General features: G+C 37.3%; 1 protein-coding gene and 1 long non-coding RNA gene across 9 annotated transcripts in view; both read right to left on the bottom strand.

Annotated features, from left to right (window-relative positions):
* Window positions 1-4,610: 4,610 nt before the first annotated feature.
* PPP2R5C (protein phosphatase 2 regulatory subunit B'gamma) lies at window positions 4,611-69,050 on the bottom strand. 8 transcript variants are annotated; one of them, XM_070941930.1, is made up of 16 exons: window positions 68,762-69,050; window positions 66,962-67,027; window positions 51,762-51,921; window positions 33,189-33,388; window positions 31,219-31,329; window positions 29,614-29,706; window positions 29,399-29,529; window positions 23,696-23,755; window positions 23,201-23,309; window positions 21,230-21,283; window positions 19,449-19,619; window positions 18,724-18,851; window positions 13,774-13,875; window positions 12,040-12,112; window positions 11,293-11,409; window positions 4,611-7,643 (listed from the first exon to the last, which is right to left on the bottom strand). In XM_070941930.1, exons 1-16 carry the CDS (start codon window positions 68,792-68,794, stop codon window positions 7,512-7,514), a joined length of 1,740 nt encoding a protein of 579 aa, XP_070798031.1. In that variant the 5' UTR covers window positions 68,795-69,050; the 3' UTR covers window positions 4,611-7,511. The 8 variants fall into 8 exon arrangements, 7 of the variants coding, with proteins under 7 accessions (XP_070798031.1, XP_070798056.1, XP_070798038.1 ...); XM_070941947.1 differs by lacking the exon at window positions 4,611-7,643 and adding an exon at window positions 9,891-10,127; XM_070941955.1 differs by lacking the exon at window positions 11,293-11,409.
* A 40,607-nt stretch (window positions 69,051-109,657) lies between these two features.
* The window catches only part of LOC139308117 (uncharacterized), a 22,631-nt gene continuing 10,392 nt past the window's right edge, over window positions 109,658-121,896 (bottom strand). The window contains exons 3-4 of the long non-coding RNA XR_011599711.1: window positions 110,958-111,198; window positions 109,658-109,829 (exon numbers count right to left, since the gene is read on the bottom strand). This is a non-coding gene — a long non-coding RNA (uncharacterized lncRNA). The remainder of the gene's footprint in view (window positions 109,830-110,957; window positions 111,199-121,896) is intronic.

Here is a 121,896-nt window from a genome sequence, read left to right as displayed (position 1 = left end):
GCCGTTTCAGTGCTGTAACCAGGCCTGAAGCCGGACTGGAACGGATCTAAGTAGACAGTTTCATCCAGGTACTGCGGGAGTTGCTGTGCCACCATACTCTCAATAACCTTTGCCACAAAGCGAAGGTTGGAGACAGGACGGTAGTTTGCTAGAATAGCCGGGTCCAGAGAGGGGGGGCCTCACCACCGCCTCTTTCAAGGCGGAAGGCAAGAAACCCTCACACAGAGAAGCGTTTATAATCCTCTGGAGCCAGCCTCGTGTAACCTCTCGGGAAGCCAGTACCAACCAGGAGGGACACGGGTCCAATAAACATGTGGTTGCGTTTAACTTTCCCAGTAACCTGTCCACGTCTTCAGGGGTCACAGGGTCAAACTCATCCCAAATAACATCCTCAAGACTCGTCTCCATCACTTTGTCTGAAGTTACCCAGTCAGAGTCCAAGTCTTCCCGAATTTGAGCGATTTTATCGTGTAGATATTGTACAAAATCCTCAGCTTGACCTTGCAAGGGGTCTTCCCGTGCTCCCAGATGGAGGAGGGAGTGGGTTACCTTAAACGAGGTGGCTGGACAATTATCTGCCGATGCAATAATAGCGGAAAAATAGTTATATTTTGCCGCTGCTATCGCCACTAAGTAGGTCTTAATATATGACCTCACTAGTGTTCGGTCAGATTCGGAACGACTGGTTCTCCAACTACTCTCTAAGCGTCTTTTCTGGCATTTCATTTCCCTCAACTCCTCGGAAAACCACGGAGCCGGGCAACTTCGACGCCAGATCAGAGGTCGCAAAGGCACAACTCGATCCAAGGCACCAGCGGCCATCCTATCCCAGGTTGCCGCCAGGTCTTCAATCGAGTTGTGAGCTAGAGTCTCAGAAAATGGCCCAAGCTCCATCTGGAATCTATCAGGATCCATCAGGCGTCTGGGGCGGAACCATTTAATCGGTTCCGCCTCCCTGCGGTGGGGTGTAGCGGACAGAAAGTCAAGCCTAAGGAGAGAATGGTCTGACCATGACAAGGGTTCGATGACTATATCCCCTATATCTAGGCCATTCAACCACTGGTCAGATACAAAAATCAAGTCCAGAGTGTGTCCCCCCGTGTGAGTAGGGCCATGAACTAACTGGGTCAGGTCCATGGCCGTCATGGAAGCCATGAACTCCCGAGCTGCTTCAGATGTTTCACCGATGGACGGCAGATTGAAATCTCCCATGACAAGAAGACTAGGAGTCTCAACTGCCACCCCGGCTATTACATTGAGGAGATCAGGCAGGGCTGCTGCTTCGTGGCAGGGAGCCAGGTACGTAATCAGCAGGCCCATCTGTAACCCATGACCCCACTTCAGGAGGAGGGACTCACATCCGGCTGTCTAAGGAACAGTGGCTTCCCTAGGATCAAGACTCTCTTTTATAATAACCGCCACCCTTCCACCCCTAACTTAACTAACTTACTAACTTAACCACTGCAGTGATTCACTTAACAACTGAGGCAAGGTCATAAAATGGGGCAAAATTCACTTAAATGTCTCACATAACAACAGACATCAATTGTGGTCGTTAAGTCGAGGACTACCTGTATTGGCTTCTTCTAAAGTTTCCTTAATACTGGTATTAGCAATTTAATTTATGCTATGATTTATTCTGTTGCTACCATTGGTAAATAAGCAGAAGTCAAAAAATCTTGCCAATCTACAAGATATACTAAATCCAGGTGTTCTGCCCAGCCTTGCTTTATATTTTCTTTGAATATATGCCAGTATAAGGAAAGGGAACCCCCCCCCATCTTCATTATTTTACTAATATGAATACATGAACTGTTTTGTTATTTAAATATTGTAAATATTTAGACTAATTGTGAGGTTCTGACTTTTTACCCAGCCTTTGGTGAACGAGACCTTACTTTTATCACACTTGCTATTGTTTTTTTTTGTTGTTGTTGTTGTTGTTGGGAGTCAGACAGCATACAGGTTTAATAAAATATGTGGAAAAACAGCAGCATAAGCTCACTGTACGAAAAAGTACAGAGCTTGTTACTAATAGTTTAGACTGGATTTCAGAAAGGCACTTTAATTCACATAGAAAATATTTTCAAATAGATTTTTTTTCATGTATGTTACAAGCTAGAGTACCATTTGACTTTCAATAGTTGTAACCAAACTGATTTGCATTTAAAAGTTAAAACTTAGTTCTGTGCCATCAAGATTTTGCAATTGGACAATTGCAGTAGTTGGGAACTCTCCATACTGTGTGATTGGTTTTTATACTTTTTCTTTCATAGGACTCTAATTCAGTCACTTTTAATTTTTTGGGGGTGGGACAATGGCCCATCTTGTTCATGTTGAACTTCTATCCTTGGCTTTGGTTTAGAGCAGAGTTGTCAAACTCAAGGCCCATGGGCCGAATCCAGCTCATGGGGCCAGCCTGGAAATAGCAAAGGACTGGCCCGCGGGGCCTCTAGCAGCCAAAATGGGGCACAGAGGGGTCACATACGGTCCCCTGCACTCCATTTTCAGCCTGGATGGCAGTTTTTGCCCTGCATAACACTGTTTTGGCTGGCAGGATGCTGCAGGAGGTGTCTATCCCGTCTCCCCCCACCCCAGCTGGCCTGCAGAGAACAATGCTGATCAGGCCCTCAAAGAAATCCATTTGACACCCCTGGTTTAGAGTAATCTTTTAAAGTAATGTAATAATTTGCAGTTGAGTACCAAGATGTCACTGTATAAGCCTTCGGTGTAGTATACCCATGCAATAATATAAATATGCTGCTATCCTGAAATGCACAAATTGATGACAATAAATGTCCTGAGAATTCACTTGCTATTTAGGTCATTGGTTACATATGGCACTTCACTCAGGCAGAGGACCAGTATTTATTTATTCTCTATTTCACAGCTACTGCAGCTTTCTTCTGTAAAGATAATCTAGAGCTTTGACAACTTGTTGTTTGGGTGGAGGGGAAGATAGGAATGGAAAAATTAAGTGATGCTGCATTTCAAAAGCTGGAGGGTATAACTCATCATGCATTTCCTCTTAACCGAGGAAGACAGACTATAAAGGCAGATATGAAGATGCTTCATATCCTCTATTTTGTATGAAGACAGGGAAAAACTGAAGTTTTGATGTGTGCAACAGTTTCATAAAATATTATCCATGACCCCATATCCCATATTAGGTTTTCTAAAACTTCTGGAATATGCTGTCTTAATACTTCAAAACATGGTAATTAAAAATATACTATTTTGTAGAAGCACTGCATTACTGAGGTTTCATACATCTAAGTCACTGCAGACATTAACACAGATGGCCATTTTTGGTCTCTTTAAGTATATTATATGACAAATAATTTGTCAATTTATTTGAATACTGGTTTACTACTAGGTTTTTTTACAATTTGATGTCGTCAAGATACAGTGGTGCTGTGTATATTTTTGACTCATTTGTTTAATTTGGTTCTTTTTATCTAGTTTTGGGAAGTGGAAGACAGATCATATTTTAAACTAAAGTATATAAACAGATCATGTTTATACCAAAATACTGAACAACTGCTACGGACCCTGTAACCTTCAGACAATTTGAGAAGGTCAAGAATAAAAATTGCAATAGGCGACAATCAATATTCTCTATTTATCATTGTCTCTTCAGATATGCCTGAAACCCTGACAGGAAAATTTGTCAGCTATCTTGAGTTTAATTGAGGAAAAATGCATTCCATATTTTTCAGACAATGGTTTATATGGCTTACATGGTGATAAGCAGTATTAATCAGAGAGGATGCCAGTCAGAATTTTTCTGTTAGTGGATAGAACAAATTTCCTCAACTTCCAGAATTATCAGAGGATCAATTCAGTAGGATCAGGATAACCATTATAGTATTTTTTCCAGTGAATACTGGGGCTAGAGGAGAAACTGGATAGAAAGTTGTCTGGAAAGTTGTCTTGTTTGCTTTATTATGGGGAAAGAAAGGGTAAGAATAATATTCCAATAAAGGAGAACATTTGTAGCTCAGGGTTGAAATGAGGGGCCCTTGATGCTCTCTGACTTGTTTTCTTGCAGATGTTTTATTACCCAAACTAGGTAACATCATCAGTGTTAGTAAGGAGAGCGGTTTGCTTTCAGTTTATATTTTATTTCTTTCTAAGAATAAGAATAATTTTCTTATGGCTGCCACCTGTACCGATTCATCCACTGCTGTAAGAACATATGGAAGTTTGAGTGGATATTCTATAAAATTGGATGTTTTCTCAGTATTTCTTAGACGCTTATGTAATCCACATTCACTTTACAATGTTCTATATTAGGGCTAAAAGCAGTGTTATGATGAGCAGGTAAAATTCCATTTCTTCTTTATTTAATCCATAGAATACACCATTTGTAGAATTTAAAAACTAGATAAAAGAGCATATTAAATGGCAGGTGTATGAAGTTTTTCCATAAACAATGTCTGAACAAAAAATCCAAATTACAAAATATTAAAAATATGTTGGTACATTAACATAGCATTCCACTAAAGCATAAAGATACAGGTATAAAGAAAAATTGTGCCACTTACCTATTTTTTTTGCTGTTTCTAGGAATGTTTTATTCTGTACATAGGACCATTCTGTACAAAATATGAAGTCTACATTTTTATTACTCATTACAATAAAACAAAGTACAATGTATGTACAATATTAAAATGAAGCCATACTAAAGCCACACAAAAGAAGACACTTGTAATTCTTTTGACATTCCTGATGTACAGGCATAAGGTTCTGGAGAACATGGGAAGATAGGTAACACTGAACTTTATGAAGAGTAACAATCACCAAAACTATTTTTTTATTTTATTTATACACTTTATTTGGGATGTATTTGTTTTAACAATAATTTAATACATAACTTGTATAGAGCATAACATGGTGATAAGAAGGAAGCCAAACAAATGAATACTACTAAATCTTAGTATTGCTTAGGCAAGTTTGTGAACTAGCCTGATATTTCTAGAACAAATTGTGATGGCAATAATGCTACCTGCTCCAGAATAGTTAATTTTTGGTGAATGTTTATCTTCAGTAAAGAGCAAAAGTAAAATTTAGACAGTGAAAGATCTTATATGCTGAGCGTTACACAGTCAACCAAACATTGATATACAATATTTTCTCAATCCCCCATCCCCCAGGTTAAAATTAGACTGCATCTTCTCAAAATCCTCTTTCATGAACCTACTGAACAGCCAAATTATAAAGAAGATATTCGATAAATTATCAGCTAAAGATGGGAAGTTCAAACAATGGCATATCAAAATACATACAGACATTGCTTTATGCAATTATAAAAGCACCCTTTCCCCTCATCAAAATGGAGAAGACATATTTAAACTGCTTTTAATTATTTGTATTTCATTATGGCAAAGCATATTATTTATTTTCAAGTTTAACAGGTATTTTCACAAAAAATAGGTATTTTGTTTGAAGCTTGGAGTGGTATTTATATTCAGTTTTTTCTTATCACTAATTCCCATTATTCTCACCTGATATGATCTATTCTTAATTTTCACAATATACCTTGGACATTTCATATTTGAGACCAACCAGGGCCCTGGTCCCAAAATGCCTGCTTTGTAAAGTATTTATTATGGATCAAGATATATTTGTTAAAATAACTATTTTAAAGAAATTGCAAATTTTGTTAGTGGTAGAGATAAGAAAAGAAAAAAAAGTAACTTATTCTAAATCAAATTGATCTGAAACTGCTCTTGAGATACTAAGGTCTAAAATACTGGCTATCCTGGGGGCAATCAAATATTAAAGATAAAGCACAATACTTTTTTTGAAAATTTATTTGTGCTTTCCCATCTAGAAGAGATAAAAGAAAACTCATAACATGCAAGCTGTTTTGGAATACATAGCAGCATTTGAAGATCAACAGTAACACAGATGGATTTTCTTTTTTTCTTGAGGCGTGCATGGTCTAGACACTTATTTCATCAAAATATATACTGACAGCAGAATTACTATAACTAACTTCTCAGCTTTTAAAATAGGTATCTGAAACTGTTGGAATGCGATTAGAGGGGATTTTTCAATGCTAAATTTTCCAAGATGCATCCCTCTAAACCAGTGTTTCCCAAACTTGACCCTTTGAAGATGTATCGACTTCAACTCCCAGAATTCCTCAACCAGGCATACTGGTTGGGGAATTCTGGGAATTGAAGTCCATGCATCTTAAAATAGCCAAGTTTGGGAAACACTGCTCTAAACAATAACATCCAGGGAAATGTATCCAAAATAATCTATGTCCTGATGTCTGTAAGTATTCTTAGCAGGTAACATATTCCATACACTAAAAACGTTAAAAAAAAGAGACAAACGGGAAAGCTATTTTGATAAATAATTCTAAAACCAAAAAATAGATGCAATTACTTTAAAAATGCTATTTACTTTTAGCCCAGGCAGGCATATTTTTATTTTTAGGAGCACAACTTCTCTACCTGCTCAGTTCCAAAATATTAATTTTGTACTTCATGCTAACGGACCAGAAAATATGGCTTCAATCCATACAAAGTACTCAACCAATGGTGTCTTCTATCTGGAACCAAATTTGGATTCAACCATTTCTCTAGAAATTAGACGTGATTAAGATTGTCATGAAAATTACCATTCTGTAATAAAGAATTATAACTTTCCAAACTGCCAGAATATATTAAGGCAGTAATGCAATTTTTTTTTCTCTTCAGGTATTTTTCTCCCATTTATAAAATGCTCAATAGTTATATATGAATTGAGAAATTTGACCATTGCCATGGTACCAATGGCAGGCAGAGATGGACAGAGGAAAGAGAAAGAAAATAATCTCCGTTCATCTGGCACTGGTCTTGTGCAACCTTCATTATTTCAGTGGACTTACATAAGAAAAGCCATGCAAGATCACTTCATCTTATCCTTGTTATAAGCTGATCGAAATAGGAAAAAACATGGAACTTCTGTGTAGATTGTCACATATGCATTTCATTGTATGCACATGGATATTATGGACAAAAACCTGAAACTGCAACCGATTTAAATTTACTAGCACATGTATGGATATGAAACATGATAGACATTATCGTTTCATGCCTTTTTCTATATAGAGCTGCTTTTAATATACAAACAAATAATTATGTTTGAAGAGGCCTGAAATATCTGAATGGTTGCTCAGCAGCAGTGCTTGATAATTTGCTCTCCTCTCAACAATAACTGGAGAAAATGCATGCTTCCCACTGGTTGGTACTATGCCAACAGCACCAAGAAAATGTCTTTAATACTAATCAACTCAAGTTTCTTATTACAGAATTAGGTAATTCACCATTGTTTGAACTATTTATCTTGAGCTGTTTACACTGTATTGAAATTATTGCCTAACAGAATGGGGTTGAACAAAAGTTATGACTTGTGTGTAACTGATCAGTATGGCACAAAAAAAGGTAAGTTCTCTACTGCGGAACAGAGTCCAGAAAAAAATTGTTTTTCTCCAAATAAGATATCACTTGACTAGTCTAATGCCCATCATGTGATAGTAGATCCTCAGCTCGGCAATGAGACTCCAAGGCTTTCATGGTATAGATATCCTGAGGCAATTCAGACTTGCGCCGTACTATAGGACGTTCCCTTTTTTGCTCAGTCTGTCCCTGAAATCAAAAAAGCAATGTTTAAAGAAAACAAAGATTTCTTACACCAAAAAGTGCCTGGTTTTTATTTATTTATTTATTAATAAAATTTATGAGCCGCCCACCATACCATAGGGTAGCTCTGGGCCGCTTACAGTTACATCTAAGTTAAAACATAAAAGATTAAAATCAAACATTAAGACTTGTTTTGTTTTAAACAAGAATGAAAAAGCAATATTTTTGGATTTTGCCATACCTTCTATGGCATTCCCCTGAAATTGTTTCTGTTTGTTTCCGATTCTTCAGGAAGCCATTCAGTACAAAGTTTATTTGCTCTATCTATTCCAGTGATGGCGAACCTTTTCAGCACCGAGTGCCCAAACAGGAACGTGTGCATGCCGGAGACCCAGAAACTCAAAGACCAGCTGGCCAGTGCGCATGCGCGCGCCAGAAACCAGAATAGCAGCTGGCGACAGCGCATGTGCCCACAAAGAAGGCTCTGCATGCCACTTCTGGCACACGTGCCACAGGTTCGCCATCATGGATCTATACCATATAGAGTAAGTAAGCTTATGTTGTAGCCACAGGTCATAACATACAGTGTGTCATAAAATACAATAAAATAACAGTAAAATACTAAGACTGTTTAGTAAGAGTATTAGATGTAAAATGGTCACAGCAAAACAAAGCCAAAGCTACAATTAGGAATTTAAATATTTCTTACTAAATTTTGACAACAACTTGGTTGTTGTCAAAACAACAACTTGCACATCAGTGCAAGAAAATAGTTGAATTTTCCAAGGTTGGGTCCCTTGAATTTACCTGCTGTCAGTAATTTGGCCTTAATCTCATTTTAAATGAGATTAAGTGAGATTAAATGAGATTATCATTTAAATAAGATTATCATTATCATTATGGATAATGTCATCTACTTGACCAAAACCATAAGGATAGAGATGATGTACAACAGGCAGTTTGCAAAATTTCCTGTCAAGGTATATGGAGGGCATGGTCTGCAAGCAAAGGGACCTTAAAGCCTTTCTCAATGAAGCCCTGGTTATATTATCCAGGAATCTATACCATATGAACGTAAATCCTCAGAGTACATTTACACTATTATGATGATACAATTACAGACTATCATTTAGTTTATACCCAAGTTGCTGGACTCAACTGTGGTTGCTAAGCGAGGACTACTTGTATGTACCTGGTATAATGTAGGTGATAATAACCTTTAAGAGATAATGGATGCCCCCAATGACTCTGGTACATCTAGAAGGACTATAGTGAGATATATTATGGCCAGAATTGTGTAGTATTTGGTCACAAAGTGGTATAAGCAGTTCAGGTTTAGGATGGAGGCATTTGCTATATCTGTCAGCTGGGTCTTTTCCTGGTGTCTTATGAAAACCACAAAATACATGAAATTAATGAAGAGGGCAGGGGAGTGCAAATTCAAGGTCTGGTAACGTAAGTGGTGGGAGTTAGTTTATCAGATCCTCTCAATAGGAACTATTTGAGCCAATGTGCCCAAGCAGAAGAGATTACAAGCATCTGTTTCTTCTCTCCTGTACTTAATCTTTATTCTCATGCCCTGCACTGATATTCAGTTTGTTGGCTACATACAAGTGTAACTTGTATTAAGTTGCACTCACAAGTTTTATTTACCATTTATGAAATGGTTAAATAAATATTTAAATGGTAATAGCACTTAGACTTATAAACCACTTCACAGTGCTTTACAGAGTTAACATATCGCCTCCAACAATCTGGGTCCTCATTTTACCAACCTCAGAAGGATGGGACGCTGAGTCAACCTTGAGCCCGTGAGAGTCGAACTGCTGGGAATCGGCAGTAGTAGCCTGCAGTACTGCATTTTAACCACTGCACAACCATGGCTCTTTAATACTTAATATTCTTCACTAAATATTCTTATAAAGCACTGCACTCCAATAAGACTTACAAAGTTTTATAAATTAAGAACCATAATTTAAGAATGTGTTTTCAGTTGCATGCTCCTTAACTCTTCTGTTTTTGAACAATCAATAAGCATGGTGAAAAACAGGCAACACATCATATACCTGTGCTGACAAAGTACAAAAGCTAATGACACCCCCCTGCCTCCTGAGAAAATCAAACCACATATTCTTGTTCAGATATCACAGTTACAATCAGTCATCAAGTGAAAAACAAACCAGAGTTTTGAAGTGCTTTAAAATAATGATTTATTCAATAGCTCCATATACACATTATGACTGTAATGTTTCAGTAGTTATGGGTGTATTATTAACCTTTTTTTTTCCTCTTAAGAATTTTAAGAGACATGAATATTACCAGGGTCCCAGACCTGGCATTCTTGACTGTTTTTTGTTTGTTGTTTGACAAGCCTTTAATGCTATACCCATTAGAAGCATTTATTTTAGTACTTATTTGTGCAAAAGAGTGAAAAGTTCAGCTATTACGATGTTGTTTTCCATCTTTTCTTCTTTATGATCTTGGGTAAAACTAATTAGAAGTAGCATGTTAGTTTATAAGATATAGCATAAATATACAATTATTCAATTCAAATACAAAAGTGGGACCAAATTTAGCACGTATTAAAACCATTCTGCTAACAAGCAAATGAAGTGATAATTTAAAAATTACTAAAATTATTCTGCTCATTTCAATTTCTTGCAATTTCAGAGACAAATTGTACAATTCATGAATAAATAGTTCTGAATCAAATTTGGAAGAAGTAATCTATTTCTCTCTCTTTCTCTCTCTCTACAGGTAGTCCTCAGTTAACAACCGCTCATTTAGTCACCATTCAAGGTTACAATGGTGTTGAAAGAGTGGTAATTATGACTGATCCTAAAAGCTCCAGCCATCTGAGCACCCTTGCAGTCACCTGATCATAATCTGGGCACATGGCAACCAGTTTGCACTTATAATGATTGCAGCATCCCGTAGTCACCTGATCACGATTTGCGACTTTCCCTGCAGTCCTCCCCACATGCAAAGTCAGTAGGAAAACTGGCAGGCAAGGTCGCAAGTTGCTTGGGTAAATCTCCCCCACCCATGCATCCTCCCTGAGCCTTACTGCACTTCCACTCCTCTTCCCTGGTCACTTGGGCACCCTCCCCAGTTATTCATGCACCCTCATGCACCGGTAAGCCTCCTCTATCTGACAGCAGCATCCCAAGTGTTGCTGAGCTCATGCTACACCTACTCACACATCCAGCAGCAGCCACTGCAAGCCCTGCATGCATGCCTCACCTCCCTCCACCACCTGCACACATCTGGCAGCAGCCACCCCATACCCACTGCTCCTTTCACTTTGCATCTTCTCCCACCTGGCAATAGCCATTCAAACCCTGCTGTGCTCGCACCACGCCTCCCCTACTTTTTCCTACCCGGCAGCAGCCACTTACTTGTTTGCTAGCCTTCTTGCAAACTACCTCGGACTTGCAACTTCCACAGACTTTGGTTCTTGGAAGGCAGTAAGAAGCTACAGGGAGGTATTCACTGAATGACCCATAACCCTCCTTTAATGATGGCAATAATACAGGGATTGCCATAGCTAAGTGAAGTGGTCAGATGATGTCACACTTTACAAGTGCATTGCTTAGCTACAGAAATTCCATCTCCAAATGCTATCTTAACTGGAGGACTACCTGTATATGCTTACCGGACAAGCTTCTTCCTTCACTCCCTTTGTCAGCACCTGCATGTCTTCAATTAAAGGCCCATCTGTTTCCATTGCAACAGGACTGCTCACTAGAGAGGTGTCACTATATACTGAGTACTAACCAAATACAAAAAGTTAAGTCAGATTGTTTTTTTTTTTATAGCAAATTTCAGATCCTTAAAATTGTTAGAAGCTATAACAATTTAGGCACTTCATTACCAGAAATGTTAACATTAGTCCATGTTTGGATGAACAAAGCATTTTGGCTTCAAATCAGAAATAAAATGTAACTCGATTTCTTAAAAACAAGAGATTTGACAAAGCTTCAGGGAGATTAAAAGGAAGAAATTTAAAGAGCATTTAATTTATGGAATTTCATTATTAGAGATATTGTCATGGCCATTAACTTTGATAGTTTTAAAAGGTTATTTAATAATGGAAAATGATCTTGTTGGTCATTACTAATTAGGGCAATAAAGAAATAGTGGAAAATAACTAAGAATTGCCGTGGCTATAGATTTATGTGCAGCTAGGATCAAATGATACTCTGAATTCCATATGCTGCAGAGCAAGAATGGTGAAATCGGTTATTTTTATGGATTTTTTTGGGAGGGGGGGAAATTCTAGGCTATCATATGGTTCCTATGGTCAATGGAAGTCATTAAAAGAGTAAATAAATGTTACTTTGGTAACCTTTATTCTTCCAGTGAGCTCTAAATTAAAATATTCATCCTCAGAGTGCCTTACCTGAGGATTTGATTTGGCTAGATTTTCTATTTTGACCCAAGCTTCTTCCCGTTCCTTCATTTTTAGCTTTTCCCTAGGGGAGAAAAGGAACATTCACACATATTAGGCAATGTTTAATAAACATAAAGGAATTAAATTAACATTAAAATGATAGGAAATATGGAAACTTTTCACTTTTTTTTTAAATTTTTTTAAATGTTGCATACATTATAAATAGAACAAACTCCTTTACAGTAAGGGAACAATAGATATTAGAATTATGGATAAACGATAATCCCAGAGAAAAAAGGGCAGGAAGCAGAGATTTACACACACACACACACACACACACACACACACACACACACACACACACACTTTTGAACAAAAACTCAACCAGAAGTTGTGAATGGTTCAACACTGGAAGTTTTTAAGAACATGTTGGATAACCATTTGTCTGAAGTGGTATAGGGTTTCCTGCCTAAGCAAGGGGTTGGACTAGAAGACCTCCAAGGTCCCTTCCAACTCTGTTATTCTATTGTCTAACTGATAATTATAGTATCAAGTCATTAGCTATATCTTTCAAGCAAAACTTTTAGTTTTAAGCAATATATTATGTTATATAATGAATAAATATATTTAAGTACCGGTAATTAAATGTTTACAACTCTATTCTGATCTGCTCAAAATTTTCTTTGATGATCCTGAATTCTTTATTCATATAGCATAAGAAATTATTTGAATTTTATTCTCCAAAGATGTTTGAACTTGGAAGCCAAGGAGAGTAATACTTTTTGCAAACTAATTGCTTGTTTTACTACTTTTAATACGGGAAAGCATGACAAAGCAGATGAGATTGTTTGACAAACTGGAATCCTGACAATCCTGGTGACAGATGAGATGTTTTCTCACAATGTTTTTTTTTTTTTTGGGGGGGGGAATTTAATGAGAAAAAAACTCAGACTTTTATCTATTTGTTTTATTGATTTGACATTTAGAGACCACCTATGTTGTTTGCTATGCCATGGGCGAATAGGCGGCAATATAAAGTCAATCAATCAATTAATTCCTCACAGAGGGACTCTGGTGTAAAAATAAAATGTTAAAAATATAACAACTAAATATAAGATTTAAAAAAGCTAAGGATATTAAAAGTTGACATTGAAAGTTAATTAAAATTCTTTTCTTAAGAATTTTGTCTCAAAAGTCATTCTATTTTGAATCAAGACTGGTTTCACTTACCACTGAGTAAGTAGTGTGTACAGATAGTCCTTGACTTACAGCAGTTAATTTAATGACCGTTTAAAGTTACAACGGCATTGAAAAAGTGATTTATGAGCATTTTTCACATTTATGACCATTGCAGCAGTCCTGTGGTCATGTGATCAAAATTCAGATGCTTGTCAACTGACACATATTTATGATGGTTGCAGTGTCTCAGGCTCATGTGATCACCTTTTGTAAACTTCTGACAAGTAAAGTCAAAGGAGAAGCCAGATTCACGTAACAACCATGTTATTAACTTAACAACTGCAGTGATTCACTTAACAGTTGTGGCAAGAAAGGTCATAAAATGGGGCACTTAACAACTGTCTCGCTTAGCAACAGAAATTTGGGGTTCAATTGTGGTCATAAGTTGAGAACTACCTATATCTACAGAAGTGCAATACAAAATTTATAACAAATACAACAGGATGTTTGCACAGTTCTAAAAAACGATAAATAAAGATGAGAACACGTTAAAAAGAAACTCACTTAAGTTTTTCTGCTTTAAATTGCTGAGTGCAGTCATCAAACAATTTTTGGTTCATTTCCATGAAGAGTTTCAGAGCATTGTAAATCAAGCCATGTATTGTCCTATAAAGTAAAACAATAGATTCAAAACAGATTCAGGCTTTGCAGTGCATATATTCACAAAAAGCCCCCAAAGCAAATGGATGTTTCCATTAGCTAAAAGTGGCACACAGAAACTAAAGATTCAATGAGGAATATAATACTTACGAATTCTGTGAATACACACCAATGTGTTCTGCATCTGTGCAGCTGAACATATCCCAGAGTTAGAATGTTTGGCAGGAAACTGCCATCTTGCCCACTACATATGCACTGGGAATGGTTTCTGCTGATTCTGTTAGTTGCTGTGGAGATATCCTCAGAACCAGTGATGCACAGCACCTAACAGGGATGGATAGTAGGCTGTGTGAATTCACAGAAGACCACTTGAAGAACCACAATTCAGGTCAGTAACTAGTTCTTCTTCATCATGGTCTCTGAAATTCACACCAGTGGGGGAATAGTAAGCTGCATCCCTGAATATGGGAAGTGGTTCAGAGATGTACAGATGAAAAAAATTGCTTTTTCAAATTCTACCTCCCTTTCAGAGCAAAGATACCCAATATGCCTCATCATGTCATAGCACAGCTTGATGATAAGTATGACTAATCTAAAGAGGCAACAGTAATCTTTTGTCTGCTTCCCAATAACAAAAGAATGGACATGAGGCTTGCTGAAACCTCTTAAAAGTTAGAAGCAAATCCTTGAAGGACATTCAGGATGTGGAATGATGTTCTAAAATAATGATTTGAGAATGGAAAGAAGGACGGCCAAATAATTATCTAAAACAAATGGAACTTTGAGATTGACTTTGTAAGAAAATTCTGACTCAAGAATTAGCTTGCTATAAAAGATGAAATAAGATGGGTCTGAACATGAGATACAGAGCTCACTTATTCATCTGGATGATAAAACATTTTCTAGGATAAATTCTAGATACATTCCAAGTGGTAAATAGCAAGGAAAAAGAAAAATAATATGAACAATTTCATAAAAATTTGGCTTATATACCAGAAAACATAGAACTACCATCTTCACAGAAGTAGCATTCAGCAATCACCATTAGGAAAATTATTAATGAAACAAAAGTCAAGCTGGCATTTTTCACTTTTAATAAAAGGAACAGCAGATGAGGGACCTTTTTCTGGATGTGTTTCTTTCAGTCAGACTTGACTACTGACATATAAATAGACAAGTCCATGAAGTTTTCCTGGCAAATCTTTTTGGAAATAGAATGCCATCTTTCTAGGGCTGAAAGGAAATGACTGGTCCAAAGACATTAGGTTGGCTATTGTGTCTAACGTAGGACTAGAACTTGTAATCTTGTAGTGAACTTTAATTCAGTGATAAACTGGCTCTCGTATGAGGAATATATCAAGTATGAGGATCAAAATATCTTTAGTGTAACATAGAAGATGTACAAAAGCCAGAGTCTGCAAAGACTTTACAAAGCATCAAAGAGATCTCACTGTTGGAAAGTGTTAGTCAGAAGGGGACAAAAAAATTTCCAGGGTATTGGATATACCATGGGACACAGTGAAAACAGACATGAACAAGTGGAGAAAATATGCAACAGTGACATTACCAAGAACTGGATGTCCCTCCATAATCGATGAAAAAAGAAGAAAACTGGTCTGAGAGACTGCCAAGAGGTCTACAGGAACATTAAAGTAGCTACAGGGATTTCTGGCAAGTACTGGTTGTGTACTATATGTGACAACAATCTCCCATATTCTTTGTATGTCTGGGCTGTGCAGTAGGGTGGCAAGACGGAATCTGCTTACAAAGAAAAACATCCAAGCCTGGCTACATTTTGCAAGCCTGACAAAAGCATGTAGAAAAATGTGTTATTATTTGATGAGACCAAGGTTGGCCATAATTGCAAAAAGTATGTTTGGCACAAAAACAACACTGCACATCACCAAAAGTACACCATACCCACAGTGAAGCATGGTGGTGGCAGTATTATGTTTTGGGGCTGTTTTTTTCAGATGGAACTAGGGCTTTAGTCAAGATGGAGGGAATTATGATCAGATCCAAATATCAGTCAATTCTGGCACAAAATCTTTAGGCCTCTGCTAGAATGCTGAAGACAAACACAACACAGCAATGACCTAAATCATACCTCCAAATCAGGGGTGAAATCCAGCAGGTTCTGATAGGCTCTGGAGAACCGGTAGCAGAAATTTTGAGTAGTTCGGAGAACCGGCAAATACCACATCTGGCTGGCCCCCGAGTGGGGTGGGAATGGGGATTTTGCAGTATCCTTCCCCTGCCACGCCCATCAAGCCACACTACACCACACCCACAGAACCGGTAGTAAAAAAAAATGGATTTCACCACTGCTCCAAATCAACAAAATAATGCCTTTACCAGAAGATCAAACCAGACCTGAATCCAACTGAAAATCTGTGAGCTGAAGAGGATTGTGCACAGGAGATGTCCTCACAATCTGACAGATTGGACTGTTTTTGCAAAGAAAAGTGGGCAAGGGTTCCCAAGGCTGATAGGTTCCTACCCCAAAACATGGAATGTGACATAAAATCAAAAGGTACTTTAACAAAGTATTAGTTTAAGGGTATACATACTTATGCAACTATGTTGTTGTATGTTTTTATTATTATTTTCCTCCCTAAAAGATTTCAATTTGTTTTTCAATTGAATTGCACAGCTTACATGTTATATTAAATGTAGAAAAAAAAATGGAGGTGATTTAAATTGGTCTCATTTTTTTTACAGCTCAAAAAACATTTTAACAGGGGTGTTTAGATTTTTTATATCCACTGTATGAAAAAAAACACTGCATGAAACATATTGGTCTTATGTCTAACAAAAAAGAATTGAAAAGATTAATGTGAAGTATGATTACTCTATGGATTTGGACAGGAAGATGAAGCTAGCACAACAAGTTCAAACTCTGGGAAGTTCAAATGGTTGAGCAGACACAGAACCTATTGGTGTGGATCACAGAGAACAAAACAAACTATTACTTTTTATTAGTAAAACAAACTCCTATTTTAACCCCATATTAACATGGAATAGAATAGAATAGAATTCTTTACTGGCCAAGTGTGATTGGACACACAAAGAATTTGTCTTTGGTGCATATGCTCTCAGCGTACATAAAGAAAAAATAAAATATATTCATCAAGAATCATAAGATACAACACTTAGTGATTGTCATAGGTTACTAATAAGCAATCAAATTGTACTAGGAAACAAAACAATATACATTGTAAAGATATAAGCAACATGATTATAGTTATAAGTGGGAAGACATAGGTACTAGGAAGGATGAGCGGAATAATACCAACACAGTCTTAGTAATGAATTTAACAGTATTGTGGGAATTAGTTGTTTAGCAGAATGACTGGCATTCGGAAAAAAACTTGTGTCTAGTTGTTCTGGTGTGCACTGCCCTATAGTGTCATTTTGGGGGTAGAAGTTGAAACAATTTATATCCAGGATGTGAGGGGTCTGTAGATATTTTCACAGCCCTCTTTTTGACTCCTGCAGTATACAGGTCCTTAATGGAAGGCAGGTTGATAGTATTGTTTTTTCTGCAGTTCTAATTTTTTTTTTTTTTGCTTTAATTTATATGCCGCCCTTCTCCGGAGACTCAGGGCAGCTTACAATGCTTTAAGCAATAGCCTTCATACTTTTGTATATTTATACAAAGTCAATTGTATCCGTTGAATACAGTTAAGTTTAAGAATTGAAGTCTGGCATAATTTTGCATAAAGCAAAATTCCACATAGCAACTTTTGCAGAAAAGATATATTCATCCCCAATAAATTAGCTGTAGCGTAACTTGATTATACTGACAATGCAAAAATACCTAACTGAAATATACAGTATATTACAAATACAATCAAGATAAACATTCCCAATGAACACAACTATACAATCTAAAAGTCTATATTCCATTATAAACATATTTGGGAGAAAAGAATTAGGTTGCTTCAACAACTCATATATCAAACTAATATAGCAATTTAGGAACTGACATCGCAAATATAAAAGTCAGACTACAATCACTTAAGAGAAATTAAATTATTTTGTTCAAATAATCTTATAAAGACCCAAAAGCAAACCTGTAATAATTATACCACTTACTTTGTATTTTTTAATGGTAGATTTATTTGTTATCCTTGGTTACCCTATAGATAATTCTTAGTTTATTTGAAGCTTATAGGAGAAACAAGTTTTATTTCCTCTGTTCCACGTAAACATTCTTTTATGGCTGAAAGTCTACCCACATTCTTATCCACATAACCTATTATCCACCAAAAAATAATCCCTTTGTTATACTGTAAAACAAATTATGGATTTGAGAGGTTGTACGCCAGAGTTAATTGATGGAATGGCTTATAAACCCTATAAATAAAATTAATAAATATAATAACATTTTTAAAATAGTGGATTTGGGGGGCAGGATGTACAAGCACGCATTTGTATTACCCATGTATATTGAGCATTTGGCAGATAGTGGTGTAGAAATGCTCTCATGTTAATCTGATACTTAAGCCTTTTGTATGTTGTGCCAATATCAAACTTGGGTGGGGCGTTGGACTAGATGACCTACAAGGTCCCTTCCAACTCTGTTAATCTGTCTGTTTTAATTTGTCAGCTCTTGAAGATGACCTGAAAATTCAGAATAAATTTCACATAGAAAGATCTGCACATTTGTTCAGTCCCTTATAAGATGTAACATATTGCTTAACTGATTGTATTGAAGGAAGTCTCATGTTCTTTATATTCATGGGAAATTCAAGGGCACTACGCAAACACTACCATAATTTATAAAAAGTCTTCCAACTGAGCTGTGTTAGATTTTATATATCAAGAAATATAAAACAGAAATATTCTTACTTGTTCCAGTGAGTCTTTGAATTTCGATACAAGGATGGAAACATGATAGGTAAAATCTTAGCTGCATTGTCACTGATTAAGCTCATAATATATTCATTATTCCAGTAGTATAGTGCTCGTTCTGCCACCTAAGATACATGAGATAGTTAGCCATTTAGCATGTTATACAAACCACAGAATTTCTACTATATTCTCTTTTTGATGATGCAATTGTGCTTTGATCTTATTTGAGCTATTTCTTGCAGTTCATCTGTTCTCTGCATGCAACATCTATTGTATATAGATGGTGGTATGTGATTGGTAGCTGCTAGAAGTGCCACTACTCAATTATCTACTGCTCACAGAAATGCCAGAACTATATTCTGACAATATCCTTTTGCTAATGTCACAGAAAAGGCCTTCACAACTTATAGCACCCGATTTAACACATTTTCTGCCATGAGGTTGCCTTTGAAAAGCTGCAGCATGTTCTGGTCAGAAATATGAGCTGGTTGCTGAGCACACAGATCATAATCATGTGACTGGCAGGCCTGCTACATCACCCAGAACACCAAGGACCAGTTGTAACAACCACTCATCCAGCACTGTTGCAAGTTCAAACAGTCACTGAACAAGTAGTCATTAAAGACTATCTGTAATTCAAAGTGACTAATAACTGACTATTGGCATGCCATGTTAATTTTTTTTAAAAAAACCACAGAATTAAATGTATTAAAATGACCAACCTGAAAGTGTGGACTTGAGACGCACTTTGCTAGCTGCCTGAAAAGAGGTTCCATAACCTTCACAAATTCAGTTGGTTCGATAACATCTAAAATTTCTTCTAATTCATTTAAAAACATAACTTCTTTTGGACTATGAGTCTTTGGCCAGTATTTGAGTAGCGCCATCACCACCTGAAAATAAAATATGCAAATATCTAGGTTTCTAATTGCTTGCCTCAAATATTACTCTTATATATCATTAATGCCATATATAATACATATTCATAATTCATAATACATAACCAGTAAATAGGGGATTACAAGGAAACTTTTGATCTTTTGACTGAATTAGTTTGAAGTACTGACTTCAGCAAACATGACTGAACAAAGTTTTGAAATTTTCACAAAGAGTGATCTCAAAGGAAGAGTACTGTTTATTCAAGTGAGAAATTCTTATTTTCTTATTTAGAACTTTTTTGTATATGTGCAGAAAATAAACCCAAGTCAGTTAAGAGAAATCGAGCATAGTGATTGGGGCTTCTGGAGATTAAAATGTCTATTATTAATTCTTTTTTAAATCTCCAAATAGTGCAGTATTTAAAACCAGTAATTAATTAATAGATAACTAATACTTCAAGTAATGCTCAATGGCTTATTGCCTGTATATACAATACTTATTTCTATGTATATTTATTTGTATTCTGCCTTTCTTATGTTTACAAATAACTTAAGGTGGCAAACATATATAATATTCCATCCTCCTCCTATTTTTTCCACAACAAAACTGTGAGTGAGAGAGAGTTACTGCCCCAAGGTCACTCAGCCAGCTTTCATGCTTAAGGCAGGACTAGAATGCATGGTCTCGTGATTTCTAGTCTAGTGCCTTAACCATTAGAAAAAAACTGGCTCAACAGAGAGGTAAAAACCTGTAATAATAATATAGCTTCCATGTAGAAACAAACAACAAAACCAAAGAATAAAGCATTATTGCTGCTTTAGGTTGTTGCCATTTACAGCTTCAATGCTTAATAAGAGATCAAAACAATTACATTTATAGTTAATACCGTGTTTACCTGAAAATAAGACCCTGTCTTATATTTTTTTGAACCCCGAAATAAGCACTTGGCCTTATTTTCAGGGAGGTCTTATTATTTTAGGGCGCATGGAGCCCAAGATGGGGCTCCTCTTGCCATATTACCTGATTTCCAGCTCTGCGTTTAAATATTTTCTGGGAGGCTTATTTTCGGGGGGAGATTTATTTTAGCTCATACGGTCAAAAGCCCGATTGGGCTTATTATCAGGGGATGTCTTATTTTCGGGGAAACAGATTATGTTCATGATATAAAATAGTGTGAAATTTCTCTAAGGTACTACATGTGGGGATGTATTATGAAATAATAAAATTTCTTTTATTCTGGTATCTTTTATTATTTCCATTTTCTTCTGAGACAATGCAATCCAGAAAAAGAAATTTAAAAATGAAATATGTGTGTCTATGTTTGCTAATTAATGTGATCACTTTTATAGAAGTAGATTAAAACCAGAACTATATATACAAATATTAATCTGTAAACTCTAACTGTGAACAGTCCACAAATTGTTCAATTTTAAATAATTTTTAAAAGCACATTGTCTTTCAGTTTAAATTGTTCAAGTTGTATCATTCTGAACATATGACATGAATAGTGCACTGTGCAAGTTATCTGTTGCAGATGCTGAAGTAATAAGATCACAATTTTAAAAATATGCTGTTTAAATAATTAGATAATATTTTTAAAAGGAAGAAGAAAAACTAGACTTACTGGCTCAGTAAGTGTGCTGTCCTTTTCTAAAAACTGAACTACGCAGTAAGCCAGCTAAATTGGAGAAGATAATAATGTTATTAAGCTGTGGTTCAATAGAAATCTAACATTAATATAGAATGTTTATCTAGGGTGAATAAATAAAACAGAATTTCAAACCCAAAAGACCACAAAAGAAAAAAAACATCTGAATTTGAGAAAAAATTTTAGTGAATGTTTGAAAAATATAACAATAAAGGAATATCTGAAAAATAGAAGTAAAATCATCAGTGGAGAAAAATCTAAAACCACAAACACTTAATTGTTCTTAAAAATGCCTGGCAAAAATAAAAAATAAAAGACGACTTAGAATCGAAAAAGCAATACCATGTACAAATAACATGTACCAGAACTGCATAGATTTTTCTAAAGTAACATTTTTGAGGCCTCAGATAATGATAGTCAAGTAAGAAACTTTCTTCTGCTCATGTAGTGATGCCATTGCATGTATTTGCCATGGCAAGTACATTTTTCTGGGATTGTGAGTGTAGCTTAGTACTCAAAGTTCAGATTAATCCTGAAAGTACTCTATATGCACCCCCATATATAAATTGTTGACTGAATATGATGAAGTAGTTTGTATATTTCAGACCTCAACAACAGAACTCATTTAATATTCCAGGTTCTAGATCTAGACATTTCAATGTTGCACTAACTGTGGCAATTAAAGCTCGAATTGAGAAATTTAGTTTTCACATACAGATAAAGTAGCTTTCCGGGTGTCTTCTATTATTATGTTTATCTATTTCATCAGATTATGAGATATTATATTATACTGCAATGCATATTCATACATAACAGCAAATCACACAAAAATCTTAGAATATGGGTAGAGCAAATCTAACGATGCTGAAGTGGAAATAATATATATGGCAGAGGAGATGCTACTTTCCATGCCTGTCTGAACTCACATAAGCAAGAGGTAGAGAATAAAATTATTTAAAAAAAATACTAGGCATTTATTTCAATTTCTTTCTCTACTGTTCTATAAATAAATATAGTACTGTTCATTAATTAGTACTGTTAATTATGTTCTTACTAGCAACAGTTCAATTTGGGTCATTAATCCTACCTGCATTTGTACACTAGACTCCACACGCTACTCCTTCCAAGCTGTAGCTACTAACATACAAAGATTCTGATTTCTGTACTCTACTAGATGAAGCATATTTCTTCATAATCACATAATGAACTTCTATCACTTCAAGTGAGGTGTATTCCCCAATGAAGCAGTAGTAATTTACAATGTTATTCAAATAAATGAAGCTGTAGGAAACGGTACTGAAGGTTACAATCTCAATTATATTCTACAGGTAATCATTAGAACGTTAAACTGTGTCTGTAGAAAAATGCACATCACTTTACTTCTTGTTAGAAAAATGCCATGCCTGTTATTGCAGATTAATCCCTTTTATTGGGATGGAGTCAGGACGATTGAATGGAGTCGAGTGTTTACTGGCTGGATGCTCTTCCTGACATCTATGTGGAGCTTGAAGCAGATATTTTCTCTTTGCGCCCTAATAGAGAAACATCTGTCGCTGCCTAATATTGAACTCTTTAACATTCCGAGTGGGAGGCAAGCATCTTCATCTCTAGACCACTGCACCACTTTTATTATTTATTTTTAAGGACCAAGGACAGAGAAAATACCCAAATAAATACTCACAAAGAAGCATTTTATTACTTATCCAAGAAGTGCATATTCATCTATTTTAGCAGTTTTCTTGAGAAAGCTTAAAATGCTTGTAATTAAAAAATCTTCAACTTAAACAAAGCAATTTAACAATTAAGTAAAAAAATAAATCCCATAAGAAAACATACATTTTCAGAATTAAAAATCATTTTCTTTATTTCATAGTTTCCTACTTAAAATTTGCAGTTATGTAATTCATCAATAATATGAAAACAACAAGTACACATCAAACTATTTACCTGTGGATGATAGACACTGAGTGATTTTACTTTGTGCAAAGGTAGTAATACCTTGAGAAGGAAAATTTTGTGCTCTTCTTTTAATGGTAAGGCAAATCCATTGATTATACTGAAGAAGAAAAAAGTGCTTTAGAATCAGAAAATATATTGTATTGCTGCATTTCAATTTCATTTTTTAAAAAAGAAAAACATATTCTTCCATTACTTTAAAATGTGCTTTAATTCAAGTGCTTTTGTTAGACTTCTCAAATAGCTTACAAATACAAATAAAGGCAACAATTTAGGAATTATTTCCCAGACTTCTGTAATGGTAAAGCATGACCCCATTTTGCTACACCAATTCCAATAACTTTTTCAGTTATAACTGACAGAAGCTATGCAAAATGTTTATTGTTTTGTTCAGTCCAAGATCCATTGTTACTCTTTATAAAACTCAGAAAGCTTTAAGTTTAAGCAGCAGTATTTATTATGAAGCATAACTATTAAGCAGTTTACCTTCCCAATATTTCCAGTAATTCTGCTATGCCATTGTGATGTTCTGTTTCATAAATAAACCTGAGAAAACAAATTCATTATCATCAATGATGCAATTTATTCAACAATATGCTTAGTTGGATAAAAGGCACAAGCACAACTTACTTTCATCAATTTAAAACCATATTGTGCATATTTGTAGATTCAGAATTTTTATTCAATTGAATTTTGTATTAATTTTTTTTATTATAATTGAGGAGAGCTAGGAAAACAAAGGGAAAGATATCAGAAAAATATACACAGTGTTACATAAGGTTATTTTAAATTCAAGGAAAACAAGGGATATCAATAAACTGGATTTTTAAACTTGTCTGACTATAATGGAATTAGAGAATAGAAGTTAGATTATAATCCAGTACTTGCTTTGAATAAAGCACTCTGAACACAATGGAAACTATTTCTAGATTGGAAATCAAAGACTTGTGATAGTCACAACATTAAAGGAAATAGATTTTGGTGTGCATGGACACAATTACCTATTATCAAATCATATGCTGAATATATAGCTCTAGTAAATAAAAATGTTATATTTTTGAAAAGATAATTGAAGGACCAGCTGTTTTTTGAGGAGCATCCAAAGGGCATTAGAAAAAATAAAATGAAAAAAACTTTAATAGAAATAATGAATACTATGCAGACTATGTGGAAGAAAGTAAGCATTATTTTCAATGCTCGAAATTAAAACAAAATAATTTCAATCAAATTCCACCAGATGATGACAGCCAAGAACAGAACCAGTGTGAGAAATACCACTACTAGAAAAATACAAGGAAGAGGCATTGAAAATGGATTTGGCCCTATTAGGAAATAAAAAAAAAAAAAAGATGAAACAGGCTTGAGTTATATATAAATTGAGTTACTACTTTGAACAAAAAAAAAAGATATGCAAATGTATGTAATGCCTCGACCTTTAAGACTCAAAATGTAATAAAAATTAGCATCTTAAATAGGATTACCTACTCATTCTTTTTGAAAAAGTAAAGCATGTGCTAAAATGCAGACATAGCATAAATAGCTGCATACCTGGCTGGCTGATACAGGTAGTCCTCGACTTACAACCACAACTGAATCCAAAATTTCTGTTGTTAAGTGAGACATTTGTTAAATGAGTTTTGCCCCATTTTATGACCTTTCTTTCCACAGTTAAGTGGGAGAAGAATCACTGCAGTTAAGGTAGTAACAAGATTGTTAAGGATTCTGGCTTCTCCATTGACTTTGCTTGTCAGAAGGTTGCAAAAGTTATCACATGACCCTGAAACACTGCAACGGTCATAAATATGAGTCAGTTGCCAAGCATCTGAATTTTGATCACATGATCATGGGATGGTGCAATGGTCATGTGAAAAACTGTTATAAGCCACTTTTTTCAGTGCTGTTGTAACTTTGAATGGTTGTAAGTCGAGGACTATATGGAGACCACTTTTGGACTTTCTACTTGAGGTGGAAAAAAAATGAAACTTTGATTTTGGGTTTTATTGATTAGATTGATGTGTTGTTATAGACATGGCTAGTTTATGTTGTTTTGGAAAAGTAAAAAGTTGAGGTTCGATGTTAATGCTTTATTCTACTACAACAGAGGTACTTGGAAGTCAATGCTTTTTTTATTTTATTGTCTCCCTCCCCACCTCATTTTCTTTCCCCTTTTTGTCTCCACTGTGTCCTATTATTTGCTTTCGTATTTTATCTTTGTATTTTATTCTATAATCTAATAAAAATGTTAATAAAAGAAAACGACCTATATCACATTTTTAAAAGAATAAACTGAAAAGTAGAGAAAAGCAGAGATACTATTTCAAGATTGGATCTATTTTATAGCTGCTATTTTTTTTGCATATAGGTCTAGAAGCATGATGGCGAACCTATGGCACGCCTGCCAGAGGTGGCACACAACGCCCTCTCTGTGGTCATGTGAGCCGTCACCCCAGTTCAGCTCCGCCACGCATGCGAGCATGCCTCCCGCCAGCCAGCTGGTCTTTGGGTCTCTGCCGCACATGCACGGGGGGCATGTGGGGGGCCGTGCGCGCATCCACCAGGGAGGGACACGTGCAGGGGTGGGGCACGTGCAGGGGGTGGGGCACACACACGTGCCGGGCAGGGCACATGCAGGGGTACACATGCATGGGAGAGCGCGTGTGGGGGGTCGTGCCATGCGTGGGGCATATGCATGGGGGCGCACGCACATTGCATTTTGGGGGTTCAGGCATGCGTGCTTTGGATACCCGGTCCAGAAAAGGTTAGCCATCACTGGTCTAGAAGAAGACATTTGGGGCAATGATTTAAGGAAAGTAAGCCTTCTAGGAATCTCAAAATTCCTAGCCTGAGTGGCGCAGCAGACTAATGCTACTGTTAAAAGGTAGTATTTAGCTTCCAGCTGCCTGCAATTACTGTGAGTTCAATTCTCACCAGGCTCAAGGTTGACTCAGCCTTCCATTCTTTCTAAGGTAGGTAAAATGAGGACCCGGTTGTGGGGGCAATAAGCTGACTTTGTATAAAATATACAAAAGTATGAAGGCTATTGCTTAACGCATTGTAAGCCACCCTGAGTCTCTGGAGAAGGGCGGCATATAAATCAATTTTTTTTTTTAAAAAAATACAATTTTAATTCTTAAAAAGGGGAAAAAAAATACCCTCCAAAACTACAAGCATTGGAGACGTATTTAACCTCTCTTTGCTGTTGAACTGATTATCTTCTTTAAAATATATTGTGGGGAAGCGGGGTTTGAATCTTATACAATTACTGGGAGGTCTATTATTGCATTTTGGCATCAGAATGCATTTCAACCCTTATCTTTAAATATTTGGCAGCTACATTAAGATTGGTTTCCAACAAAGGCAAGCAAAAGAAAAAAAATCATAGGATAAAGAAAAATATTGTTTTGCTGTCTCACAAAGATGATTAAATTCTTCATATTTGCTAACTATTTTGGAAGGCAAATCAGGGAGGATCATTAGGTTTTTACTTGTATATTCCAGCAGTTTTGATTTTCTAGAGCACTGCAGGATATTAAGATCCTCCTAAATAACTTTATTACAATTGGACTTATGATAAGGTTGAAATCTTGATGAAACCTGGCATATTGCATTAATTCCAATAGAGCTGGAATTGATTCACAGGGATGGTTCTTTGCAATGTCTACAAGAAGCTTCTCGTCAGCAATATAATGAAGATAGAAAACTCTGAGCTTCTTCCATAAATGGTCTTGAATCTGTATAAGCTCACCTTAGTGTGCCAACTCCTCAGAATGCATTTTTCCCCATTTCTGTAAAGTCTGTTTTCATGAAATTCAATTGGAATTTTTCTGAAGCCTTTTCATTTCCTTTTAACTGAAAATTAACTTTTGTTGGAGTATATCAGTGTTAAGGACCTATATTGTAACTTCTGCTTATCGATTGCATTAAAAGTATAGTTCAATGTTTGATAACTCTCTTGGCTCTCTTCCTCTAATGGAAGCTCTGGAGTTAATAGCTGCATGTGAACCATATAAATCATAATCTATCAACTGAGTCAATAGCCTCTTCAGCTATTGACTGAAGAGCTAATAGCAGGTTTCTCAGGAACTAGCCTTGTAACAGCCACAAACTAGGAGTTAGCTTATGCTGACAGGCAAGATAGAAGGAAGTTGGGTTTGTTTTCCCCTGATGAGGCATATTTCCTCCCCAAACATCAAAACTCACTAGATGATATAAGTAACATTTTTTGTTTGCCATTTTTTAACAAACAATTCAAGTATAGTTTTTGAGCAGCTCAATGAGAAAGAAAAAATGAAGTGTAATTATCATACTGTAAGTTCATCTCGTTCACAAGTCATTTTTGGGAGGCTTTCTTTAGCCTTTTAGGTTTTTTCTTTATTTGTATGGCTATGGCAATGTTTCTTATTTTTATTTCCATTTAATTTTTAATATACTGTACTAAGTATGCTCTGAGTCGCTGAATATAGTTATCTTTTTCTTGATCCAAGTCATCTTGAGTACTCTCATTATTTTGAACAATTTTAATTCTTTCATGAAAAGTTAAGATCTAAACTGTAAATATCAAAGAGAATTTTTTTTTTAAACAAATTGAAACCTAAGTAGTTTTTTCTGTTATTGCTACAAAAATAGTGTTTTCTTTATGGAAACATTTGTGGTAACATACTGATATATATCTGTGGCAAATTTTACTACAGGAGTTGCTATTTGATTTAAGATTTTTTAAAATTGTAGAACTATTTTTTTTTCATATGCCAAAGGCTATTTTATATAATGTTGGCTATTAAAGCTTTTCAGGGTTTCATTGGTTAGTTATATAAAAAAAATCAGTAGTTAGTTTTAAAAGTCAGAATATTTTGTGGGAATATATGGGAAAAATTTAATATTGCAGGTTGAAAAAGAAATATAACTTCTAACATTTGTTTCATTCTAGTATATATAATTTTCTAGAATTGCTGGAACATTGTTGCCAAAGATGGAAGAATAATCTGAATTGATCATTATATTTGTTAGAAAATGGTCTACTTTAACTATCAGAATTGGAGCAATATATCAGTGATAAAACGTTAGTTTTCTCTATGATATTTAATTTAATTTTCATGTTCTTCCATTGAAAGTACCAATGTTGCATACTATTACATTTACATTCTGCATTGATTTATTAATACAGTATTTAATTTGTTTGGTTTCTGAGTTAGACTGTATTAATAATTTGTAAATAGGACCCAATTATTTTTGTGTGATAAGATTTTCAGGCTTAGTCAATTTTTCCCTTGTTTCTGTAGCTTTTTAAATACTAGAGTACTCATTTGAGGACAATGGAACCAGACAGGTAGTTAAGGCCATTCCAAAGTAAAAGCCTGAAAAGATTTATCTTTATCCTAATCAAATCTTATAATTGAAGCATTAGTTTTCCAAAACCTAACCTCCTAATTATAATGTGATTATTATCTTTACTTGAAAACTAGAATATAAACCTTATATATAATTAAGTCATTTATATATCCCATTTCAGTTTAAATCTTTTTCAAACAAGGACGTTGATGGGATGATATTGTACATTCAAGCATTATTGTCATAATTGCAACTGACATTCCTTCTTTCAGGAGAAATCTTTACTTCTGTCTTTGGTACATAGACAAAAGCTGGATCACACAGATAATACTTTTTCACTCTTATTTCCATTTCTAACTCATCTATCTGCAGCTGGTACTTCTGTGTTTTATAGATGATTGGCCAAAGTTGTGGCACAGCTGGCACTACTTTCTTTAAAGGGGTTCTGCCATATGTTTTCTTTTGGGAAAACTTTGGCAATGGGGAAAATGTACAAAAGAAAAATGATAAAATATAGTGCTTCTACAGCTTTGAATGAACAACTATTTGTAAAGCACTCTGCAATATACTGTCTACATATCTTCTGTACATAAAAAAATTATCCTGCTATTAATTCACATACCAAAATGAGGTAATACAGTATTGTTAAAAGTCATGGAACTCCAGTTTTAAGTAAATAAAAAATGCTTTGGCCTGCCTTTTAGAAAGAAAATTATATTACTAGCTATGGGATTGACCAGACATTTCATGAATTTTATACTTGTTTGATTTTAAGAACATTTTTGTTTTCTACCAAAAAAGTTGTAACATGATTAAAATACTTTACCTATTACTGAGCATCAGCACAGAATATAGACATACCTATAAAATATGTTGTTAATTTGCTTCCTGATGTAAGCTCTTAGGCCTAAGAATTTTCCATATATTCTGTGCAGAGTAGTCTTAAGAAAATCTCTTTCACGAGGATCCTCACTGTCAAAAAGCTCTAAAAGCTGCAAAAGATGAACATTTATTTGCTTAATCCATTTCAAATTAAATGGAACTTTGTTTGAAGATATATTCTTTTTTAACCTCACCTGCAATACAAACTTCTGATCAATATATTTCTTAGCTATATTGGGTTGGAAATCTGGAGATTCTAAAAACCTTAAGAAAAATTCATATACAAGCTGAAAAAGATCCACAAAAATAAAAATTAGTTTTACAATGTAAATCAACTTGAATTTTGAAAAGCTGTTAAGACAATACTAAGTTTTAAACACTTTCCAAGACAGACCCAAAATCATAACAAGATGAATACAGGTAATCCTCGACTTACAACAGTTCATTTAGTCACTGTTTGAAGTTACAACGGCACTAAAAAAAGTGACTTATGACCATTTTTCACACTTATGACCATTGCAGCATCCCCATGGTCATGTGATTTACATCTGAATGCTTGATAACTGACTCACATTTATGACGGTTGTAGTGTCCTGGGCTTATGTGATCCCCTCTCGTGACTTTCTGATAAGCAAAGTCAATGGAGAAGCCAGAATCACTTAACAACCATGTTACTAATTTAACAACTGCAGTGATTCAATTAACAAATGTGGCAAGAAAAGTCATAAAACTTACTTAACCATTTTCTCTCTTAGCAACATAAATTTTGGGCTCAGTTGTGGTCATAAATTGAGGACTACCTGTACATGCAAGATTAATTCCTTCAGCTTTCTATGTTCTTCTTGTTTTGTTTTGTTTTAGACCATAAACCATCTTGAACCATTCATTTTACTCAGGCTTGGCAGGAAGTTGTTCAATTCCATTTCCCAATAAACATTTACTATATTAATTTCATAATGTTTGCAGTTCTGAGCCAATTAACATGCAGTGACTACTCTGAATTGTAGATAAAATGTTGGAAGATGAATGCAAAAATGTACATTCTCCAACAGAGGTTTAACTAGGGACAATACATGTATCTGGGATGTGCTAGAATTGGTTTTAACAAATATTATCTGAAATAAAAAATTATATATAAATAAAAGCTAGATGGATTTCCCATTGTATTTTATGTAAAAATATAATCGCTATTGTAGTTGGTGTGAATTTACTACTTTGCTGCACCATTTAAGACTACCTGACACATGCCAGAGATACTGGGATTAGAAATTCTAGTATTCAGAGCTAGAAAAGGTATCTATTATGAAGTTTAAAACCTATGGAACTGTAATTTCAACAAATCTGGAAGATGCCAGTTTAGGAAAATTTGGAAAAGTAACTATGAGATGGGAAGAGAAAAAAGATTGACCTTTTAATCATGGAGTATCACAGCGGATGAGTGGGTTTGATGTGAAACCCAAACTATTTTACTTAAAATTATATGAATATTTACAATTGCACTTATACCTTCTGTTCAATGAACCACAGGTACCACAAATCTTCCCTATGTTTAAAGCTTAAATCTCAAAATTATAATCTTATTAAGATCAGCAACATTGCATTAAAACATACAAATATTTTACTTATTTAAACATTAATCTAACTGCACAATGAAACAGCAGTGTTAGAATACATTAATATGCAGACTTTAGACCCAACCAGATGAAAAAATTCAATATCTAGATGTACATGTTCATTCCACAGTTTGCACTAATTTTGCTATTCCTGAGTTAGAGTGAAAGTATGTATTTCAGTTCTACCTGTAAGTGAGGCCAGGCAGCTTCTAAAGTTGGTTCATCTTCCTCTGGGTCAAATTCTGCTCCCGTTGGATTGGATGAAGGGGGTAGTGTGCGAAACATGTTAACTGCAAACTAAAATCACACTTGATTAAGCAAAAGTATTTTTAAAAATATGTTCTTGCATAAATATTTTTAAAAACAACTAAGAAAATACAAATGTATGATAACTTCTCCTCTATTACAGAAACTTTTCTTTTAAGAAGTTTCTCAGAAAATTCTAATTTATTAAGAGCGGGGAAAAATAAACAACCTAGAATCTTAAGAGGAAAATGTCAATTTAGAAAAAATGAAATTAAATGTCAATTTAGAACATAGTTAACTACAAGAAAAGTATAATTTATCATAGAAGTGATGCATTGTTTGTGCACCACCCAATTATGTTTTTTGAGGTGGGCAGCTACATCGATTTGCTAACAAAAAAAAAAAAAAAGATTTTGTTAATGATCTGTTTCAAATTTTCTTGCACAAAATATCTCTTTCTCCATTAAAGTTAATTCATATTAAAATTATTCTTGTGCTCATTAGAACAACACTTATTGAGAGAAGCACTTCATCCTAAACTATCGGTGTAAGAAAGTTGAAGTATGGAAAGTCTTTGATTAAAATCTCATTTTAATATGAATTTGTAGGTAATAATTAGATAAAAACTGGCAGACGAAGATCCATAATCTTCAAAAATTATCCCTAGCAGATCATCTTCCTAATAAAATGTACTAAGTTTTGAACTGCAGTGTATCAGTGTCTTGGTACTGGCTTTCTACTGTACATCAACTTCCGAAGAGATAGTGAGCATCTTGAAGCTTTAATGATTGAATGAATGATTCCATCTTTTTGTTCCAGCGTCATACCCTCCAAAGAAAAGTCACACAATTGCTAAATTTTGGCAATATGATCAGTAGATCTCTAGGGGGCATTAACTGGAAGCTCAATGCTATATGTGGTTTGCATGCTGCTTATTCCCAATATATAATTTAGGGTGAATTGAACTACTGGTATGTTGTTCACTTACGAACCAGTCTGGAAGATGGAGAATTGTTTTGGATCCAATGTGCCCGAGCAGTGGTAGTATGAGAAACTTTCTCTGCTAGCTCTGGTTAACACCTCACCACTTGCTAGACAAAGAGCATATGTCTACAGTGATGTCAAAGTAATTTCTGGTTGTTGTAATACACAGGTTCTTTAAAAGTGCCCTGTATGAGACTGCCTATGAAAACTGTTCAGAAATTATTCAAAATAACCTGTCAGACTGCTATTGGAGACAATTGAAACTCAAGGATCTGTTTTCAAAGTTTGGGATCCATCTCTTGGTCATCATTTCCTCCCATTTAGGCTTATTTGTATGTTATTCAGACATAAGTTGCAGTGTCTCTTCACAAATTTAATTGCAATGAATGGGAACCTGCATTTCCCAACAAAAAAAAAGAACCACCATCTAAAATGTTGTTCTTTATCATGGAATTGGGCTGAGAGCAATCTGAAGTAGGACCTCAATGACTCTATGCTAGCTTTAAAGCTGTGTTCTAATAGTCCTTGCAATAAATGCAGATGTTATTTGTTTATTTTGCAAGCAAGTCTCCCAACCTTAACTTCTCCTAAAATACTACTGGGGTTGAAGAAAACCCCAGGGTCAATGATAAGCTTAAACTTAAATGATAAATTTAGAATGTATTTATGTACCATGCAAATTCTAATAAAATTAACAACAGGATCTATAGGACCAAAATAAACACTCCACTCTTCATACTGGTACTAATAACTGAACATAAACTGTTATTAGAAGTTAATTATTTAGTACGTATTTGATTGTACAATACTATATGCTTCCAAAAGCCAAACCTCTTCTGTTATTGTTACATATGAGAAATCTTTTTAGCAGAATAAGTCAAAAGGAAGGGTTTTTAAAAATGTTTATTTAAGTTTAAATAACTTACCATATGTACTACTTCTGGGTAAATGGGCTCAGTAATTACATTGCGATTATGCGTGATGTACTCTACCATTTCACTTAAAGCTGCTCGCTTTACTTCTTTCCACTTCAGGTCACTTAGTGGATCAGAAACAAAGTCGAAAAGGACACAACATTGTCGCAATTTCTGAATAAAAAGCTTTTCTTGCTCAGCGGGGGGAACATCTGAAAAGATTTTTTAAATTGTTATACTTCTTTTGCTTGTAAATCTTTGCATTATAATGAATATAACAAGATCTACTGAAGACAAACTCATTCAGTTGTTGACATTTTGTTTAATGCTTATACATCATAGTCCTCTTTCCTTGGGTTTAAATATTCATCATTTACAATATACATCACCTAACCTGAAATTTGATTTTTCCTCCCAATTTAAAATTCTCTTACCTGACCTAGAAAGTTGATATTTGTTATACCCATCACATAGAACAGTCAATAGTGCACTGACTGTTTTATGTGTACCTGTCAAAACTCAGCATGTGAAAGTTCCCTCAGAAAGGACTGTACACAACACAGAGTTAGCAAAGCAAAACAAATAAATCAGAATAGAGCTGGAAGGGACCTTGGAGGTCTTCTAGTCCAGCCTCCTGCTATATCATTTGAAGCAAGTGACTGTCCAGTCTCTTCTTAAAAATCTCCAGTGATGAAGCACCCACAACTTTTGAAGGCAACCTATTCCACTGGCTAATTGTCCTCCGTGTTAAGAAGTTTATCAATTCCAGGTTGCTTCTTTCCTTGATTAGTTTTCACCCATTGTTTCTTGTCCTGCTCTCTCTGTCCCCCCCCCCTTTGTGGCAGCCTCTCAAATACTAGAATATTACCCTGTTTCCCCCAAAATAAGACATCCCCTGATTATAAGCCCAATCAGGCTTTTGAGCGCATGGCAATAAGGCCAAACACTTATTTCAGGGTTCAAAAAAATATAAAACAGGGTCTTATTTTCGGAGAAACACGATACTATCATGTTCCCCCCTAACAAAATGTTAGGACTTTTGAAACCAGCTGCAAAATGCTGTGGCAATATTACAGAAGAGCTCAGTCATGATGATCTGTTATATCCATGGGAGAAAAATGGAGTTGCTGTTGTTTTAATTGCCATACATTACTCAGACATGAAGCTAAAGTAGTAAAGTATCAGGAGGAGGGAGGAGGGAAGAAGAAGAAAAGGAAGAAGAAAAAGAGGAGGAGGAAGAAGAAACAAGATGTAAGTATTGTAGTCTCTGGCAAGTATTTATTTAGAATAAAAATGTCACCTGACATTCTCTGTAAAAAAGAACAACAAAAGAATATGTGGTTCAGGGGCTCCATGGAGTTGTTCCTACGTAGTAATAGGCACTGATGTACAAGGATGTTAGACTTAGATTAGTTTGGAAATCAATATCCTGGCTATACTGCTTGAGGTAATTCCTGGCATTTTCAAATTGTAATGGGCAAAGAGTCTCCAGTAGAAGACATGGAATCTAAAATTTTGTCAAGCCAAGTTGATTTAAAATGGTCTTTGAGAACATTCAGACTAGAATTGGTTTCTATGAATGCTCTGGCATTCATAGAAACCAACCCTCTCTCTAGCCGTAAGGCAGTATTCCTAATGCATCTTGGAACTACAAGGATAGGTTGTATAGCATTATATTTTTTTGAAGGGGGATCAGAAAAAAACAATTATACCACTAATACATTTGCAAAAACTTCCTCAAAGGAATTCCTAAGGCTTTTGATCTATTTCTTTTTTTTTAAAGATAGGAAAATATTTTTATTCAAACTGACATTTATAGAAATTACATCATCGATGTAATCTACAAACGCAATTTACTAATTTATTCCAACACCTTTACATTACTTTTAAATAAAGTCTTGAGTAGGACTTTAAGTAAGTCATTAGAGATAATTATTGTGTAAGAATATATTAATAAGAAGTAAACATGCAGATTCTGTTCTGCTTTGCAAGCTTAAAATGAAAAGATTTGAAAGAATATATTTTCTTAAAATTGCAGGAAATATACTTCCTACGCTGACGTCTTCAAGCATAAATAGAAGACACAACTGTAGTGGGTAACTGATGACTTTAAGATTAATATTAAGTGATTAAACATTTAAAAGTCAATTAAACATTACATTAAAAGGGTTTGCTACTGTGTGTTCAGATTTTAGATATTTGATGTGGCTTAAAATGTCCGAGACTAACTTAACACAGGAGCACAGACAAGTAGAGATACAATGCTAAGTGAAATTCATTGCTGCTTTCGTCATTGTTACTAGGAGACCAGTGATAGCAAAGAGTTTAGTAATCACAGAGAAGTGCTAAATGATAGCTATTTATGAACAGAATACCATTCTTATGACAACTGGCTTGCTCTAAGATCCTTAAATATAAAGAGAAACTAGTGTTAACACATCACTTTAAATTGTATTGTTGATTTGGTTTAGCCTAGCTTGTTTTTTGAACCCATCGTGATTTTATTCAATATATTTTGATCAAATAATCTAGGTTTAGACAAAATTATCAACTTTATTTTACAGAAATTTAAAATGAAATTAAAGAGTGTTCTTCACATCTTTCCTAACATTGTTTAATGCAAATATTATTCTTGTAACATAAATTGCTAAAATTGAGTTTGCATATTCAGTTTAAGGAAGTATAAAAACTATAAGGGCAATGTTGTCAATTATAATAAAACATAATCATGGAAAATTATTAGATCAGATTTACTGTACCATACATTATGCTTTGTTATTGTGCTTGTGGCTGTCTATTATGAATACAATTTATGTTGATCCCAATCCCAGAATAACTTCTATTGTATAGCATCTTTATACAAGATGGTCTAATTTAATATTAATTAAAAACATCACTCTACAAATAAATGTTTTCTTTAAACAACTAACTGTACTACTACTAAAAGGATGGCAAAATGACCACTCAGCAGTGTTTTCAGGACTTACTGCTTTTGCTAGGATGACAAAAACATACATTATAGTTAGTTAGTTAGTTAGTTAGTTAATTATATTTATATACCACCCTTCTCTCGAGGGACTCAGGGCGGTGAACAGCCATGGTAAAAACAATATACAACAAAAATTAAAAGCTTATTAAAATAATTCAATCATTTGGCCAAATTTAAAATATCCAACTAAAATCATTTTAAAACCCCTTATCAAAACCCAATTTAAAAAAACTTTATCCTGTCAGACTAGCTTGCTGGAATAATAAGGTCTTCAGAGCGTGACGGAAGGCACGGAGGTCGGGGATCCTTCGTATGTCCAGGGACAGTTCATTCCATAGGGCTGGGGCCCCACAGAGAAGGCTCTCCCCCTGGGGGTCGCCAACCTACACTGTTTGGCTGATGGCACCCTGAGGAGGCCCTCTCTGTGGGAGCGTATTGGTCGGTGGGAGGCAATCGGTGGCAGAATGCGGTCCTGTAGGTAACCAGGTCCTAAACCATGGAGCGCTTTAAAGGTGGTAACCAACACCTTGAAGCGCACCCGGAAGACCACCGGGAGCCAGTGCAGCTCGCGCAAGAGGGGTGTTACATGGGAACGACGAGTCGCCCCCATTATTACTTGCGCAGCTGCATTCTGGACCAGCTGGAGCCTCCGGGTGCTCCTCAAGGGGAGCCCCATGTAGAGAGCATTACAACAATCCATCTGGGAAGTGACGAGGGCGTGAGTGATTGTGCGCAGGGCCATCAATCCCACCCTTTCAATTATATATGTGATAGAATAGACTAACAGAGTTGGAAGGGACTTTGGAGGTCTTCTAGTCCAACCCCCTGCTTAGGCAGGAAACCCTACACCACTTCAGACAAATGGTTATCTAATCTCTTCTTAAAAACTTCCAGTGTTGGAGCATTTACAACTTCTGGAGGCAAGTTAACTAATTAACTAAGTCCACTAATTAATTGTTCTGCCAGGAAATTTCTCCTTAGTTGCTAAGTTGATATCATACCACACATACAAAAGGGCTGCTTTGTCATGCTTCTTTCTTATCTTTGACTGCTTTGCCATCCTGTGACTATTTCTTGAGAGTGTGAACAATCAGTGTATTCCTGAGCATACACAATAAAAATACAACTGATGATAGTCTTCTTACATTAGACTGAATGATGGAAATTGAATAAATGTTTACTATTCTTCGATGAATTGTAAGAGTTTATTTATTTATTTATTTTATTTATATAGCCACCTATTTACCCATGGCAACTCAAGATGGCTTACAGGAGCTGCCACAAAGCAGAGGGAGTCAAGCTATTCTCCAAAGCACCTGAGGGCAGGATAAAAAGCAATGGGTGGAAACTAATCAAGGAGAGAAGCCATAGCAAGTTCTGAACACCTTGGACTTTTGTCTGGTGGGAGGGAAATTTGTCCAGCATGTATTGCCTGTATTCTAGAAGTAGCTGCATAGACATGCACACACACACAGAGACACTCCATTCAGACTGAAACTATCCCCTTCACCTACCTCCTCACAAAGCTTCTCCTTTTTGCTCTATGGTGCTAAGGCCCAAGCAGTCACTCCCTGCTAATTCCATGGGGAAGGGGCATCCCCCTCAGGCAATTCCCTCACTTGAAGAAATAGCAAAAAAGATCTCCAAACCCCAACCCCTGACTGTGACTCACAAATGATGTTGCCCAGTTGCCCAGTAAAGCAGGATATGCTGCACTGGTGGTCTCATTAGTAGGAGTCTCAAGGCTCATTGTGTATAATTTTAAAAATACTAAATAGCTTGGATTGCACACTGGCTAACCTCAATTTGGACTCACAAGTCCTTGATGCACTAAAATAAGAGCTAAGGCAGGTTCAGTAACCAACACTTGGAAATGGGCAGCCTGTAATTTAAAGCAAAACCATGGCTGTGAAGAATTCTGGGACTTGTGCTTGCTTAAAACCTGACTGGAAGTTCACAGAAAGTGATATCTCCCTAATCTGATCATTTTTTAATCTTTTGCCAATAACATGTGTGTTCCTCCCACATATTTTGGCAAAAAGGGGGAATTATAGGAAGTTAGCACCCACCCCTCTCCTAGGAAAATGAAATATTCTAGGAAATATTAAAAAGGCAGAATATTATATTTTCCCTAAAGGAGAAACATGTTTCTAAAGACCAATTCAGAGCCTCAGCTCCCTGCCCCCCAGCAGATATTTTGGTACCAACCTATCTATAAGGCAAAGACTGGGCCAGTTTATCTACAAAACAAAAGACATGGCCTTTAGGACATGATAGGACCCCCACTCAAAATCCAAACCAGGACAAAGCCATTAAGCCATAATAGGAATTGCCCAAAGCCCCTTCATTACATCATCACCCAGCAAGATTCAACCAGGCATGGGAGTCTGACAACCTACAAAGTTACCCCTGAATGGCCCCATGGGAGTCTGACAACCAGAGTACATTTCTTACACAGGAACAGGAAGCTCCAAGGCGAGGCCCAAGGGAGTGTATAAATCTCTCTCTCTCTCTCTCTCACACCCATGTGCTCTTTTTTGCCCAAGACCTCAAACCATGTGGTCTTATCCACTATTAAACCATCTTTCCAAGCACTCTCCATGTTTTCAGTGTCTTTCTTCCTACTTGGAACTGAACCCAGATGGACATTTCTTCCAACAATTGTATAATATAATAAAATCACCCTCCACCCAAGTGACAGATCACATGAGCCATTTAATGGGTTCCATCCCGCTCGGGGTTCCCCAGTTGCATCAAATTCTGTATAAATGATATTGAATAATCATCACTGTCCTATTTTAAGTAAAGATTGCAGGTTAATCATTAAAAGACAGTGGTAGAGCCAGCACTGTCTTTTAAAAGAATTGTATGTGTAGCAAAAAGTAAAAAATAAAGATTCCAACAAGTTCAGCTCCAAGTAACTCCAGTTATGTGGTTTTATTTTATTTTATTTTATTTTATTTATTTTTCATTACCTTCTTCTAAGATATTTTTTCAACTTCCACTTTAGGCCACTATCTTGGAATTGTGGACACCAACTTCTATTCCTATCAGAATATGAAACATATACCACAAACATATACCTCAAAGCATACTGCCATATGATTGTAAAATCCAAATGATTGGAACATATATTGTTGGGAACTGAATATCAAGTTTCAATACATGGTTAAGAATAATGGGCATTTAACAGTATCCACCTTAACTTACTTTCAGATAGAGTCAGGCACACTAAGTTAAAACTAAATACATTATGGAAATTATCCACAATTTATTGAAGGCAGTTGAGAAAACAGGAATCGCATAGATTTCTAAATTTTTCTTTAACAAAGTTACAGCAATGCTGAAAGTATACAACTTTGTGTAAAGGAAGCTCTGTACAACAGTAACTTTTATTATTAATTTTAAATGAAAAGCTAATAAGTAGGAAAATAACATTTATCAGCATTGATTTTACTCTCAAGAAAGCCTCTTAATCCTTCATTATTTCATAATAAAATAAAATGTTGGGAAAGTACTGTTCCGTGGTTTATTTGGAAGAGTCTGGACATTGCTGATTTATTCCCATTTTATAACAGACATTTTCAAAAGAGCATGATAAATTGTTTTATTAAAACATGTATAGAACTTAACACCTGATATTTAAAGCGAAAATTGAATCTCTTAAGAATTCTTGTATTGTGCAATATTTTATAAAAATATCAAATTGTAATTTATAGTAAACAAATTTTAATACCTTATAACAATTTTAGAAGCATTCATATTTATCTTTTTAATACTTAAATCCTTTATTTTCCAATGTCATGTGAACGCTTTTTATGTAGCATATAGTTTTCATTTTTAAATTGCCATCATTGTAGGGACGCAATTTCATTTTTTGTTGTTGTTAGTCGCAAAGTCGTGTCTGACCCATTGCGACCCCATGGACAACGTTCCTCCAGGCCTTCCTGTCCTCTACCATCCCCCGGAGTCCCTTTAAGCTCACACCGACTGCTTCAGTGACTCTATCCAGCCACCTCATTCTCTGTCGTCCCTTTCTTCTTTTGCCCTCAATCTTTCTCAGCATTGGGCTGAGAATTTCATCTTTACTCCCCAATTAATATTACATCACACACATTGCTTATTAAACTCCTTTTCAATGCACGTCAGCAAGCTCAATACAGACTATCCTACAGCTGAAGTTACCACAAACTGATAAATGACCAGAAGTTTAATTGATATCAATCCTCTATAAGCAACTAGGAATAAGATATTTTTCCCACTCTACTTCCTATTTATTTATTTATTTATTTATTTATTTATTTATTTATTTATTTATTTAGTATGTATGTATGTATGTATGTATGTATGTATGTATGTATGTATTAGATAATATATATAAATATAAGCATGAATTGAATACATAAAATGAATACAATTAAAGGGAACCTTAGGACAGGGACGGTAGGCATGCTGGTGCTCTTATGCATCGTAATATAATATATATAATATATAATAATATCATATTATAATATATAATATGATATATAATTATAATATATAATACATAATATGAAGTAATCCTCATCAATCTTGTTAAAGATACAATTTGAACTATGTGTTTACATTTCAACTGTTGAATGTGACTGTGTGTGTTTGTATCTGTGCACACATTTTAGTTCCAGAAAGTCTACTCTACACAGAGATAAAGCTACCACACTCTTTTGTATTTCATGAGGCATTCAAAGAAACTTGATAATCTGTACCCCTTTTTGTAACATTTGTATTTTTTCTAATATAAGCTATTGTCAACTATGGATTTCAGATGCTTATTTTTGTATTTATTTTATATATATATCCATTCATTCAAAAATGTATTTTTGTTTAAACGTGTGTTACTTTGGAATGTGGAGAGGCATTGGACAACCACAGCTTGACAGAAATCAGAATTCAGTAACATTAAGCATATGAATAGTTTGTGTATGAATCTGAATGTACTGCATTTTTTATAAAATAAAAAGATAGTATTAGTGAACTTGAAATCAATCATGAAAAGCTTTTCTGCAAAAAAAAAAAAAAAAAAAAAAAAGGAAACATTTGATGGGGAAGAATTAAAAAAAAAATATTGAATATGAAAGCATCTTGATTCTCAGTAGCTAGGATTGCCAAGGGTCTACTTTAAATGCCAGCCTAATAATAAGTACTTTTTTTTTCCAGAGCGCATAAACATTTCTTCTACAGGACTTTTTCCCCCCCAAAGTGGAAAGTTTAGGAGCAAAGCTCTTCCTCCTTTCAAGCAATAACAATAGTGGCTTGATAGCTCTCTAAACTATGCCTATCTACATAGGTATAACCCAAGTATCCTTGCAATATATTAAATCTCATTAATCTTAAATAACAGTAGACATTATTTATATTATCATAATATGGCAGAAACAACATCAGAGAAATCATAAAAAATGTACCAGTGATGTTTATCTCCTAAAAGAACGGCATTTTCAACTATTTTGTATTCTCCCTCTATCCCCATACACACACTGAAAATCTACATGAGGATTGGATCTATCTAGAATAGATCCAGAGCAGATAAGGTTTTGTTTCTAAAGTTACAAATCCTAAAACATACCATTGCAAGGCACCCATTTCAAGCAATCCACAAAATTCTACAAGATTCCTTATTTTTTAATATGTTTTTTCTGTCTGTTAACCATTCTGTTACTACAGAACAAAATTGTTAGTGACAAGTTACAACCTTGTAACAAGATCTTTTCTATATTAAACATTTTATTTACGTAATACATAGTACAATAGAAACAGGAAACAATAAAGATTTTTTGAATCAACAAACCATATTTCTAATACCTAAACTTTTAGCTTATTTGCTTTAAAAAAAGTAAGTTCTCTGCAGTTGCATATTCTTGGGTAATAAAAATGAAGCCGTTTCTCTGGGCAACAATTTGATCAACTTTTTAATCTCAAAGCATCAGCATTTTGGTTAGTTCAACTAACTTCAACCTGTGGATGAAATCCAATTGTATCCACTTGCTGCAAAGTGCTACCTATAACCAGTTTCCATGCTCTCTCTGACTGTTACGTAGCCATCTCATCTTCCCAAACTCACTAGAGTGTAGAATCTGAGGTCATACCTCTGTGCTGCAAGTAGAAGAGGGTGGGTCTACTTGTGCAGCAGCAATTATTCTACATGTTGAAAATTATTTAGTAAGCTAACTATAATTGTAGAGTCATATTACAATATAGTACATATTTTGGTGGACAGAATTAAGTGAATAGGTTTATGAGAGGAATTTAAATTAAGTATTTGAAACTAATTAGGGAAGGGGCACAAACATATACTTTATCTTCTAGAAAAATGTTTTATGCTGTGTAGCAGTTTTTAAAATAAAAATCCTACATCAAAGGTTTTTAAAAATATCTACTACGACATTAAAATTTGGAATTAACTTCGTTAATAATAACCATAAATAACAATTTTTCTTCAGCACTATCACATATAAATGTATATTCTTCCATGAAAATGAATTATGAAAACTAAAATCTAAGATCAGAGTATCAGAAATATTACTGCCTTTTGCATTCCGTATTATGGAAATACAAAATTTAACATAGGATCAAAATATTCAGAACTCAAATTGTAAATTTACTTCTTGAAAACTCCACAGTATAATCCAGCATTTCAAAAGCTTCCCTTTTCAGAATACATCAAAAATATAAGGAACAAAAAGGTAACAGTCTATAATTACATTTTTCTAATTAATTCAAAGTATAATCTATAAACAATGCTGTAAATGTATACATTTATAACAGAGAACTATTATAACGTCTCATATCTTCAAAAGCTACCACCAATCTTGTAAGTATTTTAAATAGAATACATGGGAAATAATTCCAAGAAAATTTAGTAACTCTGCCACATGCAGCATTCTGTAGCTAAGATTCCAAAATAGCAACATGTATCCTCATCCTTTACTAATCAGCATAATAGACGGGAATGCAAAATCACCATCAATGACAAATTGCACAAATAACAGATTTCTTTGGATGTATTTTACATATCTTTGATAATGTAATGGAAAGTGTCTTTCAGCACTTTGAAAAACTCTATTATTGGTTATAAAAGTGTCACTGCACGCACAAAAATAATATTTATTATGATTTATTTGTGTCCTAAAGAACTGCAATTTTCTGGAAAATCTGTAATGTAACTTAAGAGTCCTGGCTTCTCTTTCATCCACTCCTCACAAACAGCTTTCTGGGATAGTGACTTCACATCCTTTGACATCAGCATAGCTTGAAAGAGGGGAGGGGAGCACTAGGGTCGAAAGCAGTAAAACCTGTTTAACATTGCAAGTAGCCCACCCAATTGTTCAATCGTTTAAAAATAAGGTATAAACCTGCTATCTAATTTTGCAACTTTAATAAATCTGCATTAAAACAAAAATGGATTCTTCCACAAAAGACTTCCTGCTTTCCTTACCCGAGAATCACAATAGCTAGTCACAGAAGGTTACAATTCATTCAAACACAAATAACTCACCTCGAATATGTAAAAGGGCCACAGGCTGGAACGGCCCATTTGAATTGGCTGCTTCTACCACCATTCTGTTGCCAGTTTTATTACATGTCAACATTTAGGCTTCAGCAGAGAAAGCGGTGTACTCCTTAAGGCAAGAAACCAGCCTCCATTTTAGTTTAAAAAAAAAAAGAAACTGAAGCTCTCTGCAGCTGGAGGGAACTGGCTAGTTAGTGATGTCAGCAGAGATGAGAAAGCTGATTGGCTATCTACATCAACTTAAAATGACTCTAGAAAGCCGCAAATGAAAAGAGCTCTCTGTGTGACTGTCACTGTGCATTCAGCGTGTATATTGTCAGCTTGCTCATACTTCTATTCATCGCTAGTAAATGAAAATCTAAACCACTCTTTGAAAATGCTAGCAAAAAAGACAGCGTATAGCAGCATAACATGATAAATATATTTATTTAAGTATAGTAGGAATGAAAAAGAATTTTCATACATTCAGAAGATTAATATGTTCATACTTTAGTCGCATTTGACATAAATATTAAACATTTCTCTTTCTTCTCTCTAATGAACTTACATCAAATATACAAACATTATGCTAACAAAATTTTCTATAACACCGTTCAGAAAAAAATGCAATTTTTCTGCCATCCCCAAAATATACATATTATGCATCAATAGTCACTCAATATAGGAAGATCGAGGTTATCCGAGGTTAAAGAATCTATCTGTTCAGAATAAAAGAAGGTAAAGAGAGTTCTTCTGCCCCTACTAAAAACAAGCCCCCAGAACACAATGGAAATTAATCTGATAGAACGATCATGAACTGACTTTTCCTTCTAAAATAAAGTCCTCATTGGTTAGCCTCCCCAAATCATCTGAAGCTCTTTTGAATTGATTAGAGACACAATATTCCACTTGATTACAAAGTCCAACCAAATGCCAAAATCTACATAAAGCATTAGTTAATTATGTTTTTTTATTATTAAAGCGTATCTGAAAGCTGTACTGTACTGTACTTTTCTTGAAAAGTCTGAAAGCAACAGTTACATTGAATTTATTCATACATCTAAAAAAAACAATTATGGCATGGGGAGCACACAAAGTTTGTTTGCAGAAAAGTCATTTCTTTTTTCACGAATCTTTACCTGATCTTTTTCTGGACATAGAGAAAAATTATTGTGTTTCTTTATCACATTTGCCTTTCTGCTGTTGGTCTTCTGCTTATCTATTACAGAGCAATTGATTTTACTGTTGACTAGTACAATCAAGCATTTAAAAGCAACTAAAACTCAATTCATTAATTGAATTTGAGATTTTTTTTCTTCAATAATGCAAATCTCAGGAGACAGAATTTAAAAAGAGAGAGGGAGAAAGAAAATAATTTATGTACAAATGGGCTCTCTTTTCATGAATATGGGCAGATGGATAAGATAGTATGCATATGATTGAGAAAATAAGATTGCTATAGGTATTACTGCAAAGCTCTCAATGTTATTGGCCTGAGGTAATATTTTGTTTATCTATCTTACCTCTAGATTACATGTTTGGTAGCACATGGTTTTACACATTTTTGCCTCATTGTATCAGTGGTGAAATCCAATTTTTTTTTTACTACCGGTTCTGTGGGTGTGGCCTGGTGGGCATGGTGTGGCTTGGTGGGCATGGAAGGGGAAGGATACTGCAAAATCTCCATTCCCACCCCACTCCAGGGGAAGGATACTGCAAAATCGCCATTCCCTCTCCACTCCTGGGGGAAGAATATTGCAAAATCTCCATTCCCACCCCACTCTGGGGCCAGCCAGAGGTGGTATTTGCCCAATCCCCAAGCTGTGGCCCACTATCGTTTGGAACTGGGCCATGCAGGAGCGCAAGCATCCGTCACTTGCATGACTATCTGTAAATAGTAGGAAAACACTGCATTCACTTCCATTCTGAAGCAGTTTTTAAAATCATTTTCAAAATGTGCAAATCAGACTGTATGAGTAGTCCTCCTTTGGCAATCACAATTGGCTCTGGCAACTTAGTTGTTCAACAAAGTGGTTGCTAAATGAAAATCACGTGACTGCAACTGTTTACAATTTTACTTCACCTTTGTTTACTTTTTGCTACTGCCTTCAGATGAAGGAAACTGGGTTTTTTTTCCCTCTCCCTCCCTTGATATGGGGTAAATAAGCAAGTGAAAGTAACAACAGTTTAAAAATATGTTGCGATTAATTTGTGCATTGACAATTTAAAATTTGCAGGACAGATACCAAAGAAGAACACCAAAGGAGATGCCAGAGGGTAGTAAATCTTGACAAATCATTCCTGAATTTAGTTACAGCATCAGAAGGATATAACCCCAAACAGCCAGATGAGCCCAAATAGCAGGGAAGGTTTCCAGAACTCAGTAAAAAAGCAAACCTTTCCCCCATTCTCCTGCCATTTGCCATGCTCACCCCGGCACTGGGATAATTAGTAAAGAAGGAAATTACAAGGGAAGAGAGTAAGCATACACATCAAAAGGAATTCACTAGCATGGGGCTGGCACATTGGATGCTTAGGAGGCAAAAGAAAGCCTTCAGTGTGAAACTGATTAGGGTCTTATTTCAGACAACAAGGCCTAAGGATTCTAACTGAGGTCAAAGAGCTTATTGAGGGTTAGGGACTACTTGTATGTATGTATACATGTACAATATCATACATTATGAGATGAGGACTTGATGGGGATTTTAAGAAGATGGGGGGGAGGAAAGAGGATATTATGTTAGAAGCTAATCAATAATAATCTAAATGGTGAAAAATACTATGCTTAGAACATCCCTTTAACTTCGTAAAAGCAATTTTATAAAAATCACTCTTTCAAGAATTAGGCACATTTCATCATAAGTATCATTTTTAGGAATTAATTTAACTTTGCAAGGTAGTTTCCTTCTTAGTATTTTATTGTTTAGGGTGCAATTTCATATTCATTTAGGTAAGCGTGCACAGGCCTCATTTATTTCGTGTATTAAATTTATATGCTGCCCATATCACTGTTGAAGCAACTCTGGAAGGCTTACAAAATGATAATATAAAAGCAATTAAAATTAACAAGTATTAAACAGAAACTAAAAATCAAGAGGATGGGCAGCATGGGGTGAGATCTTCTCTCTACCCCGTCAGCTATCCCCAACATAGAGCACCCCCAGTGGAGACCCAGGTCAGCCTGACGAGCAAGGTTTTAAGGCCTCTTCTGGAAGACCAAGAGGGTGGGTCTAGATTTCTCCTCATTCTGGTGGCAGAATATTCTAAAGGGCGGAGACCACAACAGAAAAGGCTCTTATCCTGGACTCCACTAGCCGAAATTACTTGACAGACGAGATCCATGAAAAGCCTATTCTCTTGGTGTGAGTGGGACAGGCCACCTGGCAACTAGTGCAACAGGGATGTTACATATGCCACCTTAGGGGCCTCCTATCTATGCCAGTGTGTTCTGTATGAGTTGTAACTTCCAAATATTCTTCAAGGATAGCCCCACATACAGCATGTTACAGCAATCCAACTCGATGTATCAAACTCGATCGCGTTGCAAGCCAGATCGTGACGTATTGCAATGTTTTTTGCCTTTGCGGAGTCAGAGTGGGTGTGGCCTGTGCAGACTGTATCCGATCCGTGAGCTGCCAGTTTGACAGGCCTGTTCTAGAGAGTATGTCCAACCATACAGGTAGTCCTGTATGGTTTATGGTGCTATATGGTGCTATAAATTTATGGTGCTAAGCGAGAGATTTGTTAAGTGAGTTTTGCCCTATTTTATGACCTTTCTTGCCACATTTGTAAAGTGAATCACTGCAGTTGTTAAATTAGTAACATAATTGTTAGGTGAATCTGGCTTCTCCACTGACTGCTTGTTGGAAGGTTGCAAAAAGGTGATCACCTGACCTTGGGACACTGCAACCATCATAAGTATGAATCAGTTGTTAAGCACATGAATTTTAATCACATGATCATGGGGATGCCTCAATGGTTGTAAGTGTGAAAAACAGTCATAAGTCACTTTTTGCAGTGCTGTTGTAACTTGTAAGAGTCACTAAATGAATGACTGTAAGGATTACCTATATATAAGTACACAGCAGACAGCCTCTTCATTCAGGCTGTGGAATTCTTTGCTGGGAGAGTTTATTCAGTCTTCTCCTGTTCCCCATTGAGACACAGAGTAAATTTGAATTATTTCAATATGCTCTTATTTAAGGTTAGATTTCTGTACTCTCCCTCAAGAATGTTGTATTTCCACTATTTCATTCCACTTTGCACTTAGGAATCCTTTAAAAACTATTTAGTGTTATTCCTAAACACTAAATATTCTATGTAATTCTCTTCCAATGTACAATCCATACTTCAACAATGTTGTAATCTGTTCATGGACAACTCTAGACTTATGGAGACTTAGCAAGGGATAGCTATGTTTGCAGAACTACATTTGTCTATTCAGATTTGTAGCGGGTACGATGCTATCAATCAGGAACTTCATACAATCTGAGTAATGAGAACGAATACTGTAATTTAAATTTAACATTACCTGTAATCAGTGTTAAACCAGATTTTTGAATCACAGTTTATTGAATAAACTATAGCAATCTGGGTCACACATTGAAACCACATTATGCTAAACCCTAGCACTATTACAGCTTAGCATGATATAAAAATCCAGCCATTATCTGCCTTTCAATGGTCAAAAATTAAATTATGCTTAGGCTTCTTGAAAATGTGCAGCAACTTAAAATAATATCCCTTGTATTTCAGTTTACTTTCTAGTAAACCATTTATAGTAAATATGAGTTTTCTTCCTAAGTATGCTACATTACAAATTAAATTTCATTGTTTATCAAAGTTCTGAAGTGAAATAAAATACCATTGACTCTTAAAGAGTTCACTGTTTAAAAACATAATCAAGCAAAGCTAGTGTTGTCAAGATATTAGTAGTCTCAAAAGCCACACACAACCAAAAATATACACCTTATATATATTAGAAGTTTTTTGGAATGTGGTTCAAGTTTTATATATTATTCCAGATAACAGCATTTAACTGAGCAATAACAAAACTCTATGAAGGCACATAGAAATAAGAAACTCAGCATTTCAGTATCATGTACACTGAACATTTTGTCAAAATTTAGAAAGTGCATATCCATTTTGTCTCCACCACTTCCCAATTATTTTTTTTATCCAGATGAAAAAGAGAGTTGATGCACATGCAATGCTGGCTTTCTAACAAAAATGAATTAAATAGGCTATCAGTCATTTGCATGTCACATGCAGCCGTTCTAATAAAAACACACCAGATAACTCAGCTCAACACTGTTAGCCTATACTTAAAAAGGCTAAAATACAGAGCTAAAATCAACATATAGGCTCATGTCCATGAGGCACAATTCAATGGCTGCCTACCTTAAAATTGACCTCTATGAAAGGTGCATCCATTTTTCAAGTCCTGAATTGAAAAAAAAGTGAGCTGGACTTTGAAGGATATATAACACACATTTTAGAACCAGGTGATTACCTTTATTTTTTTAAGGCAAAAATCAGTCCTAAAACGGACTCTCTAATAATTAAACATTAAAATTGATTTAATAAGGGTTTATAATGTAGGAGATATATGTCCATTATTCAACATGCAAAACTGGTGTTACGTAGCAGCAATTCCATCAAATTGTATGAAAAAAAATGCACAGTACATTTTTGGATTGTCTAAAATACTAGCAACTAGAAGAAAGTTGCTCCAGTTCATTCTCTGCACCCATTTTCCAAAAACAGAGTAAAGTTAATGATAATCCAGATGCAGGATTTTTGCAAAAGAAACAAGAATATTTATAAAGATATTTTAGACACATTTTCTTCCTTTTGTATTCACTGTTCTCTATCTCTTTCAGATAAGCTATCTGAAATAGTCATGTTATATCATTAAAACTGAAGGCCACATGTACTACTTGTCAAGCATTACTGAAACATGAAGAAATGAAAACTGTTTTTAGGTTCAACAGACCAATATCATCCCACAAGATAATATCAATTACAGCCTCAGGAGATAAATCAAACCTATTTTTTATTTTAACTGAAAAAGCACAACATTTGAAGTATTAAACTTATACAGAGAAAACATTCTGTAGAATAGTGATACATTGTGATTACTTCACTGTTCCTATGAAGTTGTGTGTAATCCATGGTTTTGCTTCCTTCTCCCATTTTTTATTTTCTGATCAAAGCTTGTTTTTTTTAAAAAGGAAATCAACAATCATGCTCAGAAACCATGATTATTTTTACTGAGCAAATATGACAAGGGCAAATATATTTTATAAATAAATACCCATTAGACAGCACATTGAAGTTTGTCGTGATCAAGAAACAGCACCACAGTTCATTGATTATATCAGTAATATGATGTTGTCCACTTTCAAAATCACATAAGCAGTCATGAACAAGAGGGAATTTGCAATGTATAGTACTGGTATAGAAAGTACCTCACAAAGCAAGTACCGGTATATCCCAGCACTTTAGGTTCATTCAAGATAAGATCTCATTATTACAAGTATTTAATATGAATACTGAATATGAATAATAATATTAGTAATTTAGAAATCAGGCAATTACCGTGTTTTCCCGAAAATAAGACCCTGTCTTATATTTTTTTGAACCCTGAAAAAAGCGCTTGCCCTTATTGCCATGTGCTCAAAAGCCCGATTGGGCTTATTATCAGGGGATGTTTTATTTTGGGGAAAACAGGGTACTATAATTCATTATCAAATGTTTGCTTTTCACTTTGGCATGTTGTAGAAATTAATGCCTTACAAACTACACAAAATGCTTCCACTAGATCTTATTTAATTTTGTTTTTCTCATTGTTTGAAAGGATCCCATGATTATCAGCCCAATATATAAAAGCTTTTTAATCCTAATAATGGCATCTGTGTATCTCAAACTTGCTATGTCAGCATAGTAAAGAGATTCAGAAAGCATAATTCTGTGCATGAAATTGTAAGTGACAAGTCTCTTAGCATATACCATCAAGCCTTTCTAAAATAGTTAATTATAAAATAGGATATAATATCATTAGATCTTATGCTGTTTCTAGTCAAGTGTTATCTTGTGTTTATTTGCTGCTAGTCCTATGTTTAAAAACCTGGCCGCTTCATGGAAGGGCAGTGTCTCTTTTTCTAAAGAATTACAAAATAAATTTTTAGCTTATTTAAAATAAGATGCTGTGCAGAAAGAGAACATGCTTTCTAGAAATGTAAAATTAAAACTTCTAGAAATTTTAATTTTGTAATTCATAGTTATAAAATTATTTATAGACATCGAAATAGCTAGTAATGCTTTCCTCTATGTAAGGATTTTTGGAAATTTGAGAGTTTTGCATATTCTACAATATTCCTATTAAAACAAGTTGATGGCAGTCAATCAAAAATGTATTCATAGGTGTTCTCTATAACAAAAGGGAGTGTGATCATACGTTCTGCTCTCAAGTTCAACACCTGCATATAGTATGCTTTAAAATTCTACAGATTCACAATAAACTGCTTGAATGAATGTTACTTTAAATTTAACCCCTTGATGAGCATAAATTCTCAGCTATTTTTTTCTGGACATTATCACAGCATAATGTTATATGAATTTTGGATCATCCCCTGCTGCTTCTGCCCTAAAGCAATAATCTTGCTATATTTCCTTAGCAATAATGTATGAACAACCTGGTTAATGCTCTGTGATGCAGTGTGAAGATCTGATCTTTGAAGGAAAAAGGTCAGAAGCTCTGCTAAAAAAGCTTAAACAATACATTATATTGCCAATATTTTTACAACCAACATTTACTTATTTCAATTTTTATGCCTGCCCCTTATGCCAAAGTGATGCTGAGTGATGAACAAGTAAAAAACATTAGTGAAGTAATAAAAAATACATATAAACATAACACAAAGAAAGCAAAATGAAAAAAAAAAGACAACTAAGGAAAAAATAATCCACAGTAAATTCGTATTTTACAGGCTTGACTAACTGTGTGAACCCACACCTTTGGGATCCCCACCTGCATTATGATTTGTGTGAAAAAAAATGCAAATACCTTTTAAAGCTGGCAGTTTTTGGAGTTCTCTATTACTCGTAATACTAAATTTTGAAGAACTCTGCCGTTTTTCTTTCTTTGCTGCAGCTTGTGTAGAGGTTGCTTTGATTTTAGATAACTGTGTTGCAGATGATACAGTATTCGATTTTTTGCATGAGACCTGTTTTTAAAAAGCAAAACATCATGAGACTTCTTAAAAAGAATGTTAATTAGGCAGCAACAGATTTTATTGATGCAAACTTCACTTAATGTTGTTAACAATGTTTTTCAGTAATGGTTTGCCATTCCCATCTTCCTAGAGGCAAGAGAAAGACTGGCCCAAGATCACCCAACTGGCTTTTGTGCCTAAGCCTAAAAGGAAATGGTACATAGTGATAGGAAGCAGAGTGAGGAAGCTTTAATGTAAATGAACAAATGCCATATTATCATCAAAATCCATAAGATAAAGGTCTTGAGAAAGATGGTGATGTCCACTGTTCATTTTTCTTTAGAAAAGAAGTATTTTTAATATGATCCTATGTTTGGTTTTCTTTAAGCTTTCTCTATTTGCAATTCAGGATTACAAAATAAACCATCACACAACTTTGGAGATTAAATGTCTGCAAACTGCTTTTAATATATTTTGATTTCTTTTTCTCCTTTATTCAAATTTTTAAAAACAGACAAGAAAGTTACTAAAGTTACTGGAAGTGTTTAATATCTATAGTAGCTGGTTTACTGAGTTTCAAAAAAAATTACAACTTTAGAGGAAGGCGAAAATTATGGTTGCACAGAAGCTACAAGAACTTGGTTTGCTGCTCATGCAAGATTCCAACAAGATTCCACTTTCCCAAGCTTTTTGTTTAGAAATAAACCTTATAGCTGTGGAGTTCTTGGTGTTCTGAGCTTGATGGTTTTCTTTGAATTGTTTCATTACTAAACTAGGTAACATCAGCAGCAGCAGCAATATTACCTACCAGTAGTTATCAAAGAGAAAATTGGATGAAATCACAGGACATTCCTTCCCTACCCCCTTACAAAAGTGAAGGCTCTTGCCTTCATGGGTTCCTTTGAAAAATGTATTTTAAAAATGTTAACTTTCAGAGAAGCCTTTCAATGTGCTATTTACCATATTTTTCGGAGTATAAGACGCACTGGAGTATAAGAGGCATCTTAGTTTTTGGGGAGGAAAATAGGGAAAAAAATTTCTGCCTACCAGGTATTCATCTGGCTAGTGTCCTTAGCCTGGTCAGCTTCAGCACATTAGTTCGCTGATTTTGAGCGCATGCACCTGGTTGGGGCTAAAAAACAGCTTCAAAAGCACAGCTGATCATTGGAGGGACCTCCAGTGACTAAAGCAGGCGAAGCGCGGAAAGGGTTAAGAGAAGGCAGGAGCTGTTCCAGGTAGCCATTTTGGGCATTGCGCGTTGCGTTTTCAGCCTCCAAACGTGTCATGTTTTCAGGTGGCGATCAGTGGTGATGTGCTTTGGCAATCCTGCAGCCTAGAAGGGCTCTCAAACGGAGCGTTTGGAGGCTGAAAACGCGATACGCAGCGCCCAAAATGGCTAAGCCATTGTCGGTGACAATCTCTGCAGCAAGGAAGAGGATGCGCGGAGGCTGAAGGGTGGGCGGGGCTACATTCGGAATATAAGATGCACCCAAATTTTCAGCCTCCTTTAGGGGGGACAAAAGTGTGTCTTATACTCCGAAAAATACGGTAAATTGCACAATTTTTCTTCCTATAGATATTACTTTCTCATTAATAAGTCGTAAGTGCTGAAATGTGTGCTGATAGGCATCTCTCTTGCTGCTAACTAGCTCTAGAATCATCTTTATTCCTAGTGTTATCCTTAAGCCTTGAACAAAATGCATTTGGCTATAACATTATGCAGATCACAAACCATAAATTTCTGTTTTATCATTCAGATTTCATCTCTTCCTTTTGATTTTTTGTTTTTTGTTTTTATATTTTCTTTAAATCACTTCAACCTATTTTGTGTCTGGCCATGTCTTCCAAGGTGAAATTTTTGAGAGAATGCCCAGAACACATTCTCAAAAGCACCAGTGATTCAAAGAGGATTAGGATCCCTGCATTAGTGTACTTATTTCAAAACTATGACTTTACTTTCACGATAAACCTAGATATCCCTCTGGACATAAAAACTGAATAACCTCCAGTGGAGGAAACTAGATTTACAATATATTAAATTTTGGCATATACAACTGTTTATAATTGTAAACAGTGTAAACAATGAATTTTATATTCGAAAATGGGAATTTTTCTAATGTTATGTGCAATGTTATTGCAAACTATAGAGCAAAGTGCTGAAATAATATTACTACTTCAAAGTTGATTTTTTTATATGTGCTCAAGAAAGGAATATCTTGAGGAAATTGCTGAGAAAAATTACTTATTCTCCAAACCATTTCCTCTTTCCTAATCTTCAGCTATTTGAGGAAAGGTGTTTGGCACAGGTTTATAACTTAAATGTAATAAACTCTAAGTGATAAACTACTTAGAGATACTTAAGTTTATAACTACTTAAATTCTGGCTTAGGACCTGGTTATTTACGGGACCGCCTACTACCACCAATAGCCTCCCACCGGCTGGTACGCTCTCATAGAGAGGGGCTCCTCCGGGTGTTGTCGGCCAAACAATGTCGACTGGCGGCCCCCAGGGGGAGAGCCTTCTCTGTGGGGGCACCTACTATCTGGAAGATACGGAGATATGGAGGATCCCGGATCTGTGCACCTTCTACTGCGCTCTTAAGACCTTTTTATTCCACCAGGTGGGCCTGGCCTAATCTTTTCCCTCTTTTTAATTATGCAAATTTTAATTGGTTTTAAATGATTGGATTGTCTGGCCCAAATTGTTTAATTTGATTTTACTTTGTTTTTAAATTTTGTATCTATGTATTTTTACTGTTTGGTTGTCCCTACTCCTTCGGGAGTAGGGCGGTATATAAATCAAATAAATCAAATAAAAATAAATAAAATAAATTCTAATTTAAAGACTGAGGATGTGTGTGTTTATTTATAAGAAGTAAAACTACAGGTACTGACCATTCAGTCTAATTCTTTAAAATATTAATTTCCATAACCGTGGAACTAAATTCACAACTATGGATACAAAAATGTAAATATATCAAGACAAATATGACAATGATGAATTTGAACTCATCTTAGTCAAGATTCTACATTCTTGATAATTTGTTTTCATTATACAAGATTAGTTTGAATTATCATTCATTACTCCTATAAATCTACCATCAAACACTCAAAAAGCCCACTCAAAAAAAGCAGTTTTTCACCTTACCCTTGTTACAGCCTCCTATAATATCACAAAGGCTTCCAAAACAGCACACACAAGACCCGCTCACTTTTTTTAATCTCACATGCAATCATGACACATACAGAAACACTAAATGCTCACAAAAACTCTACCATTATTTAACATTATTTAACATGCTATATTTTTCAAATGTACTTCATAGTTAGCTGCCAATACCATATTTTCCCGAAAATAAGACCCTGTCTTATATTTTTTTGAATCCTGAAATAAGCGCTTGGCCTTATTGCCATGCGCTCAAAAGCCCGATTGGGCTTATTATCAGGGGATGTCTTATTTTGAGGGAAACAGGGTATGTAACTGGCACACCCAAAAGAACTTCTACACTGGACAGTGAACATTATTAAAAACCATATTAAGATGATACAAGAAATTACACATAGCCATAGTGTTTTAGAACAAACAGTCCATAAAATCTCCCTTCAAATCAAGTTTAAATTCCAGGAACAGCATTTTTTGCAAGAATATAGGTTTTTTTTTGGTTTGTTTTTTTACCATTTTTTTTTTGTTTTTTTACCATTTTACCTTATTTCAGATTTTCTTTTCACATATCCTACTTTAATCTATAGCTTAGTCTGGAAAGCTCTGGTATTCTCTCATCCAGGTTCTGACTGGACCTGACCCCTTTTCATATTTTTGACATCAGCAAAGGATGGCTAGATATTGCTACTGCTTTGACATGTTAAAGTATAATAAGTTGTAATAACATGGGTGGCTTTGCAATTTTCTTCTGGCATTCTGGGATGAAGAAACAATAACCCCTCTATTTTGATTTGGATCTGGATTTGAATTGGGTAAAATGTATAAGAACTTGGTACCAAGAATAAGGAAAAAAAAGTCAGCTCCATTTTAGCAAAAGTGAACATTCCAAGATGGCCCTGATCTAATTGTTTTTTCAGCTGTGCTAGTTACTAAGTTTAAGGAACTAATGGAGAAGATTCCAAATATTGAATAATTTGGAGGATAACAATGAGAAATTATTTATAAAACGTAAGATAAAAGGTGCAATTCTGCCTCTATCAAGGTCAAAACTGATATATGCTGCCCAGGAAATAATGCAAATTAAAGATCACAACATTGGTTTCTTTCATAATGGAAAACATTACATAGTTTTAATAGAATGGATTATTTAAAATATAAAATTCCATCCTGGACATGAAGGTAACACTTTCCCCCTTTCTTGATAATCACAAGACTTTCCCATCACTGTAAGAGGGAGACGGTATTCCAATGTTCTATTATATTAGCTTCCTTGTACAATTATCTACTTTACCCTTTTTGTCTTAACCATCTATTTTAAACCATCTTTAACACCTTAAGAAGAAAATGGCCTTTCATCGCCTCCAATTCTATCTCACCTCCGATGTATTCAATAACAGAGCTCCTAGCACTGCGAGATTCCCCCCTCTCGCAAGTTTGGCCCTCCCAGTTATCTAGGGCCGCCCTCGAGGACGGGTTTTGGAACCCCGAGAGGTGGTATGCTAAGAACCGGAAGCTTTGGGTTTTTTTAGTTAGTTTTTCAAATTCTATTTTAAGGGGATCTGGGAGGAGGGTGGTTTCCAATGTAAATAATGAGGCTGGGGGGCCTCCCGGGAGGGGGGTGGGTTGTATGGGTTCAGGGATTAACCCGCGAGGGACGGGATCTAGTCCATCTGAAGAGCACGACGGAGGAGATGCAGAATCCGGGGCCAAGGAGAGGGTTAGAGCTTGTGCTGTTGATAGACATTACATCAGTACTGTAGGTGGGAGGGGCAGATATGGCGGGAGTAGGGGGCCACATCAAGTTGTGGGAGTGCACGCTCGCTGTCTTCAAGCGGTGGCACGCTCCGGCCCCCAATGCTCTTCTCGTTCCCCAGGTGGCACAGACCCTCAGGCCCTGGGCCTTCAGCTGATGCTATGCAATGCCAGGTCCGTGGTAAATAAAGCCCCCCTCATTTGTGATCTTGTTCAGGAGGGGGGAGCGGACCTAGTGGGTATTACGGAGACCTGGTTGGGCCAGGAGGGGGGAATCCCTCTCGTAGAGATGTGCCCACCCGGTTTCCGGGCATTTCATCAGCCAAGGTCACAGGGAAGGGGCGGGGGGGGTGGCAGTTATCATTAAAGAGGGTCTTGGTCCGAGGGAGGCCACTGTTCCTCAGACAGCCGGATATGAGTCCCTCCTTGTGAAGTGGGGTCATGGGGTGCAGATGGGCCTGCTGGTTACGTACCTGGCTCCCTGCCACGTGGCAGCGGCCTTGCCTGAACTACTCAACGTTATAGCCGCGGTGGCAATTGATACCCCTAGGCTTATGGTCATGGGGGACTTCAACCTGCCATCTGTCGGTGAGGCGTCTGAGGTGGCTCAGGAGTTCATGGCTTCCATGATGGCCATGGACCTGACCCAATTAGTTCATGGCCCTACTCACACGGGGGGAAACACGCTGGACCTGGTTTTTGTCTCTGGTCAGTGGCTGAGTGGTCTCGAGATAGGGGATATAGCGATTGAGCCCTTGTCATGGTCAGATCACTCCCTCCTTCGCTTTGACCTTCGAACCACCACACCCCGCCGCAGGGAGGCGGAACCGATGAGGTGGTTCCGCCCCAGGCGCCTGATGGACCCGGATAGGTTCCAGACGGAGCTTGGGCCATTTCCTGAGGCTCTGGCACATGGCTCGACTGAAGACCTAGTGGCTGCCTGGGATAGGGCGGCCGCTGGAGCTTTGGACCGGGTCGTGCCTTTGCGGCCTCTAACCCGGCGTCGATCTCACCTGGCTCCCTGGTTCACCGAGGAGCTGAGGGAGATGAAATGCCGGAAAAGACGCCTGGAGAGCAGTTGGAGGGCCAGCCGTTCTGAATCTGACCGAACACTGGTAAGGTCTCATATTAAGACCTACCTGGTGGCAATAAAAGCAGCAAAGTGTAACTATTTTTCCGCTCTTATTGCGTCATCAGATAATCGCCCGGCCGCCCTGTTTAGGGTGACCCGCTCCCTGCTCCACCAGGAAGCGCGGGAGGACCCCTTGGAGGGTAGAGCCAAGGACTTTGTACAATATCTGTATGACAAAATCGCTCAGATTCGGGAAAATTTGGACTCTGACTGGGTAGATTCGGGAGGGAGGATGGAGGCAAGTCTTGAGAATATTACCTGGGAAGAGTTTGATTCTGTGACTCCGGAAAATGTGGACAAGATACTGGGCAGACTGAGCGCGGCCACATGTTTATTGGACCTGTGTCCCTCCTGGCTGGTGCTGGCCTCTGGGGAGGTTACACGAGGCTGGCTCCAGGGGATTATAAATGCTTCCTTGAGAGAGGGTGCCTTCCCTGCCGCCTTGAAAGAGGCGGTGGTGAAGCCTCTCCTCAAGAAGCCTTCCCTGGACCCAGCAGTGTTGGCTAATTACCGTCCAGTCTCCAACTTTCGCTTCGTTGCGAAGGTTGTTGAGAGTGTGGTAGCGCGACAGCTTCCTCAGTACTTGGATGAATCGGCTTATCTAGATCCGTTCCAATCGGGCTTCAGGCCTGGATACAGCATGGAAACGGCATTGGTCGCATTGGTAGATGATCTCTGGAGGGCCCGGGACAGGGGTTGCTCCTCTGTCCTGGTCCTATTAGACCTCTCAGCAGCTTTTGATACCATCGACCATGGTATCATGCTGCACCGGTTGGAAGAGTTAGGGGTGGGGGGCACCGTGTTGCGGTGGTTCTCCTCCTTTCTCTCTGATCGGTCGCAGTCTGTGTTGACAGGGGGGCAGAGGTCGACCCCGAGGCCCCTTGTATGTGGGGTGCCACAGGGGTCGGCTCTCTCACCCCTTCTGTTCAACATTTATGTGAAGCCGCTGGGTGAGATCATCCGTGGTTTTGGGGTGAAGTATCATCAGTATGCTGATGATACTCAGCTATACATCTCCACCCTGGACCACCCCAATGATGCCCTTAAAGTGATGTCCCAGTGCCTGGAGGCTGTACGGATCTGGATGGGGAGGAACAGACTCAGGCTCAACCCATCCAAGACCGAGTGGCTGTGGTTTCCGACGTCCCGATATAGTCAGTTGGTGCCATCACTGATTACTGGGCATGAGTCATTGCCCCCCATGGAGAGGGCTCGCAACTTAGGTGTCCTCTTGGACTCACGGCTGTCTTTAGAAGAACACTTGACGGCTGTGGCCGGGAGGTCTTTTTATCAGGTTCGCCTGATTTGCCAGTTGCGACCCTTTCTGGATCGGGACTCGTTAAATACGGTCACTCATGCCCTCGTCACTTCACGCCTGGACTACTGTAATGCTCTCTACATGGGGCTCCCCTTGAGGAGCACCCGGAGGCTCCAGCTGGTCCAGAATGCGGCCGCGCGGGTAGTTATGGGAGCAGCATGGCGCTCCCATGTGGCTCCCCTCCTGCGCGAGCTGCACTGGCTCCCTGTGGTCTTCCGGGTGTGCTTCAAGGTCTTAATTACCACCTTTAGAGCGCTCCATGGCTTAGGACCGGGGTACTTACGAGACCGCCTTCTGCCACCAATAGCCTCTCACCGCCCAGTACGCTCCCATAGAGAGGGGCTTCTCAGGGTGCCTTCAGCCAAACAGTGTCGACTGGTGGCCCCCAGGGGGAGCCTTTTCTGTGAGGCACCCACCATCTGGAACGAGCTCCCCCCAGAGATATAGAAGATTCCGGATCTGCGCACTTTCCGCCGTGCCCTCAAAACATTCCTGTTTCAGCAGGCCGGCCTGGCCTAACTTTCCCTTTATATTGCTTTTGATTTTATTTTAAACTGGGATGTCTTGAATTATCTAGGACCAGAGTGTTTAGTATATTTTAATTGGTTTTTTTATTAACGTTTGTATTACATATATTTTTATCGTTCGCTGTTCACCGCCCTGAGTCCCTCAGGAATAGGGCGGTATATAAATTTAATAAATAAATAAATAAATAATCAGCATTAAAAAAGATCTGATTACTAATTGTTTGAATTGGACAAAATAAATAATAACATGTTAGAATTTTATACCACACTTAACTCTGACCAATTTGTTGTGAAAAAATACATTTATGTTAGACTAAAAAATTGAATAAAGCAATGCTATAATCATGAATGAAAGAATTGAAAAAGCATTTCAGTATAAAAAATGAAATATATGCTGGTTCAGAGGCATATAAAATATGGTAAAAATATTCACAAAAAATATTCACTAGCTAACCAAAGCTATCCAGAAAAAAAGGTATGTTTATCGTATCAGCCTATACAAACACCAGAAATAATGTCATCCTGTATGGAACATACACTATATTACTTCAAAATGAACTGGATATGGTGTGAATAAAAGTTCTTCAGAAATAAACATCTATCAGCTCTTGAACGGTAAGATATTACAGGAGCTAAAAAGTAATTTAACAATTACCCTCATAAAAATAGTGTCCGGAATATAAATGTAAGAGCTTTTGTTTCCCTACTGCAGGATTGCTGAATTATTTTGAATACAGTGCAGAGAAAGGACAGAATCTTGTGTCCTTATATTGTGGACACAAGATTGTGGAAATAGAAAAAAAAACAAGAGTTTTTTGTTCTGTTCTCAGATTGCTATTCAGTATAGGGGTAGAATTTCAGGGAGTGTGATGATAATTTGTTGATAAGATCTGTACTCCAGAGGAACAATCTCTCTAGGGAGGTTGTGGGTTCTCCATCACTGAAAGCTTTTAAGAATAGGCTAGATAACTATACTGTAAGTCATGAACAATTTAAATATTCAGATCTGTAATTTGCAGTCCCTGCTAGATACTGCAGGAGGCAACCTGAGATTCCAGATGAAAACTATTTCCCTATCATAATTTATCCCTGACATAGGTAAAGGTAAAGGTAAAGGTAAAGGTTCCCCTCACACATATGTGCTAGTCGTTCCCGACTCTAGGGGGCGGTGCTCATCTCCGTTTCAAAGCCGAAGAGCCAGCGCTATCCGAAGACATCTCCGTGGTCATGTGGCCGACATGACTAAACGCCAAAGGCGCATGGAACACTGTTACCTTTCCACCAATAGGGGTCCTATTTTTCTACTTGCATTTTTTATGTGCTTTCGAACTACTAGGTTGGCAGAAGCTGGGACAAGTAACGGGAGCTCACCCCGTTATGCGGCCCTAGGTATTCGAACAACTGAACTGCCGACCTTTTGACTGTCTTAGCCACTGAGCCACTGTGTCCCCTCATCCCTGACATAATGACATACTAATATCCATGTTAATAGAAATTCCAATTCTAATATTGAAGTCTTAGTACATGATTACAAATTTCTCTCTCCTTTGCTTATCTAGAAAAGGAAATAAAAATAGTGATTTAATTTAATTTAATATTGAATTTAATATTAGATTTTTAGGGTCTTGTCTAATGTATATGTAAAATATGGCAATTATAAGCCAGAGGTTTATGGTTTAATGCTTGCAAATGCCAGAATACAGATAATATCTCCAGAAGTAACCCATAGAACCCTACATTAAATGCTTTATTGTAAATGCTAAATATCTCACAAATATGAAGTCTCCCAATATTCTTCATTCTGCACAAGATCTCAATGGCTCCTTTGGCAGTTTGGATGTGAAAGTATTCTGCAAAGGCATATTTTGTGAAGTAATCTAACATAAATAATTAGGCATTTACATCTTATGTATGAATTAATCTCTTGCTTATTACTAGCTTCTTCTTAATAAATCTACTGCAAGAGAAGTAAGATTGCAGAGAAAAAGACCTAAGCATTTTCTCAGCTATGCCAGAAAACAATAACACGTTTTATATTTTGTGTAAGCTAATATTGGGCATCTAGATATTTCCAGATAGCTGGCCAGCTGAAAAGATGTCCACCTACTGATATATCCACAGGCAAAAGAAAAGATAGATCTGCCAAGATACATATGTCATTAGTCTGTGGAATATCAGGATATGAACCAAAGCAAGCTTGATGCTGTCAGAGCAAAAATGTCATGGCTGAACATTGGCATTCTGGGAATCAGTGAAGTAAAAGACCTGGATTGGGTCAATTCACATCAGAGGAACACCAGATTTTCTTTGGACAAGACAAAGAAGATCTGCAGCAGTTGAAGTCAGTGCTTGTGCACAAGTGCCAAAATGATAGAATGATCTCAATTAGAATCCAAAGCAAGGCAATAAATGGTACTATATGGAGATCCAAGTTTATAATGCAATAATAGTTGCAGAGAAAAAGAAAATTAACCATTCTCTATTTCTAACAGTTTGTCAAATCTCCCCAAAAATATGCTAATTTTAAGAGACTACCATGCTAAATAAAACAAAACAGTATCCATTATAACAGGAAGATTTGGCTTTAGATGCAAAAAACAATGTGATGACAATCTCATTTCATGAAGTATGCAGAAATTTTTCTGAAACCAGGATAGATGTAGCTGCTCAACTGCTACCAAAAATTGTAGTCCTGTATCTCATCTGACAAAATATATACTGTATTATGTATGTTTATACCAATTCAGCTTTACTTAATTAGTGCTGACTAAGTATTAGAAACAGGGGGGAAATCACACTTACTCTTCGGAAGTGTGCACGCACGCTTGGACCCTTCTGCGCATGTGCAAACCCTTCTGCACATGCACAGAGGGTAAAAAACAGGAAGTAACAGGAAGTTAAAACCAGGAAGTAACGACTGGGTGGAGGTTTGCGCCGCCATCGCTACCGGTTTGGCCGAACCGGTCCGAACCAGGAGCATGTCACTCCTGATCAGAAACCATCTCATATGATGCCTTATATTTTGTTTTATTAGATACTGTTAAGAAAATGATGATGATACCAGGTTTACTGCTATCAGGATTACATCTCATCATATGTAGTTCCAACCCCTGTCCCGCCACCCAAATTGAGTTGCAAGTTTGGCTATAAATCTTCTTTTGTTTTGGTCTTAGAAACCTACATTTTAATGTTTATATAGCTGCATGATGTCTGAAATAGTTTCTTTCACTAGTGCACAAATATTGTTAGAAAGTGATGTTAAAATTGAAACAGAGTGATCATTTATAAAGATACTTATAAATAAAATACATTAAGTTACTATTATTTGTTCTTTCTGTCCTTTGAATTGCGGACAATCTTTAGACTTTACAATCTGGCATTTTTCACTAACACTTGGGAAAAAATAACATATGCTAGTACATTTTCAGACAAAGGTTTCAGATTGAATTTACAAAAATTAGACAAAATTAAACAAGGCAGAATTACAGCATATCATAGCACTGGAGGCAAGGTAAAATGGATCATGAAACAACTCAACTCCTATTGCCACACAAAGGCTTATGGGGTGTCTTAGAAAGACAATACGTCTTTACATTTTCAGGCATTATAATTTACCAGTATATGCTGTAAGAATTTGTAATCCCCTGGATTGATAGATTAATAAATAATAAAGCTACTATATGACTGGTGAGTTCATTTTTAGATGGGTAGACGGGATACAAAGCTATATATAAAAAGTTGCTCCAGGTTTTGCTCCTTGCTTTGCCTGTGCGAGTCCACTGCAGGTTTGGCCAGGCACAGCAGGAATGAATTTTACCACGATCCTACTTTGTCTGCACAAGCAAACTTGATTGCTATTAAAACCTTATCAAGACTCTGCTCTCTACCAGTGGCATCTATGGAGTGTTCAAACAACCACATTGTGTCTAAGGGTAAATGAGCAAAGCCCCACCTTTTTGTAACTGAAGCTATCATCTTTACTTTTTTGCTCTCCCTCTGCATATGCCCCTGTTCTCTGCTCTACCTATGTAAGTGTGCTCCAGGATTGCCCAGTGAAAGCCTGTATGAGCTTGATGAGTTTAAAAAAACAACTCTATTCTAAATTGCTTGTGACTCCTCCCTAGAATTTTTGAGGACCCCTAATTACATGTTTGTTTGTTTTTTTAAAAAAAGGCTAAACAAATTAATGACACTGCTGGTAGTAACAATTCTTATATACTACATCCTACCGTATCTATAATTATGAACAACTATAAAACATTGCTTGCAGTTAGAAATGTGTGGCGTTTAGATATGAAGCAGGCAAGAGTTTTGGATTCAATGCAGGGGTGAAATGCTCCTGGTTCGGACTGGATCGCCTGATCCAGTAGCGATAGCGGCGAGTGGTTTGGAGAATCGGTAGCAAAAATCCTTGCCCCCCGCATGCCCAGCTGAGCCGCAGGATCATCAGAGGCTGTTTTTTTTTACTTTTCAAAGCATTTTTTCTACAACCTCTTCGGCCGAAAAAATGCTTTTAAAAATTAAAAAAAAAAGCCTCTGATGATCGCGCGGCTCAGCTGGGATCGTCAGAGGCTTTTCAAAGCATTTTTTTCTGCAACCTCTTAAGGTTGTAGAAAAAATGCTTTTAAAAGTAAAAAAAAAAAAGTTGGCCACGCCCACCCAGTCACATTACCCTCACCCCCACCAAACCACGCCCACAGAACCGGTAGTAACAAATTTTAGATTTCACCTGATTCAATGCAGGTACCTTTGCTATATCTATTGAAAACTTCAGGGCTGTGCCTTTTCTTGAGCTCAGGAAAATGAGTATCTGAATTTTGTACACCACTGCTTCCCAAATGCTTCTGATTGATCACAAGGTTCACCCAATTATATAGTAAATGGCCCCTTTGTTGGATCCAGAAGCTCTCCTATCATTACCTCATTTAGTTCTACTGTCTGCAGCACATCTATGCATACATTCAATTAATTCTATTATTCTTCACCCATTATAAACAGCACTCTCTGGTCAAATCTTGTACTGTATATCCTAGAAATCTGTTACTTGGAAAAGGATTCTTAAGGCCTCTCTCTCTATATATATATCCAGAGATAAGCTGCATTTGAATATGCAAGTTCTCTATTTTCATAGAACTTTAATTTCAAACTGGGCAACAAGCTTCCCCATTAGTATTCCCATGTACATATGTACAATGTACTTCTAAAAAAAATTAAAATATGTACCATGTTTAAAATACTTGTGTTAGAATGTTAAATCATCACTTTATCAGCTTCTCACAATTCAGCATGTACGATGCCCTGCAATACTAAATGACATTCAATTCTTAACCATTCTGTGGTTTTAAGAATTGCAGCTATGGAAGCTAATCCAAATATACATCCAATCAGATATCTGTGCATGCTCCTATCTCCTTAGTTCTACTCTCTCCAGCAACAGAGAAAATTTTTCTATGACTTTTTTTAAAAATTTTTTTATTTTTTTTTAACTTGTAGAACAACAGGGAAAATACTATCAAATATTTTTGATAATGTTTAATGCAAGAAAGCTTCACAAAGGAAAACATTGAGAATAAACTTATATACGGTGTTCATCCTTACTAGATATGCATAGCACTTGAATCTGAAGCAGAAAAACTGCTTTGGAACAGAGGTGGGCATGAATATATCTGTCAGCACATCCTTAAAGATGATGTATCTTTTCCTGAAGTCACATGGTAACTATGTTCTTACAGAAAAATACTGTATACATAGGAGGCCAAAAAATGTACTGGCTCTTCCTTACTTCAAATATGACTTTTATGCGATTGTATGGCTATCAGGTGAAACCAGGAACAGACACTGTTTTTCTAAGGTGCCAAGAGGTGCAGCATGCATATCTTCAGCTGCTCTAAATCCTTTGTTTTGAATCCAAGATACAAAACATTTCTATCATTTATAATATTTTTTCTTAAAGGAAATGTACTTTCATCTTAAAACAGAGAATCATTACTTTATTTGATTCATAAAGTAACAGCATCTTATTTAATTTCAATATCTAATTCGTAATTGTTGTGTTACTGTAAGCTGCCGAGAGTCACACGGGGCAGGGAGATGAGCAGCATCTAAGTTAAATAAATACCGTAATGCCATGTCTAGTTCAAATTCAATATATTTCTTAAAAATAACTCCCTAAGCTCTCATAGCATATCTTATGAACATTAGCATCTATCATAAAACTTTCACTTTTTCCCCAAAATGCACAACTAAGGTTAGTTTAACTAAGGCATGACTGGTGGTATGGAGAATTATGTTCCCCTGACACAGTATTTGCCATTTCCTGCTGAATGGACCCTTATTTGTCTCTACAGTACTAGCAATTTTTATTGATAATTAGATAGATCCTTTTTGCAGTAGTGTTACAAGCAGAATGTGGGAGGTTCATCTCTTGTCAAGGAGCTGCTAGGTCTAATTGAGGGAACTTTAGAATTACTGACCATTTCTTAACATTGGCTAACTTTCAGAATGATTATAGTTTACTTTTTAGTAAAGGGATCCCTGCTTAATGAAATATAACAAGCTTTTAATCAATTACAGAAATATCATCTTCCTGATCCTTTTCATAACATCGTTACTCTAATATTAACAAACAAATTGGTGTATTTCTGAGATGAATGATGGAATAGAAAAGCCCTAGGGTTATAGGAATAGTTTCTACATTATGTAAGAAACACAAAACAGGTAAGACAATTACTGACTAGTTAAAACAGGATATTAGTTTTTAAATCAATTAGATTACTAAAAGTTTTGTTTGGTAGAATTTTAATTTAATTAAGAAATTTTTGTCATTGCAATTTGTAAGCTTATAAACAATTTAAAATATGAACAGGTGAATTAACTCATACTCTAGCAGTTCTACTGAAATATGGTGAGACTCCAGATGTTCAATAATAAACTTAGCTTTTATACAGTAATTTTTCTTAAACTTATAAAACACTTATAATATATTATTGTAATAATTCTTTCAATTAAGTAATCATTCCTAGAATCCATATGATTAGGGAAATGAGAAATGGTTTAAAGTTACTCAGAAAATTCAGATTGAGATGTCACAAAACAAGGGACTTCTAAATCTTTCAAATCTTATAGAACATAGCATACTTTTCCAGTATTTAAAAACTCACCTCAATATCCAGATTATCTTGTACATCTTTGCTGCTTTTGCCACTTTTGCCTGCTTTTGGAGGTTCCTAAAATTGACAGAGATAAGAAAATTTCAAGCGCACACAGAATAATTTTGTTTAAAGTCATTATTTAGTAAATGGGCATTTAAAAATGGGCATTACATCAAACAGAATACTGTTTCAAAACAGTAGTTTTGAAACCACTGTTCATTTTTTTTTTTAAAATTTGATTTATATGCCGCCCTTCTCCGGAGACTCAGGGTGGCTTACAATGTGCTAAGCACATTCTGTCTTTGACAGAAAACATGAAATAGTTTTTAAAAAGCAAAGGCAGTAGACTAATTCTCTGTAAGGCCTAATTAAATTTGTAATATGGAGAGGTCACATGAGTTCAAGTATCTTACCAAGGAGCTTCCATGTATAGGATTTAAAAAGTTATGCCAAATGATGAGCTGTACTCATATATGCGTTTAAAACACTTCAGAATGCAAGTGCCAACAAGAACCTAGGCCCTCAGCCAATAGACAAATTTCCCTAGATATTTATTCTTGAGATTTATAAGGTCAAGCAGAATTGTAGCAAACCAGTTAAGGCCCTGGTGTATATAAAGTACTTTAATAAAAGTAATAAAATACATGTAATAAACATTTGCATTTATGAGCATATATGGAGATGCTACCATAGAATTCAACACTATAGGATTAATTAACAAGAGAACCTTCCTGTTTCACTCAATATTAAACAATAAGATACTAGATCTCTATTTGCCAGTTACCAGACAAAGTATACAGCTTTAATGCATATACAGCCTGTTCGTATGCATACTTGAATTAATGAGACTCACTGAGCAATAAAGTTTATTCCAAAGTACAGAAGCACAGGATTGCGCCATTGCCTAGATAGAATGATGCCTGCACACTGCTCCAATAGGAAAACAATATTTTAAAATTTAACACTTGCTCAATGACACTTTCATAAAGACATGTCAAAACGAAAGACAAAAAAATAACAAGTGAATCCTGAAGTGAGTTTATTATAACAAGACTGATTTCCCTACATCAACCTCTGTTAGTGCTTTCCACACGTTTGCCAGTCTGTTGCAAGAACTGCCCCCCCCCAAACTACGCATCTAGAGTTTAAGTCACTTTCCAAAATAAGCCCATCCTCTTTCATCAGTGAACACTTAGGACATCCAGAAACCATTCCAAAACACCACTTGCAAAAACGGGGTGGGGGTGGGGGGCAGCTTGTGTCAAGTTTGTTGCAGCAGAGAGTCTTGTGGTTAAAAGGACTGTCAGATTTAGAGCTTATGCCGCGCTAAGCCTTTTCCTCTCCAAAAGGCAAGACTCCCGTTCTCCGCAGAGTACAAACACGTGCTTCTTGCTTCCCCACACCTCATTCCACCCAAGTCTGGAACTGGGAGGGGGGCGGTGACTTTATACAAGAAATACGTGTGTGTGTGTGTATGCATGCATACATGAATAGTGCCATATAAAGTACTACAGGTGGGAAGGACTCATTCCCAAGTAATACCTTCCACTAATGTGCAGGGGAGTGTCAAAACCTTTTCCCAACCTAGCCGATTCCCAATAAATCGGAACATATATACACCCACCCACCCACTCAGCATTGTAGCCCTTCCCTTCGGGCGCCCCCTCCCCAAGCTCTCCAGGCCCACCAGTCTGCCTCCACCCAACCAGTTAGGTAGAACATCTCAGCCAGCCCCCCCCCCCCGCCCCCCAAGGGCCTGCTCCTGCCTGGGACTACTCCGCGGCCGACGCTGCCTCTCTCGGGCCTGACCTGACTCTTCTCCTTCTTGTTTTTATTCGGCATGGCCGACCGATTGGATGTCTGGGGGCCCGCCAGGCCGAGGAGTCGCAGCCTCCCGGGAAGGACGGTAGCTGAGGAGGAGGAAGCGTGATGGTGGCCCCGTTGCCTCTGCCTTCTTTCCCTCCCGTCTCCTTCCTTCTCCCTCTTCTTCAGCTGTCTCTTACTCCTCCGGCTGGCCGGCCAGCCAGCCAGCCGGGCTCGCCTTCCCGCCCGCCTCCCGCACTTGCTTGCTACCTAGCTGGCTGGCTGGCTCCCTCCTTCAGACCCCGCGCGGAACTCGTCTCCCTCTTCCCCCGCCCCCTGCTCTCCGACTACCGGGAGCGCTGGCAGAAAGAGGAGGAGGAGAATGTAGCCGCCGCCAAGAGTCCTCTTAGCCTGCCTGCTTCACGGCGGGGCTAGCTTGGCCGCCTCTCCATTGGCTTGACCGCGTCACGTGGCTCTAACGTTCTTTTTCCTCCTCCCACTCACACCTTTCTCCCCCGCCCATCCCGCCACTTTCTGGAGGGCGTGGTTTAAATACTGACGTTGACGTTTGGTTTCCAGCGTGAGGCGGGGTGGAAGCCGGCCGGCTGGATTCCCGCTCTCAAGCAGAATAGAGCTGGAAGGGACCTGGGAGGTCTTCTAGTCCAACCCCCTGCTCAAGCAGGAGACCTTATGCCATTTTCAGATAGGCGGATGTCCGCTCTTTTCTTAAAAATCTCCAGTGATGAAGCACCGACAACTTCTGAAGGCAAAGCTGTTCCCACTGGTTAATTGTCCACACTGGGAATTGTCCTCTCGTTTCTGAGCGGTTCCTGCATTGTTTTCCAGACTTCTTTCTCTCCTTGCTCAGGGGAAAATAAAAAGGCATCTTAGCTTCCAAAAAACAGTACTTGCCAAGCTGGGATGTGGATGTAATGCTTCTCTTTCACTGCCCGCTGTATCTACCTGTGGAGTCTGGGAAACGTACCCGAAGATCAATTCGTTAGGTTTTTAAAAATGTCTTGATTTTGTTGTGAAGACCTGGCCCGGCTACAGTAATCCTTGAAAACAGACGCTTATACTTTACAGGAGGATGCTGCAGTAGGAAATATGTGGAAAATACAATTTAAAGGTATATTTGATTACCCAACAGGCCTTCCTCTGGCTTGCAATCTGCATTTAATAATGTAATCTGATTACAGGTAGCCCTTGATTTACAACAGTTCATTAAGTGAAGTTACAACGGGATTGAAAAAAACTGACGACCGATTTTCACACTTATGACCATTGCAGCATCCCCATGGCTACGTGATCAAAATTCAGACGTTTGGCAGTTGACTCATATTTATGACGACTGCAATGTCCCCGTGTCATGTGGTCACCTTTTGAGACCTTCTGACCAGCAAAGTCAATGGGGAAGCCAGGTTCACTTAACAATCATGTTACTAACTTAACAACTTTGGTGATTCACTTAACAACTGTGGCAGGAAAAGTTGTTAAATGGGGCAAAACTCATTTAACAAATGTCTCACTTAACAACAGAAATGTTGGGCTCAATTGTGGACGTAAATTGAGGACTACCTGTATATCTACCAGTAAATGTTTTAAGGTATCACAGGACTCTTGCAATTTTCCATGTAACAGGTTGGCACTAGTGGAATTCAGTAAAAATTACATATCTTCTGCTTACCAATTTCAACAGAAGAGAATACTCTTCTGTTGAAATTGGTTTTCCCAGTTCTGGATGCTTTTAAGATCATTCAGGCAGAAATAGATGCCCATATATTTTCCTTGCATACATCTTCAGGTAATCCTTGAGTTACGACCACAATTGAGCCCAACATTTTTGTTGCTAAGTAAAACATTTGTTAAGTAAATTTTGCCCCATTTTACTTTCTTGTCAGTTGTTTAGTGAATCTCTAACAGCTGTCTAACAACTGGCATCAACACACACTAACATGGTGTCTGCCAGGACTCATTGTTCAAGTGGGGTCTTGTCTCTACCCCTCAGTGTGACACTTGTGCTCCTCAACAAAATATCCATCACATTGTGTCTGAATGTCCATCAAGAGCCTACACCGGCCCAATGTCTGATTTTTTCAATTGAACTACTATAAGTCCATGTATTTTCCATATGTTAAATAATGAATAAATGAATAAATAGTGAATCACTGCAGTTGTTAAATTAGTAACATGGCTGTTAAATGAATCTGGCTTTCCCATTGACTTTGCTTGTCAGGAAGTTGCAAAATGTGATCACATAACCCCAGGACATTGCAACAGTCATAAATGTGAGTCAGTTGCCAAGCATCTGAATTTTGATCACATGACCATGGGAATGCTGCAACAGTTGTGTGAAAAAAGGTCATAAGTCACTTTGTTCAGTGCCGTTATAACTTTGAACAGTCACTAAATGAATTGTTGTAAGTTGACGACTACCTGTTTTGTATTCCTTTCCTGGCGTAACTGCTTCGAATATATGTTTTTCAGAGAAGGCATTGAATATCTTCACTGAAAATTCAAGTAACATCAAATCAAAGCAGATTGTACAGTGAGAACCAGTGTCTAAGGGAGAGATTGTGATTTTTAAATAAAGTAAAATCTGGAAAGATTTCTGGCCAGGATAATATACCCATCAATCTTCCTAAACAAAACCTAGATTGGTGAGTCTCTGCGCATGCACCCCCCTTGCGCCAGTGGTGAAATCTAAAATTTGTTACTACCGGTTCTGTGGGCGTGGTGGGGGGGGAATGTGACTGGGTGGGCGTGGCCTTATTTTTTTTTTTAACTTTTAAAACCATTTTTTCTACAACCTCTTCGGCGAAGCGGTTGTAAAAAAATGCTTTCAAAAGGCTCTGATGATCCCAGCTTTTTTAAAAAAGCCTCTGCTGATCAGGCAACTCAGCTGGGATCGTCAGAGGCATTTAAAAGAAAAAAAGGATTTTTTTTCTTTTAAAAGCCTTTGACGATCCCAGCTGAGCCGTGCGATCATCAGAGGCTTTTTTTTTTTATTTTTAAAAGCATTTTTTGGCTGAACAGGTTGTAGAAAAAATGCTTTTAAAAGTAAAAAAAAAGCCTCTGATGATTGTGTGGCTCAGCTGGGCAAGGGGGGGGGGCAGGGATTTTTGCTACCAGTTCTCCGAACCACCTGCCTCCATCACTACCGGATCAGGTGATCCGGTTCGAACCGGGAGCATTTCACCCCTGCCCTGCGCCCCCACATGCACGGCAGAGACCCGAAGACCAGCTGGCCGGTAGGAGGTGCACACGCATGCGCAGCAGAGCTGAACTGGGGTGACGGCTTGCGTGCCATCAGAGAGGGCATACATGCCATAGGTTCGCCATCACGGCCCTATAGCCTGATTTGCTTTCTATCAGTTTTGGGAAATTCTATGCTAGGTATCTAAATGAAAATTAACTTCTTTCCCTTGTAGGTTTAAAATAACCTCCCAAACAAGTCCAGAATTCAAAGTCTTCTGTATCTTCTGTAGTTTGGTTCAGAGACATTTGTTCATGCTTGGAAATTAAGTCCTTCTTGAGAGAATTTGGGATATAATTGCTACAACAGCAATTCTTTTACAGTGGTGGGACAAATTATATACCACTGTTATCATGAAATACAGTGCAATTCCCTGAACAATCTAGTGGGTAATATTCTGTAATTTCCCCAGGAAAAATAAAATAGCAAAACAGGCAATCTTCTCCGGTTGGATATCCTTTATTTATGGGGGGACTGCAGTGGCTGGAAAGTCTTACTACCGGTATAATCTCCACATATAAGGAAGGTGCCAGGTTTGAGAAAGCTGGTGCAAGAAATTTCTGTCCCATTGAGTTAAATGGAGAAAAACAATGCAAAAATATCCCTCTCTTCCATGACAACTCATAATGACCTAACAGGGTATAGCATATGGCACAAAACATTGCTGAATCATTGTCTCTTTAAATACTGTAGCCTGTTGTTAAAAGGTATGCTTTGGCAGAGAAAATTAAGGTCATGGTACACATGAATCTAAATGCATCTTGTGACATATTTTGCCCTTGGGGTGGATCTCAAGATTCTAACACGATTTATCCCAATGTGAATTCAAAAGTCTTCAGGGAGAGAACTCACTTGACCCTGTGAATCACTTGACCCTCTGCTTGTATAAACGTACAAAAATCCATTTGTGCATTTATCTGATGTTTAGCAAAATAACAGGAGACATATTTTGAGAAATCAATCACATTTTCAAAGCAACTAGACATCAAAGATGCATCAACTCTATACCCAAGTCACATTTTTCTGCTTCTAATTTCTAATCTTTTATAAAGCATTGACATTTAATGTAGGAGTAGAAAATGGGTCTTGAACCCTCATAGCATTGGTTTCAAAATCAGATACAACAATTATATTATTTTTGTATAGAAGCAGCAATACCATGTAACAGACAAGAGACCAAACAACAAGGAACATGGACAAACAACTAAGGATGTATAGGATTAATTCTACTTTCTCTTAATTCTGATCCCATCCTTAGGAAGTAAACCTTAATGTATGGGCATAATCCATCCTCCTCCTTCTGCATAAGGCCATTCTAGATTCAACTGTTAGTCACACTACATGGTGGCAGAAGATTAAAAAAACATTGAAGATTAGAAAACACACACACACACACACACACACACTTCTATCATCTAAAATGGTTTGAGGTTTGAAGAGATATTATGCATCTCTTCATTATCTGTTGAAGCATACCATTTTAGTATGAAAATCAACAGTAATACCATGTAACCAAGAAGAATAATCTTTACTTGTTTAATAATAATAATTATAATAATACATTTATATGCCACCTGATTTTCAGAGACTCTGGGCAGTTTACAGGTGTTAAAATGTTTAAAAAATGGAGAACCTTAGTGGACCTTAGGTTCCAACTGAGTTCCAACTGAGGTGTGGTTTATACTTCACACTACTATAACCATTTCATGGCTTCTTTGGTTTAGCATGCTATGTCAATCCAGACAATTGTGGTTTATTCTACAAACAAGAATTAAGATTTGTTCTGATATCCTTATTTTTAAATCCAGATCTCTGGATTTAAAAATAAGGATCTTATTAGGATCCTAAGGATCTTAGAGGATCTAAGCACTCCCACTCTATGACACCTTCTCAGTAGTGATAAGGAAGCAAGATTACTCAGAGACAATGATCCTGTTTGATATTTTGGCCAGGTCAACAGTAGATGATAGAAAGGACATACTGTATACCGTGTTTCCCTGAAAAAAAAGACATCCCCTGATAATAAGCCCAATTGGGCTTTTGTGCTAAAATAAGCCTCCCCCTGAAAATAAGCCCTCCCCGAAAATATTTAAAACACAGAGCTGGAAATCAGGTAAGACGGCAAGAGGAGCCCCATCTTGCTCCATGTGCCCCCAAATAATAAGACCTCTCTGAAAATAAGGCCAAGCGCTTATTTTGGGGTTCAAAAAAATATAAGACAGGGTTTTATTTTCGGAGAAACACGGTATTAGAGTGGAGCCACCATAGAAGCTTTTAATAACATAATAGAATATTACAGTTGAATAAATTATAATTTATTCAGGCCAACCAATTAATGTTGGAGGCGTGTTCTCCACTCTTCTTTTCTGCAGAAGTTATAAGATGATAATGCATGTTTATTTCTACTCCTGATCATACATTCACAGCATGAAATGCAAAGAAAATGGATATTTTACCTGTTGCTAGGACATTGTGCAAAGCATTTATTTTTATTTTCGGGCAATGGGTAATGTTATTGTTTTAAAGATGCTTGAAATATTAAACACTCATAACATACAGTATATAGATGAGAAAAATGAGTAAGCAGCTGTGTAGAACCAAAAAGATTTGTGTAAAAAATGAGTTTGGTTTGCAAACTGCAAATGAATTATTGATGTCGTTTTATTCTTGGATCTGCAAATCAGACCTCAAGGGAACTCTAGATAATGGATACAGAGATTTCTGTCTCTAAGTAACTAGCTTATGAAACTGACTTTATGACAGCAGGCCATGTAAAATTAACTATCTGACAGCTTCATTCACAAATCAGTCCAACTGCGGTGAGATTTCATACTGACTTAAAGAAGGTATTGAGCTGTTAAATCAGTGGTGGGTTGCTACTGGTTCCGCCCCGGACCGGGCGAACCGGTAGTGGCGGCAGCGGGAGGCTCTGCCCCCCTGTCTGGACGTGCACACGCAAGTGCGAGCGTGCCCATGAGCAAACTGGAAGTGACAGGTTTTGAAACCCGCCCCTGTTAAAACACAGTATATAAGAGTTGGATATAAATATATACCTACTTGAATAATATTTATATTAGGTAAAGATACATACGGAATTGTAACTATTATAACATTCTACTTTGTTTCATTAAAAATTATTTTTATGTTTTTTTTCTTGAAAATGAATGTATTAGCATAATAATTTTCTTTATTTTGTTCTCTTTTTCTGTTACAGATAATCCTTCTGTTACAGGTAATCCTCAAGTTATGACCACAATTGAGCCCAAAATGTCTGTTGCTGAGCGAGACATTTGTTAAGTGAGTTTTGCCCCATTTTACGATTCTTATTGACATAGTTGTTAAGTGAATCACTGCAGTTCTTAAATTAGTAATATAGTTGTTAAGTACCATATTTTTCGGAGTATAAGATGCACCTTTTTCCCCCTAAAAGGGGGTGAAAATTTAGGTGTGTCTTATACACCGAATGTAGCCACTCCCACCCACTGGTCCCCACCCTTTGGCCTCTGCCTCCCAGCAGTTACCTCCTTGCAGCAAACAGCAAGAAAAAAACAGCTCCTTTCAGCTTCAGCACAGCCTAATTAGCACAAGTTGATTGGACCTCTCAGCTGTTTTGCTCTCAGCTGTTTTATGCAGGGCTCTGCTGCTTGCTGCAAGGAGGTAAATTGCTGGAGCAGATTTTTTTTTTCCCTTGTGCTAATAAAGCTATGCTGAAAACGAAAATGAAAGTAAAGGAGGCTGTTTGCTGTTTGCTGCAACGAGGCAAAATTGCTCAGAGGCAAAGGCAGAGGGAGATTTCTTTTTCTTCTTTTCCTCACCAAAAAAGGTAGGTGCGTCTTATAGTCCAGTCCGTCTTATACTCTGAAAAATATGGTAAATCTGGCTTCCCCATTGAGTTTGCTTGTCAGAAAGTCTCAAAAGATGATCACACAACCCCAGGATACTGCAACCGTCATAAAGATGAAACAATTGCCAAGCATCTGAATTTTGATCACGTGATCATGGGGATGCTGCAATGGTTGTAAGTGTGAAAAGGGTCATAAGTCATTTTTTTCAGTGTGGTTATACCTTCAAATGGTCACCAAATGAACGGTTGTAAGTCGAGAACTACCTGTACTATTTAATTTAAAATAGAATAAAAATAATAATAAAAAAGACATTGAATGGTCTGAGATCAAGGCAGTGCAAAACAAAGTGAGCTGAAGAATACTCATACTCTGAGAAGGGGTTAGACATCAGGAAAAATTCCTATGGTAAATACTGTTCAAAAATAGAACCTGCTGCCTTTGGTAGATGGATAAATTTTTCTTGGTTGGATATGTTTAAATAGAATTTAGATTATCATCTTTTCAGGAATGTAGTAGTGGATCCCAGCACTGAGCAGCAGGTTGGTTCAGATGAGTATCAAGATGCTGTTAACTCTCACATTTTATGATTCTATACTATAGAAAACTGATTTTGAATCTTGGAAAACAGCATGATTTAACAAATAAGATAAAATAGCTATGTTACACGTTTACAAAATAAAAAAGGAAAAAGATATAATAATGCTAAAAGTCTGTAGAGATTCTCAGTCATCCAGGTCATCGTTGTCCCAAAGATGCTTTTTCAGGAGGTCACTGGACTTTCTTGTTTTTTCTTTGTAGACATTCCACTTCTCATCCAGGAAGCTTCTTCAGCTCTTCCATTCCCCACTATCCTGTCAGAGCTGAAGAAGCTTCTTGGACGAGAAGCAAAATGTCTTCAAAGAAAAAAACAAGAAAGTCCAGTTGCCTCCTGAAAAAGCACCTTTGGGATATAATAATTCTCTAACTATGAGGACAGGAATCAACTGTATATCAAAAAGTATTGATCTGCGTCATCTAAGTTATGATGAGTACATATGACATCAAAGATTGGCAGTAGTGTGGCATCTAACACCTCAGAAGGAAAGAAGCAAAATCTTCAAAAATGTGCTTCATTCTGAGGGGAAAAATTCTGTTAGATGATGTGAATGGATGGGTGGGAACATGACAAGAGAGTACAGGTAGTCCTTGCTTACCGAATGCCTGTTCAGTGAGTATTCAAAGTTGCAACAATGCTGAAAATGGAGATGTATGATTGGTCCTTGAAGTTGCAACTGTTGCAATGTCCCATAGTCATTGGATTGCAATTCAGGCAATGGCAGCTGGCTTGCAATTATGATGGTTGCAACATTCTGCAGTCATGTAATCTCTATTTGCAACCTACACAGCTGGCTTCCCACAAGCAAAGTCAATGAGGAAGCCAGCAGGAAGCAGTGGAGATGTGGCATTACGCTTAAAGACCATGGCCAATTTGCTTAATGACCACAGCCGGAACAGATGATATAAATTGGTGTGGTCATGTGACATTTCACTTTACAACCAAGTAGCTTAGTGGATGAAGTTGTTGGTTGATAAGTGGCGGTTGTTAAGTGAGGACTACTGTACTGAAAAAGTAATTAGGCAATTGGGGACCCCAAAACGAATGACAATGGTAATTGTTCAGTCAGTATTTTCTTAGAAAAATATCTCTTTCTTTGGAATTTGAAATTTATGCCTGGATCTATTCATAAGGTAAGATGAGAAAGAAATGAATATTAAAGAGCATGATTAATTTGACTAATTATGGTGAAAGAGAAAAAGGCCATTTTTGGTATTGTCAAAAGTAGAACTTGGGAAAGAGTGGACATAGAAGAAGAAATATATAAGTGAAATAAGTAAGATTCAACCTGATAGCTAATCAAAATTCCAGATTTCAGTAGGAAGGGAGTAGAATCCATATTGAATGCAAAACCCAAATTGGGATTGGGGTGGGAGTGGGGGAGGCGGAGGTGTAGGTGGAGCAGATTCCCCAGGTTTGACCAATAGAATGTCCTAAGACCAGGCTTGACCAATAGGATGTCCTAAAACCAGGCTTGACCAATAGGATGTCCTAAGACCTATCCTTACAAGCAAAACATTGTCTTAAGACATGGTATAGGAGCAAAATTGCATTTCCCTGGGACTAGAAGTGAGGAAGAGTGGGATTCAGATCTAACAAAATCTTCAAGGAACAGAAAATAAAGCCTATTTCCATGGGGAGGAAGCAAAGATCCTAGATGGACAGAATGAATTGCCTGGAGCTCATGTTAAGGGAAAGCTAAAATGTCCCTGGTATAATGAGGGAGAAGGCACCAACAAAATCTCTCGGGAGTCAAAAGGACCTAAGGAAGAATAACTTAGAAAGTTTTGATTGAAGATTGTAACCAATGGTATCCTCAAAAGAAAGTGCTAAGAAATTTAATGAACAAAACGCAATCAGTAGTAAGTACACATTCACATTTGCAGAAAAATGTTACACTACAGTATGTAGAGGTTGTGATATTGTTTGTTCTGTTAGGGATTAATTGAAGCACAGCATTTGACTGGGGTAGCCGCACTTTTGCATAAGACTCTGATGGAAGCATGACTGGTATGCAGGATAGGAAAATATTGACAAATATATTGAACAGTGTTGTAAATTAGATTAGATGTTTATCAGATTATAATAAGTTAGGTTAGACAAGATATTTCATGTTCAGGCTTGTAATTTCTCTAGATTACTATTTCTTACTCTCTTCCAGCAATTTGCATAACATTGCTCACCTCCAAAGGAAGGCAAGATAGGCATGTATGGAAATGGGTGTGGAAATGGGTGTGGAAATGGGTGTGTTGAACTCAGCAGTCACTTAGAAGAAACATTATTTCAGGTTATGTTTTCCTTTTCAGAAAAATTAAATATACCTGAAACTAAATCAGAACAACATATAGAAATTCCTACTGAGACTGAATATGCATGTGTCCAAAGCAAAAGTAACATACTACAGACTACAGTAATTTCCTTGCTGAGGAATGTCAAATATCTCTTGATAACAATCTTTTCTAAACAAATATTTTCTGCATATTGTACTACAATAACTATTCCTCCCATTAGCCTAGGTACTCCAACTTATTTGAAGGAAATATTATTCTTTCTGCTAAAATTATTAGGACTCCAAAAATCACACATTCTCCCTACCTCCCTCTCCCCCTCCACCCCCCTCTCCCTGTCTCCCTCTCTCTCTCCCCCACTGCCTCCCTCCCTTTCTCTCTCTCTCTCTCCTTCCCCATCTCCCCCTCTTTGTGTAAAATTCATCTGCATTTCCATCAGACAAAATAATTAATAGATATTATTTGTTATATAGCTCATCCAGAGGATTTAATCTAAGAGACGCTAATGCTTCAGCTTTGACTGAGAAACTCAACTTTAACATAATAACATTTAACTTAAATATAGCAGAAGCAGTTTTAAAATAGAGGATGATTCACATGCCATTGTGATGTGGCATGTGGCATTCATGTTTTTGGATTAAAATATTTTAATTTTTGTTGTTTCTTGACTTTTTTTTCCATTAAGGAATGAGTTTCAGTATCATTGCGTTAAACGGTAAGTTACTAATTCCTTTGATTTATGGATATATGTAGAGAACCTCTGTGCTGTACAATACTAATATTGTGGAGTCCTTGGTTCTCACTGAGCTTGGTAACTAAATGTTTGCAAGCAAACAACCAAGCTCAGAGAGCAGAGACTCCAACACGGAGCTTCATATATTCTCTTCTTCTGTTGCTACAAGACTAATATTTCATAACACTGACATCTAGCGACAAGTACTTGTTCTTACACAATTCAAACTTTGTTTTTTGTTGTGCATAAAACACACATCTAATTTCTAGTTCTCACAGCTATATTAAAGTTCATTCTTCCCAATCCCAAGTCAACAGAGAAGTATGTTGCCATAATATCCAATTTGCTGCCCAGATAGCCAAATTCTATCCTGTGACGAGATTGGCAAATGATTTGTTTTTTTGTTTATCTAATTTATATATAGTCACCCATCTCACAGAACAAGTGACTCTGGGTGGCTTACAACAAGTTAAAACGATCAATAAATACCAAAAATCATTACAGTTATTAACAATTAAAGCATCAAAAGCTATTAAACTGAACTAAAGTAGCAAGTAGACAGAGGGAAGTTAACAATAGTGGAGCCACCGGGAGAACCGGTTGTTAACTTTCTGAGCAGTTTGGTGAATTGGTTGTTGGAAGAAATCACTAGGGCAGAGAACCGGTTGTTAAATTATTTGAATCCCATGACTGGAGCCACCTTATTAGCTCACTGGTCCTCTGGCGTTTCCAGATCTACTGACAAACCAAATCTTGAGGGCTCTTCAGAAGCTCAGAAGAGATGAGGCCAGAGGGGACAAGATTCACAGAGCACCACAGAGAAGGCCCAATGCCTAGGGTCTGCTAAATGTAGCCCCCTAGATGATGGAACCTGTAATATGCCCTGTCTGTTGAACCTGTAGGGATGGATAATTAAAGTTGAGAACAGGCAGCCCCTCAAATAACCTGATCCCATGCCATGAAATGCTTTAAAGATCAACATCAACACATTGAATTGGACTCGGAAACAAACAAGTAACCAATGCATTTTGCGGAGCAGAGGTATATTTTGTATCAGTTGAAGTTTCCAGATATACTTCCAGGGAGAGGAACGGGGCATGAGAGACCATGAGTAAGGCCTCTCAGTCAAGGAATGGGTGCAACTGGCACACAATACAAAATTGTGCAAAGATCCTTCTAGCCACAACTGCCACCTGCTCATCAAGCAGGAATTGTGAGTCCAGGAGGACCCCCCCCCCCAGATTGCACACAGAGTATGTTTAGGGCACTGCAACTCCATCCACTACCAAAGATGGAGGTCTCAAAACCCAAAGCCACTCAGTTTTGCCAAGTTTAAGTTGAAACCTGTTGTTCCCCATCCAAATCCCCACAGTCACATTGTGGCGACCAAAACTGGATGCAGTATTCCAAGTGTGGCCTTACCAAGGCATTATAAAGTGGTATTAACACTTCACGTGATCTTGATTCTATCCCTCTGTTTATGCAGCCTAATAGTAGTAACAATATAATTTTAAGCCCTCTAAACTTCCCAGTCATTTTGCAACTGTGGTGATTAGGTTTTTTTTTAAATGAGCAAACAAATATTATTTTTAAACTGAATTGCTCTTTCACCTTTTGGCCATTTTGGTATGTACACATAAACTTTCCAAGTGCAGGGCTTATGCTAGAAGAGATGATACCCCAAGCAACCCCATGTCTTTAATGTTCCCTTCTTTTGGTAACTGTTGGGTGGTTTTTTTTTTTTTTAAAAAATTGCAATTGTAACTGATATTGCAGTTCCTATATATGGCTTGTGCTCATAAGATTTACTCCTGTAAGCATTAAATTATTGTGTGTTCATACTATCTGTTGAATGTACACTACTATTAAACAGTCCTATAGTGATATAACAAGAATGAGCAAGACATTCATTTTTGCTGCCAAATTTACACATGGAGATGAGACTTCTGTGCTCTTTCTTTCAGCTGTTGTTTAACTAGTAGCAGATGAGTTTATATCAAATATGTAGAGGCATTCTCTCTGGAATGAAGCAAAGTAATTCCATAATTTTAAAAATCCTCACTTGGAAGTCCTTCAAAGTCCTATCCTGTCTGTCTTTTCCGTTCTGACCACCTGACCACCAAATCTCTTTAAAGTCAGTTATCTTAAATTTGCATGATACCACCTACCTTGTCTCTTCTACCTGATCCTCAAAGTATGCATTTGAAAATCTTGTGTGTGTGTGTGTGTGTGTGTGTGTGTGTGTGTGTGTCTGTGTCATTGTGTATGCTCCAGCACCTTGATGTTCCCCCTCCCTTAAAAATATTTATTTATTTATTTATTTATTTATTTATTTATTTATTTATTTATTTATTTATTATTGAATTTCTATACCGCCCTTCTCCCTGAGGACTCAGGGCGGTGTACAGCCAGAATTAAAAAACATGCAGGACAAATATTAAAAAACAATTAAAAGATATATAAATTTGGCCCAATTAAAACTCACTACCAATTAAAACATTTAAAAAATTTAAAACATTTAAAAACATTTAAAAATTTCTTCTTAAGCCAGCCTGGCTTGCTTGAAAAAATGGGTTTTAAGGGCACGACGGAAGGCACTGAGGTCCTGGATTCTCCTTATCTCTGGGGGGAGCTGATTCCAGAGGGTAGGTGCCCCCACAGAGAAGGCCCTCCCCCTGGGGGTCACCAGCCTACACTGTTTGGCTGATGGCACCCCGAGGAGGCCCTCTCTGTGGGAGTGCACGGGTCAATGGGAGGTCGTCGGTAGCAGCAGGCGGTCTCGAAGATAGCTAGGCCCTATGCCATGGAGCGCTTTGAAGGTGATAACCAGCACCTTGAAATGCACCCGGAACACCACCGGGAGCCAGTGCAGCTCACGCAGGAGCGGGGTTACATGGGTGCGCCATGCTGCTCCCGTCACTACCCGCGCTGCTGCGTTCTGGACCAGCTGGAGCCTCCGTGTACTCCTCAAGGGGAGCCCCATGTAGAGAGCGTTGCAGTAGTCAAGGCGAGAGGTGACGAGGGCATGAGTGACTGTGCACAGGGAATCCCGATCAAGAAAGGGCCGCAACTGGCGAATCAGGCGAACCTGACAAAAGGTCCCCCTGGTTACAGCCGTCAGATGTTCCTCCAAAGACAGCTGCATATCCAGGAGGATATGCAGGATATCATAGCGAACTTCTAAGCTAAATTCCCATAGGATTTAAAAATGTGACTCACTAATCTCGTGTAAAGAGGTATTAACCACACTAGTCGCAGAGCTCTCTACATTTTACCGAATAACCTGCCTTCAAACAAATCCTCATATTTTTTTTCTTGAGTTATCAGCAATGTTAGTCTCAAGACTGATGGTGAAAGTTCATTTGAGGCTAAGAAGTTCTCTGTCTCTGTGTCTCTCTCTCTCCCTCTCTCCTTAAATAATTCCAGTGATATTCACAAATCTTCTGCTAGATGGATGCTTGGCAATGTTTAAATTGTAGTGTGATGCCCAGAAATATTAGTTTTTTGAAGAGGCCAGCCATACTTTGTTTTAAGATAGATTTTTTTCTTACATTCTCTTTGGAATGAAAGACTCGTCTTGATTCCAATTTCAAAATTTACCATAATCTATTCTCAAATGGGAGAGCAAAATACTGGAAATCATATTAGAAGTGTAACTTAATGAATGAATGAATGGATACACATAGCCTATATTTCTTTGGTACTAGCATTTCTTCTCCAAGCTGGCACCTTTTAAATTAATTGGGAGTCATGCTGGCTAGGAATTCTGGAAATTTCCAGAAATCCTATCAGCATGACCAGACTGAGTTATGATACATACAGCAATTGTTAAAAACAATTTACAGTAAAGCCTGAGGGCACTTCCAATAAACATTCATGTTCTGTTAGCACAGCACAGCTTCTTTAAAATCCAATAGACCTTCTTGTCCACATAAGCAAAAGCCAGTGGTTCCAAAAGAATACTTGCTTGTTTTTAAATGATTACATCCAGGATTTATCATATATTATAATTAGTGAGATAAAATATTATTATTCTTTCTGACTCAGAACGGATTATCTTTTCAGGGGAAGGACTATGGGGAAAGAACTTTTTGTGAATAGAAAAATCTCAGTTTTTAAAATATCTCAGCCAAAGTTAACCTCTCATAATGTTGCTGTGAAAATAAAATAGAAACGGGAGATAAGAACTATCACATTTAGATGTAAGCATAATATAAACAGTTTTTAAAAATCTGCTAAAAGTATACAAATGTTAATATTCGTTGAAGTTCAGTCACTAAATTGTGTGTGATTCTTTTTTTTTTTTTATAAATTTTTGTTATAATTCAAAACAAAACAAAATCAAAAACAAATATATAATAATTTTTCTATCACGGTGTAACATCACCAAAATATCCATATATATATACACCAATAATCAGAAAGTAAAAATAGAAATTATTTACATATTCTTATATACAAATTTACATTTCCAATACTTATTGATTACCATAATTATACCATCATCTATAATTATAATCCAACATTAACCTTTATCTCTCTCCCATCGTTTCTGGATCCAATCATACCACATGTTCCAACTACTATAAAAATCTGAATCTCTTTTACCTTTGATCAGTTTTGTAAGTCTGTCGGACTCCGCACATTCCATAATTTTATAAATTATTTTTGAATCCGTTGGTAAATCCTCATTCTTCCATTCTTGTGCGAATGCCAGTCTCCCTGCAGTGATTATGTGCAGCATCAGATACCATTTAGTCAATCCAATATTTGTGTGTGATTCTTCATGACCCCATGTACTATAGCACATTAGCCCCCTCCTGTCCTCCACTGATTCCCGGAGTTTGTCCAAGGTCATGTTTATTGTATTGTTGACTTTATCTATCCATCTCATCTTCTGCCATTTCCTTCTCCTTTTGCCTTCAATCTTTCCCAACATCAGGGTCTTTTCCAATGAGTCCTCTCTTCTTATTAGGTGGACAAAGTATTTGAGCTTCAGCTTCAGCATTTGTTCTTCCAAAGAACAGTCAGAGTTGAATTTTAATATTAACGGAGAATAAATGAGTATAATGATTATGAGTGTTGGATTAAGATTAAGAAATTCAGATTCTACTTTCCACTTTTTCCAGTAAGTCATGGTTTGTTTAAAAGATGGTTTTGGGGTGACTTCCCAAAATATTCCGAAATAACCGCCCTGAGTCTTCAGAGAGGGGCGGCATATAAATTGAATTAAATAAAAAAATTGAATTAAATAAACAAACAATATGTCTATAAACAAACTACAGTGGTTGAATTCAGTCAATGTGCTAAAACAAAACCAAATAGATCACATAATGGCTTACTTTATGCAAATCCTGTTTTCTCTCTCATCCAAAATTAACCTCCCTCACAGTGTTGCTGTGAAGATAAAATGGAAAAGAAAGAAAGAATTACAAACACAGCTTATTATTTAAGTCAACAGAGCAAATAAATGGAAGATTTCACAGAAATTGAATTTTTTTTTTTGTTTGTATTTCTACTGCATGAGAAATAGAGCAAATACTAATGTCCTGATCTGGTATCATCAGCAAAGGAGTCTACAAGAATTTCTGGCTAAAAGCTTTTTGCTTCTTATGTTGTTTAGAATTAAAGTTCTGGATTTGGATGAGGGATTTCAAAGTTGAAATTCTGCCTCTGTTCCCAAACCAGGTAACATCTGATTTCTGCTTCTTTTCTTTCTTCCCCTTGTTTTTTTAGTGAAACAATACTTTGTCCAAGGTTGGGCACACACACTCTTCATTAAGCATTGACATTCCTGTTCTTTTTTCTCTCTCTTCACATCCAAGCTTGGCTACAGTCTCAATTCACTCTCTCCATCTCACAGTGAATTTTCAGAAGGCTGAAAGCTCTTTCGCATGGCTGCCTCCCATTGCTAGGTCTCTTTCTGCAAGAAGTAGAATCTCAAAAGGTGCAACACTCAGGCTGACTGGAGCAGGGGCTCAGGCCCATCATGACAGCTAGAAACCTAGGAAAAGCAATAGTAACAAGGTCAGAAGTTGCTAGATACCACACGTCCCTGGTTCATTAAGAATTACAATTGGATTGCCCATGTTAACTGCTGTTGCACAAGCTGTACTGACCCCCAGTTTTTTGTGGTGCTAGTTGGCATATTTAAAGCCCTTCATGGCATGGGGCCAGGTTATTTGTGGGACTTCCTCTCTCTGAGGGCATCTGTCCATTCCATCAAATTGGATAAAGATGGGCACATTTTTTTCTTTAAATGCTTCCATTTGTTGGATCTAGAAGGCTTGTTTTTTCTATAACAATCCCTGCCTTTTGGAACATCCTTCCCTCTGAAATCCAGCAGGCCCCGACCCTCTTAGCCTTCTGGAAGGCTGTAAAGAGCTGGCTTTCCCCTCAAAGGTTGGGATAGGGTGAGGTTGGAGTAATGGTGAAATCCAATTTTTTTTACTACCAGTTCTGTGGGCGTGGCTTGGTGGGTGTGGCAGGGGAAGGATACTGCAAAATCTCCACTCCCACCCCACTCCAGGGGAAGGATACTGCAAAATCGCCATTCCCTCCCCACTCTGGGGCCAGCCAGAGGTGGTATTTGCCGGTTCTCCCAACTGCTCAAAATTTCCGCAACCGGTTCTCCAGAACCTGTCAGAACCTGTCAGAACCTGTCAGAACTGGATTTCACCCCTGGGTTGGAGCCTGGAGCCTAAAGAAATAAAGACAATCCAGTTTAAATTGTCCCTTCCAGAGTAGTAGCAGGTTAATGTTTCACAATTAAATGATTAGAGTCATATCAGTGGTGGGTTGCTACCAGTTCACCGCTGATCGGGCGAACCCGTAGCAGCGGCGGCATGCTCCGCCCACCCACTCAAACACTTCTGCGCATGCAGAAGGCTTGTTTTTTCTGTAACAATCCCTGCCTTTTGGAACATCCTTCCCTCTGAAATCCAGCAACCCCCGGCTGGATTCTGCATGAGCAGAAGCTTCATGCGTGCGCACCCATGAGCAAACTAGCAGCGATGAGTCTTGAAACCTTCCCCTGAGTCATATGTATTTTAAATACTGATTAGAGTTGTCCATATTTAAACAATTTGAACACAATAGCTCTCTGCTATTCATTACAAAGCCAGTCTTTTTCTGGCTTCCATCTAGCCCTGAAAACAACGTTCCATGAGTTTCAGGAATCTATTAAAATTCATGCAACTGTTAAAGCAGCAGTGCTTATTTTAAGCCCACAAAGAATCCTAAAAAATGGTAAATCTCCTTTAATGAATAGCAGAAAGATGCTGCAATTGCATGCGGTCCAAAGCACTTCTTCCAAATCTTTTTCATGGTTATCACAAACTTTTATGGGACACAGTTTGGTTCTCAGGACTATAGTCTATGCAACTGTAATCCACATAAGCGTATAAATAAAGCTTTGTTGCCTTTAAAATGGCACAAATCTTTTCTGCTATTTATACTATTGAGTCCTTTGGAGGACCTTCATGTACTAATCTAGATAACTTTTTTACCCACTGTGTGAAATATAACAGTGAAACTGCAGTTGGAATACGGTATATTCCGTTATAGCTCTTCTGTGAATTCCAAGTTGTGATTTTTTCCAGAAGAAATTAGTCATCCCATTGTTTTTGCAAAACCCATTTACTGGTGTATTGTTGCAACAAATTCTCACAATTCATAGGATTATTTTAATGAAGGAGCATTCCTTCCCCAATACAGCAGATCAAAAATCAGGTTGATTTTCTTTTTTCTTGAAAAAGAAATTGAAAAGAAAGTATATATTATTAGAAAATTGGAGTTGCTCGGATACCAAATAAGGAAATATTGCACAACAAAGGAGAAAGGAAGGAAAGAGGAGGAGAGGGAAAGAGAGGAATGGAAGAAAGGGGAAGGAGAGGAAGAAAGGACAAGAACAGGAGAGAAGGCGAGAAAGGGGCAAAGAGGGGAGGAGTGGGGGAGAGGAAGGGGAAGTAGGGGAGGAGAGGAGGAGGAAGAAAGTAGAAGAAGAGAGGAGGAAGGGAGGGAAAAGAAAGAAGAAGGAGAAGAGGTTTGTTGTGAAAACGGGAAAGAGAGGGTAGAAGAGCAACCCCAAATGTAATTAAAATGTCTTATTTTTATGCTTTCATTAGCAAAAATATTATATATATGATCAATTATGGATAAGAGAATGTACATTTACAATATGTGTATAAGAAATAGAAATAAAGAACTTAAAAAAAATCAGGTTGATTTTAACAAAGCTGTGAAAACAGCACCAACAACTATTTATCCTAGTTATATATCTGTATCAGCTGCTGCATGCAGAAATGGAAGAGCAGTATGGCCCTGCACAGCTCCTCACAAGAAAATATTTCATAACGTGCCAAATGGCACATGGAAATGCACATTATAAAGCACAAATAAAAAAACAAATCAGAAAAAAAATTATTCCAAGATTAACATACTCTCACAACTTTTCCAAATCAGAAATCTGACCAGTGATGAAAGCTTAATTACTCCGCTGCAGACACATTTTTTAAAGATTCTTGATTTGTATTTATGAGAATTTAGCACAATTTTTATAAACTTTCCTCCAAGAGAAAAACATTCCTTCTGTTATTAGTTTAATATAAAATTCAAAAGCCTCCTAAGTGGTAAGCTAAGATGCTTTTCTTTGTAGTCTTAAAAATACATACTTGCTCTAGTCTAGCGCTTGCTGAAAGAATAATTTAATGGAATGCCTAGAGAGCTGCAATACTTGGAACCAAAGGACTACAATCCTTCCATCCAGCATCGTAAATTATGCGGCCAAGTACTAGAAATGTTTTAAACCAATATTATTATTACTCATAATGTTTTTAAAAATTCCACATTCTCTTGCAAAGAGAAGAAAAGAAGAGCATCAATAATTTTTACTCACTCTCTTTATATTTGCAACTTCCCTTTCAGAGGTGTTCTTCCAAGTAATAATAAGCTCTAACAGTTTTGAAACATGGCAACCAATGAAGATTAGAATTCCAATCCTCCTGGTCCTACCCAGCAATAAATAGATAGCGTCACTGGGATACTGGAGCATCTTATTTTGCCTAATGGAATCTATAGCCACATCGAAATGTCTCAGCGGTAAAACTAGGTTGAATTGTAACCACAGGGAGGCTGTGTGGAGTTGCCCAAGAGGTGCCCCACAGGTCGGAGAAGATGTATGGGGGGTGCTGAATTGGGAGAGTGTAGGTGTGTAACAGTGCCACATGGGTTGGGGAACACAGGGAGAGTGGTATGGGTTGGAGGAGTATACAGGAGGGTGGAGAAGTGTGCATGAGGTGGGGTGGATTCCTTCCTCCTATTTTCTCCCAGAAATGGATTTCTGCTTGCAGGATGTGACTTTCTTGATTCTTCCTTTCTGTGATTACTCAAGTGCATATTAGGCTTGAGTAATGTTGTTGTGACCTAGGCTTACTGAGTCATTACACCATTAGTCCCGAAAAAACTATTTTATTGTAGCAGCTGAGAATTACTTTCATTCCCAGCTGAGTCCCAATTAGTTGCCACAAAAGTCCTTTGGAAGAAGTCTTTCGGGATAATCACCAACCTTCATCTTCTTTGACACCCTGCCAAAGGCCTTATTTGGCAAAGCCTCACGGAGTTCAGAAACAAACAAGAGATGCCAACTGGAAACAGAGTTAGCAACATTACTTTCCTGCAAAAGGCACAATGCCTTTGTTTCTCTTTTAAGCCTTATGGGAGGGGCCAATCATCTCCTGGGCTTACTCCCGAGTTGTTCCTTTTGCTTTAGCTGCTCTTGCCTTCTGGCAGCTCTGCACATGTGTGCACTAGGAACAGGCTCCTCCTGTTCCTCTGCCTCTCTGCTGTCCGACTCTAGGGGCTCTGGAGTCTGTGCATCACTCCCAGATGGCCCTGGCCCTATCTCTGCCTCTGATGCAGAGCCCTCGTCCGGGCCTTCCCCAGACTCCAGGACTGGCCCATGTTCCTCCCCAGCCTCCTCACTGTCTGACTCCGCTGACAGCTCCGCAGGCTGCTAGCAGACCACAACAACTAAGAGAATTTCTGGAGTAGCTTGAGACAGAATATTTGAGCCAATTCCAGGACAAGAGAATTAGTTGATTCTTATTGAGAGGGAATTTGAATTTGAAAATTGGGATGCCATCTTAAAAAAAAACGGGATGCCATTTAAAATAAGTAAACAACCTTTTGTTATTTCACCAAGCACATATCTCTTGATCCCTTAGCATTAATTTTTTCTGACTCTAAACTGTTGAAGACATGTAGAAAATCACCAGTACATTAAAGGGGCCCAAAAAAAAAAATGAAAATCTGTTCAATCACTATTAATGTGACCTTGAGAATCGGAAAGGAAATTGGCTGTGATCTTTTGCAATACTGTACTTTCCAAATGATAGCTATCACATGTTAGACTCTAATTAGGCAGTGAGCAAGGCATCTATCAGATTAGGTGATAGTGAGAAAGCTGACCTACCAGCTTCTAGAATCACCTGAGCATCTGGAAGTAATGTTGGATCCAAGAAGCTTGCCAAAGTGACTCCCTGTTGCACAAGGTGATGTATTTTCTACTAATCTAAGGTAAGCATACTTTCCTATACCTATAGTTCACAATTCAGACAAATGTATGGACTTTCATACCATTTGAAACCAAGGACACACTAAAATAATTAGTGTTATGTCTCAAACACGTTATTTAGATTTTCCTTTTCCTTATTAGCACACTTAGAATTACTTCTAAATGAAAGCAATACTTCCCCCTTTCAAAATCATAAAAATACCTGAAGTATCACCCGTCTGTGTAAGTATATGAAAACATAGAAAGAAGTGGTTTTTGAGATCTTGTATGTATTACGTATAAAAATTGAACAGTGGAACTTTTTTCTTACTTGTCTCTTTTGAAGGGAAAAAGAAAAATGCCAACAAAAAGAATTTAAAGTGTTTAAGAATGTCAATGTCAGATAGTAAAGGCCAGAGAAATACGTTATCAACTTTTTAAAATACTACAATTTTGGTGGTCTCTTAATCCTTTGACTATATGAAAAAGAGACATTCTTTGACTTCTTACATAATTTAAAATACAAGCTTTTTCAGGGCAATTGGTGCTATATTCTCAGTCGCTTATTAAAAACCTCAAGTTCTACACAAATCTGATTTTGATCCTTCTCCCTCACTACTACAGAAAATTGACAGAAATCCTTAAGAATTATACTTCTTTGCAACGTTCTTATTCTGAAACAAGGAGATGGGAAATTGACCAATGCATTTAAAAAAAATTTGGCAGCAGTAAATCATAAAGAGCTCTTTTAATTTTCATATCATTCTGTCATGCATAATGCACCATTTTAATAAAATAGTAACTAGCATCCTATTGCCATTGAAAGAGCTATTATTTATGCTGACAAAATGGCACTATCCAAAAAGAAGATACAGTTGTTCCTTACTTCTTACATCCTAGGATAGTGTTTCTCAATCTTGTGAACTTTATGATGTATGAACCGCAGGTCCCAAAATTTTGGGAGTTAAAGTCCACTCATCTTAAAGTTGCTAAGATTGAGATTTACTAGTCTGTGAGATCCTGAATTTGATTTTGTTACAGGTTTGGAAAAGAACAATGATGGCAATAAAAAGGATGATTCAGCTGGACAAATGAACATTCTGTTACAACTTCAGAAGCCAGAAATAATCACGTTGTTCAAACCACATTGCTTTCCAACATCCTACTTAGCTGGAATGTAGTCAATTATACCGTTTAAAAATATGTCATATCCTATAGGATATGTTAGATGCCCCACACCACACAGATTAGGTTCAAAAGAAGAATGAAACTTTCAGCTAGGGGGCTTTTAATCATCAGGAACAGAAGAGTGGATAAAGAGAAGAGTTCCAGCACATGTATGAAGGATAAACAATGCCTGTTTTGAAACAAAATATTTCCCAACATTTTCCATAAAAAGATAGTTAGACTTTAAAGAGTCCAGTAAAAATAAAGATTCTTATTTTGAATGCTAAATATAGACAGTTCTTTTAAACCAGAAATCTAGGCACTAAGATTATGATGGGTACTTACAGAGTTGCTGAAATTGGTTAATAGTACATAAAATCCACTACAAAAGCTAGATGACCATTTTTTCAAGGATTCCATTTTTTCTGTACTGGCCAAATTGTTGATTCATATGGTCCCTCCCAATCCTTATATTTTTGATTCTATAAAGGGGCTACTATGTAACTTCAAATTTCCCCAGGAACTTGGGGCAGTCTGTAAAACAATGTGCTATGTGAGGGGCAAAGGTGGAAGAAAGGGAAGGGAAGTCCTGCTAAGGAGTTCATTACAAGTTTGTTTGCATGTACACCATTAGATTGTGTAAACAATTCGTTTTTTTCTACCTTTTCTCGTAAGAAATACTGGTAGCAGTAATATTCACTCTTTAAATGGAATTGTATTTTCATACACACAAAAAGATGGAAAAAAATGTCTTGAAAAGGTTTTTCCAGCTTGCTAAATAAAAATTGAAAAGATACATTATGTTTTGTTTTTCCTTTCTGGCTGTTCAGAATCAAACATAAACCAGGATTCAATCTGTGTTGGTCACCAGGACCAAAAGTTTAATTTTCTGCGCTTTCAGATTTGTGCTGGAGCCCATCCTCAGGGGACGTCTCTCTCTCTCTACCAGAATGTGTCACATTCTCTGAGGATGGGCTACAGCAGCGGTGAAATCCGGCCGGATATATCCGGCTCGTGCAAACCAGTAGGGCTGGTGGCGGGAGGCTCTGCCCACCCGCCGAGACATCATTACGTCCCATTTTTGATCCTCTGTGCATGCGCAGAAGGTTCTGCAGATGCGCAGAAGAGGCGCACGTGCTCACATTTCCGAACCAGTAGCAAAATTAAGTGCATTTTATCACTGGGCTACAGCATGAGTCAGAAAGCTCAGAAGACTAAACCTCTGATCCCAGTGACTGGCCCAGATTTGATCCTTCAACATTATTTTGTATATTTGTATTGTTGTATTGTATTGTATTGTATTGTATTGTATTGTATTGTATTGTATTGTATTGTATACATGTATATTTGCTTTCATTTGTAAGATATTACAAATACACCTCATTTGTTTTAGCATTAAAGAAATCAATAACAACAGTCAGAAAATTAAGACGCATGACACTGAGAATAGAAATGTGTTTGTTGGAAGTATGTGGATTGGGAAAACTTGAACAGTTGCAACATCTGGTTTTGTTTTTTAGCGCTATATAGTGCGTATCTTTTCATGAACTAAATCTGACTTTAGGAGGTAAATTTATTAACAGATAAAATAAACTACAACCCTTTATAAATTGAGTTTTTAATTTAATATACTTCACTCCAATATTCAATAAAACAAAGCAACTCAACATAACTTGCTATCCAATTCTGTAACAGATCGTGAGGGTGAGACGAGGCTATGAAATAAACTAGATATGAAGGAAGGAAGCATATTTTAATCATTTAAAAAGTTGTATATGTTTAAGGCATGTCAAATTTGTAACTTTCAATTTCAAAACTTTAGGGATGTGACATGCCTTGGGGATTGTAAAGCTACACTGCTCAAAAAAAATAAAGGGAACACTTAAACAACACAATCTAACTCCAAGTCAATCATACTTCTGTGAAATCAAACTGTCCACTTAGGTAGCAACACTAATTGACAATCAATTTCACATGCTGTTGTGCAAATGGAATAGACAACAGATGTTGAAAGCATAGGCAGTTAGCAAGATATCCCCAATAAAGGAGTGGTTCTGCAGGTGGTGACCACAGACCACTTCTCAGTTCCTATGCTTTCTGGCTGATGGTTTGGTCACTTTTGAAAGCTGGCGGTGCTGTCACTCTAGTGGTAGCATGAGACGGAGTCTACAACCCATACAAGTGGCTCAGGTAGTGCAGCTCATCCAGGATGGCACATCAATGCGAATTGTGGCAAGAAGGTTTTCTGTGTCTGTCAGCTTAGTGTCCAGAGCATGGAGGCGCTACCAGGAGACAGGCCAGTACATCAGGAGACGTGGAGGAGGCCGTAGGAGGGCAACAACCCAGCATCAGGACCGCTACCTCCACTTTTGTGCAAGGAGGGACGGGAGGAGCACTGCCAGAGCCCTGCAAAATGACCTCCAGCAGGCCACAAATGTGCATGTGGCTGCTCAAACGGTCAGAAACAGACTCCATGAGGGTGGTATGAGGGCCCGACGTCCACAGGTAGGGGTTGTGCTTACAGCCCAACACCGTGCAGGACGTTTGGCATTTGCCAGAGAACACCAAGATTGGCAACTTCGCCACTGGCGCCCTGTGCTCTTCACAGAGGAAAGCAGGTTCACACTGAGCACATGTGACAGATGTGACAGGGTCTGGAGACGCCATGGAGAACGTTCTGCTGCCTGCAACATCCTCCAGCATGACCGGTTTGGCAGTGGGTCAGTAATGGTGTGGGGTGGCATTTCTTTGGGGGGCCGCACAGCCCTCCATGTGGTCACCGGAGGTAGCCTGACTGCCATTAGGTACCGAGATGAGATCCTCAGACCCCTTGTGAGACCATATGCTGGTGTGGTTGGCCCTGGGTTCCTCCTAATGCACAACAATGCTAGGCCTCATGTGGCTGGAGTGTGTCAGCAGTTCCTGCAAGACGAAGGCATTGATGCTATGGACTGGCCCACCCGTTCCCCAGACCTGAATCCAATCGAGCACATCTGGGACATCATGTCTCACTCCATCCACCAACACCACGTTGCACCACAGACTGTCTAGGAGTTGGGGGATGCTTTAGTCCAGGTGTGGGAGGAGATCCCTCAGGAGACCATCCGCCACCTCATCAGGAGCATGCCCAGGCATTGTAGGAAGGTCATACAGGCACGTGGAGGCCACACGCACTACTGAGCCTCATTTTGACTTGTTTTAAGGACATTACATAAAGTTGGATCAGCCTGTAGTGTTTTTTTCCACTTTAATTTTGAGTGTAACTCTACATCCAGACACCCATGGGTTGATAAATTTGATTTCCATTGATAATTTTTGTGTGATTTTGTTGTCAGCACATTCAACTATATAATGAACAAAGTATTTACTAAGAATATTTCATTCATTCAGATCTAGGATGTCTTATTTTTGTGTTCCCTTTATTTTTTTGAGCAGTGTATTTTGGTTACTTTAATATAATTTAGATGTGCTTGGTAAGTAACTACATAAATATCCTAACTTTGTTTGTTTCATGTATATTTTTGAAAGTGAACTTACTGCTGTGCACCTACCTTTTAATACCCAGGCAATCTGTCTTGCTATTTTCTCCCAGACAAGTTCGTTTATTGTATCAATTATGGGAGAAGAAAGACCAACACGGTAAGAAGGCAAGCAAACAGAGGTGTTTAGCATTGTTTAGTCAGCTTCTTTTTGCTAGATGTATTTAAGGAGAGAATGGATCATTTTTCTGAAGAATTCTTAAATCTGAATTCATACACTGAGCACAGTGTTAAATTTGATGGCCAATAGCTTCTTCCAGTTCTGATTCACTTACATTAATTAGTTAGACACGTCTTTCTATGTATTCAAAGTGGCTTATACAAAATATTATATATATAAAAAATTACTCTATAAGAGTAATTTTAAAATAGCAATTAGAAAAACAGCAACATAAATAATAAAATAAAACATTTGAAACATATTGGAGAAGAAAGTCCCAAAGACCAAAAGATGAATCAACCATTAGTTTGTTGATTTATTGAGGGCAGCAGAACATGGAAAATGTACTTCTCCATGTTCCTTGTTGTAGTTCATGTGGGAAGTGGAATTCCAAGAATCCAACATCTTGGTGTTACATGGACTTCTGCAGGACAAATTCATCTTCACCTCTTGCTTTGTATCTTGGATTTAAAGTAAAATAATGTCTTGCTGCGATGACTAGTTTACTTTGGACAGAATTTCTAACTGTGGTGACTTTTCAGTGGAAGGATAATTTGAGATAAGCTCCCTCTGATTCATCTGTTCAAACTAATTGAGAGGATGGACTCTTTGTCTTTTGTATGCCTTTGAAGGAAGAATCACACAATGAGCATAATTAAGAATTTGAAAAGTGAGAGCAATGTGAAAACAGGAAATGACTTTACCAAGAATGTCATCTTGCAAATCTTAGAGTCAAAATCTACTTACAATATTTGGTTTGATTTTGGTAGGACTCCTTCTAGGTATTAGCATGTTTGAGGTTAGAAGAGAAAACTAGTAGAGGGAGCTTTTTCAGGTGTTATGCCTCTCATGGAACATGGGTTGGGGACAGAATTTTTTCCTCCAAGGTTTTATTTTTAGACAAATGGTGATTTATCTTGTCTTGGCCACAAGTGGGAGCCCACGGGGCATGATGAACAACTAATTGTGGCTTAATTAGGCTGGAATTGAAGAACCTTGGAGAGCACCAAGTACAATAGTCATAAAATTTGCAGCTTAACAAAGGCTTTTTATCCCTCCTGGGCTAGACTAAATATAATTTGCAGGCTCCATTCTTCTGTTCAAGAATGAAGAGTTTGAAATATATAGTTTACATGCTTAAATTACAGCACTACCCTAGATTTTTTTTTCCGGGGGGCTCATCTGAAAAGGGCACCTACTTACTTGACAAAACAGTCTGGCTTAAATTGTAGGAGGACATTCAAGTTACTTTATGGTAGGTTCAAATTAGGAATCTGGAAGCACCTTTTCCAACTAACAGCTTGTGAAGGCTTATGTCTTTCAATAAAAAGTTTTTGGAAAAAGTGTCAGCAGAGTTTAGTTTAAATTTAGTATTGTCAGTTGGGGTTCAACACTTCTTAAGGTTGTTTTTCCTGTTGCAGCTGCTGCCCCTAGCTGATATTCAGTATTAGGATTGTACCAGGGGTGAAATCTACTTATCTTCCTTACTGGTTCAGAAGTGCACGTGCCGTGCATGCACGTGTCACATGCGCACGCAGACCCTCTGCGCATATGCAGAGGGTAAAAAACACATGACTTCCTGGTTAAAACCAGGAAGTGACGACATCCGGGTGGGTGGGCAGAGCCTTGTGCCGCCATTGCTACCGGTTCTCCGAACCAACTACCACAATCGTTACTGGATTGCCTGATCCGGTCTGAACCAGGAGCATTTCACCCCTGGATTGTACCATATTTGTGCTATTAATATTTATTGCTCACTTCAACTCCAGATACGTTGGAAGGGTCAGAATTCCAGAGTGGAATAACCACTCTGTGGTTTGACAATTTGAGGAAATTATAGCTCCAATTTATTTCAAATGTATCTGATTGGGAAAGGTTATTGTATATGATCTTAGACTATTGTCAGAAGGCTAATTCTTTTTTAAAAAATGTTATTTGCCAATATTGAAAGAATAAGGGTCTAGCTATTAAAACATCGGATCCTTAATAAGAGATTTTCATTTACCTTTTAACCTTTTTTGACCAACTCCTGCAAGATGCCCTTGCTTTTATTGAAGCCAATACTGCAATTCACATCAGTATGTGATGCTCGCAAGAGTTATTTAGAGAGCTAATCCCGATAAGCAAAGGGCAGAAAATTACTATGAGGGGAAAATAATTTGGGAGTGACTCAAAGAGAAGACAGAAAGAGAAATGAACACAGTAATGGAACCAGGAGGCAAAATGGGTTGAATGCAAACTGTGTGTCCCAGCCCTTTCACAGATAGAGAGCTTCCATGGAAGACATTCAGATGTTTCTTGGTGGATAAGTCAAGTGCTTAACAGAAAAGTATTCCTGGAAGGATTTTTTTAAAAAAGGAAAAATATAACTCTAGGAAATGTGATATTTGGGGCAGCAATTTTAGTTATTTAAAATTTTAGTAACGGCAACAAAAAAAAACTCAAAGTAATTGTATGTTTAAGTAAATATATTTTTAAAAATATGGTGCATTAATGTGTATTACTAGTAGTACGGTATTTCATAGTAAGCTACTTATAATTGTATATACTTAATGTACAATAATATGGTACTTTAAAACAGTGGTGAAATCCATTTTTTTTATTACCGGTTCTGTGGGCGTGGCTTGGTGGGCATGGCAGGGGAAGGATACTGCAAAATCTCCATTCCCACCCCACTCCAGGGGAAGGATACTGCAAAATCCCCATTCCCACCCCACTCTGGGGCCAGCCAGAGGTGGTATTTGCTGGTTCTTTGAACTACTCAAAATTTCTACTACCAGTTCTCCAGAACCTGTCAGAACCTGCTGGATTTCACCCCTGCTTTAAAAGCAAAACATTGGTTTTGGCAGGCCTGAGTTGAACCTGAGTTTGTTCATTGCCTTCATTTCTAAGCCTTGCAGAGAGTCTGCAATAAAGGCTTGACCTTCAAATACCTGTGGCTTGTATGATATTTGCATTTCTATCATGGGCATCAAGTGGGCGTCAAGGGAAATGACAACATTTGCATGATGACCTCATCATGCAAATGCTGCTACTGTATGTCACAATGCCTTATACAAATACATAAGTATGTAATTATGACATTTGTGTAATAACATCTCATTCTCCTATCACAGTTTGTTATGTACGCACTGTTCCTTATGTTCCTTATGGTTTTTTTTCCTGCCTTTTTGTTTTCCGTTCCCCTTCCACAAACACTTTCTAGCATAAAACAAACATCTTCTGTGATATTTTTTTTTAAAAAAATTCCTGCATAATAATTGCAATAAGAAATAACTCTTTTAAATTCCCTGAGTTGATGCTACTGAAAAGTTGATTGAATTGTTTAAAAGGAGAACTAAGTGGGCTTGGAGGAAATGTTCTTTGCTTTGAACAGCTTTGCAGTTTCTCTAGACTTACTACAAGAGGCTTACCCATTCACAAAATGTCTGCAACATTGATGTAGCCAATTTCAGTTCATTGACTGGTCATGTGCTATCAAGTTGTTTTGGACTTCTAGCAATCACAGAGATAGATTTTCTTCATGACATCTGGCCAGTACAAAACACCACTTGATCTGAAGGTGAAATGCTTATTCCGTGCTATATTTTAATCACCCCAAAATATTTCCTATCAAATCCATCTTTTTTCTTGGCAGGTACGCACAAATAATTCATTGAGTGACAGTCCATCAATGCTCTTCCTAGTCTGTGATGTCCAGATCAATCCAATCAAGATGATATCTCTTGACTATGAAAATTCTCTCTTTGCACTATTAGCTAATGTTCAGTTTGCGAGCCACAAAGATATTCTTTTTGCATGTACAGTTGCTTGATACTGTATGATTTTTTTCTATCCTGTACTCATGTCTTTGATTTTTCCTACCCAAATTTAGGACTTTGCATTTATTTCTGTTGAAATTCAACTTGATAGTTTTTGTTTCATATTCCAGTTCATGAAGATTATCCTGAATATTTTGATACTTCAAATACCATATTTTTCGGAGTATAAGACGCTCCGGACTATAAGATGCACCTACCTTTTTTGGTGAGGAAAACAAGAAAAAGAAATCTGCCTCTGCCTCCCAGCAAATTTGCCTCATTGCAGCAAACAGCAAATAGCTTGCTTTACTTTCATTTTCGTTTTCAGCATAGCTTGATTAGCACAAGAAAAAAAAAATCTGCTCCCAGCAATTTACCTCCTTGCAGCAAGCAATAGAGGCCTGTGCAGAATAGGCAATGACAGTCCCTGCAGCCTGAAACAGCTGAGAGTCAGAGGTTGATCCAACTGACAATCAACTTGTGCTAATTAGGTTGTGCTGAAGCTGAAATGGGCTGTTTCTTCTTGCTGCTTGCTGCAAGGACGTAAATTGCTGGGAGGCAGAGGCCAAAGGGTGGGGGCCAGTGGGTGGGCAGGGCTACATTTAGTGTATAAGATGCACCCAAATTTTCACCCCCTTTTAGGGGGGGGAAAGGTGCGTCTTATACTCTGAAAAATACGCTTCTAAAGTATTTGACATATGTTCCTCCCTCCCTCCCTCCGTCCCCAATGTATACCCAATGTGAAGACTAAATTTTAAAAACTTGAGTATCCGTTCAAACGTCAATAAATGAGTCACTTTGTTCTGCACAGACTTGCAAAATATTCCTAGTATACAAGACAGCTAAAACTTTCTGAACATTTCATGGTTTAAAGATTGATAATACTTGACTTAAGCACCTTTTATTAAAGGCAATCATTGTAAGCTGGGAGAAAGTAATGCTAATAGCAAATTATTATTTTGGAACTAATGAACACACACCGAGGCCACCAAAGTTTCAAATCCCTCCTGTCTGCTACTTTACTCACTGCCCCCTTGAAATCTGATAAATTTAAATTCATCAGCTCTAGATTAGATAACTGAACAAAACTGACAAGTTCTTCAGTGGAGCTTAGTACCTACTACTCTGATGGTATTCAAAGGGATTTGACATATTTTTGTTTCAATTGAAAAATAGTCCAATTATGGCATTATTGAGAAAATTAAATCTGGATTAAGAGGCCTGATTTTGAGCTATCTCAAGCTTCAAAATATTTTCTTTCTTGATAGTTAGAACTAGCTTTTTCATTCCAATGAGGCTTAAGAACAATTGTATTTTCTCCAGCTGATGCCATCTCAGCAAAGATTTTATAGTTAAGGCACAGGGTTGTTGTTTTTAAAACAAAAGTTAGAACAATACTTCATTGTTACACATAAAAAAGAAATTTAAGCCTACAACTCTAACCCTAGAATACAATTTTAATGAATTGTAGCAATTATAATGAAAGAATTGCTGGGCTGGAGCCTAGATGAACCAATAATTTTTACTGAACAATTAATAAGTAGGTAAACTAGTCAGTTAGAAGCTGAGAATCTACCTCAAGAACCAGCAGAGAAAAAAAATAAAATAAATCGAAGCTTTGCCACATTTCATCCTGCTGTAAAAAATTCAGAGCTCAAAATGGAACCAAGGGCACTAATCCTGCTCCAATTTATTTTTTACTATTCACAGATTCTGTATTTCAAACTGCCTTCTTACTTCTTTCTCTGCCTAGCTAAGCACGAACATTTTGTCTTGGAATACTCTTTAATTCTATTGGATTAAGGCCCCTTAAATTTAAGAGTTTAAGAAACCCAGGGGCAGAATATAAGCTTTCTCCTTCTTCTCAGTGTGATGGTGCAACTTTCCCCCTTTATTTGTATTGGTTGTTGAAATTAAATATATGTAAGTAACTTTCAGACTTGTAAGATTCTGTTAATGTAAGCTAGTAGTCCTGGTTGTGTTTATTATATGGACTACATTGCAAAGCTCACAATAGTCTTGCAAATCTTAAAGTACTCCGCCCTTCCTTCATTTTTACTTTTCTGAAAGCTAGGGACAATACCTTCTGAGATGCTTTCACCATCCTTCCTCCTTCAGGTTCAGTTTTTGTCTATCACAACAGCCTTATCTCCTCCTCTCGCAGCAGCTCTTCCTCCTGCCTCTCGCGTCATTCCTATATACATTACAGTCATGGGCAGATGGATGCTTGCCATGAATTTTTTTACAATAAATAGACTAATTAGGATGCTCTCTTCTGGGTTCTTTAAGGATACGGATGATTTCTGGCATGTAGTTAGAGTCCTTCACTTTAATCTTATAGGCAGTTCTGTTTAGTGCCTGGTTGTTGGCAGTTGCAAGATTGCCCCATAATCAGGGGTGAAATGTTCCAGGTTCAGATTGGATTGCCCAATCCGGTAGCGATGGCGGCAGGTGGTTCGGAGAACCGGTAGCAAAAATCCCTGCCCCCCCCATGCCCAGCTGAGCTGTGCGATCATCAGAGGCTTTTTTTTTAACTTTTAAAAGCATTTTTTCTTCAGCCAAAAAAATGCTTTTAAAACTAAAAAAAAGCCTCTGATGATTGCACGGCTCAGCTGGGATCGTCAGAGCCTTTTTAAAGCATTTTTTCTACAACCTCTTTGGCCAAAGAGGTTGTAGAAAAAATGCTTTTAAAAGTAAAAAAAAAAAAAAAGTTGGCCATGCCCACCCAGTCACATTATCCCCCAAGCCACGCCCACAGAACTGGTAGTAACAAATTTTACATTTCACAACTGCCCATAATGTCCTCTTTCTGTTGGTTCAAGAATGGGCTGCTTCCCAATTTATTGGGGATCTCCAGGATAAGAAGTGGCAAATGAAATACCTGCCGTGTCCATGGAGTAAAATGGGATACCAAACTGACAAGCCATGGGTATGAGGAATTTGTACTGCAGGCTACTTCTGCTGATTGCCAGCTGTATACAATTTGGCAGTTCAAATCTCACCAGGGTCAAGATAGACTCAACCTTCCATCCTTTCGAGGTGGGTAAAATGAGGACCCAGATTGTTGGGGGCAATATGCTGACTCTGTAAACTGCTTAGAGAGGGCTGTAAAGCACTGTAAAGTGGTATATAAGTCTAAGTGCTATTGCTACTGCTATTATGTGGGAGGCTGACAGCCAATATCTTTGCTTACAGTTACTCCCTTATTGGCTGCTGTGACCACTTAGCCCAGCATTTTACCAAAGAAGTTGCTGAGATTCACCAAATTCTTGATTACTGTGGTCCAAATTCATTGTGGTAAAATGGAGTGACATTTTGCCACATTATCTGGGATTCTTTTGGGCCTGTTGACTTTAAGGAAGTGAATAGGACGCTTTCCCAATTGTTCCTGGGTTTGATACAGGCTTGATACAGTCTCTTCCTGGCTTCTTTAGGATTCTGGTATAGCTATGATAGTGACTGATCTTCAGGGGGGATTGGTGCTAGCAGCATTGAAAGAGCCTCTAGTGCATATTTTAAGAGACCCTGCCTGGATCTATCTTTTTTTGACAATCACTATTTTTGCTTCCTGGAAGTGATTATTGAGATGATTGTTGGTGTACAGCTACAGAGCAAAGCAAATAGTCTAGACCTTTTCCAGGCTTCAGACCTGGGCATGGAATGGAGATGGATTCTGTTGGTTTTATGGATAATCTGTATTGTGAGCTGAATTGGGGAACTGCGACCTCCTGACCCTTTGAATCTTCCAGTAGTCTTCAATGCTATTGACCATAGCATCCCTGTGGATTGCTTGTAGAGTTGAAGGTTGGAGGCATTGTTTTGGAATGATTCTTTCCTTCATCTGTGGAAGTTCCTATCATTGGTAGTAGAGAAAGAGAGATAAGTCAGGTGGCCTTTCATTTGCTATCCTCTTTCTTTTTCTCCTTTGTTTCTTAATACCTACATTTACCCAGTATCTCACCATTGGATGAAATTATTCATCAGTTTGGGTTTGGTATCATCAATAGGCTGACAATACACAATTGTACATCACCACTCCTGGCCACAATGGAAATGCTGTCAACATCTTGATTCAGTGTCTGAAGTAGTGTCTTAGCCATTTTAAGAGGTGTAGGCTTCAATTTCCAGAATTCTCCACATACCTCTTAAAATGACTAAGGTTAAGAAATATTGGACTGAAGATTATAAGGGTCTGGATATGATGAACCTTCCTTGTTATCAAGGCTGAAAAACATTGATCTACTGAATGATGCATTTGAAGAAACAGTCCTCATGTGCTGCATATACTGTACATATATAAACCAGTCCTTATATCAAAGGAGTGAAGAAATTGCAGGCATTAGATGTGCCTTCCCTACAAAACTCCTCCCAAATTTGTGGCGAATTGTGCTAAATTAAATTTTAGTGCAGAAAAGAGGACATTAAATATAGATAAAATAATGCTAAATCTACATTAATATTAAATGACATTGCTTGCTTGTTTCACCAGTTGGAGTGAGATTCCCTTGGTTTTCAAGACTAAGTATGGCCCTCAGCCCCAAAGTATTTATGTAACCAAATGTAAAGAAATCAATGATTTATATGTATGGATAACATTAGTTCATAGATATTGAGACGGCATAATAATTAACAGAATTATAATATTTACTGGTAGATTAGAAGTTATGAGTCTATTCTGTGCTGGTTAAGAAAATTGTGTCCAAAAAAGAACATTGATAAACTGGATCATATCCTGTAGAGATTAAAAAAGACAAATTTGACAGAAAGAGGGAAAACTTATTACCAAGACAATGAGTAGATAAATATTATAGAAGCCCAAGTGAGGGGGAAGGGTCTCAGACAGGCACCCCCTAAATTTACATGAGGATAAAAGAGAGAGGATGAGAAATTCATTCAGACTTGCAAAATTCTGTTACTATCACTGATAGTAATCTGAATAAAAGTACTTTGAACACACATGGCATCTGTTTCTTAGTCTGGTCTACTTTGTAGGAGTGACATATCCCGCGAAAAGTGTTGGAAATCTAATCCTGAGATTGACAAAGAGCTGAGAGTACAGGACAGGTTGAACTGGATTTGACATGATGGAAGACTTTAAATATTAGAAGGACCATCAAGTTCAAGGCAGAATGAAATGGCTTTATGCTCTATGTCAAAATTAAAATTAAGGAATTTCATTTACTATTATCCCAAAGGCTGGGACAGTAGCCAAGTCCTTAAGACCTTCTGAATAACATTAACAATGGGAATTATCAGGACGGACTTCGTTGCAGAGGGCAGGCACCTCATCAGAAAAAGTGTCCTGTGTCTCAAAGGATGATACTGCTTCATATAGGGACCTTGGACACACCCATTCTGTGGCTCTTAATGTTTGGGCAGACACCATGGGAGGTAGGCATCCATCAGATCATCATGCCCCATGGTATGTAAGACTTTATATGTGATAACCAGCATCTTGAATTGCATCCAGAAACATCTTAGCAATTAGTGCAGTTTGCATAGCAGGGGTATCATATGGGCATACAAAGCATACTTTAGTTATATATTTAAAAATCCCTCCTCCTGAATTATAACAATTGTTTATCAGTAGAATATCTTTAAATGTTTAAACATTTAAGCAGAAGATGGATGTTGATCTCAGGAATGTAGATTCTGCTGTCAATAGAAAATTTGATTATGGTAAACCATTTTCAAATTTTCTTCAGTTCTATAGATTGGTGATTCTAATGCATGGATAAATCATGTTATAACTACAGTAATGAAACATACTTTAATTCTTATCACTGTCTAATATCCCTTCTTAATGAGTGTTTGCTTGGGTAGACCTGCTAATCTTTACGTTTACTTTTAGAGAAAAAAGATCAATTTTTCAGATTAGCCCATTTTTTTGAAGAATATCATGGAACTCATATTTAATATTTCAAGGTAAGAGATTCTGGAAAATTTCATTTATTGCAAATTTAAAAGTGCAGAGGTGTTTTGGTAAAGAAGATCTTGGAATGAGAAGGGACTGAAATAAGTAATACTTTCCTTTTACTATAAATGTAATGCTTGTTTGTAGGCTTGATTCCAATGATTGTCTCATATACTTCCTGATAATCTGACGATCATTGGACTCATACTTATTAGCAGAGATCCAATGAAGCAAGAACGCTCTCCAATCAAGTATTGATTGATCAATCTCATCTGTATCTTGCCACAGTCATACATAGATTCTCAGCTACTCACAATGTAAAAAAAAAAGAAGCAACAATTGTGCCCCATAATTGTCTGCTGGTAGTAACTAAAAAGAAGAACAATTAAAAAAAAGGTAAATGAGGGGGGAGAACAGAGAGAGATGATAGGTAGGCAGGTAAGTAAATTAGAATATTAGATAGGTAGGTTGATACATAGATAGATAGGTAGTTAGGTAGGTAGATATGGATGATAGCCATTTGTGTAAAGGAAAAACTGATTACCATTCTTGATGGTCCTGTCAAATCTGGGTCAGATTTTTCCAAGTGCAAAGAGGGGACATAACAGGAATTTTGAGAAAAAGAGCTTACCCAAAGACTGCTGCAATAGGCATGGTCAATCACACAATACTCTTACCTGAAGGCAAACTAGTATCCCATACTGGATCCGTCTATCTCAGTACAACCTTCACAAGAACCAAAGGTATTGCTACAAAAATGATGCTCTGGGCTGATGTAAGCTGGTACTTGACTTTGCAGCCTATCAGCTTCCTATTTCACATTTTATTAAAAGACTCTTTTAAAAAGCCTTTTAGAAATGATCAACTAGGGACAATCCTCATAAGCATCAAAGGGGGTATGTGAGGAGTCACTGGTTCTCATGGCAGTAGGTTGCCTATTTTTGGTTATTATAGAACTCTGACTGAAGTAATGTTTGAGACAGAAACCAGATAATTCTAGCTCTTTTGAACAAAATCAACTTTTTACCAGCCTTGGGAAGGTGATACCCTATATATGTTAATAGATTGAATATTTCATAATTCTCAACTAAAATGACCATTGCCTTACTTAACTGAAAATCAAGAGAGCATCAAACTGAAGAAAACTAGTTTCCAATAATAAAAATTCATTCTTCTGTTTAAAAGTTTTACGGTATTTCAAGGAAAAAGAACAATAATAGAGGCCTAATTCTCCTCAATTTGAGAGCAGTTGTTGTTTTCCCAAATAAATGGTTCCTTTTGTAACAAGCATAACTTCCTCCGCTTTTCCTACTTTTGGACTTATTTTGATTGCTGTTTGGAATTGTATTCATGTGTCTGAGGTACAAGCTGTTCTCTATCGTCCACGTGCTGCGAATCTGGCTGACAACAACCTTGCACTTCCTGGTTGTCCTTCATAACAAATGTGGAATCAAATAGTTTGAGATTTTCGAAGAATTTCTTTACCTCCTTCAATCTAACATCATTTCTAGGACAGCTTTATCTGTTGCCATGGACCTAGTAAATCAGAGGGAAAGAAAGTCACCTCAAACTACCCAGTGGTTCAGTTTTGGAGGCAGCAGATAAAAATCCACGATTCTGGAAAACATTTAGGTTTAAGATTGCTAGTAATAGCCAAGTTACATAGATGTCGGAGAAACCATAAGTAAGGAGCCTTGGTAGTACAGTGGTCTAAAGCACCCTGTTATTAAGACCAGCTGCCAGCAATTACTGCAGGTTCGACTCTCGCCAGGCTCAAGGTTGACTCAGCCTTCCATCCTTTCTAAGGTAGGTAAAATGAGGACCCAGTTTGTGGGGGCAATAAGCTGACTTTGTATAAATATACAAAAGGATGAAGGCTATTGCTTAGCACATTGTAAGCCGCCCTGAGTCTCCGGAGAAAGGCGGCATATAAATCAAATAATAATAAAAAAAAGGTTAGGAACATGTCAGGAACTGCTGACCACTGACACTTGTGGAAAGTAAAGTCACTGTAGATGATCAATCAAGTGTTCCATACAAGGCATTGTATTATCCAGTGATACAAGAAACATCCAGTGTTTATTTTTCTTTAAAAGGTTTTTTAAATATCCCTAATCCCCATGGATACAATGCACTATTCAATAATATGGCTAAATAAGTCTTTGCCTCTAATCTTCTCCTCTTTTTACTTTGCTCTTTGTGATCTTCCCCAGGTTAAAATGCAGACTGTAAGATACTCAGAGCAAGCATATTCTTTTGTTGGCATATAGAATGGTATTATAATAATAAATAGTTTTTAATGTTTACCCAGAAATAAGCCCCATTGTGCTCAATAGAATGAAAGGTAAATAGGCTTATACTGCAGTCGTACACATATTTTGGGCAAAACTTACAGAACTGAATTTTTTCTACCTGCATGACCTCATAGAAAAATACAGTTATACAGTTGGAAGGAGCCAGTTATTCCTGTTCAGAGTAGAAATTCAAATTAAAACACTCCCACTAGCTTCCACTTGAACACATCTAGTGAAGAAAAACATATTGTTTCTCTGGGTAATTGGCAATTCAAACGGTTTTATTATTAGGTCATTATTTTCTAACATTCAACTGAAATCAGCTTTCTTATAACAAATGTCCCTCATTGCATGTTCTTCTTCTTTATGAAACAATGGATTATAGGTCTTGACTTTCTTCTGATGATACCCTTTCAGGTATTTCAAAAGTGCTTCTTCTACCTTGCCTCTAACTCTGCACTTCTCAATGTTAAATATATTCAGCTCCTTCTTCATAGGATTCTTTGAGTCTTAAAATCTTTCTTCATAGATGTTAATTTCAAATCTCCCTAGTAAATTCTTTTAAGTAGTAAATTTCTTGACTACTTACTCTTCTAATCATACTTTACTGCCCTTCTCCAAAGCTATTCCATTTTGGTTATATCTTTAAGCTACAGTGCCATGAACTGCCACAATGCTGAGCTTGGGTGGGATATTGCTTCCCATGATTTGGAAACCGCATTGAATCTGTTGAATGAGGCTAAAATTGCATTTCTTCATTCTGCAGTTATCTCACAATGCTGTGTTACATTCGGCCTGAAGTTAGTTACTAATCCAAAATCCTTTTTATGACTACTTCTATCAAATCATACATCCTATCCTATATTTCCCCACTGAATTCTCTTTAGTGAAGAACTTTGGGTTTGTCTGAATTATTTATTTATTTATTTTTATTTATTTTGTCGAGTACGTATTAGATAATCTATAAAAGTATAAGCATGAATTGAATACATAAAATGAATACAATTAAAGGGAACATTAGGACAGGGACGGTAGGCACGCTGGTGCTCTTATGCATGCTTAAGTTAAATTGTCATATGTAATTTTTTCCATTTCTCTAAGCTGTCAAGATCCAGTTGAACATTATTTTTATCTTCTAAGATATTAGTTATTCCCTCTATATTTGATAAGCATTCCTTCTACCTCATCCTAATAAAAATGGTGACAACTATTAAGTAGGGTGCCAGTTGTTGCACCCCACTTAATACCTCATTCCAGTTCGATGAGCAATATTGATGAACATTTTTAAACATTTCTAAATAACAACCAACAAGCTTGACTATCAGGATACTATGAGATATCTGACACTTTGATGACATCAGATTTATTTCATGCAGTCAACATTCCCCTAGAAGTTACCTATTCAAAAAAGCTGAAATCAGGCTAGTTTGTCAAGATCTATTCTTGATAAATCCATGCTGATTACTGACAGTTAACAGGCTGATTTCAAGATGCTTATACAGCAATATTTTTATGATCTAACTTTACAGACTTCTCAGGTATTGATATCAGATGAAGAGTATTGTTTTTCTCCAAATTTTCCTTTCCCCCCCCTCTTTTGAAGGTACAGATACAAAGTTTTCTTCTTCCAATCACTTGCCATTACCAGTTCCCCTGCATTTTTCAAATATAATACATAGAGGGTTGTTGCTTCTTTATCTAGCTCTGGAGAGATTTAAATTAACTCAGATAAGACCTGAGCTGGTTCTGTTAACCTCCGGCTTCAGAACTGGTTCATCTTGCCTTCACGGTTGTTTTGTTGGAGCAAAGTAAAAATAAGAGTTCAGCAATTCTTCCTTTTTATCATTGCCTGCTAGCATTCTTCTCTCTTCATTGAGCGGCTGATATAGAGATTCTTTCCATTGGTTTAATTTTTAATTAGCCCTTTAAATAAAAAATTACATCATTATATGATTTTTTTTAAAAAAAGCTTTAATGTATAGAAATAAAGGAAAAAAAATGCAGAACCAAAACAAGCAGCAAACAATGTAGTCGAAGAATGCAACCCCTTTTACCAGCAGTTACCATAGGACTGTGATGGCGAACCTATGGCACGCCATCTGTCTCTGATGGCGTGTGAGCCATCACCCCAGTTCAGCTCCACTGTGCATATGTGTGCCCCTCCCGCCAGCCAGCTGGTCTTTGGGTCTCTGCCGCATATGCATGGGGGCACACACATGCATGGGGGTGGGGCACATGCATGGGGTCGTGTGCATATTGCATTTGGGGGGTTTGGGCGTGCACGCACTTTGGGCACTCAGTCCAGAAAAGGTTAGCCATCACTGCCATAGGAAGTATCATTTTTAAAAATTTTATGCAATGAATAAATATGAAATACATATGGCATATATTAGTGTGTACCATATATTTGCCTTGCGTTGCATAGGTGTTTATATATGCACACATTACAAATGCCAAAGGTGTGTGTGTTACTTGGAGTCAGATGACCAGAGAGTTTAGAATGGAACAGTCAGCAACATTCCTAGCTGCTGCTCAACTGTGTCTCCCATATAAATGTCCCAAAGGTGCTTTTCCAAAAGGCAACTGGACTTGGGTTTTTTCCCTTGAAAATGTTTCACTTCTCATCCAAGGAGCTTCTTTGGTTCTGAAGAATGACCTAAGGAAGCTTCTTGGATGAGAAGCAAAACATTTTCAAGGGAAAAAACCCCCAAGTCCAGTTGTCTTTTGGAAAAGCACTTTTGGGACAACCATGACCTGGATCATTGACATTCTTCATAAATATTCTTCCATAGAAATGCATTCTGGATTTTTTCCCCCTCCTCTGCAGTCAATGGCTTGATCTGGCTTATTTTCAGGCTCCACATTTCTTTTGTTGTCTTCTTCTGCCATATCTAATTCCTCTCACTCTGTGGTTTTCGGAAAGTTATCCTGCTGATAGACAGAAAGACAGAGATAATAAACAAATGTAATTTCTCTCCAACATTCCAAGGAAGTGGAAAGAATAACAAAATAGAGAAAGCATGCAGAATAGGCTCCTAGGATTATTTCCAAATCCTTTACCACAGTGGACATCGGAGGCTTCTGTATTTTTTTAAACATAAGAACACAAGTATTGCCTCAGAGCTGTGGCCTATCTAGTCCAGCAGGGGCCAACCAATTGCACAATGAATGTCAGATGGCATTAAAGCTAATAACCATTGATCCCCATGACCTCTAGGAAATGGTCCAATCCTGCCCCCCACCTTTTTTTATTAAGTCAGAGGAACTGGCATCCAACACTAGCACCAGATTCTCTATGTAACAAAGTAATGTATTGCTTCTCTCTGCGTGAGAGAAGGAAGGAAATAGGAAGATTTACTTATTAAACGTATATGCTGCCCCTCTCTGCGTATGGCTTGTCTCTAACGCACATTTAATCAGGGTGCAAATGTGTTGCCACTTCACTGTGGATCATATGACTATGGAGGAAAACCGGGAGTAGGACTGAGCTGTTAGCACAGGGCTCAGGCCTGTGGGCCAGATCCAGCCCTCAAGATGCTTAGATCTGGCCCGTGGGGCCACCCTGGAAACAGTGAAGGCCCGGCCCATGGTGCCTCTGCCAGTGGAAATGGAGTTCGGGAATGCAACACGCTGTCCTCCTGGGCTTCATTTTTGGCTGTGATGGCCTCCTGCAACCCTCTGCCAGTGAAAATGGAGCTTGGGAGGGCTGTGTGCGGCTCTCCCGGGCTCAGTTTTCACTGGCAGAGAGCTGCAGGAGGCCGTCGTGGCCAAAAATGGAGCCTCAATGAGTGACATTGAGATGGCCACACACATTCCTGGCCATGCCTCCCCTGGCCCCCCAAGGTGAAACAAAACCCTGATGTGGCCCTCAATGAAATCGAATTTGACACCCCTGCATTAGCAATATAACAAACTAAGCCAGTCTAGTGGTTCTAGTGGTTACGGCACCAGGCTAGAAACCAGGAGACTGTGAGGAGCATTAGGTAGAATTGCTGCATTGAGTTATTTATAAAAAATAATAAAAGCAGGATAAAAAAAAATCTTTAAAAAATCCCATACCAAGCTAGTACCAAACAGCTTCCCCCTTAGGGATGTAGAGGGGTATATTTTTCTTCAGGAATCTTTTCCTCTGCACTTTCAGCCAGATCCGGGGTCAATTTTGACCTTGTTATTTCTTTTGCTGGCTTTCACACCACACCAAATTTGATCCTGTTGTGTTCAATTTGGGGAGACTTATCCTGCTGATGGATTATTCATGATTTTCATGATTTCTTTCCAACATTAAGTTGTACTGAAAATACTATAAAAGGAGAGAAAAAAAGAAAACGTTACAGGACAAAAAAAAAACATATAAAAAACAGCTTCTAGATGTTTATTCACTGTACTAAACCTTGGTCAAAATCATTTGTATTGATCAGTCTTTCCATTACATCCATAAAAAGCCAGTTTGCAAGCATGGCATGAATACATATTAATCCAAGATTATAGCAGTGTCTTTCCATTATAAAACAGTAAAATCTGAAATGTCTGAAATGTTGGATTAGAAGACTTCTAAAGTCCCTCCCAATTCTGTTATTATTAAGTGAACATTCTGTTATTCTCTTCTCTTATCATTTTCTTTATACCTCATGCTTGATAGATTCATAGTTATCTATCACATTCACATCTTAAAATATATTACTCTTTGCAAAATATTAAGGAATTTAAGGCTATGAAACCAAAATGGGACCGTAGTATGGCAAATCCATAGAATATGCACAAGAATCCTCATTTCTACTTCCAGTATAAGTGAGTCCTTTTAAACCATCTTCTGAATTGTCCAATAAATATGAGAAAATGTTTTTTGATTTAATGTCATCTTCAGATAATAGGAAAGATACATTAGTCTGGACTTTAATCCCTGTTTGTTATTATCAGGAATTCCAATTTTTTATTCGAAAATTCTTGCAAATACCATGTCCATTTTAACAATACTTTTTAATTTGGAATAATCCTGAACACATTTCAGTGCTTACAGTAATCAGGAGTTTTAGATCTTGCTAATGCAATTGGATTAACCTCTGAAATCAAAAGTTGTTTTGATTGGATATATTATGATCCCTTAATCTTAGATATCCCAATTCCTCTTGCAATAATTTGAGTGTTTAAAAAACTTGATTGGAAATTAGCATAACTTCAGTACTAATACTCCTATTAGTCTATGAATTGAAAAAACAATTTTATCTGCAGTTTCTACATTATGATTATTCCGAAACATGTTTATGATATGGATAAAAGTCAGTGTTACACTTCTATTCTGAATTCTTTTAAATATGACCTGTAGTCTTTAATACTGCAAATATGGTATTGACTAAATTACTCAGTTATAGTCTGGGTAGAATACAAGTCTTTTAAATAAATAAATAACCAAATCTCAGTGCCAAGATATCATAAAATAAATTTTTAATTACACCTATAATGGTTTGGGACTTGTTCAGTTGGATTAAATAAAGAAATGAAGTTAAAATACTTTCCAGTGATAAAGCCAAAAATTATGAACATCATAAGTCTGTCATAATTTAAAGAAAATTTTCAGGTTCATCTTTCCCATAAAAACTTTCTTACACAATCATTTTCTGCCACATGTTCCTGCTACTTCCATTCCTTTGATTAAAACCTCCCCTTTTCATTTTCATTGCCTTATGTTATTTGGCAATGAAATAGGGAAAATAATGTCCCCAGTACACAACAGAAGATTAGAGCGATAGATATAACCTTGTTTTATGGCACTTTGCTTTAATACACTTCTCAGATATTTCATTTTTTTACAGGACCCTACACCAGCAAAAAGATTATAATTCATTGAAGGCTTCATTGATGATTGGCATTTTTTAAAGTAATAAAGTGTTTTTTAAAATTAAGTATGTTTTTTTAGACATAATACTATTGCATGCTTAACAGACGATAGTATAAACATAATTTTATATGCGTTGGGAAACACAAAAAATTGTGTAACTTGCTTTATTGCGATAGTCACTTTATTGCTCTGGTCAGGAACTGAACCCGCAGTATCTCTCAGACATGCTTATTATACATATTATCTCACCCCCCTTCTTTACGTGTGGTGATATTTGGGAACAATTCAGTATAAGCTGTGAGAATGTATCTGTGTACTTTACCTAGAAAATAAAAGCCAGCACTGTAGGCTCATACCTGTTACCTCTCATGTAGATGACAGGTAGTCCTCAAGATATGACAGATCATTTAATGGTTGTTCAAAGTTATGACAGAAAACACCCCCTCCCCAAAGTTAAGCTCTTTAAAAAAAAAAAAAGTAGCTTAGAAACCTTTTTGTTGCCTGTCTGGCTGCCTTTAGGACTCAGCTTCTGCATTTGGTGAACATTTGTGCTGTAGTCACTTTTAGGGTTGTCAGGTCTGCTTCCAAAAAATAGCGGACAAGGGGGGGGGGTGTTAAGTAGTAAAAAAATAAAAAATTTTTTTACAATTAAATTATATATTTTCTTACAAATATTTTAACACATATTAAAATAATCACTTCAAAACTTTACTTAAAATTCAAAACATCAAATATATTATAATAATATGTAAAATATTAAATTACATTTTACTTTGCTGTCGTGTGTATTTTTTATTTGACTGCGCAGCTTTGATCAATTCTTTATGTTTAAGGAATAATTCTTTAATTTCAGTACAACGTTGAGAAATATTAAAAAATATACAAAGTTCACTTCGAACTGATGGTACAAGCAGTCGGTTACGTTCGTCAGTCCACAAATTTCCCATGACGCTGAAAATTCGTTCAACGTTTGCATTTGATACCGGAATTGATGCACAATACTGGAACAGTTTCAGTAAACTCGGAGCTGGCTCTTTCTTGAAAAAGTACATCCACTTATCAAGGGATGAATCGCCCTGCAGATGAACATAAATTTCTTCTAAGGCAGAAATTTCATCGAAGAGAGTGTTGGGTGGAAGTTCTTCTCGCCATGGTGATAATAACCAGATGTTCGTCATTTCTTCTAAAGTTGGAGGATTATTGCGATCAATTAGATTGAAACAATTTAGCGTCTCATATACTGAATCGGTGAAATTATACCACTTTTCTAGGTACGCAATGGCTCTTTGATACACATCGATGGCTTCTTTCTTGAACTTTTGCACGGCATTCTCCGGCAAATGTTTTTTACGTAAGGCAAATAAAACTTTCATTCCAAAAAACTGCTCATCGTATTTTTTGTCTCATTCTAACTTTTGTCTAAGACAAAACGCGATTCTCCTATCCTTATTCTCTTAGACTGTACAGCTTTAGATTACGTACCGTTTCATCATAAAGCTTTTGAATAAAAAAAAATGTCCAATATTTTGTGAAAAAAAAATAGTGAACATAATGTGGGAAAAGCGGACTGTCCGCTCAAATAGTGGACACCTGGCAAGCCTAGCCACTTTTGCTTTTGGTCTGAACTTTTTCTTCAACTTCTCGATTACAAACAGCCTGCAAAGAGATTTCCTTAGTTTGTTGGCTTCTTTTCCTCTACTGTACTCTTCAACCTGGTATCACTCATCAAGGCAAGTAACTTAACAGAATTTGTCACCCTCTTTCTATGCAGGCAGCTGGCTTCCTCAAAGGCTAGCAAGAGCCAGGGGAGGTTTGCAGTCTCCCAATGGCCAGCTGATTGGGGTAGAGACTCACCTCACAAGCTTGGCATCATCGGTCAAGCATGGAAGCTTGTTTGGAAGCCTCTCTGGCATTGCAATGCAGTCCTGGGCCCTAAACTACAGTAGTGGCCAAAATTGTGGAAACCTTTTGGGAAAAGTGTATTTTCTAAAACTAGCTAATACCACTTTTTTTGGGAGTAGTACCATAAAATTATATATCAATGGAAAGATAATTTAATCAAGAATGTAATGCAATAACTTTTATGAAGGATTTGCTATTAGAATAGTAGTTACAGTATAAAGAAGAAAAGTGAAACAGAAAAAACGAGATATACAAAAATTATCACATCAGTTAACATTTAGTTGGGTAACCTTTACCATGAATTACGGCCTTACAACGTCTTTCCATGGAGTGAACCAAGTCTTTTAGTTCTGCAGCTGTTATAATGTGAAACCAAGATTGAATGATTGCTTCTATTAACTGGGTTTTATTGCTGGGTCGCTTCTGACTAACAAGTTTCTTTAATCGGCTCCATAGATTTTCAACTGGGTTAAGTTAAGGTCTGGGCTATTCTCAGGCCATTCCAGCAGTGGAATATGTTTATCTTGAAACTCAAAAAAAAAAAAAAAAAAAAGTTGTGTTATTAGCAATCAAACCTCAAAAATACACTTTTCCCAAAAGGTTTCCACAATTTTGGCCACTTCTGTATCTTTCTCTTTCTTTCTTTCTTTCTTTCTTTCTTTCTTTCTTTCTTTCTTTCTTTCTTTCTTTCTTTCTTTCTTTCTCTCTCTCTCTCTCTCTCTCTCTTTCTTTCTTTCTTTCTTTCTCTTTCCTGGGGGACTACGTGGAGACGCGTGGGGGGGGGGCGCGAAGCCACACTACATGGACCAGCCATCGGGATGGACAGCCCACCCGGGGGTTTCTGCTCAGGAGCGTGTCAATTTTCCTCACCCATTGAAGCGTTCTTCCCTTCCCCTTCCGTTGGGCTGATGGGAACTGGTCAAGGTTCCAGATGATCCCGAAAGAAAGATGTCGGGTCCTTAAAATCGGGCCTGCGCGTGGCGGAGGCAGCCAAAGTTAAGACAGGGGAGAGCAATCTGGCTCCCCCTCATGCATCTCCACGCAGTCCCCCAGTGGCTCGCAGCCTGTGTAGGGATGAAGGGCCCGCTTGGCAGGCATGGCGGTCTGGGATGGAGGCCTGTTTCCTGGAAAGGCAATATGAGAGAGAGATGGGCCAGGTGCTCCCAATCAGAGTTCCAGGTACAAGGGCCGCGGTGAAAGCCCACCACAGAGGCAAGGGGGCTCATGCCATCCAAGAAAACACTTCTGGCAAGGGGCTTCGAGAGTAAAGTTGTGGCACCTTTGCAAGAACAGAGTTCCCCTTGCAGAAAGAAAAGTTTGGGTCTTTCGGTGAGAAGACAAATTCAACATGTTCCTCTGTGCGTGGCGGAGACAGCCAAAATTAAGACAGGGGAGAGCAATCTGACAATATTCTGTTCACAGTGCACTTTATATGAAAAAAAAAAAAGTAGAATCCTACTGAAGATGCACTAACCTGCTCACACACTTTGTCGGACTGTAGGCTGAAAGAGGAGTGCCAAAATACACCATTCCATTTCATTCCTTCCTTCCCCACCCCTACCCACCTACCACTCCCCCTCGTCGACTGAGATCGGCAAGCTAGATTTGGGGAGCTGAACGCGCAGCCGCTGCCCGGGAGGAGAAGAATGTCTGCATGGATGGCAGGTGCGTGTGGGGCCTGTTCCCCCCTTCCTGCCCCACCTCGCCTCCTCACCTCGTGCTATTTGCACGGGAAGCAATGAAAAAGCTGCCACGATTGCTGGAGGCAGCGGCCTGAGCGGCACCGGCAAAGCAGCTAGTCTGTGCTCCGGGGCCGAGGTTTAGGCATAAGATCCCCTGATAATAAGGCCAAGGCCATATTTTGGGGGTCAAAAGAAAGTAAGACCCTGTCTTATTTTCGGGGAAACACGGTACTTAAAATCTTTGTGGAAAGGAGGTGCCTCCTTATGATGGTTTGTTATGTATGTATTGTTTAATTTGATAGTGCAGTATAAAATAAGAAGAGAAATAAATAAATGTAAATAATTGGTTTGATCTTTTCTTTAAAAAAGCGATTTATTCTAAATAGACATGCATAGAATCATGCCAAAATACAACACAGTGTTAATTATCAATAACTATCTGATTGATACTGTTTGGTATTCCTTGCATGGTGTATATTTTAGCACATTTTGTTTAATGACTGTTTGAAGTTACAACAGCATTGAAAAAAGTGACTTATGACCATTTTTCACATTATGACTGTTGTAGCATCCCCATGGTCAGGTGATTTACATTTGGATGCTTGAAAACTGGCTCATCTTTATGATGGTTGCAGTGTCAAAGGGTCATGTGATTAACTTTTGCAAACTTCTGGCAAGCAAAGTCAATAGGGAAACCAGTTTCATTTAACAACTGTGTTACTAACTTAACAACTGCCGTGATTCACTTAACAAATGTGGCAAGGTAAAATGGGACGAATTTTTCGCTTAGCAACATAAATTTTGGGGTTGTGGTTGTAATTTGAGGACTACCAGTATATAGATGCAAATTGTTCTGTATCCATTAAAATAGCAGAATGTAAAAATTATACATGTTATTTTAAGCTTGTGGGAAGACAGTTGTACAAGAGAGAAAAAAACAAGAAAAGAATAAAATATAATTTTGATACTGAGAGACATTTTAATATTGCCTTATTTGTTAGGCCTAGAGTCCTTCAATCTAATCATGTTGAAAACTGATCTCTAAAAATGCCCAATGCCTAGTGAAATTGCTCTGATTATTCATTTGGAGAAGAAGCTGAGATAAGGCTGGGGTCAGATAACTCTGATTTGCGTAGAGAAGGGAATTTCCCAGGTTTTTCAGCTAATTCTTTTTCACGGATGGGAAACATTTTGTAGTCAATAAAATCAAAATATTTGACTCTTAAGGAATCTGTTAACAGGATTAGACAAGCAGTGAGCTTCAGGCTATACAAAATTGCTGTTTTTCATGGACCTACTAAATATGATGCAAGACATGATGAAAAATGTACCCAATGTTTTTTTCTGGATGAATGTCAGTATTTTAAATTTGCAAGAGATGTTTCATACTGGGTATGGCTTAACATAATGCCCTATTCTGAAACATGGTTGTCTTGGTTTTGGCCTAAAGGACCAAACCAGGCTTAATGATTCCTGGATGTTGAACTGGATGCTATATTTGTAAATCAATAAATAGGCCTCTCTACTTATATTATGCATCATTGAAAGGATGAAATGAGAGAAAATGCAGAAAGGCAGAGTATAAATGCTATATTAGCAAATGAAAGGGCTTCCGGGTGTTGAGCAAAGCCATTATTGTTTACAACTGTATCAATCAGCCTTTATTTGGGGCCTTTATAATGTGTTTGTTTAAAAGAAGTGATGATCTCGTTTTTCTTATAGCCATTCATGTGGACGTGCTACTATCCTCTCCAATGAAATTATCTTCCTAGGATTTGGAAGGCTATTGTTCCAGCATGCTTCCAAGGTCTTTACGTAATTGTGTGACAGCATACATCCTTTCTATGCCAAGGTTTCAGGTTCAGTCCTAGCCATTTTTGGACAGAAACCCTGAATGATTTATTGTCAGTACTGGTTGAGGATGGACAAACTTCTCTCTCTCTCTAAGGGTCACATTTCTTTTGCAGGAAGATGCAAGGTAGGTCACAGTGAAGCCAAAAATACCTCTGGTGCTCTTCCCCCTCCCTCTTCTGGAACTCCTCTTACTCTATGCTCTTCTGTTACTTGTGGAAAACAAGCTCTTCCTGGGTATTTGGAATTGCTCGCTTGCAGAGCCCATTTGAAAGTAGGTCAAGGAGCACCAACTTTGCTGGGATTGCTCATTCCTGCGGTAGACAGGAGGGAGCTGGACTAATAATCTGACTTGAGATAAGCAACTTTCTGCAAGACCAAAGAAGAGAACAAATTATGGCCATCCCCAATTCCAGATATTACCGTATTGCACATTCTTATTTAGGTATCTTTACCTAATTCTCCCTGTGTAGTTCCAGTAATACTTTTACCTGGTGCTTGCCCAACAAAGAGTCAACAAATACTTGCTATATTTTAATTTAGAAGGCTATGGATTTTTTTAAAAAAGTTGGCTGTCAAACCTTTTGAGAACTGTAAAAATGCATATAGAAATAAAATTATTATTATTATTATTATTATTATTATTATTATTATTATTATTATTATTATTATACAGTATTGATATTTCAAGCTCAAAATAAAACACTATGTTTGGAAGTTTTCTCCTTCAAAATTTTTGCCCCCAAACTGAGTATTTTCTTCTAAATTGTTTCAAAGTTTTCTGTATTTTATGGTTTATGTTTGGCCTTTTAAATTACCAAACTTGGGAGACTTTGAAGTACATCAGCCAATAAAGCAACAAGGACAAACTAAGTCTCTGGTCTGAAGACAGGACAAAGGTAAGGTAATCACATGTTCAGAGACTGGGACAAGTAATTTTGGACATAGAAAATACATGTAATTCAGTCTGATTATTAAGATTACTGTTATTTTAACTCTTTGTTATGAAAAAGTTAAAGTTTGCAGATAAAATGGGGCATAACTCACTTAACAAATGTCTCATTGCACCAGAAATATTGGGCTCAATCGTGGTCGTACGTTGAGGACTACATATATGTGGTGAGCTTTCCTTTTCAGTAAATTGCCATTTGTAAAAAAAATGCATTAAAGATGAAGTTGCAATGCATTATTAAGTTTTCAAATTGCCAAATTATTTATTACATTTATACTCCATGTATTTGTTTATACAACGTTCAAGAAAGGCTGCATATTTTACAAATGATAAAACATAATAAAAAGAATGAAATCACAAGTAGTTCAACAATAACAAGTTTGATGAAAGATATGAGTTTTCATAGTTTTCCTAAATACTGGAAGAGTATGGACCAAATACACCTCCTTGGGAGTGTTTTCCTTATCCTGAGGGCCACATAGGAAAACATTTTCTTGTTAAGTGAGCTTTAAACAAAACAAATATACAAACACTGTTTATTTTTTTGTTTATACAAACACTCTTGATTTATTTGTTGCTTGTTTCTTCCATGATTTTCTCTGAAATTTTTAAAAAACAGTTTAAATATGCTTTTAAACATCATCTCCTTGGAAATTTTTTCTTTAAGGTAGCTGGTTACATATTATTCACTGATATTGAGACCTAAAACAACGAATAGCAATTTTGCCTTACATACATGAATAAAATACAAATGCTTCAAATCTTCCATGTCAAGTGCCTTAAGTATGTATAAAACTCCTGCTTCTCTTTTCTGCTGACTTAACTCACTGTGTGGCCCTAGTTAATCCATCCTTCTCTTTGTCTTATCTTTGCATCAACAATATGAAATTGATCCAATTTATTTTTTTTTATGTTGCGGAATTCATTGAGATCATGTATTTGGCAGCCAATATGTTAACCTGATTTATACATCATTCTAAGGCAGGGTTTAATTTGCTACGAACTGATTACAGTACAATTGGTTGGCTATATAAATGTGAGGAATAAAATGAATAAATTCACATGTCACACTCAACCATATACTGCAGATATACTGTAGGCATAATGGCTCTGGTTACATAAAACTGTGACAAAATCAAAACCAAACATATAATGGTTTGCAATATTGTGTAAACCATGTAGCAGAATTCCCTTGGGATAATCTATTAATTGGACTTAGTCTTAAACACAGTTATAAATCTAGTCTCTCAATCTAATTTAAGTTGGTTCTATTCAGGTTTATGATTAAGATAAATTGGGGGAGGACTGCACTTGCCACATCTGGCTCACTGAAATCCATCCAGCCACCCATAATGGATGAGTATCCATTAAATGCATCCGGTGCTTAGAAATAGGCTATATAAATCTTATGTTTAAGTACTTAAGTTCCATTCTTCATCTTAAAATAGATACTGTAGTCTGCAACTTACAACAGCTTCTTCAGTGACCATTCAGAGTTATAACAGCACTGACAAAAACTAACTTATTTTTCATAGTTACGATCACTGCAACATTCCCATGGTTACATGATCAAAATTCAAATGCTTGGCAACTGACTCATATTTATGAGTTGCAGCAGGGGTGAAATGTAAAATTTGTTACTACCGGTTCTGTGGGCATGGCTTGGTGTGTGTGTGTGTGTGTGTGTGTGTGTAATGTGACTGGCTGGGTGTGGCCAACTTTAAAAAAAAAAAAACTTTTCAAAGCATTTTTTCTAATGCTTTGAAAAGCCTCTGCCGATCAGGCAACTCAGCTGGGTTCGTCAGAGAGGCTTTTTAAAAAATGCTTTGAAAAGCCTCTCTGAGGATCAGGCAACTCAGCTGGGATTGTCAGAGACTTTTCAAAGCATTTTTTTTACTACCTCTTCGGCCAAGAGGTTGCAGGAAAAAATGCTTTGAAAAGCCTCTGACGATCCCAGTTGAGCCGCGCGATCATCAGAGGCTTTTTTTTTTTTTACTTTTAAAAGCATTTTTTGTTGGAAGAGGTTGTAGAAAAAATGCTTTTAAAAGTAAAAAAAAAAAAAGCCTCTGATGATCGTGCGGCTCAGCTGGGCATGGGGGGGGCGCAGGGATTTTTGCTACCGGTTCTCCGAACCACCCGCCGCCATCGCTACCGGATCAGGCGATCCGGTCCGAACTGGGAGCATTTCACCCCTGAGTTGCAGTGTCCCAAAGTCATGTGATCACCTTGTGCCACCTTCTGACAAGCAAAGTCAATGGAACAATCAGATTCATTTAACAACCATGTTACTAACTTCACAATTGCAGTGGTTCACTGCAAACTGTGGCAAGAAAGGTCATAAAATGGGACAAAATTCACTTAAGAAATGTTTCACTTAACAACAGAAATGTTGGGCTCAATTTAAGACATAAATCAAAGACTACGTGTATTTAGAGACCATGTTTTTAATATCTCTACCTGGATCAAGAAGCTGTTGGTTTTTTTTGTTTCAGGAAAACAAGGTTTAATGCTGATGTGTTATTGTGCTCATTGGATATGTGTGCTGTCAATAAAAGACCAAAATGCACCAATGAGGCACATGTTTGTTGTGTTGAAACCACTGGCTTTTATCCATATATACATGTGCTAAGCTGGTGCTTTTTGCTTATGCTTGCTTCTCTAGCAGATCCCAAAAATGAAGTGAAGGCGTTTTGAAAGATTTATGTAAAGGAGGCAGAACTTCTTCTGTCTTTTTCTAGCAGAGGCTTGCTGTACTAAAATAAAAAAGGTTAGACG

Source organism: Pituophis catenifer, unplaced genomic scaffold (genome assembly GCF_029215685.1).
Source record: "Pituophis catenifer annectens isolate HBS135680 unplaced genomic scaffold, rPitCat1.0.hap2 SCAF_1, whole genome shotgun sequence".
NCBI lineage: Eukaryota > Metazoa > Chordata > Lepidosauria > Squamata > Colubridae > Pituophis > Pituophis catenifer.
Note: the sequence above shows the minus strand (reverse complement) of the source record. Positions and strands in the feature narration are given on the sequence as shown.

Excerpts from the sequence above, each read along its gene's own strand:
- PPP2R5C (XM_070941930.1), bottom strand. The coding sequence starts at position 68,794 with ATGCCGAATAAAAACAAGAAGGAGAAGAGTCAG. Across the intron at positions 67,028-68,761 it reads ACAAGAAGGAGAAGAGTCAG|GAACCTCCAAAAGCAGGCAA; the intron begins GTCAGGCCCGAG and ends TGTCAATTTTAG. Across the intron at positions 11,410-12,039 it reads TAGCCAAATCAAATCCTCAG|TACTCAGTATATAGTGACAC; the intron begins GTAAGGCACTCT and ends GTATTTGGTTAG.